Genomic DNA, 144,179 nt, shown 5'->3' on the forward strand with positions numbered 1-144,179 from the left:
TCAAAGGTACTTTGTGGCTTGTCTGTTTGGGTATAAGTCAAGAAGGGTTTTTAGAGGCTGCAACTTAACAGGTGAGACGGCCATGCCGAGGGTCATATTAATAGTGGTTTCCGGCAGCACCCTGGGAGGGTCCGGGGGCACCCCGTGTTCGCTGGTGGAAGTGCCCCCTGCCACCCCGAAAGGGCTGTTTACCTTTGAAGCATGATGTGGTTGGGTGGTTGCCTAGGCACTTCTCACATTCGTGTAAGTACTTACAGTTTGGCCTTATACAAGCCCCCCTGTTGTATTCCCAGCACTGCCTCTGACTTTTTGACTCGACCTTTCCAAACTTATAGGGGTCCTTCGGCTTCTTTTCCACGTAGGGACCCACATGCTCCATCCAATAATTCTGGTCCCTCAGGTCCCAGCGGGTGGTGGGCAGCAAGGAAGCATTTCTACGAAAATCTTCATCATACATTAATGTGGTAGACTCCCCAGCCAGCACAAATGCCCTTCTCAGATGAGACATATAAGCTATTAAGTGCATGGCGCATTTGGAGTAAGCAGCGCAAACCACTCCCATGAAGACCTGGAACCCATCCAGCCAATTTTCAAAAGTGCGCTCAGCCCGCGGTGTCCTATACCTCCGCTTCCATAGGAACCCTTCTTTTCTCCCTTCCATGAGATCTTTGCCGGTGGCAGCAGGGTGAAAATATCCCCATAATCCCCATTAAGAATCTTTGCTCTTTTTCTTTGGGAAAGGTGATTTCCCAAGATGAAATCAGTGGATACATTAGTGGACGTTTTCACGTCTTCAACTAACACACACCCTTTCCATTCCAGAGACCCATTAAAAGTCTTACGATGGGAATTAGCCCTCCTCTCATGTACCCATAATGGAAGCCTGGAACTTTTCTTCCCAAAGCCCCAGTACCCATCCAAAGGGGTGTCGCTATCCGAATCTGATGAAGAAGTACCTGATTCATCCTCGGTGTCGGAAGGCTTACTTTTCTTATTCTTCTTTAACGTGTGCTTCTTCTTCGCCTTTCTCTTTCCCCCCGTCCATCACTGGTGGCCGGGATCTGGTCGGCGGCTGTGGGCGTTCCTTGTTGTACCTGCACCTCCTCCTCTGAAGAGGTTCCTGATCCACCTTCTGTGGGTTTAGGCTGAAGTAGTGGCTCCTGGAATATACTAGGAACATCTACGACCTGCTGTGAATTAGAACTGTTAGGCCTACCAGAAGGAGCCTTGCCACCCGCGGAACCATATTTGGACTTTTGGGCATGCGAAGACTGTGAACGTGTGTGGGGGCAGTTAGATGTGCTGCTTCCGGGCTGTGCAGCACCAGAGTAAGAAGCTGAAGTGCCGGGGCGCTCCTGGTTGCTGAGGAGGGTGTCTGGGATGCAATCCTGAGAACCCGCTAATGCTGCAGGGGACCCAGTGACCATTGGCCTACACTGTTGATAGAATGTTTCAAAAGCAGAGAAAAACTGAGCAAAGGCCTGAGGGTTGCATGGCATCGCAGGCATTTGAGACCCGCCTTGCATGCCAGACCCACCTCCGTTGTGAGAGGGTGCCTGTTGACTTCCCCTGAAAGCCATACCACACACAGCCCCCTGCTTGAAAACCACGATATATCTGGGCGTGATACCTAGTTCAGTATTGCCCTCGCTGCCCTTGAGCAAAGCCCTGTAGATCTGTCCAACCTAGCTCAGTATTGTCTACACTGCCCTTAAACAATGCCTAATAGATAACAGAAATTTTAGTTCAGTATTGCCATAGCGCCTTGAAACAATGCCTTAAGGATACCAATAACAGATCAATTTATTACCTTATAATAGATTCACGACTACGCCCGAAATATGAGTTCACCAATTAATTGCCTGTTCGCAGTTCTTATACTTTAATTTTACTTTTGCCTCCAGTTGCTGAGCCTGTTACTTCCTGCCCTTTTTGCACTTTAAATTCAAGCTATAACACTTTACATTGAAGCTACCCCGCACTTTGAATTCAAGCCAAGAGGCACTTTAAATTCCGGCCACTCAGCACTTTAATTCCAACTGCCAAGCACTTTTTAATTCGCCAGAAACAATTTAAATTCCAACCAAGCCCTTTAAATTTTAGCCACAGAGGCCTTCAAACTCCAGCCCCTAAGCACTATGAATTCCAGCCCCTGAGCTCGTTATGATCCTGCTTTAATTTAAACAAATGTATTGACTTGCTGCGAATAATATTGACTCAACCAAAGTTGTCAGTTCAATCGAATGATCGCGCTTTGATCAACTGTCAAATAATTAGCGCTGTTAATCATCCACTGCTTAAGCTTGAAAAGAACCCTATCAGCATGCCTCACTTAAAATGGCTGCAGGAGCTTTGCCACGTGGTGCACCCCCAAGATGGCAACAGCTGCCGTAACCACGGCAACAGTAAACAACTTGCCGCCCCACAAAGAGGGGCCGTTGTAGGCAGCTACAGGAGCTTGGGGGGGGGGTTGTACACGCTATCTGACTAATAAACATAGCCTGGTTCGCCTGATGCCAGAAAGGAGCACACGAGCGACAAGCCGCGGTAACCGGCTTTGTCGACCGCCCTGCCTGGGATGCCGATTACAGGCACATAAAAGAAGGGGGGAGGGAAGCCGCATGTGCAGTGGGTTTAAGGAAAGGAAAGGCAAAACTCCCCTACCCGCTGAATAGCGAACTTTATAAGGTGCTCTCCGAAACTTGTTGCGGCCCCTGAGTACCCAACACCCCCGAACCTGGTTACGTTACCAGCCACCTAGGGGGATCCACGAAGGTGAGGACTCGTCGGCTCTCCGCCCCTCATTGCGATCTGCTTCCTTCTGCGCCCGACGGTTTTCGCCCACCGCGGCCAAGAGTTCCAAGCGGAGGCTGGAAAGAGTGATTTCTCCCCACAAACGTGCCCGCTGTTCTTCTCCACGCTCCAAGATCCAGCTAAACTCCTCCAAACGCCACAGCAAAGGCTACAGACGTGCACTCCCCAGCCCCTTGCCGCTGAAAGACCCAGCGTCTCCGCAGGCAAAAAGCAACCTAGTGATTTCAGCTCTGACCCAAGACCGAGGTCCCGCGAGTGATTCCAGCTCAGGGTAGCAGCACGGCATAGCGAGAGAGGAAGGAACAAACAGAAGGGGTTGACGATGATCCTAAACCAGCGAAGCTGAAGCAGCCAAAGAGGGAGATCCCCGGCCACGCTGGGGCTAAATAGCCCCAGGCCACTCCCCCTAGGCCAGCCGATTGGCTGGCCAGGGGATGACGCGGCCGGGGATTCCCTCAATCACATGGAGGCTGAGGTCCAGCCCCCATGCACATGGAGAGGGCGTGAAGCCCACAACCCCACCTCCTCTCTAGTTCGGAAGTGGCTCTATGGGGGTAAAGTGGGACTTATCTGCAGAAAGGATTGAGCATATCACCTGTATGGGAGATGCTTTTCCTCACTGCAGGGGTAGAGGAAAAGGGTGTTTGTGCAATATAATTCTGACAAGATACATCTTGGCTGGCAAAACAGCTGAACTGGCAGAGTATTCTGCCAGCATATCTGGGCAGTTCTGCTGGTATATTTTTTCATGCCAGCTGTTTATCTCAACTTCCACTAGCATAGTGGAGTTCGTGCGCACATTTTTTAACATGTAGATATTTTGCTTGGGGCTCATCAGCTTTACCATGGTAGACAGGTGCTCTCAATATTCAAATAGACTCAGCAAAGATTTTTCAAAGATTAAGTATTTGGCAAAAGATTAAACAAACCATATGCAAATACAGTTGAAATATGAATAGCAGACAGGGATTTATACATATAGATAGACAGACGAATTTTGGGCATAGAAATGTAATAAGATTGTCCTTGCAGTTGATATTTAAAAGTATTTGGATGAAATTCTTGGGAAACTATTTGTGTCTCTTTGATCTAATGATTTAACCCTAGTGAGCTATCATTCTGTTTTAGTTCGTAAACATCTTTGTTCATAGATGGCTATAGACAAAGTACAGAAGAGTTCTGTTGAAGAAATTGCTTTCGTATCACCTTTACCAAAGAAGATATATGGGGAGGAAATAGTAATCAGAAGGTGAGTGTTGCTGAATATTTAGATATTTAAAGTATTTTCCCCTGGATTATAAGGTTCCCAAAACAGGTTATAATTCATAATATTCAAACAATCGTTTGATAAAGTGTCACAAAATTTAAGAATCAACATACCAATAAGAACAGGTGCTGCAGAATTAACCATATGCCCCAGCATACCTGGAAAAAAGGAACAGTGTTTTAACCTGTTAGCTAACATACCATAACCACTGCTAGTTAGTAGAACGGAAACAAAAATGGAGCATCAGCCATACCTTCCATGCCCTCCAAAGTGCCAACCCTAAAGGACAAACTCCTTTGGTGCCACCCTTTGGATGGTGATACTTTGATGGTGACCCACTCACAGCAAGGCAATTGAACCATAGTTAAGACCATTAGAAATGCTTAATAACAGAGCATTAATATTCCGTGTGTGTGTGTTGTTGTTTTAGGTCAATCTACAGCTTTGAACAGGAGTTGGTAAAAATGTGATGATGTGTTTTGCTAAAGGCATTTCTAGTACACAATGCCAACTTTACTGTGCACCTTGCAATAAAATGCCTTTTACTCCACAGTTTTATCTTGGGAGGTTGTTGTTGCCTTCCTTATTGTGTTGACATGTTTTTGTTTTGCACTTTGTCTGTACTTGGAAGCTTGCCTAAGAGTTGGGTCAATTTGGAACAGAGGCAGAACTCTGTAGATGTGAAGTTCATTGTGATATTTCAGTGGCTGGCTGGGAGTCGTTGCCAGTCGTTGGCATCTCTCAAGAGACAAGGGAGTGCATCTCCAAAGGTGAAGTCAAACCGCTGGAGAATCACAGCACCGGCTGTGGCTGCAGAAACCAGTAACTCATAACTGCTGCCACCCACACTGTCCTTGCTACACTAGCAGCACCAAAGTGACCTTTCTGGGGCGCAGGTCTGAGAAGTGTGTATGGAGGTCCTGGGCTACCCAGATGATAATACTTTCAGACTCACTGATGTGGCTCAAAGGAAAGCAGAGCAATACATCTGGGACCAGCTTGGTTGCAGCAGTTGCTGGAAGGAGGCGAACAGGATGCCACCGAACCGTCTTAAGGACTCCACTCTGGATTTGTGTAGGGTTTACTCCTTAGCCTTTTCTTCTCCCAAAGATGCCCCTCAAGGCACTGGGTACAGATTTTTCCTTGGGGTTTACTCTTGAAGCCCTTTCTCACAAATAAGTATAGCTGTAAGGCAGCAGAGGTAATCTCAGAGGTATGCAGACTGCTGGATAACAATTTCCCAGAAGATCCCCTCCAATAGATGTTCCTGGATGCTCATGTTCCTGGGCTTTACTGTGTTGGGTCAGCTAAGAGAGACAAGGGGAAGCAATACTTTTTGTTAGAGAGAATCACAGTCATATACATGGACAAAGGCATCAAAAAGCGGCTGAATGCTGTGAACATGACTCCAGCATTAAAAGGTCTTCGTTGGCTCCTGGTTTGTTTCTGAGCTCTGTTCATAGTGCTGACTTGACCTTTTTAAAGCCCTGCATGGCCTCAGGCTGAGATATCTATACAACTGCCTGTCAACTCAGATGTTTATCAGAGGGCCTTTTCTGTTCATCTTTGTCTTCTGAAGACAAGCAGGTGATTATCAGAGAGAGGTTTTTTTCCAGTTGGATGTCAAAACATGGAATGTTCATCAGGTCCCTTCATTACTATACATTATGCACCTTGCAAAATGCATCCTGCTTTGGTGAGCCTTTAGTTGCTCTTCTGGCTAGCTTTGCTTGAAATATATTCAGGAAATGCCACAACTCCATGGCAGACAACATGGTTTTCATTCCAGGCAGGGCTGGAAAAGATCTCTGTCTGAAACCCTGGAGAGCTTCTGCCAGGCAGAAGTGGACAACCTTGTACAGTGGTGTGATGGGACGATGAGCTGCTTGTGCGTAAAATCCCTAGTCCCTCAGAGTTTGGCTATGTACGCAAACCTCTGTCTGCAACGGAGCTCTTAAGCATGGCTCCGTCAGTCGCTGGTAGAATCCGACAGTGGGCGTTTACGGAATTTCTTCCAGCATAAAAGCTCCTTAACGGAAACCCGCCTTCTGGACTCTCGGCGTGACAGTTTCCGGCGAGGAGTGGGTGTCCCTATAGGAGGTCCTGAAACCTCCCCACTGTTTTCGCTGGAAGTGTCTCTGAGCCATCCCGCCGACTCACTTTCCCTTGGAGCTCCTTCCCTCCCCCTGCTGGTTCCCTCCCCAGCTGATAAGTCTCTCTCAACCTCTGGGAGTCCCTTCACCTCCTGTTCTCCCGATGGCAGTTCCCTGACAAGTGGGTTGCATTTCAGCCATCCAGAAGTCAGAGGTCTCTACACACACATCTCCCCATCTCTTTTAGCATCTTCATCTACAGTCATAACCCCACCTACTAAGAGCTAGCCTCATCAAATTCATTAGGACTTCGGAATAGTCATGGGATTGGTTAGGATTGAATTGTTAGCACATGCTAGCACCATCCTACGTATGTTTACCTGACGGAAAGTCCCATTGTCTTCTGTGACCATGAAAGATCATCTGAACCAGAAAGAACCATGGGAAATGGCTGGAGCTCAGTGGCAGAGCATCAGCTTTTTATCCAGAAGATCCCAGGTTAAATCCTTGGCACCTCTAGGTAGGACTGGGGATGTCACCTGTCTGAAATTCTGGAAATTCATAACCATTAAGTGACTACAAAATTGTCAATGGTTTGACTCAGTATAGGGCAGCTTCCTGCGTTCTTAATTTTGTTTAGGATTGCAGCCTGTGTTACATCAGTTTGCTTTCAGAGTGTCAGGCTTGTTTGCTTTGTTTTTACCCTGCTCTCAGTTGGTAAAAGAGAGAGTGAAAGAGGCACACTCAGAACCAACTAAAGAAAGGAACTTATTGAGGACTGTAAATCACATCTGCATGAGTCAATGGAGGGCTAAGGAAATAAATCTAAAGGAGTCCAACTTGGTATGGCATCCATATTGATTGCGTTGGAAATACATGCACATTAAACTGTGACTTAGAAATTTAACAACAACAACAACAACAAAAATTAACAAGCAACTCAGGTTTTGGCCCACATTCAACAACTACCTGAAAATTGCTAGTAAGATAAAGAACAGCTGTGCCTTCATAAAATAAATTCCAAACAAGGGGAAACAGCCTATCAATCAGGTTAGTGCGAAAATTAGCATCTTTTCCCTCTTTCTTTCTTTCTTTCTTTCTTTCTTTCTTTCTTTCTTTGCTGTTCTCCCTGTTATCTCTTCTAATGCATGTTCAGTACTTGTAGTGCATGTTTCGTACCAAAGGCAGCACTGATGAGATTCCGTTCATAATACAGGATGCAGTTAGGAACAGGTTACTGTTGTTCCATCCTGAGATCCCAGTGTATAAAGAAAATTTGCTTGCAGTGCAAATTGCTGTATTATCCTTCTTTCATTTATTGCCTCAGAACTGTTAATAGAGCCACAGATCTTTCTTACTTTATTTCAGCAATGTATACACCACTTCGTGCAGTAGTCTCAAAGGAGTAAGGCTAGAAAGTTAGAATAAACTGAAACTAAAACTGTGAAATCAGAAAACTTACTCAAAATGCCTGCTGAAATAAAGGAATAATCGTTTTTTAAAAAATCTTTAGCAGTGCTAGAAGTTCAACAGGGAGAGTACATTTCAGAAGTCAGCTGGGATGGATTTCCAGAGAATTGGGCCCACGATCCCACCGTCTGGGCCATGGGGGAACTTCCAATGCAGGCCAACTTAACATCTTTCTGCAGAGATGGGACTGAGTTGTCTATATTGACCATTTCTGCTGGTCTTTGACCTGAGACAAATGTTGCACTCAATGATCAGATAGTGCTTGAAACAATTAACGAGCAGGTGCTAAAATTGGCTCGGTTCCTGAACGTGAAGACTGAGGGTGGGATTCAGCTAATGTGTCCTGTCAGCGGAAGCCCTGAGCAATGCTTGTGCAATGGTGCTTTTCTCTTTCTCCTCCCCCAGCACACCCCCAAAATTGGCTTGTGAGGTAAGTGGGAGAACCCCTGGAACAGGATGTGGGGTAGTAACGGGTGTGTCATTCCCCCTGGCAAGCCAAAATGCCTTGACATTTTGTCTTAGCATGATGTTGAATTGCTCCCCGTCAGGAACCAAGTTCCTGTTTTCTCCCCTCTCTGCACCCACACACACCGTAAAGAAGACAGGCCCTGAATTCCTAGTGAAAAGAGTACTTCTCATAAAAAATACAGTTCATTTTAATCAGGGCATCAGATGCATTTCTTTTTCAAAGACCTTTAGTTACTTCTCCCATGCAGAAACCTTTTAATGGTGAGTTTTACATATCGTTAAGGCTGAGTTAAGGCTGCATCTTCTAGCCTGAAAAACATACTATACTATAATGATTTTACTTTAGAAAGTGTTAAACTACTATTGTCTCATTTCTTTCCAAGTGTGAAATAAAATAGGTCTAACACACATGCTAATATGATCTTGCTCAGCTTGGTTGAAAAGGGTCTTTTCTCTTAATACACACTGCTCCTAAAATTCATTTTCCCACCCACTAAATCATTCATTTCATGAAAAATGATTGCAATTACACCCATAAGCCTGCTCCGTATATGTAAATCATTTGTGGGGAAACTCTGTCCCCTACAGATGTTGCTGATCTACCTCTCCCATCATCCCTGGCCATTGGCCATCTTTGTAGCTCCTCAACATCTGGAGGGACAACAATTCCCCATGTCTGATGTAAATGCTGACAGGTTTCTAGTGGCCAAAGCTGAGAAGTCCTTTCAATTAAAATGTTTTGGGAAAGCCGTCTCAAGCAATATCGACTGTCTGGCTGTCATTTTATCCCATTGTTCTTCTAAGATGCTCTCCTGCTTTTTATCCTCACACAAGAACCTTATATGTAAGTCTGGGAGCAGAGGAAGATTCAGTGGAGTGCAACTGAGTCACCCACACTGGGCGCTGCAGGGGGTGCAGCGACAATGACTTAGAATGGAAGACGAGAGCCAGAGTGGGGGAGTATGCTGAATTTTGGCGTCACAGAAAGTGCTGCTGAAATTTGAAACCACTGAGGAGAGATAGTGTTTGGTTGAGGGTCACCCAGCAAGCTTTATGACTAAGTGAGAATTTGAACCAAAGACTCCCCAATTCTAGTGTGACACATTAACTACTTCTACCATACAGGCTCTCTCTTAATGTGCAAGTTTCTGGATAAAATCAGTTGTGAACCAATGTGGTGGAAAGAGTTGTTGTGTAACTTCAATTGCCCTAGGTGTCATTTTAACTGTATTTTTGGGTCTCTGCTGTCTCTGCTCCTCTATATTCCTTTATTTGCACCTGCTAAACTGTTTTTCAGCTCATGGCTTGCCCTTCTCTCTTCCTGCAACAACCTTGTGTCAGACTTCTGCACTCCTTATTTTCCTTAAAATCCTGCTACCTTTTCCTGCTCAGCATTTTGTATTTAGCCCACACAAACCCTTCTGGCTGTGAGAGAGATAGATGATAGATAGATAGATAGAGATAGATGATAGAATCTTTACAGTGGTGCCCCGCAAGACGAATGCCTCGCAAGACGGAAAACCCGCTAGACGAAAGGGTTTTCCGTTTTGGAGGTGCTTCGCAAAACAAATTTCCTATGGGCTTGCTTCGCAAGACGAAAATGTATTGCGAGTTCCTGCGGGGGTTTTTTTCCTCCCCCCCCCCTTTTTCCCAAGCCGCTAAGCCGCTTATCAGCTGATCTGCTAAGCCGCTAAGCCACTAAGCCACTAAGCCGCTTAACAGCTGATCCGCTAAGCCGCTAAGCCGCTTATCAGCTGATCCACTAAGCCCGCTAATCCGCTAAGCCGCTAATGGGCTTGCTTCGCAAGATGAAAAAACCGCAAGACGAAGAGACTCGCGGAACGGATTCTTTTCGTCTTGCGAGGCACCACTGTATTTGCATCACCCACTAGCCATAGCAATAAAATAAAATAGAATGTACTGAAGAGAGAGGTAAAAACCTAACTATAGAAAATACATTTTGGGGGTTTACATCAATAATCAAATAACAGATCTTATTCTAATTGCCCCCGCTAAAAACTTTGCAGTTTTTGCTGTCACCTGATCATCTTGTTCTACTAAAAGAAAGGACACAGTATCAATGGTTGAGTGACCCAGCATGGACAGTAATAGAGGGGTAATGACCTCACTCCTCAAATCTTTATAAAGAGCGCGAGCCAGAAGCACATGAGCCACTGACTCAATACTGCCATCTCCACAGGGACATAACCGTTTTTCCAGTGGAATTTTTTGAAACCGACCCTCATGTACAACTGAAGGCAGTATATCTGTATATTGGAATTGTTAATTTTTGCAAATAGGTTGCCAAAGTGTGAAAATGACTAGGTGGAAAATAATCATACCTTGGATCTGGCTGTGGGACTGGGTGAGGGCCCCCTCTCCTCCACCAAATTGCTGATTCATTTCCCTCCCTGAAGCTGAAAACTTTGGAAACCTATTGTTGAGAGCTTCAACTGAAACATATATGAACACTCTATAGTATCACAGCAGTTCACCAATCACTGTCAGAGGGCTCACCACTATCATAAAACTATTTAGCAATATTCATGAGATGTTGTATTCAAATTGGCAAAGATACCCTGATATAGTGGGAGGGGGGGAAATATGCAATAGTTTGCAGAACTGACAGAGAAGTACATTATTTGGTTCTCTGTGAATTCTGCAAACTATTGCATTTTTTATTTTATTTTTTGCATATTTCATGTTTACAGTCTCTCATGCAGCCCACTGCAAGTAAAATTTTCTCTTATATTGCTTAATGTAAACATTGTAAAGCCACAGTAAGGAGCTAGGCTTTTAGACTCAAAAAGGAAGACTTCCTCTGTCTGAAAGAATGGAGGAATGATCTTAGGCCTTCACAAGCATGGAGGGTAAATATTAGTGCTTGGTGGACAGTGCACTCTTGTTCTTAATGGAAAGCTACAGTGAAAAGGTACATGCTTTTGTCTGTCCTGAATCTTCCAACATTCGGCTTCATTGAATGTCCCTGAGTTCTAGTGTTATGACCATAGCTGTCAACTTTCAGATTTGAAAATAAGGGATCAGCAGCATAGCTGTTAACTTTCGGATTTGAAAATAAGGGATCAGCAGCCTCACCTGTTCCAGGGACAGTCTACGGGATATCTAACAATCCGGGATAGCAGCGGGAAACGGCACTGAAATAGGGGAATTTCCCACAAAAAAAGGGAAGGTTGACAGCTATGGTTATGACTGAGAAGACCGCAAATACATCGTCTCTGCCTAAGAGTGCCTGTTGTTGCTCTCAGGGCTTTTCAAAGCAGAAAGGGCTTTCTGATTTGCATCAACAGTACTCTAACACTGTGTGTGTATGCTTGTGTGTGCAACACCGCTGCACAACACATGGAGAACACAGTAAATTGCTCACAAAACCTTAGGACAGGCATAGGCAAACTCTGGCCCTCCAGATGTTTGGTACTACAATTCCCATCATCCCTGACCACTGGTCCTGTTAGCTAGGGTTGATGGGAATTGTAGTCCCAAACATCTGGAGGGCCAGAGTTTGCCTATACCTGCCTTAGGAGGAAAGGACAATCACTGGTGGGTGGGTGCTCATAGCTGAGTAGCGATATGAACCCTAGTCTCTCAGGTCCTAGGTGGAATCTACACATATATAATAAATGCTGTGAAAATGCTTTTGTTTTGTTTTAAAAAAGACATTTTGAAAAATATATTGAATTTGCCATAGCTCATCATCGTCATCTAGTGTCACATTTGTATATTGCACTCTACAACACATTTAAAATGTTTTATTTGCAGCTGTATAGCTGAGCCCCTAGTCTAACAAATCTCATGACTATATCTCAAGGTACTTCTATAAGTGACTGTGAATCCGCTCTATGTCCACTTCTTCCCATTGAGCTTCAGGAACTATCTCTTTCAGCAACCTCATAATATTCTCACTAAGAGTTTTGGGGTTCTCATCTGATGCTTCCACAAAGCCATGCAAGCGGACGGTAACCCTGCACTCCCGGTCTTGGATAGCAATCATTCTCAGCTCCCATTGCTCAATTTTCAGATTATGTTGCTTTATCTTTTCATCATTACTTTGCACTTTCTCTAGAATTTGATTCATCTTAGCTTGCACTTTATTTTTATTTGTAAAATAAAAATTTAAAATTTTTATTTGTACCCTGCCCTCCCCGGCTGGAGCCGGGCTCAGGGTGGCTAACATCATGAAACTAAGACAGTATACAAAGAACATAAGAACAAAAAACAGGCAATCAATTAGTTAAAATACATCTTAGAATTAGTTCAGAGCAAATTAAAATATGGACAGATGGCAGTCCACGGGTAAAATTGAGAGTGGTTAATATTCTCCAGGGCCAAATGTTACCACTGGTCTTATAAAGGACCTGTGAGCGGGCTAGGAGGCCTCTTTAATGCTTGTTCTTATACAGAAAGAAAAGAATCAGACTGAACCCCAACCAAAGGCCTGGAGGAACAGCTCTGTCTTGCAGGCCCTGCAGAAAGATGTCAAATCCTGGAGGTGACTGTCGCATGGATCACAGTGGCTAGGTCAGGGCGAGAGAGGTAAGGAGCCAACTGCTTAGCTTGGCAGAGATGAAAAAATGCCGCCTTTGTTATAGCTGCAATCTGCGCCTCCATGGAAAGGGAGGTGTTGAAGATTACACCCAAGCTCTTAACGGACGGTGCTGGCACTAATTGCGCCCCCGCAAGAGATGGGAGTTGCCCCCCCAATCCCATATCGTCCCGACCCAGCCAAAGGACCTCTGTCTTTGAAGGATTTAACTTCAACCGGCTCCCACGTAACCATCCAGACACAGCTTCCAAACATCTGATCAGTGTGTCTGGGGCCGAGTCAGGATGGCCATCCATCAACAGATAGAGTTGGGTGTCATCAGCATACTGATGGCAACCCAGCCCAAAACTCCGGACAAGCTGGGCGAAGGGGCGCATAAAGATGTTGAAAAGCATCGGGGAGAGTATTGCACCCTGAGGCACTCCACACACCAAGGAGTGACGTGATGACAATTCCCCCCCAAGCGCTCTCTGTCCCCGGCCAGAGAGAAACGAGCGCAGCCAATGAAGGACTGTGCCCTGGATCCCCACGTCGGCAAGGCGGTGGTCCAGGAGTTCGTGATCGACCATGTCGAAGGCCGCTGATAGGTCTAGAAGAATCAGCAGCCCCGACCCGCCTCAATCCAGCTGCCTGCGGAGATCATCTGTTAGGGCGACCAGAGCCGTCTCGGTCCCATGACCAGCGCGGAATCTGGACTGGAATGGATCCAGAGCCGATGTTTCATCCAGAAACCCACCAAGCTGTTCAGCAACCGCTCTCTCAATCACCTTACCCAGAAACGGAAGATTCGAAACCGGGCGGTAATTGGATAGATCTAAAGGATCTAATGATGTTTTCTTTAAGAGCAGGCGCACCACTGCCTCCTTCAGTTCCCCTGGGAATGTCCCGGTGCCAAGGGACAAATTGATGATATCCCCTAGGGGGGCCCGCACCTCGTCTGGACACGCTCTAATCAGCCAAGACGGGCACGGGTAAAGAGGACAGGTGGTGGGCTTTCCAGCTCGGAGGAGTCTGTCCACATCGGCTGGGGATATCCGGTCAAAGTGGTCCAATACTGGACCTGAGGACAGTCGAGGGGCCTCCAGTTCCGTTATTGTATCCAAATTGGCAGGGAGGTCATGGCGGAGCAACAGGACCTTCTCCACAAAAAAAGCTCGCAAATGCCTCACAGCTGTGTGTCAAATTGTTAATTAAATTTGGCTGTCCCTCAAGGGACATTAAAGACCTAAGTATACTAAATAATTGCGCCAGGCGAGAGCTAGCGGATGCAATGGAGGCCGAGAAGTGAGGCTTCTTAGAGGCCTTCACTGCCATCTCGTAGGTTTTCATAAAAACCCTATAAGATGTTCTTGAGGCTCCGTCATGGGCACCCCGCCATACTCGCTCTAGCCGTCTGAGGTTCCGCTTCATTTTCCGGAGCTCCTCGGTAAACCAGGGAGCCCGGTTTCTGCGGGGTCGCAGAGGGCGCTTAGGTGAGGTCTCATCGATGGCTGCCAGGAGCTGGATATTCCAGCCCTCAACAAGCTCAGTCAATGAGTCGCCAGGGGGAGCAAGGTCCCGCAAGGCCTGACGGAATCTATCAGGGTCCATCAGCCTTTGCGGGCGAGCCCAAATTGGCTCGCCACCTAAGCAGGGTGGGGGTGGAAAGTCAATCCTGGCTTTCAGAGCGTAGTGATCAGACCATGGCACCTTCATCGAAGGAGACATGACCACATCTATACCTACGCCAAGGATCAAATCCAGCATGTGGCCTGCTTGATGTGTGGGGCCCGAAACAAACTGGGAGTGCCCTAGTGTCGCCATGGAAGACACCAGGTCCAGAGCCTGTGAGGAGGGAGTGGCATCAGCATGGATGTTGAAGTCCCCCAATACCAATAGATTAGGGAACTCCAAGGCCCACACCGCCTCCAGTAGGCCTGACAGGGTGGCTGCTGGTGCGCTAGGTGGCTGGTACACCAGCCAGACAGCCAAGCTCTCCTCAGAGCCCCACACTAGGCCAACACATTCAATGCTGGGGATCGATGGCAATGGTAGAGCCCTGAAAGAACAATCTTCCCGGATTAATAATGCCACCCCTCCCCCCCGGCCCACAGTCCGCGACTGGTGGAGGACGGAGAAACCCAGGGGCGCCATCTCTCGTAAGGTAACTGTTTCCCCTTCGCGCACCCAGGTCTCCGTCACACAAGCCAGGTCGAACCCCTGCGAGGTAAAGAAATCTTGCAGGGTGGCAGTTTTGTTGCCTACAGACCTGGCATTGCACAGCACCAGTGACAGAGGTGAGTAATCCTTGCTCACCCTACCCTCGTCCCTCGGGATGGGGCGCAGATTGGAAGGGGTACAAGCATATCCGTATCTCGATCCCCTTCGCCTATGACATCTGCCCCCACCGCCATACCTCCCTCGCCCCTCCACGGTCGCAATCCCAAGCCTCATACTAGCCTCTATTGATGGCAATTGATGTTATTCTTTCCCAGCCTAGTTGTTCTGCTTATAGTATCAGCAACTCGATAACTCTAATTAGTCGAGTAGAACAGACCAACTAAACATCAGCTACAGAACATCAGATGACAGAAATGATAAAGATCAGGTGAGGGTGGGCGCATGTCTGTATACAAAGTCAGCCAAGACCCCACCATGAGGCATGCTGCGGCCTTACTGTGCAAACTCAGCCCCACCTCTGCTCCAGTAGAGCAACTGATTGCCAAGTGCCCAGCTTTTGGAGAAATGCAGTGCGGTACACCTGGCTCAGCCCGCTGGGTTGAGGAGTGGCTTGGATGGTTTCCCTGCCTAGGTTGTCTTTAGAATCACAGAATTGTAGGGTTGGAAGGGACCTCGAGGGTCATTCACTATTGTGTCCCAACCCACCAGTTGAAGATCAGCCTTATAGGAATTTGGAAATTAATTGCCTTTGTCCTCTGATGGATCTATGGTAGCAGAAATGGAATCTGTGAAGCTGAAATATTGCACTGGAAGGAAAAGTTATAATCAATTCTTAACATTTTATTTATGTACTGTGTTAAACAAGGACCAGAGAAAATCCCTGATCCAAATACAATGGAACTGAAAGCATTACAGGTACAGAGACTATTGAAAACACAGAGTAATATAATAGTTTCAATACAACTGAATTATAGCATCGTTTTGTTGTTTGGTCCCCCCCCCTTCCCAATCTCTCCTTTCCTCACCTCCCCACCCCACCCCACCCTGCCAACTCCCAAACCATTTTTGGAAAATAAATGTAGTAAGAACTAGTGCAAAAAAGTTCTAAAGGTGAAGCACAGTGTGTCAAGTGGCATAAGAAAACCAACGCCTGCTTCCAAAGACACAAGCCACTTTATTATGACAGTGAGCTCATCTGCAATCTCCTTCAACCCATATTTGGATTGTATCGTGTATAGATTGATTCTTCTTGGGTCTGACTTTTCTTGTTCTTCCATGGCTGCACCTTGTGGAAATCCGATCCAACATGCCATACTGGATCTTATCATCCGTGCAGAAAACCTGGAGTGCAATTTTGCTTAAGGGCTCATCCACACTTTTCCTCAACCAGTATTTTGATTGTATTGCATCCTGATAAATTCCCTTGGGTCCAAGAACTTTTCTCATTGTTCTGTGGCTGTACTTTGTGAAAATCCAATTGGCACATGGTACGATCAAAACTGGCACACGATATAATCAAAACATGGGGTGAGCAAAAGTGTGAAGAAGCTCAGAGAGAGAAGGAACTGAAACAGAAATGAGGCAGTGGGAGCAGAAAGGTTTTTAAAAGTTGACTTCAGCAACAAGACTTTTAGCTTTTAAACCTCAACACCATGTATTGTAGTAGTAGTAGTAGTAGTAGTAGTAGTAATAATAATAATAATAATAATAATAATAATTGTTATTATTATTATTGACTTTTTTCACAGCAGGCCTGGTCTTGGTGTCCACAAGCACTTGGGAAGGGTTCAGCAACCAGGCCTGGGTCTCCAAATCACAGCATCCCCACTGCCAGTGCTATTTTTCTAGAAAAAGAAATGCCAGAACTCACCATGAACGCCTCCCTTGTTCTCTTCTAATGGCAATGGTGCCCATCCGAGAGGTGCCGGAACTCAATTCCATTGAGTTCCAGCTGGAAAAAGCCCTGCCCACCTCCACAAGCTCCCTGACCTCACTGGATCTCACTTGGTGGAGCCACAAAAAGAGGCAGGCAGTTTTTCAATATGCTGGGGGCACCTGTCTACCACAAAGGTCCTCAAAGTGTGTTCAAATTAATCATTAAAAAAAAAAATCAGCATTGTAAAACATTTAACATGAATCCATTCAACATTTTAAAGACTAAATTAGAGTACTGCCAGCGCTGTTGGGGTGGTAGTGCGGTGTTTTTGGATTGAAGGGTACTGGAGTAAAGCCAGCCTGGACTTGGGAGCATGGCCTCATCCTTCTTGGAAGGCAAAATCATTCTGGCTTTGCGTTTCCAACCATCAAATGAACAGGCACAACTTCTGGAGGCCAAAACAGATGGGGGTTTAAAGGTGTTTTGGTATTGAATAAGCAGGTTTAATAGAAAGTTGGGTTTCATAGAATTATAGAGTTGAAAGGGACTCCAAGGGCCATCTAGTCTAAACCTGTGGATTTTTTTTAAAAATTATATACTGTCCTCCATCGGAAAATCACAGGGCAGTTTACAGTGTAAAAACAGAAAAAGACATAAGTCATAACAAACAAAACAATAAATCACTCCAGTTAAAAGGCCATGGATTGTTTTAATTAGCCAAAGGCCTGGAAGGAATGTTTTCACTTGGCACCTAAAGATATGTAATGAAGGCACCAGGAGAACCTCCCTGGGGAGAGCATTCCACAAATGCAATGCAGGAATCATAGTTAAAGCAGCCAAAAGATGGCCAATTGCACTCCTAACCTCACAGCTTGGTGTAAAAGACAAAAAATATCTCCAAAATATTTATGGGGAGAAATCTTTTTTTGCACTGTGCCTGAGCCTTGGGATATGATATCCCTGCCATCTTCATGAGACTATGAGGCAGGCACAGGTGGGTGGAGGTGCTTGATATCCTCCCCAGGAGGACCTCAAACTCTGGGAGCTACCACAGAGGATTCCCTCTCATCTCACAGAACTTCAGTTCTTGGATCTTCTTTTGGGGAAGCCTGTGGCAAACTGGCCGAAAGTGTTGTGGGACATCCTGTAGGCACCAGCAGTTCTTAAAGTCCACACTCTTCCTTCTATTGCTTACTGATGCCCCTTTAGGGGAGCGGTAATGAAAAACCTACTTTTGCATCCAGAGAGCCCCAGGGGTCTAACCTCAGCATCTCAGATCAGACATAGGACCAAGCTATCTGAAGGACTCTATCCTCCCATATGAGCCTGCCCAGGCTCTGAGATTAGGTTGCCATATTTCAGAAGGTGAAAATCTGGACACGTAAGTTGTGGAGCTGTTTTTTGGGGTGTATGGCAACCCTAGTCTGAAATCCCTCCTGTCTACTTAAGGCTGCCACCATTCAGCCTGGAACCAAACCTCTGCCTCTTGGGCCTTCTCAGCTGCTAAGCATGAAGGGCCGGGCTGTTGACAGGACGCCCTGCGAGAGGTGAACCACTGGGGATGGCCGATTTCTGCCTGGAAAGTGCTTCTGACTGTGGTATTCCGGATATGTCCAGGAAATTCCGGACATATGACAACCCTATCTGAGATCTTCTGGGGAGGCTGTTCCCTCTACTCCAGCATCCTCAAAGGCTTGCTTGGTGGGGACGTGGGACAGGGTGGTGGCTGCTCCCAGACAACATTAGAACTCCCTTCCCAAAGAAACCACATTGGCTCCCCTCTTTACTGTCCTTCTGTCAGCAGGTAAAGACTGATATATTCCAACAGGCATTTGGGGACGGACTGATTTTTTTGGTTTTTTTTAAGGAAAGGGCTTTCAATACTACTGTGCTGTTTTTATCTGTATTTTAATAGATTTGTGGTGTTTTAAATATTGTTTTAATTTTATTCAAGTTGAACTACTTTTTAACAATTATCTTTTATATGTTTTTAGCTTAATTTTATCTGTGTGATTTTGATCTGTGTAAGACACCTTGAGACCCAACCTGAGAAAAAGGTGAGGTATAGATAAATAAACCAACAAACAAATAATAATCAGGGCTGGGGAAAGCTTTCTTTCTCTTGGATCCCTGGAAAGTTTCTGCCCATCAGCATGGTCAATTCTGGGCTGGATGGACAGAGAGGCTCATCGTGTCTCTACAAGACCACAATGATCACCTTCCTCCTCCTGGGGCTGAGGGATTATCTGTGAGTCAGACGAGTTCCTTAAAAGAAACATGAACTGTGTACATGTGGAAAGGATCCAGGTGTCTTAGTAGACTGCAAAGTTAACGTGAGGCAACAGTGTGATGCAGCAGCAAAAAAGCCTAATGCAATCCTAGGCTGCATCAACAGATGTCTAGTGTTCAGATCAAGGGAAGTAATAGTCCTGCACTATTCTGTCTTGGTGAGACCACACCTAGAGTACTGTGTCCAGTTCTGGGTGTCATAATTTAAGGCTATTGACAAGCTGGAACGTGTGCCGAGGAGAGAGACCAAGATGATGAGGGGTCTGGAAACCAAGCCTTATGAGGAACAGTTGAGGGAGTTTGGGATGTTTAGAATGGAGAAGAGGAGGCTGAGAGGTGATATGGTAGCCATCTTCAAATATCTGAAGGGGTGTCCTATGGAAGTTGGAGCAAGCTTGTCTTCTGCTGCTCCAGAGGAGAGGACCCGACTCAATGGATTCAAATTGCAAGAAAGGAGATATTAGGAAAAGGTTTCTCATAGTAAGAGCTGTTCAGCAGTGGAATGGACTCCCTTGGAAGGTGTTGGACTCTCATTTATTGCAGGTTTTTAAACAGAGACCAAACAGTTGTCTGTCAATGATTATTTAGCTGTGATTCCTGCATTGCAGGGGGTCAGACCTTGGGAGTCACTTCCAACTCTACAGTTCTATGATTTCTAAGATTCATCTGTGTCTCCCAGCAACACTCAGGTGATATACATAAAAGAGAGCCTTTGGAATATCCCCAGTGGGCTAGGGAGAAAATTAGGACGGCTATGCAATCTTATAAACTGACATGGGCAAGGAAAGGAAACTGTTTAGGGCAGTGGTTTTCAACCAGTGTGCCATGGCACTATGGGGTGCCTTGAATGATGGTCAGGGGTGCTGTGGGCAACACTGGCCTCCATCTCTCTTTCCTTCCTTCCCTTCTCTGATTCCCTCTCGCATCTCTGCCTCCCAAAGTCTTTCGCAGCTATTTGCTGCAACAGCTCTGGCTACAAGCTCCACAGGCAAATGGTGCCTCTGGGGCTGGCCAGGGGGTGCTGGGTGCCAGGAGCTGAGGTGGCCTCAGAGTAAGCAAGCAAGCAGGTGAGGAAGCCCAGCCAGCCAGTTTGCCAGCACTTGTTGTTGGGAATGAACAGACAAGTGGGAGGCCAGGCAGGCAGGTGCTGCACTGGCCTTCCTTGTGCTTGATGTGTGCAAGATCTGCCTGGGAGCTTAGTGTCCAGTGCTGAAGGGGAGCCTTTTTGTTAGGATATTTCCGTTCCACCTTAAAAGGGAGCAGGATGTTTGTGTCACAGCCTGCGCATTTCCTGTTCACAGGATGTTTATGTTTTCTGTTGCTTTCGTTTTCTCTCTTGGTGTCGAAGACACTGAAGCAGGCAGTCATTTTTTTTGTTCTGATCAACGCTGAATTAAAACTTGTAAATAATGCTCTCCTGAGTGCGACTTTTGCTGTGTCAATTCTGCTGACAGAGTGTGCATGAGCCCAGGAATGTGGGAAGTTATGTTCTGTGAGCTCATGCCGCTAATAGCTAAAACTGCGTATCTACGGGAGATCGGTGGACGTCCGGAGTCGACGTGGAGGCAGTGATGGCCTTTGTCTCCCTGGCAGTATCCCAACAACAGGTTTCGGGCCCAGATTCACAGCACTTACAGGAGAGTAAGACTGTGACAGACTGCTGAGGTATGTGTGGGAAAAGTGAAAGCAAAGGCTTTTCTGTTTGCCATGGCAAGAGTCTTTGATGTCCGGCTGGCCTAATTGGCCTGGGAGCCGAGCCAAGCAGGCCTCAAGATTTATGAGGAGCCAAGATAAGGAGTCTCTGAAGTGAAGAAGACTCACGGCTAACGTAAAGAGCTGGAATGGAGTTTTTCCAAGCCTCTGAAGCTGCTGAGTGCCCAAAGTTAAATCGGCACAATTATGAGACCTGGGCAAAATGGTGTGAGAGTTTGCTGCGTCAGTTTGGAGTGTGGCATACTGTGAGTGAAGCCCCTCCAGTTCCTCTGACAGAGAGATGGGAGGCTCAGAATTCGAAAGCCGTAGACATAATAGTCTTGTCCGTCTCTCTGGAGGAAATTGCTACGCTAGCTGGCAACACGACTGCACGTCAGATGTGGAATGCTTTGAAGATAGCTCATCTGCCAGTCATCCCAGCCCAGAGTTTGACTGCATCGGAGGTCCTGGCTGTTTCCCAGAATGCGAGTGAATGCAGGGATGCCGAGGGCACCGGTTGCAAGCTGCAGGGGGAGCTGACTGTGATGTCATCCCAGGCAGCATTCCAGCCTCCAGGGGGAGCCAAGGAGTCGGCAGCTGAGAGCTCTGTTTCCCATGGGAGCCAAGGTCAACTTTGCAGAGGCCGGAAGGCCAGAAGTAAACAGAGACAGATGCCTGCAGATGGCCCGAAGCAGAAGGGGGGTGAAAAGCCCAAGCCAGTGGAAAACAAGGTTTTGTTTGCTGGCACAGCTTCACCAAAGGCAAAAGGCAAGGTTGATGGCCAGGAGCAGGGGGGCAAGCAGCAAAAGCCCACGCCGGTGGAAAACAAGGTTTTGCTTGCCAGAAATCCTGCTCCAAAAGCCAAAGCCAGGTTTATTGTGGATTCCGGATGCACCTGCCATGTGACGAAAGACCGACATCTCTTTATCTCCTTCACACCTCAAGACGGAGAGATCCACCTGGCTGATGGAAGGACTTTGCAAATTGCAGGAGTAGGAACTGTGAAACTTGCAAGTCTGCACACTACCATCAGAAATGTACTTTTTGTTCCAGGTGCTGCGGACAATTTGCTTAGTGTCCCACAGCTGATGGGGCGTGGCTTTGAGGTTTCCTTCAAGAGGAGCGGCTGTGTCATCAGGAAAGGCAAAGAGGACTTTTTGCATGCAAAGTTTATGGATGGATTATTCTGTATAACTTATACATAGCCAGTGTGGTGTAGTGGTTAAGAGCGGTAGCCACCTAATCTGGGGAACCGGGTTCGTGTCTCCGCTCCTCCACATGCAGCTGCTGGGTGACCTTGGGCCAGTCACACTTCTTTGAAGTCTCTCAGCCCCACTTACCTCACAGAGTGCTTGTTGTGGGGGAGGAAGGGAAAGGAGATTGTTAGCCGCTTTGAGACTCCTGAAGGGGAGTGAAAGGCGGGATATCAAATCCAAACTCTTCTTCTTCTTCTTATGATGATGACAATGCTATTATGTCTAATGTTGATTCTTGTTGTGTTGCACAAACTAACAAGGTTCTTCATGCAGGATGTATTCATGATCAGCATCGAAGATTTTGTCACATGTCTTGGCAGGCGCTGGCCAAGATGCCTGGGTTGGTTGAAGGTTTGAACTTCAAACCCTGTAAGTTTCACATGAAATGTGTGTCTTGTGCAGAGAACAAGGTGAAGGTTGCTCCAAAAGGCAAGGAGTCTAGCAGGCAGGCTTCCAAACCCTACCAGCTAGTGCACGCAGACCTGGATGGTCCACTTGCGCCCTCTTTGGGTGGAGCAAGGTACTTCATGGTTCTAATTGATTCTTTTTCTAGGTACATTCATGTGTTTATGCTTGAGCAGAAATCGCAAGCGTTTCCTAGGTTCAAGGCATTCTGTGCTTGGTTGGAGAATGTTCACAGTAAATGTATTGGTTGTTTGTTTACTGATCGGGGCGGGGAGTTCACTTCTCAGCAGTTTGAAGCTTTCCTGACTGAGAAGGGAATCCAGCATGACTTGTCAACGCCTAGATCGCCATGGATGAATGGACTTGCGGAGCAAGCAAATCAGACTTTGCTTCAAGGCCTGAAAACCTTGTTGCATGATGCCAACCTCCCTGAGAAGTTTTGGGGGGAAGCTCTGTCGACGTTTGTTTATTCCTATAATCGCAGACTGTCATCACCTATTGGTTGTACTCCCTACGAGAAGATGTTTGGTAAGAAACCGAACGTCAAGCACATGAGAATCTTTGGTTCTGACATGTGGGTACACACCCCACAGAGCAACAAGCTTGGGAAGCGTGGGGCACATGGTTTGTTCATGGGGTACGGAAAAGGTGCATACAGAGTATGGATGACTAACTCTAAGTCCATTAAGTTCACAAGGAGTGTTGAGTACAATCCTAAGTGGGGGGGAAATGTGGGAATTTTCCAGAGTTACCCAGAGGAGGATGAAGGTGATGTGAAAAAGGCAGATAATGTTGAGAAAGCTGATAAAGCTGAAGATGAGGATGATGAGGATGATGATGATGATGATCAGAGTTCGGATTCCAGTTCAGTGGGCGGCGCTGCTGCTGGTGTCAGCGACAGTGATGACACAGCAGACTACAAGAGCGCAAAGGCCTCAGTCAGACCATCTGATGCGTCTGACAATGAACTGGAAGAACCACTGTTCACCATTGGTCACTTTTCTCCTAAGAAGGAGGAGATGAGTCCAGAAGACTTGCGTCTGGTTCGCAGGTCTGAAAGGGCGACCAAAGGCAGACCTCCAAAGAGATTTGCTGATGAGTTTGCTAAGACGGCAACTGCTGTTCTTAGTAGCTCAGAGAAGGTGTGGGAACCTTCAAGCTTCAAAGAGGTTCAGGAGTTAACCTCTAAAGATGCTGAGCCTTGGCTTAATGCCATGAAGGCTGAAGTTGATTCCTTGAACAGGAACCAAACTTGGGAATTGGTACCGGTAGTCCCAGGAATGAGACTGGTTGGCAGCAAATGGGTCTTCAAGGCCAAGACAGACCAGAATGGCAAGGTTGTCAGACACAAAGCCAGGTTGGTTGCCAGAGGTTTTTCACAGGTACCAGGACAGGATTACCATGAGACCTACTCGTCCACCGTCAAATATGAGAGCATTCGGCTGATGCTCAAAATCGCTGCAGAGGAGAAACTGCATGTTTCCCATCATGACATTAATACAGCTTTTTTGTACGGGATTTTGGGGGAGGAGCTGTACATGCTTCCACCTGATGGAATGCAGATACAGAAGGGAATGGTCTGTAAACTGCGGAAATCCTTATATGGTCTCAAGCAGAGTGCCAGGTGTTGGAACACAAAACTCACTGAGACGTTGCTTTCTCTAGGTTTTCACCAGGGCAAAGCTGATCCGTGTGTGTTTGTCAAGGAGGAGGGGCAAAACAAACTGTATTGTTTATGTTTTGTTGATGATCTTCTGATGTTTTGGAAGAATCAGGCTTTCTACCAAAGCACCCTAGCTCAGCTGAAGGAGCACTTTGACATGAAGGATCTTGGTGAGGTATCCAACTATCTTTCTCTGCAGGTGGAGAGGGACCGAGCAGGTAATTTTCTGGTACACCAAACACAGAAAATTGCTGATGTATTAACCAGGTTGAATTTGGTTGATGCAAACCCAGCAGACACACCGATGGTGACAGGTTACCAGGTAGATAGTACTGCTGAAGCGTTTTCTGACACTACGCTGTACAGATGCATTCTAGGCAAGTTGAATTTCATTGCTAGATGTTCAAGACCTGACATAGCTGTAAGCACAAACCTGCTTAGCAGACATGCTAATAATCCTACTGTTCAGGATTGGAAAGCTCTGAAGCGCATAGCCCACTATTTGAAAGGGACTATGCACTACAGGCTGAGGTTCACCAGTCAGAAGACTGGAGGTCTTGAAATCTTTGCAGATGCTAGTTTTGGAAGTGACACCACGGATGGTACAAGCACTTCTGGAGTATGCTACATGTACAACCACTGTTTGTTTGACTGGTTGTGCAAAAAGCAGACGACAGTGAGCCTAAGTTCCTGTGAAGCAGAACTCAATGCTCTGTCATTTTCACTCATGGATTGTGAATGGTTGATGCAACTGTTTAAGGACATCGGAGTTTCTGTGAAATGTCCTATACAAGTGTATCAAGACAATAGATCCTGTTTGGCTTTGCTGAACTCAGAGAGTTGCAAGCAAAGAACCAAGTACTTGCAGATTAAGCTACATCATGCAAGAGAGTGTATTCAGAAAGGACTCATTCAGGTGTCCTACATGGCAGGAAATGAAATTCCTGCTGATCTGTTGTCTAAGGTTGTTAACAGAGAACAACTTAAGGTTTATGTACAGAGGTTGCAATTGGGTTGAACCACAGGTACTACAGGTTACACGGAAAGGGGGGGGATGTTAGGATATTTCCGTTCCACCTTAAAAGGGAGCAGGATGTTTGTGTCACAGCCTGCGCATTTCCTGTTCACAGGATGTTTATGTTTTCTGTTGCTTTCGTTTTCTCTCTTGGTGTCGAAGACACTGAAGCAGGCAGTCATGTTTTTTTGTTCTGATCAACGCTGAATTAAAACTTGTAAATAATGCTCTCCTGAGTGCGACTTTTGCTGTGTGAATTCTGCTGACAGAGTGTGCATGAGCCCAGGAATGTGGGAAGTTATGTTCTGTGAGCTCATGCCGCTAATAGCTAAAACTGCGTATCTACGGGAGATCGGTAGACGTCCGGAGTCGACGTGGAGGCAGTGATGGCCTTTGTCTCCCTGGCAGTATCCCAACACTTTTCACCATGCAGGCCTGGCAGTGCCCACTGCTGTCACTGCTGCCTCCCAAGGTAAGGTGCTTGTCTCACATTCACTTTTGCCAGTCTCCACTAGGCCACTAAGACTGGGGGCATCCTCTTCCCAGGCCCCTGTGGGGCAGTGTGAGTAGGAATCTCTCTTTGGGGCAGAGGGGGCAGCTCAGAGACCAGGGCAGTGGCAGCAGCAGCCCGGAGGACTCCCAAGGAGACGGGGGAGGAGAGGAGGCTGAGGGAACATCCCCCAGGGGAGGGTGTTTCAAAAAGGGTGAGAGGCTGCCAGTTCTGCAGGCAAGGGGTGACATAGATGGGCTCCTGAGCCCCACAGGGGTGTCACAGAAAGTATGCAGTTGGTCAAGGGAGTCGTGAACTCAGAGAGGTTGAAAACCTCTGGTTTAGGGGACCAGTGCTAATAAAAATATATTTTAAAAATGGGGAAATTCAAATAACAAGGAGAAACTCCAGGTTCAGAAAGGTAAGTACGTCTCTTTCTGGACTGAACAAGACCAGACGCTAAAGGTCCCCCCCACCCCCAGCTGCAGCTCTGCCAATGAAACTCTTCTTTTGAAGCTGAATTATGAGGAAATTCCCAATTATGGCCAAAGCAATTCAAAATATTGGAGTGTTAACCAGGGACAGGACCTCGGGGTGGGGCAGGGAAGAGGGAGGAGCAGGAGTGGACCTGCTGTTCGTGGCATGTCCCAGAGGACAAGGATGATGCAGGTGTGTCCTCAGCTTAAGCTCTTCAAGGAGCAAGAGAATACAACTTGCAAAATCATAAATTGTAGAGTTGGAAAGGACCCAAAGGGTCATGTAGCCCAACACTCTGCAATGCTGAAGGACCAACCAATGACAGATGTTCAACCAAGAGCACACAAAGGCTGCTCAGGAGTTAGTGACTGATGGAGGAGCCTTGAACTTGGGTGGGTGGGCGGCGGAAGGAGGTCATCACACCATCATGTTTATAGTTTTGGGCTGGGCTGAGAAGATGATAGGGGGGCGGGGAATCCGTAACAGATCTCTATCAAGCCATTTCTGTTGCCTCTAGTGCAAGTAACTTGGTATGGGGAAGAGACCCCTGTGGCCCTATAAACAAGGCACATGGGGGGCGGGGAGAGAAGAAGCAGCCCTCAATGGAGCTGGGGTGTTTGTGTTTGCCTTTCCTCAGAAGACAGTTCTCTTAGAGCTGCTCCTGGGGCTTTCCCTCTGCCTCTGAGCTGTTTTGAGGCCAAAGGCCATCAGGCTGAGGCCTGCTGCTAACCGAACCATTTTCTCAAGAGGCCCGGCCTGAGGCCTGCTGCCAACTGAAGCCTTCACCAGAGCCTTAGAGCCTGAGGCCTGCTGGTGACTGAACCATTTTTAACTGAAGCCTGATGCTGATTTAAACTTTTTCTTCAGAGACCCAGCCTGAAGCATGCTGTTGAATAATTCCTTCCCCAGAAGCTGTTCCCACAGCCTCACATGCTTCAGAGACTCTCTCATCGCAGGGCAGTCCCTGTGATGAGGTGCTCTGGGGGGTGGGAGGGGGGTCTGCATGGGGGTGGGTCTGTGTGCATCACCCCCAATCCTGTGTCACCTCCTGCCACTGGAGGAAGAGCATTTATGCACCCAGCCCCTTTCCCCCCACTGGTGAAAAAGAGCTGGCAGTTGCCTTTTCCCTGCATTGCAAATGAGGGTCCCCCGTCCCTTGTGAGGGTCTTGTCCATGGCAGGGAGGGCCCCCAGGCTCAGCCCCGTGCTGCTGGGCACGCTTGAGAAGGACACCATGGTGTGGAGGAGCATTAGAACCAGGACGCAGAACCGGATCTTGCCGCTGCTGAGGTGGGAGCCCGCAGACACAGGCAGCAGGGATGGATGGTGCTGGTGCTGGTACTGGGTGTGGTGGTAGTAGAGGTTGTAGTGCTGCTGCCGCTGCTGGTGAACGTGGTGGTGGTGATGGGGGATGTCACGGAGTTGGTCATGGAATGACTCTGACTCGATGGATTTGGCTGATGTATTGCAGCTGTCGTCTGGGTGGTGGTTGCATGAGTCCCACAGCATGTCGCAGCACTTGGCTTCCTGTTCAGGCAGATTGCTCTCCAGCAACCCTGGCAAAAGGACAACAAGAAAGGAGGAGGTGGGGGGGGGGGGAAGTGGTGTCAGATCTGCTAAGTGCTACCTTCAGGAGAGTTCACTGATGTACATGAAACCAGGGTAGAATTAGAGGAATCCGCTAATGGGCAGGAAAAAGGAAGAAGGAAGCAACCAGAGGGAATGATTGGTGGCTTCTGTTGTTTCTATACTAATGCACAGAGCATGGGAAATCAACAAGATGAACTTGCACTCTTAATCAAAATTGTAGAGTTGGAAGGTCCTCTGGATCATTTAGTCAAACCCCCTACAATGCACAAATCACAGCTAAGAAATCCCTGAAAGGTGGTCATTCAACTTCTGTTGAAAAACCTCCAAGGAACGAGAGTCCACCTCTGTGATCAAATCACAGAGAGCAGATGACTTATTTTGGACCAACCTGGCACTAGCTACCAGCAGCAGCAGCAGCAGCAGCAGAGCCCAGGGTTGGCTGACGTGGTTTCCTCATATTCTGAAAATCAAGAGACAGACCAGAAAAGGGTTGGCATGTACCAGAACACTAGGAGGTGCTGGATACACACAAATAGCTTCCCCATCCCTTCTAAGGGCATGCTGTTATGGGGCAGAGGACCTTCAACTAGGCAGGCCTAGTTGAACCTACTGAACTGAATCATGGACACCGAGGCAAATAACTGGTCTCCATTATTTACACAGTTTTTGGAGTTTGCCACTGGTCTATTTGTGGGCCTTAAATGTTATTGGGAGAAGGAGATAAATGTTCAAATAGAGAAATCTGAAAGGAAATCACTGTGGTCATATAAGCCATATAAATTGATTCCATCATATGTGAGAGAACATTCCCTCAAAGATCTGCATAGATGGCATAACACACCTATGAAGATGTCCCATATTACATCAGTCAGCACATGACTGCTGGTGGGACTGTGGATTTCAAGGGACATTCCTCCATCTTTGGTGGAAATGTCCTCGCATTTCATTAATTCTGATGCCAAGTATATCAAGGAATACCTAAAATAAGTAAATCACCTGTTCAGGCTTCCCCACAACTATAATTATTGAATATGTGGATGAACAACACGAAAACCTGTCACTCCAGAGCTTTTGACACTGTTGTTAGCTGCAGCTAGAATAATAGAAACAGAGAACTGTAAAGTTCTAAGGGACTCCAAGGGTCATCTAGTCCGACTCCTTACACTGCTAGGATTTCAAGAGCCCAGCAATGGAAACCTTTAAAAATCTGCATTTGGCTGTATCATAGAATCATAGAGTTGGAAGGGATCCAAGGGTCATCTAGTCCAACCCCCTGCAATGCAGGAAACTCAGCTAAAGCATCCATGACAGATGGCCATCCAACCTCTGCTTAAAAACCTCCAAGGAAGGAGAGTCCACAACCTCTCGAGGGAGACTGTTCCACTGTCAAACAGCTGGGTCTTAGAAATCAGAGCTTCCTTTCCTAAGTGCTCACAGACCAACTACTGAAGTATTTGTTCTATGACCTTTCCCGGATGTCTTGATTTATATTGCTGTGTCTCACCATTTCTTCCTCTTACAATTTACAGTATTTATTGTTTGATTCCTCTGGATATGAGATAATTTAATACCCTGCTATAGCACTTTTGGGTTGTTAATTATGTTAATAAAACATTTTGGGTTGTCTCTTGGGCAGGGGCGTAGGGGGGGGGGCGCACCAGGTGCCATCATGGAGGGGGGTGACAAATGATCAAGGAACAATTACTGCCCTACTAGGGCAGTTCATAAAAAACTTTTTTTGGAAAATGCCTGCTCCAAAGGTCGTATCTTACTACACTAGGGATTATATAGCTAATTTATAAAATTTCATGCATATCGGTTAATATCTTGACCCTCCTCCACGAAAATAGCTGTTTACTTGGCCGTTTTCCTATGTCGTGAAGCCTGAAATTTCAATTCAGTGGAGCAGGGTCAAGATATTAACTGATATGCATGAAATTTCAGATATAGCTATATAATCCCTAGTTTAGTAAAATAAGACCTTTGGAGCAGAATTTTTTTTTAAAAGTTTTTTATGAACCACCCTACTGCCCTACCCTCCGCTGGGCTTCCTGCGTCATGGAAAGTCAGCCTATGTGAAGAAAATGAGACTAGGCCCAGTAGATTAGGCCTTGCCTTACCTTTGCCTCACCCCCTGCATGCAGCCAATTTTTCTTGATTTTACTGCTGTTGTGTTTTTTTTGTTTTTTGCTTTGGTAAACCACTTTGCAGGTTTTTAAAAATAGATTTTATTAAATAAATAAACAATAAATATAAATAAAATAACACAAGCCAAAACACAATCCATCCTGTAGATTTAAGTATCTGCCCATAGTTGCCTACTTGTTATCTGAGGCCCAGAATCCACATTCCTTTGTAAGAAAATATGAAATAATGTAAAACCATTTTTGCAGGCAAAAAAAAAAAATCAATTGGGGGGGGTGACAAGAAATTTTCCGCACCGGGTACCACCTGACCTTCCTACGCCTCTGCTTTTGGGGTACATCCCCTATCTTTGTAAGTGGTAAGAGCTGTTCGACAATAAAACATACCACCTCAGAAGGTGGTAGACTCTCCATCATTGGAGGTTTTTAAACAGACTTTGGATGGATGCTTTAGTTGAGATTCCTGCATTGCAGTGGGTTGGACTAGATGACCCTTGCGTGTCTCTTCCAACTCTACAATTCTAAGCCTTACCTGTGCAGATGAAGCCAGGCAGTCCTCCATAGATCAGTTCGTCGTTGTCAGGCAAGACGAAGGGACACCTTGTTTGTACCTCCAGGCAGTATTGCTTGCATGGGATCCGGTGCTGGCACTGCAGTTGGGTCACATTGAAGTACTCAGAGCACAGCCAAGCCTTGTAGACAGCCTGCAAGAAGGGAGGAGGAAGGAGAGGGTGTCAGGTAACAGGGATCCATGTGAACTCAACAGGGAACAGACTTGCATGCTGTCAAGGTAGGAATAGAGAGAAATGCTGTACAACAGTGATTTTCAACTGGTGAGCAGTGGCTCCTTGGAGAGTCTTGAAGGATTGTCAGGAGAGCTGCGGGCAGCCCTGGCCTCCCCTCCTCTCTCCTGCTTGCCCAGCGAGCAGCACAGAAGAGTAAGCAAGCTGGCAGACAGGTGGTGTGAGTGGTGCCACTTCCCTGGGCCAAGTACTGCCTGTTTCTCAACAATAAGTGTGCCGCTGCCTGCTCCCTCTCCTTTCCCTTCACTTCCTTCTCCTCCCTCCCTTCTACCAGCAGGCAGTAGAAGCCACAGCAGCCATGAACCCGCCACTAACCCACATGACTCCCCCCTGAAGAGCCATTATGCAACATCAAGCTTTTTGTCTTTTTCAATGGCGTCCTGGAAGCACCAGTCCTGTTGCATCTGCCTATTTCCTCTGCCACATTGCAGACACCCTCCTCCACCGCCCCTGCTATTTCTTTTTTGCACTTGTTTCCTCACTTAGCTCTCCCTGGCCATCCACACTAACAGGGGCCCTTCCCTGTTTTCCTCAGGGTCTCTCTGGCACTAGGGTGCCTGGGAACCAGTGGTCAACTCTGAGGCTGCTTTTCCTTGCCTGTTGAACCACTGGGGCTCCCCTCCTTAGTTCCCTACAGCTTTGCAAAGACTAAATTGGGGGATGCAGCTATAATTTTGTTTTTTCAGCATTCCTGAGACTGTATTCCCACTGTTGTTTTTTGTTGTAAGCACTTTAGGCTTTACATCCACACCCACGCCTACCCACCTCCACTTTTCTTTTTCCACATCTCAGGATCCATTTCATTTCCCATCCTCATAGTACGGTGGTTTTCAACCAATGTGCTACAGCACCCTGGGGCACTTTGAATGATTTTGGGGGAAGCCATGGGGAGCACTGGCCTCTGACCCTCCTTCGCCTCTCCCTCCTCCTAATAGATTAGACTGTGTAGATTAGATTAATAGAAGAGGCCACATGTGGTGGAAGAGAGGGCTGCATCACCTCCAAAGCGTGCCTGACAGGAAATGTAGTTCCTGAGTCCAGCCTCTGCCTCAGAGGGAACAGCACTGCCCACAAACAGGCTGAAGGCGAGCCACAGAAAGAATGCCGTTGGTCAAGGGAGTTGTGGACTGAGAAAGGTTAAAAACCTCTGTTGTATGGAATAAATAAAAAACCAACACCCCTGGAATTTGATTTGGCATAAACCTAAGAAGAGCCTGCTGAATCAGGCCGATTGCCCATCTAGTCCAGCATCCTGTTCTCACAGTGGTCAACCAGATACCCATTAGGAGAAGCTCACAAGCAGGACCTGATCACAAGAGCACTCTCCCTTTCTGCTGTTTCCAGCAACTGGTATTCAGAAGCATTTCTGCCTGCAACCATGGAGGCAGAGCACAGCCACCATGGCTAGCAGCCTCAACAAACAATTCCTTAACAAACAGAGTCCCAATAAAAAAAAATTCTCTAAGTTTCTGTTCTGTTGGTACCTTGGATTGGTCTAGATGACCTTTGGGGTCCCTTCCAACTCAACAATTCTATGATTTTAACACTGTTAACATCTTCGCTGGAGATACAGAACAGCCAGTGGTGCTGGGATGTGGCATATATTCTGGATGTGTCCCCAAATTAGAAAATTCTGGGAAGGTATAGCAATGAAAATTGAAGGAATAACTGACTATAGTTTATCCAAGGATCCTCTAATTTTACTATTAGAATACGTTAAAGAAACTGTACTAATAGAGGACAGCGAATTAATGCAACACCTCTTAACTGCTACCAAAATTATTATTTGTCAAAATCAGACTGGGGTGGAATGAGAACACCATCCAGGAATGGATAACTAAAATTTGGAATGCCCATGGGATTACTGTGCTTGATTGGCCAGCAAACTCACCTGACCTGAACCCCATAGAGAATCTATGGAGCATTGCCAAGAGAAAGATGAGAGACATGAGACTGAGCAATGCAGAAGAGCTGAAGGCTGCTATTGAAGCATCCTGGTCTTCCATAACACCTCAGCAGTGCCACAGGCTGATAGCATCCATGCCACGCCGCATTGAGGCAGTAATTGATGCAAAAGGGGCCCAAACCAAGCACTGAGTACATATGCATGCGTCTACTTCTCAGAGGTCCAATATGGCTCTATTTGCAGTCCTTGTTTTGCTGATTTCATTTAATATTCTAATTTTCTGAGATTGTTAATTTGGGGTTTTCATCACAATTATAACAATTATAACAAATATAACAATTATAACAAATAAAGGCTTGACATATCTCGCTTTGCATGTCATGAGTCTATCTCATATATTAGTTTCACCTTTTAAGTTGAATTACTGAAATAAACGAACTTTTCCATGATATTCTAATTTATCGAGTTTCACCTGTACTGTACTGCACATGATTAAGCTTGCATATATGGTGAGAACCAGAGAGGACAGACAGCAAGGTAATAATAATAATAATAATAATAATAATAATAATAATAATAATAATAATAATTTATTATTTATACCCCGCCCATCTGGCTGGGTTTCCCCAGCCACTCTGGGCGGCTTCCAAAAGAATATTAAAATACTGTGATACATCAAACATTAAAAGCTTCCCTAAACAGGGCTGCCTTCAGATGTCTGGTAGTTGTTGTTCTCTTTGACATCTGGTGGGAGGGCGTTCCACAGGGAGGGCGCCACTACCGAGAAGGCCCTCTGCCTGGTTCCTTGTAACTTGGCTTCTCGCAGTGAGGGAACCACCAGAACGATGTGGGTGGAGACGCTCCTTCAGGTATACTGGACCGAGGCCGTTTAGGGCTTTAAAGGTCAGCACCAACACCCATTACTGAAGCGGGTAATGCCTTCATCAATAATTTGACTCTTGTTATAGCGTACTGGAGTAATAAGGCACAGCACTGATTACTGCATTGCAAGGGATTGGACTAGATGACCCTTCGTGTCCCTTCCAGTTCTAAATCTTATTATTCTATTTCATATACGGTAAATCAACAAACAAATGTACTAAAGATTAATCCTAACGCCAGAGTGGATTTGATTTAAGGCATTTTTTTACAGAAAGACTCATTCTTGCCAGTACCATCTTAATATTTACAGCAAGACGAAGATATCATTTTTGGAATAATAAATTTCCAGAGTCATTTTTACAGTTAAATAAAAAATGACTGATTTGGTTCTACTCTTAAAAATACATAGACAGATAATTATGAAATTATGATAAGGTTTAATAAGTTAACTGTTTCTATTTGGACAACTTTTCTGCTGTACAGTGGACACTCAGGTTGCAAACGTGATCCGTGCGGGATGCACGTTCGCAACCCGCAGCGGCGCATCTGCACACATGCGGGTTGCGATTTGGCGCTTCTGCACATGCGTTACTGCTGAAACCCGGAAGTAACCCTTTCCGGTACTTCCGGGTTTCGGCGTGTCCGTAACCCGAAAAAACGCAACCTGAAGCGTCTGTAACCCGAGGTATGACTGTGCTTGATTGGAAGGAGAAAAAGAATCATTTCCTTAACCACAATTTAAACCATTTATTTCACTAAAACAATACCATATGTATCCATGTTTGTTAACTGATGTGTTTAAACAATTTTTTTAAATAAAAAAAAACAGACTAAGTTTTAGCACACATGAAAAACTTAAAACAAATCCTTATTTCCTGATGAATAGCCTTTGGACTAGAATGTAACTTAAATAGAAAACTATCTTTAGAAAGATTTTTTCTCCAAAAGCATTTATTTTATTTTTTTTTAAAAAAAGCCCTATTTAAATCAAAAGAAACACACACACACACACACACACACACACACAGTATACACACACACACACACACACACAGACATATATATATATATATATATATATATATATATATATATATATATATATATATATATTTGATTTTTATCCACCCTGGTATGATGGGATTTGTAATCGTATCAGCTGGGAATGATGGGAGTTAGAGTTCCGGCAGCTAGACATGAGGCAAGTTGGAGTCCGACCAGCTGGGCATGATAGGAGTTGTAGTCCTGCCAGTTTGGCATGATGGGGTTTGTGATCGTATCAGCTAGGTATGAGAGGTGGTATAGTCTGGCTGCCTAGGCATGATGGAAGTTGGAGTCCTTCCGGATAGACATGCTTGGATTTGAGATCCTATCAGTACAGAATGATGGGAAGTGTAGTGCGGGCAGAGAGTCCTGATGGGAGTTGCAGTCCTTCCTACTCAGAATGATGGGAGTTGGAGTCCTGCTGGCTATGCAGGATGGGAGTTCTGCTTCCGGCCAGGCACGCTGGGAGTTGTAGCATGGCGTCTGATTCAACGGCCCACTTTCCATTGCAGAGACGGGTGCTCATCTCTGCCAAGCTAGTTGCCAACATGCTCTTGGTGGCTGGCACCGACCACATCATCACTATGGACCTGCACGCCTCTCAGATCCAGGCGAGACCCCCAGGGCTCATTTAGTCCAGCCCGCATGGCCACGTGTGGACTTTCTAAATATTTGACTATTCAACACTTATGTTAATGGTGTACTTTTAAATTTTAATAGTAATAATTGGTGTTGTTAAATATTTGAGCATTACGTGACACAAATGGTGGTAGTAATAGCAACAACAACAACAATGCCGTATCGGCCTGAATATAAGCCTCACTTTTCCCCCAAATTCTGACCATGAAAAGTTAAAGCGCGACTTAAATTTGCGACCTTACGAAAACTGGCTTTTACGATATCTCTGTTGAAACAGACATACAGTAAAACGGAACGGGTGTGAGTGCCTGCAGAATTTTAAGTGAGTGGCTTATATTCGGGTATTACCTTTTTTATTTTTTCCCCTTGAATTTTAAAGGTGTGGCTTATATTCAGGTGCAACTTATATTTGGGCCAATACAGTATTATTAAGTGGACTATGTTATTACGGGGCTGTCTGTTGGTGTGCTTTTTATGATGTTTTCAACTGCTTTCATCAGATGCCTAATAATAATACTATAAAAAAATTCCTTCCAGTAGCACCTTAGACACCAACTAAGTTTATTATTGGTATGAGCCTTCGTGTGCATGCACACTTCTTCAGATATACTACCGTATTGGCCTGAAAATAAGCTGCACTTTAACTTTTCACAGTCGGAATTTGGGGAAAAAGTGAGGCTTGTATTTGGGCCAATATGGTATTATTATGTTGACTATGTTATTATGGGGCTGTCTGTTGGTCTGCTTTTTTTGACGTTTTTCAACTGCTTTTATCAGATGCCTAATAATAATAATAATAGGGAACTGCCCAGAGTGGCTGGGGAAACCCAGCCAGATGGGTGGGGTATAAATAAATTATGATTATGATTATTATTATTATTCCTGGCCCAGGGCTTCTTTGACATCCCCGTCGACAACTGCTGCTGCTGCGACTGCTTTGAGTGTTTAGGAAGACGTCTCCCTCCTGCAAGCCAATTCCATCGGGCCTAGAGGGCAGGGCCCACATGTACTCTGAGCAGCTCTCTGCAGCAAGTGGCGAAAATGTTTTTAAGTGTTTTAAAAGCGTTAATTTGTTGCACCTCAAATGGCGGCTTTTTATTATTTATTTTATTTTATTATTTTCTTTCTGTTTGGGGTGGGACAAATGTTTAGTTGGGGTGGGGATTAGTTTAATTTTAGCATAATTGTTTCTTGCTTTGTTTTTACTTTTACTTGCTTTGTTAGGTTATTGTATAGTTTGTATTTTGCTTTTTAAGGGGAAAGGGTCAGGGCTGCCTGGGAGTGGGTCTCAGCCAACAGAATGGCTGGGGCAGGTTCCACAGGGGCAGAAGCACCAGGACACCCAATCTCAGTGATCACGGGCAGCAGGAGGAGCTACGCTAAGATCAAACCATGTCATTACCGAGGAGGCAGGGTTAGTCGTTGTTTGAGGACTATCCCTGCCTCCAGGTCCGGTCCTGACCAGAAGGATACTGGAATCAGCAAGGGAAACCCACATGACCTGAAGGTGTTGCTGTGCAATGCCAGGTCAATGATGAATAAAACCACTGCCATCCATGACCTGACTGTGAATGGAGGACTTGACCTGGCATGTGTGACAGAGACCTGGTTGGATGAAGCAGATGGGCCTGTCCTTGCTGCTGCTTGTCCACCAGGTTTCTCTTACGTACAGCAACCCAGGTCATGTGGGCGGGGAGGGGGGTTGCAGTGATTTCTAGGAAGTCATTAGTTTGCACCAGGTATCCCGTTGGGAAGACCCAGTTTTCTGAGTGAATGTTCTGGAAGTTGGGCAATAAGGGCAGCACAGGATTCCTTTTGGTGTACCAATGTCATGAATGAGCCAGCCTAGCCACCTTTCAGAGACGGAAGTAGGCAGGAAGAGAAAGGTGAGTACGAGAAGATTGACAGCCTGTCTTCTCAGGAAGAAATTGGAGGGGATCCAATGAGCCCACAGAGTCACCGCTGGGGGAGTGTGTGTGATAGGATGCGGAAGCAGAAACGTAAGGGTCAGAAGTTCCATTTAAATTGGGGGAAGGGGAGGGACTCGGCAGAAGAGTCATCATAATTCATGAGGGCGGCAGCTGTGTTAATGCCGTCCTGCGTTATCTGTGTACTTGGTCAATAAATCATACTTTCTACTGAACTACGCTCCCTGTGTGGTCGAGCTGGAGGCTGGATTCCTGACAACCGACCTCCCCGCTGCACCAAGGATTCCCTGCCCGAGCTGCTTCAGGTTGTGGCGGATATGCTCCTGGAGACACCTAGTTTGGTTGTCCTGGGGGATTTTAACATCCATGCCGACACGACCTTACAAGGGGCTGCTCGGGACTTCGTGGAAAGCATGGCCTCCATGGGGCTGTCCCTGAATAAGTTGGGCCCAACTCATATTCATGGACATGCCTTAGACCTGGTATTCACCTCTAGTGACGTGGGTGATCTGACACTAAGTAAAAGTGAAACAAAAGAAGTGCCATGGTCAGATCACTTCCTGGTGCAACTGGACTTCTCTGCGACCCTTCCCCTCTGCAGGGAGGTGGGACCAATTCGGATGGTCCGCCCCTGCCACTTAATGGATCCAACTGGTTTCCAGAGAGTGGTAGGGGATGTTTTATCCCATGTTGGTGGCCTTTCAGCTGATTCTCTGGTGTCGCGTTGGAATGTGGAGTTAACCAGGGCTATTGACTGTCTGGCTCCGAAGTGCCCTCTCTGATTGCATGGAGCCCGGACAGCCCCGTGGTTTTCCCTGGAGCTGTTGGCAATGAAACAATTGTTGAGATGGCTAGAGCACCGGTGGCGGAAAACTCATTCTGAATCGGGCTGGACATGGGTAGGGGCTCAACGTCGAGCCTACCAAGTGGCGATGGCGAAGAGGACCTTCTTCACCGCCTCTATTGAATCTGCAGAAAACAGGGGGGCCACTAGGTGGCGCAACGGAAGATGGCTGACAATAACATCTCTCCGACCCACACGAGGTAATTTGGAGGCTATGATGGGGGTAATTAGCCTCCTTAACCCCCCCAGGATTGTGGGGGGGATGGCCCTTGCCTGCTGTGCCCTATACCACCCCCGAATTTTTGGGGGTGGGGGCACTAGGCACAAAGCCCTCCTGTGGGATTCCGGCACTCCTGGACGCCGTCCCTGATTCGCGCCGCTAGTTGCAAGCATCTTCAAAAGAAACAATTTGGACGAGATAAATTGCACATGCTTCAAGGAAAAAGGGGAGTAAAGACTGCTGACAGAAGAGATCTCTGATAACAAGACAAGAATAAAATATGAGAAGATACGTCAAGATACGGTATGACTGAGGGGGGAGGGGGGAAAAAAACCTGCCTTCCTTTTTCTTATGTGATTTAACAAGAATCCCCTCCCCTAATGAGTCAGAAACTAAGGACTTAAGCTGTGGATTTAAGGCTGTGTGGAGATAAACTTTCGAACCAAAGCAATGTTTCAAGATGAAGCTGGAAAGCTAAGAGTTTTGGAATGACGCAGTTAAAAATGCCGTCGCCATTTTGGGAGGCATTGTTGGAGCTCTTGGGTCTGGGAGGAGAAAGAGAGAAATAGAGTTGTTTACATATCGTGGATCAACTTCTCAGTGGGACTTAAGAGCGACAAATGCCAAATTTATGATGTAAAGACCGATGCTATCTACCAAGGAGATATATGGAAACCATCTGGACTTAGTGGAGGAACGGGAAATCCACACAGGATTATTATTTTGCTTATCGGCTTAAGGAGACTAACAGAAGAGATCGTAAAGGAAAAATAGAAATTATATGAACAAGATATGATGTGGAAACACCAAGATAAGACTGGATAGAATTATGAATTTTGTTTGGACTGATTGGGACTGATTTGGACATTAACGCAGTAATAAGAAGATGATCTGAATCCCCCTTTGGATCTTGAAGTATGGGTTCCCCCAACAAAATTTAAAAATTTGGCTTTGTAATTTGGAATTTATGTGATGTGATTTAATTTGATGTGATTGGCCAGTTAATAAAAATTATTTTTTTTAAAAAATGAATCTGCAGAAAACAGCAGCAGGAGACTCTTTCAGGTGGTTCGCAATCTACTGGAACCACCTTCGTCACCAGGGCATGGTAGGGACCCCAAGTTCTTCTGCAATGCTTTTGCAAAGTTTTTTGCAGATAAAGTCGCTCAGATTCAGAAGGAGGGAGACTCCACCATGGGAGCAGAGCTGGGGCGGGAGAGTGCAGGAGTCCTGTCTAATCATGTTATATGGGATTAATTCCAATCTGTTACCTCCAAGAATGTGGACAGGCTGCTTGGACGAGTGAAACCAACCACCTGTCTCCTTGACATTATCCTGGCTAATAAAAGCAAGCCGAAAAGGGCTGGGCGATGGGCTCTGCGGGGTGGTGAATGCGTCCCTCTGGTCGATGATCTCCGGCGGGCTACGGACAAAGGTGAGACCTGTTTCCTAGTTCTGCTGGATCTCTCAGCAGCCTTTGATACCACTGACCATAAGATCCTTCTGGACCGCCTAGAGGGGCTGGGAGCTGGGGGCACTGTTATACAGTGCTTCCACTCCTTTCTCCTGGGCCGTGTCCAGAAAGTGGTGTTAGGGGATGAGGATTTAGACCCCTGGGCTCTCACTTGTGGGGTACCTCAAGGTTCTGTCCTCTCCCCATGCTTCTACATAAAGCCACTGGGAGATATCATCAGAGGGTTTGGACTGGGTGTTCATCAATATGTGGATGATACTCAGATCTACCTTGTTCTTAAATCGGAACCAGTGAGGGCAGTGAAGGTCCTGTGTGAGTGTCTGGAGGTGGTTGGAGGATGGATGGCGGCTAAGGGATTGAGGTTGAATCCTGACAAGACAGAAGTACTGTTCTTGGGGGACAGGGGAGTGGGCAGGTGTGGAGGACTCCCTGGTCCTGAATGGGGTAACTGTGCCCCTGAAGGACCAGGTGTGCAGGATGGGAGTGATTTTGGACTCACAGCTGTCCATGGAGGTGCAAGTCAATTCTGTGTCCAGGGCAGCTGTCTACCAGCTCCATCTGGTACGCAGGCTGAAACCCTACCTGCCCGTGGACTGTCTCGCCAGAGTGGTGCATGCTCTAGCTATCTCCCGTTTGGACTACTGCAATGTGCTCTACATGGGGCTACCTTTGAAGGTGACTTGGAAACTGCAATTAATCCAGAATGCAGCAGCTAGACTGGTGACTGGGCGTGGCCACCGGGACCATTTAACACAGGTCCTGAGAGACCTGCATTGGCTCCCAGTACATTTCCAACCAAGCACAATTCAAAGTGTTGGTGCTGACCTTTAAAGTCCTAAATGGCCTTGGCCCAGTATACCTGAAGGAGCGTCTCCACACCCACTGTTCAGCCCGAACACTGAGATCCAGCGCCAAGGGCCTTCTGGCGGTTTCCTCACTGCGAGAAGCAAAGTTACAGGGAACCAGACAGAGGGCCTTCTCGGTAGTGGCACCTGCCCTGTGGAATGCCTTCCCATCAGATGTCTAGGAAATAAGCAACTATCCTACTTTTAAAAGACATCTAAAGGCAGCCCTGTATAGGGAAGTTTTTAATGTTCAATGCTGTATTGTGTTTTTAATATTCGATTGGGAGCTGCCCAGAGTGGCTGGGGAAACCCAGCCAGATGGGCGGGATATAAATAATAAATTATTGTTATTATTATAACCTGTATGCCGAGCCAGCTGTTCTGAAGTGGATCAAGGAGAACTGCACTATCGTCTCGCCTGTGGCTGGGGGAGCCAAAAGGTGACCGCTGTCAGGAGGTCCTACACATGAGTAGGGGTCCGACAGAGACACATGCCCGACTGGCATGTTCTCTCCCTCCTGGTCGGCTGTTCGGGAGATTCAAAAGTGTTAGCAGTTAGTGTGACAGACTCAGCAGTGCAGCTTTTGGCTATACTACGTTTATTTACGTATACACACTTGACTCAACTCCTGCCTCTTCAGCATCAGACAGCAAAGAGAAAGAACAAAAGGACAAAAATCCTACATCATGGAAACACAGTAATAAAAACATCCTGTCTCCATCACTTCCCACAATGTGGAATGAAAACATACACTGTCATGTGATAAAAACAATCCCATGACTGCAAGACGGGGAATGAATCCTAACATCCTCCCCCGATTTGTGTACCGTGTTGTAGTCATCAGTGTAACTGCAACAAACATACAGATGTCATACACATAGTATACCCCTGTATCACCCGTTCTACCCTTGGAACTACCTGCAACTGGACTAGCCTTGGGCCTTAACATCTAGCACATTTGGTTACCCTCCTTCCATGGGACTAGAGCTCTAGCTCTGTTCCTCTCTGAGGAAACAGTGTCTACCCTTACAGCCTCTGGACATGGTTTCCCGTCCTTTGAGGACAAACCTTGTACCCCTTTCAAGACTTCGGGTTCCAAGACCTGCGTCGAGCTACTAGCTACAGCCAAATCTGTACCAGCTGTGTCAGTGGAACTCACCTTGGTATCAGGCATCTGTACAAGCCTTTTCCATACCCCAGGAAGAATCTATGCTTCCTGTCTTGTGACGTCTCCACCCACATGTCAGACCCATCTGTTGGTTCCTTGGCACTGTCCCTATCAGAACCTTCATCTGATACTGAATCTGTTTCAGATTCATCATCACCAATAGGGTGCTTCTGTAAGATACCCATATTGCCTTCCCCTTTTGCTTTGTCCTGAACATCTTTGGTACACCTGATCATCTTCATGTCAGACATCAGCAATCTGGAAGATCCATGCATACACCCTGCATGAAAAAATGGTTATCAGACATAGCATCACATGTCTCTCCAACCTTTCCACCATTCCCTATGTTAACATCACAACACAGCAAACCATTTATACCATCTATACAATTTATACAAGGGATAGCCACCTGAAGCCTCCGGAGCGCAGCGGGAGGTCCTGCTGTGCTCTGGAGGCTTCGGGTTCCTTTTGCTGAAGCTGGGAAAGCAAGACTCTCCTGGCTTCAGCAGAGAGGGAGAGCTGCGCAGCGCCCCTTCAGCGAAGCGGGAGGAGAAATGGAAGGGGCTCCGTTTCTCCTGCCGCTTCGCTGAAGGGGCGCTGAGCAGAGAGGGGGGAATTTTTTTTTCTTGTTCTCCCCCTCTAAAACAAGGTGCGTCCTATGGCCGGGTGCGTCCTATAGAGCGAAAAATAAAGGCTTTCTTCTGTTACGGAAATGAAGGTGGGGGCCACTACATGGAAACAGTTTTCCCCTTCCTCCTCAAAACCAGGGATGATAAGCCCAACTACCTTCGCTCACAGTCGCATAAGCACTACACTACACCATAGCAATAAAATTGTATGTTTACAAGAATCAACCGTTGAAATATAAACTCCATGTGTATAAATGAAGAGACAATATTACTGTTCTATGAATGAACTGTATTTGTGAATCACCTAAATATCAACCAATAGGGAGCTTTAAAATTTGACAGCTAGCCAACCGGGTATTATCAAACAGTGACCTCAATTGTGCAAAGTAGGTAACCAGCAGGGAATTGCTGCAAAACCCTCCGCTCAGTCTTTGCAGGGTTGACTGAACACCCTCCTGCTGTGCAGATAATGGGGCAAGTCTATCAAATGTATCCATCCTAGTTTCAATTGCCTTAAAGTGTTACATTGTAACAAGAAGTGTCAAAAATGTATCCTTTTGGACTTGACAGCGCTGACTGGAAGAGTGCTAACCTTTGGAAAACTATATAAAATCAATGCCATAACCGATTCTCCTCATTCCAACAGCATTTTACTCCTACAAGAATGGTGGACTTGGACATCACTTTCCTCTATAATTCTCCAAGCGCGAGGTCACGAACACAACCTGGATGCCCCCTCCCACCATAATCCCCGAGGCACATATACAACACCCTCCCCAGGGAGGTGGAAAGAGAGTAACAATGGACATCCACTGTCCATTGTAACAATGAACAGTAACAAAGAGAGTAACAATGGACAACCAGGTGTTCACAAGGCCCATCCTCGAGAAGCCCCGAAGGGCAAGGATATGTATAGATAGCTTTATTGTTCTATGGGTGATGGGTACTTAAGAGGTGTCTGGAACTGAATCTGATAACAGGCAAGTTGAGGAACTCATGCAACCTCACAATTGTGGGAATGTTTAGGGATGCAGGAGAGGATATATTGTTTGATTATATCCTTTCCAACTTGTGTTAACAAGTTCTACAATTTAGCAGAGTAACATTCCCTTTTTTAAAAACTTGCACAGCGGATGCATTTGCTCAGGCTCGCTAAAGCCTCTAAAATAAGTTTCGTTGGTAATTTCCCCTTTAGTCCCTCATAAAAAGATAGACACGACACAATCTTCTATAAAAGTATAAAAAGAGTTTACTCATACATTCTGTTCACAAATGGATCCCAGAAGGCAGACTTAAGTTAAGTAATATACACCTGGAAACTATCCCATAAGGAGACAGCTTCTTTGTCCTCTCTTGGCTACAAGCCAAGAGAGCATCTTAGGCTAAGCAGATGTTGCTTCTTCGACAAATGTGGTCAGCGAGAGAGAGATGGCTGACCAGTCCTGCTCTTTTGTTACCTGGGCAGGTGAGGTCATGCCCACCTCTAGTCACATGCAGAGGAAGTCTGTCCCAGCCTAGGAGAAACAGGAAGTTCTGGCTGGCTGGTCCAGACACCCCCTTTTATGTCCACTCTAGGATGTTGTACTTGACTGCTCTTGTGTTTCACATCCCACAACAATATCCCCTCCCTCCCTGTGACATGTTGGTGATGTATCAATGATGTATCGATGATGCTTCTGGAAAGGTATTATGGGAAGGGAAGGAAGGTTCTTACCCTGTGTGTGTGGGAACCTGCGCAACAATAAAGACTGAGGTCTACTGACTGCTGATTTGCTCCATTTCTTGGCTGGTACTTCCTTCTTTGCTGACCACATAGACCCACGGGGGCTTGCACCCTGATGAGCTGGGCTGCAGAGCATCCTCGCACCCAGAATTTTCCTTAACACTTCACTCAATAGGTTGTCAGTCTTCCATCCACTGAGATCCACTATGTGCTGCATCCCTAATAAGCAAAGTCTTTCCCCTTGCCTAGTGGTTGCTACTAGCCAAGACAACTACTTGCTAGGAGGACAACCACTATTTTTCAAAAGCCAAGCCACCCCCTACTTTCAAAAATTTTGATAACTCTATGGTAGTTAGCTGTACAAAACAATTTTTTGAAGAAAATGTGGGGTAGCCCCTAAATGTTTAATGGTCACTTTAAAATGTGAAGGTTCATTATTGCTTCACAAGTTGTGTATGTCTTTAAGAGCCAGGGCCAGGGCAAATAACGAGACCCAGTCTTACAGCTGTGAAACATAGCAGGTGCTGCTGAGTTGTGTTAATCAAGTTGTGTCAGCAATTGGGTATAGTATATAAGGAGCAGCACCTAGCTCTCCCATTACCCTGTGGGATGGGTTGGTGGTTGGGTCTGGTTTGTTGTTGGTGTATTTAGCGTATAAGGAGTTTTTGTTTTTGTTATTAAAACCTTGTTTAAGTTACTTTTGAGCCCCTTCTTAATGCATGGTCTCCCCAGCAAGCTCTCTGCAGCGCTACTAAACTGCAAATAGCCAACACTAATAAGCAAAGGATTTTACGTATACGTACTAAAAAAAGCAGACCATAAATTTTGTGATATTAACATGCAAAAATAAAGATTTAGTTGCAGTGGACACAAATTTAATTAAATTAATGTATACTACAAGTGAGCAAATTATGACAGGTCTAGCAGCTACTAAACCTCATTAGTAATACTACTAACAACAGCAGCAGCAACATGTATATATACATACACACCCCACCTGTCTGGATGGGTTTTCCCTGTTCAGTTTCTGTTAATTGGTTCTCATGGGAAACTTACAGATTCTGGCTTCACACAATTAACTCAAGGCCGTGTCAATTTACTCTTGGCAGAAAGCCAAGGTCAGCTTGACCTAGAAACTACTTACTCTGATTGGTTAACGACCAGCACTCAACTCTGTTATCTAGGGATTGCTAGCACAGTTTGGTGTGTTAGAGGTGTGTTAGGAGTAGAAGTGCTGTGTATGGTTAAGAGAGAGAGAGAAAGAAAGGATTTATTTTGCTTTGTTTTGTATGCAGAAACTCTGCTGGTTTTATTTTTCCTTTTAATAAATCCTGTAAATAGTTATTCTGAGTCTAGCTGACTAGTCATTTCCACCTCAACTAGCTTCTTCGCTGTGCAGGAAAACTCTGCTACGTTTGGGCTAAAGCCATTAGAGCTATGCCTGACACTTCAAAGTTCCATGAGGTTATGGGCATTGTGCTGCCAGCCTGAGTTGTGGTGGTGTCAGCATCAACGGTGTTGGTTCCAGTAGTTCCAGAAGTTGTTGTTCCCGTTGGTGCAGCAGATGGACACTGGCTGGTTCCTGACTGTTGTGAGCTGGTGACGCAGTGGACACAAGGACAACAGCTGCAGCGTGTGAGTGCTGGGTGCTGTGGTTCCTGTTTTTTCTCTCGGTGGTCGTGAGTAGCTGGTTCCGGGTTCCAGGGACATCGCTCTCAAGATGGCCTCACAACCAGTTCAGATGGCTTTTGAGCGTCTGAATGACTCCAATTACTTGCTGTGGTCGGAACGCATGCAGGCAGTGCTGCAGAGGGATCGTCTCTGGCAAGTGGTGAGTAAGTTTCCTGCAAAGCCTGATGATGAAGACCTTGATAAAGACCAAAGAGCAAGGGCCACAATTGTCTTGGGGCTGGAAGATTCCCAGTTGCCGTATGTGAGGGGAATCAAGACAGCTAGAGGTGTGTGGCAAGCACTTAAAGAACTCCATGTGCGTGAGACAGTGGTTTCCAAGCTGTTAATTCGCAAGGCATTGTACAAGGCAATGTTACAGCCTGGGGTTACAATGCAGGAACACCTACACAGTTTACAGTTAAAGTTTGCTGCGCTACAGGAAAGAGACTGTGCATTAGACCAGCAGGAGAAGGTGGCTATTATTTTGAGTTCTCTCCCGGAAAGCTGGGATAATTTAGTTTTGTCTCTAGAAGGCATACAGGAGCGTGATTTATCAATCAGTTACGTTACTGGGCGTTTGATTGAAGAGTGGCAGAAGAGGCAAGAAAGGTCGTTGGCTGCAGAGGCTTCTACAGGCGGGCGGTTTGGAAGGAGTTCTCATGCCGTGCCAGGGGTGAAGCAAGAGCAGCGTGCCGGTGAGGAGTCAGCGTTTGCTGTTAGGCGTTGTTTCCGATGTGGGTCTTCAGCACATCTAAAACGACAATGTCCTGAGTTGGTCAAGTCTCAGTTGCTGGTGCAGGAGCAGAGACGAGATCAGCAGCAGCAGCAGCAGCGGAAAAAGAAGTTCTTCAAACAAAAACAGTCGGCTCAGCTGGTGACCGCCGAGGTCAAGATTGCTGATGAGAAACAAGCTGTCTGGGTGGTCGATTCGGGAGCGTCTCGGCACATCGTAAATTCAGATGAATTGTTTGTTTCCAAGAACTCAGCACAGCGCAGCCAGGTGGCTCTAGCAGACGGAAGTACTTCCGAAGTGATTTCGGGGGGTGCAGTTTTTGTTCCTTGTCTTCGTGAGTGCCTGCAAAATGTACTTTGTGTGCCTTCATTAAGGAGCAATCTGATGTCTGTAGATTGTTTGCTAAAAGCTGGGTTTAAAGTGTATTTTGAAGGAGACAGTTGCATTATTAAGAAGGCTGGTGAGACTTTAGGCACTGCTAAGTCAGAGGGAGGCTTGTTTTGGCTTAAAGCGGGATCTCAAGTTGCAGCAGTAGTCAGTAAATCTCAGCCTGCAGTGAATAACAAAGCTATACATGACAACTGTGTGCACTTATTGCATAGGAAAATGGGGCATGCTGGCTGGAAAAGTATACTAAAAATGTCTGAATTGGCCGATGGGGGTAATTTAAAGAGTTGTAACAAGTACCTTGATTGTAATGTTTGTAAAAAGGTTAAAACCCACAGAGTCTCTTACCCCAGAAGTGACAGAGTTAGTGAGTCACCGCTACAGCTGGTTCACATGGACGTAATTGGTCCGTTTGCTGTAAGCAGGGGTGGATCGCGTTTTTCATTAACAATTGTGGATGACGCCACGCGTTATTCTTGGGTTTTTCCCATGAAGAATAAGGGTGACGTGTTCACTAAGTTTAAAGGCTGGGTGGCATCTGTGGAAAGATTTCTGTCCATTAAACTCAGAAGGATTCAGACGGACAGAGGTGGCGAATTTATGTCAAATGCTTTTAGAGATTGGTTACAAAAGCGTGGCATTGGGCATAGAAAAACGAACGCTTTTTCCCCAGAGGAGAATGGCGTTGCAGAGCGAAAAAACAGATCTTTACAAGACATGATGTTTGCCATGCTTGATGATGCTGATTTGCCCATGTCTTATTGGGGGGAGAGCATGCTCACCGCGTGTTATCTCCAAAATAGGCTCTTTCATCAAACAATAGGTACAACTCCATACTTTAAACTGTTTCAGAAAAAACCCAAAATTGACCATTTGCATGTGTTTGGATCAAAAGCCTGGGTATTAATTCCAAAACAAATGAGAAAGAAGGGAGATCCTAAGACCAAACAGTTAGTGTTTGTGGGTTACCAGGAGCTGGGAAAAGGTTTCCGCTTTGCTGAAGGGACAAATGGCATTGTGATCTCCAGGAATGCCAGTTTTTGTGAACATAGTGGCTGGGAGAGACTACATGCCAATACTGAGGTTTGGTTTGAACCTTCCCAGGAGCTTCATGACTCTGAAGGTAAACATAGAGAATCAGAGTCTGAGGGGGAGGAAAGTTCAGATAAGAGCTCTCAAGAAAGTGGAATTAGCCAGAGACCAGTTGCTAAGCAACAAAAGAGAGGTCGTAGTTCTGAGGAGGAAAGTGGGTCAGAAGAAAAATTTTCTCCCAGAAGATCTAAAAGACAAAACAAAGGAGTGCCTCCGGTGCGTTTTTCTCCAGATACTGCAAATGTGTTTAGTGTAATTGCAGAGCCCAAGAGTTTTCAGGAGGTGTTAAAGTTACCAAAAGAGGAGGCAGAGCTCTGGAAGCAGGCAATGGAGGAAGAGATGTCCTCTCTGAATGAGCACAAGGTCTTTACACCAGTAGCAGCGCCTGAGGGGGCAAAGATTGTAGGCTGCAGGTGGGTGTACAAACTTAAACCTCTGGTGACAGGAGAGTACAAATACAAAGCTCGTTTAGTGGCTCAAGGATACTCTCAGAGGCCTGGAAAAGATTATGGCGAGACTTTTTCCCCTACTGCTAAGGGGGACAGTGTAAGGCTGATTCTAACGCTTGGAGCAAAGAGAAAACTTCTGTTAAACCATTTTGATATCCAGACTGCATATTTACATGCATCAATATCAGAAGACCTGTATCTAGCCGAACCGCCTGGTTATGAGACAGGTTCCAATAGAGTGTTGAAATTAAACAAAGCTCTATATGGTCTCAAACAGGCTGCAAGATCTTGGAACAAATGTTTCCATGAGGCTTTAGTGTCATTTGGTTTCAAGCAGAGTACAGCTGACAATTGTGTTTATGTACGTGGTACAGGCAGTGATCAAGAGTTTTGTCTGATTTATGTAGATGATGTATTGTATGCTTGCAAAACAGATAAACAAACTAAAAGGTTTGCCAAGCAATTGTCCAGTAAGTTCAAAGTGAAAGACTTAGGCCCGGTTAGGACATATCTAGGGTTGGAAGTGTGCTGGGCCCAAGATGGCAGCTGCCTAATTAGTCAGCAGAACAAAGTTAAACAACTACTGACTACATACAGGATGCAGGATTGCAAAGGGGCAGTGGTGCCTATGGATCCAGGTTTCATAAAAACACTTCATACAGATGAGAGTCCTGAATTTGAACATCCTGATGTATATCATTCTGTAATTGGAAGTTTATTGTATCTAGCACAGTGGTCCAGACCTGATATTACCTATGCAGTAGGCATATTAAGTAGATTGGTCTCAAAACCCACACTAAATGCCTGGAAAGGGGTAAAACAAGTTCTGAGATACCTCAAACAGACAATTGGCTATATGTTACAATTAAATTCTTCAGAGGATGAAATGTTGAGTTGCTACTGTGATAGTGACTGGGGAAATTTGCCAGATAGAAAATCTGTCACAGGACTAGTCATAATGGTCGGTGGAGCTTTAATCAGCTGGCGGTCACGCAAGCAAGACGTTGTAAGTGTGTCATCAACGGAATCAGAGTACGCCGCATTGAGTGAATTGTGCAACGAGGTGATTTATTTCAAGCATTTGTTAGCAGATTTAAATGTAAATTGTGGAGAACCAGTACAAGTTTACATTGATAATCAAGCTTGTATAACCTTAAGTAAAACAGAGGGTTTCAAATCGCGTTCCAAACATATCTCTGTAAAATACCAAAATGTGCGTTGCTGTGTACAAGACAATGTAATCACCTGTACTTATGTATCAAGTGAAGAAAATGTAGCAGATGTGTTAACTAAACCATTGGCAAAGGTAAAGAACAAGCGAATGTGCAAGGGTTTAGGTTTGCTGGAAAAATAATCTCCTACATAGGTGTATTTGATGTTAATTGTCCAGCAGAATCTGTGAGGGGGTGTTCAGTTTCTGTTAATTGGTTCTCATGGGAAACTTACAGATTCTGGCTTCACACAATTAACTCAAGGCCGTGTCAATTTACTCTTGGCAGAAAGCCAAGGTCAGCTTGACCTAGAAACTACTTACTCTGATTGGTTAACGACCAGAACTCAACTCTGTTATCTAGGGATTGCTAGCACAGTTTGGTGTGTTAGAGGTGTGTTAGGAGTAGAAGTGCTGTGTATGGTTAAGAGAGAGAGAGAGAAAGAAAGGATTTATTTTGCTTTGTTTTGTATGCAGAAACTCTGCTGGTTTTATTTTTCCTTTTAATAAATCCTGTAAATAGTTATTCTGAGTCTAGCTGACTAGTCATTTCCACCTCAACTAGCTTCTTCGCTGTGCAGGAAAACTCTGCTACGTTTGGGCTAAAGCCATTAGAGCTATGCCTGACACTTCAAAGTTCCATGATTCCCAACCACTCTGGGCAAGATGTTGATATTACAAGATGTTGAAAACATTTGTTCACAAATATATGTGGAACTACATGTTTCAAAGCTTTTTCACCTAACTTATAATCAGCAAAAACCTTCAACCAGAATTGGTACAGTCTACATTCTTTGAAAAATGATTTCAATGAACCATCACAAGTCACGTCAACAAGCGCATCTTGCTCTTCCGCAGATAGTTGTTAGTTGTACATCACCACATTCAAAAGGATTCCTTATACATGAGTTTTCAGGATTTGTTGCAGGGATGTAATCTCTGAAGCTAGTCGCTAAATCACACAGGTGCTCAGTGATGTAATGTTTTACTTCTGGTATCAAAGCTTTGTCAATGGCCTCCAGAAATGTCTCCAGTGTTGAGATGTTAGTGAGGCTACCACCTTCTACTCAGCTTGCCAGAAGCATAATTTTTAAATCACTGCCTGAGTCTTATCTTCAATGTAAAATCACTACCTTGAAGGCTTGTGTTGAGAGTATTCAAGTACATGAAAATGTCTGCTAAGTAGGCTACCATAGGCTTGGGAGGCAACTGGGGAAGGGCTGAGGCTGAGGGTGCTATGCACACTGGCTGGCAGGCTCTGTCACATGTGGCTGTTGTAAACATGCCCATATGGTCCTCAGCAGCTCCCCTCCTTCAGGCTCTGACCCACCCCACCCAGGTAGGCTGTCTGACTGTATCCTTCCAAATGATTTGTGGTTCAAAAGATGAAATTTCCCTTCCCCAAGCACTTTAGTCCCTCTGTAATAATAATAATAATAATAATAATAATAATAATAATAATTAATAAAAAAAATAAAAAATAAATTATTTATACTCTGCCCTCCCCGGCCAGAGCCGGGCTCAGGGTGGCTAACACCAATAAAATCATAGTAAAAACATAATTGGGGGGGGGGGCAATTTAAAATACAGGTTAAAATGCAATTTTAAATGCAGCCTCATTTTAAAAGTAGCCGATAGATCAAGACCATAAGGGGAGGGAAACATAAGGGTCAGACTGAGTCCAAACCAAAGGCCCAGGCGAAACAGCTCTGTCTTGCAGGCGCTGCGGAAAGATGTCAAGTCCCGCAGGGCCCTAGTCTCTTGTGACAGAGCGTTCCACCAAGTTGGGGCCATTATTTTTTTATTTATTACATTTATATATCACTTTTATCTTCCAGGGATCTCAAGGTTGTATACATAGAATCATAGCATTGGAGAGGACCCCCAAGGGTCATCTACTCCAACCCTCTGCAATGCAGGAATCTCAACTAAAGCATCCATGGCAGCTAGCCATCCAACATCTGCTTAAAGGTTCTCCTCCTCAATGGGAATAGCAATGATTTACTGTATTTTTCTCTTCATAGGACGCACCTGACCAAAAGACGCACCAAGTTATTAGAGCAGGAAAACAGGGGGGGGGGTTCTGACTCAAATGTTGTACTAAACTATTTAAAACAGCAAAGTGGGTGGCTCCTGTCCACTTTGCTGCTTTAAAGGGAGCCACGGTATATAATAAAGAGAATGGGAAAAGGACAGACATTCCATTATAATGTAGCTGTTTTCATTATCACTGGGAAGTCAGTATTGGCAGCAGTCACAAAAACTAAAATTTGAGCATTTTACTGTTATTAATAGTCAGGGAGAGAAACCAGGGCTGTGCAAATGAGAAGTGCTTGGAGTATGGAGGAACAGCAAAGAGATCAAATGATTGCGCTCCAGTTCCTAAATCTGTGAAGTTTTCTCAAAACAGGCATGGTTGTTTTGAAAGGAAGATTCAAAATGGAGTGACTGAGCAAAGAACAGAGGAGGAAACGAGGGCAGATAAATAGCTTCCATTCAATAACAAGAGAACACAATGTTTTTGGTTTGGTATAGGTGGACTGAACTTGTAAGAATTTGTATAATGAATTATAGATTTGGATTGGAATATCAGTGCCTCTTTTCAGCAATAAAGATTAGCTGCTAGGAACATGGTCCACACACAAACACACACGATGTCTGGTTATAGTTGTGCAGTTTAAACTGTTCCTGAGCCAGATGACTGCTCCATTTTAGCTGAGCTCACTGTTACTGGTTTGTGGCGATGCTTTGCATGTATTTATGACTATTTCCGCAAAACTGCTACTTGAAGAAATCCCCAAACTTAATATTTTTAAACTTCAAATGGAGATCAGAATCCAGTTAGGCAATCAAGCCTTTGCAGTTGAATTAGGAGGCACTGAGAGACAGCAATTTGCTGCTCCCCACCCCCACCCCCCCACCCCCACCCAGTGCGGGGCAAAGGTGCACAGCCTTCCCGCTGCTTGCAAACCTTGTCGGGGCTTCAGGGGAAAGCAGAGGCTGCCGGCAGAGCACCGTGGCTCCTCCCCCCCCGAGAGCACCCCAGGAGCGCACAGCCTTACTGCTGCCTGCAAACCTTGTCGGGGCTTCAGGGGAAAGCAGAGGCTGTCGGCAGAGCACCGTGGCTCCTCCCCCCACCCCCAAGGAGCAGCCCAGGAGCGCACAGCCTTCCCGCTGCTTGCAAACGTTGCTGGGGCTTCAGGGGAAAGCGGAGGCTGCCGGTAGAGCACCGTGGCTCCTCCCCCCACCCCCAAAGAGCACCCCAGGTGCGCAGGGCAACAGCGATTTGGCTCCAGGGACCACACATTCGCTCCATAAGATGCACAGGCGTTTTCCCTTACTTTTTAGGAGGGAAAAGGTGCGTCCTATGGAGCAAAAAATGCAGTATGTTGTGGGGGGGAGGACAAAACCTCAGTTAAGTATTTTTATTGATTTTTATTGATTTTGGGGCAGCTGCTCCCCGGCTCCCCCCCCCTCCCCGGCTACACCCATGTCCTCCTCCCCATTTCATCCTCACAACAACCCTGTGAGGTAGGTTAGGCTAAGAGATGGTGACTGGCCCCAAGGTCACCCAGTGAGCTTCATGTCTGAGTGGGGATTTGAACCCTGCTTTCCCAGGTCCTAGTCCAACACACTATCTAACCATTACACAACCACCATGATAGCTATCTGTAATAAACAAACACAGGTGGAGAAACTGCTGTATGTTTTCACATGATCGAAACAATTCTCTGCAATGTTTTCTCATCAATGGTATGTACAATACATTTCAAAAGAAACATGACTATCTTCTATTATTCAATAGAGTGAGAAGACTACACATCTTAATATCTTTCATCCCTCTGATGTCTTGGTTGGGTGGCTCTGCATACCTCCTTTCAAGATTTTTGCTTTAAAAAAAGAACACCCCTCTTTCCACATTGTAACATCCCCTACAATGGCCAGTCTTTTAGAGACCCAGAAAATGTAGAATCATAGAACTGTACAGTTGGAAGGGGCTCTAGCGGTCATCTAGTTCAGCCCCCTGAAATGCACAAAGAACTGCAGTTCCGCAGCAATCAGGGAAACCAGAAACCAAATTCTCACTCAACCATAGAGCTTCCAAAGAGATCTTGGGCCACTCACTCACTCACTCTCAGACGAACCTACTTGACAGAGTTGTTGGAAGGATAACAGGACAGGCGGAAACTACAGAGGCCACCCTGAGCTCTTTGGAGTTCAAGCAAGATATAGAACATCAATTTTGTGAATGAGATGGTGGTTCCAGTATAGATGTTTAATGGATGTGAACACAGGAGCATAGGAAGTTGCAATGCTCCAGTGTTTGTCACAAACTTTAAAATAGCACAAAAAGGAGACCAATATGGTGCCATGAATCAAACCTACCTGGGACCTTCTGCATGCAAGGCAGAACTCTGCCATAAAGCTCTCCTCTCTCTTCAAATACATGGAGCATGTGCAGTTTTGCATTTTGGTTGGAAGAGACCCTAAGGGTCATCTAGTCCAACCCCCTGCTATGCAGGCCTCAATGTATTTAATATGTGTTTCTTAAATATGTATGTTTTAACAGCTGATTATTAATATTTTGATACTTTTAGTTCTATTTGATTTTACTTTCTGGCTTCTTAATTATAATTTAAATGTATATTTTCTATTTTATGCAAATAGGGGTTGTTATTTACAATATAAATACAGTACAACTAAATAAATAAAAAATAAATGTAAATAGTATGGCAGTTCTGCCAAACTCATTAGCTTTAAAAAAATTGTAATCTACAGTTAATACTTAAATAAAGTGCTGATCTGTACAAAGAAAGATAACCACCTCCTGCGCTACCCCAAGTCTAACATATGATGCAATGGGGTAACTCACTCTCTCTCTCTTTCATGAGTTAGCATGCCTAGATAAGGAAAGAGATACATATGGGTTGTTGCACAATCCCCAGAACCACCTTAAGCCATCCAAGCCTTGCTCGGGGCCCCTTCTGTGCAAACACCTTTGCCACCTTCCCAAAGCCTGCCTGGTTTTGAGGAAGCAAGCCGGTGCTACAGCTCCTGGATGCTAAGGGAGCCCTGGCACTGCTTTCCGAAGGAGGGGTGGCTTTGGGAGCCTGTCTGGTTTTGAGAAGGCAAAGGCGGGAAGGCCCATTCCTAGGGAAATGGTATTAGAATGGTCACCTCAGTCTTGCTATTTTACTGCCACTGAATTAATCCTAAAACAGTAAACTTCACCAGCATTTCTCCTTTTTTTTTACCTCGCCTAGCCAGGTTTGGCTTTTTTACAGAAATGCAGATACTAAGGACCAGTATAGGGTTAGGGTAAAGTGAGGTGAAATTTTTAAAGGGGGGACCTTTCCTTAAAGGGGGAGAGAGTAAACTAACCAATTTGCTCCTTTTCTCTGACTGTAAAGATATGACCCAAGGGCAGGAAGTGGAAGCTGCTTGATTGCTCCAGCCACAAACAGGACAGGACAAACTGAAAAAAAAAAAAGAAAAGGAGAGGGGAAAGGAGAGGAGGAGCTGCAGCTGCAATTGTATTTGTGAAGAGCTGGAGGGAGAACAAGCCTCCAGAATAATAGCTTCTGCTGCCTGCCCTGCCCACCGAGAAGCAGAAAGGGGCTCCAGTGCCGCAGTACGTGGGGCAACGAACTGGCTTTGCATGTGTGCTTTGTGTGAGGTGTGTGGTTTGCAGCAGGTGGAGTTGCCACCACCACGGACAGCCATTTTGTGGTGGAGACCTGCCTGCGTCTCCCTTCCCCTCGCTCCAAACTGAGCTGCCTGATGCAGCGTGAGGTCATGTACATTATGTTGTGCCCCCTCAATAATTTATGCAAGGTGGGTTTCTGGCTACGTCACGAGTCAATGATGGTTGTTCCTCACTGCCCAAGGTTCAGGCAGGGGAAAGCTAGGATTTACGAGGCAAAAATCCTGGCAATGTTCCCCAGTGGGTTCTGAGGAGCTCACTGCATTCCGCTGTGCCACTCAAGTCCATGTCTGCCAACTTGAAAGACAGAGTGGGTGCGACCTGGGAGCGTGTCCTTGCCATGAACTAGTCTCTGTCTCCAGCATGATTTGTGGTTAGTTCCTCCACAATTTGGACAATTGGCATTAATCAAGAGGTGCTCCTGGACCGACATATGCTAGTGGACTGCAATAAATGGGCTGCAATCAATCAGCTGCCGAAAGGACTGGGCTTTTCTCTTTGAGGGTATCTGAATGTTTTCTTTGAAGCTTGAGAATCCTTACAACAGGCTTCCAGTTCTAGTCTGCCTTAATGGATGCAGCTCCCATGACAGCAGGAGATCGTTAGTGAAGGATAAACAAAGATGATTGAGGGTAATTATCCTTACAAGTTTCCCCCAAGGACGGGGGGGGGGGATAGGCTGTAGGTACCTGTAGGTACCTGGCTCTCTGGCTCTACTGTAGGTACCTGGCTCTCACTCTGGCATGGAATGTGGGAGGCTGGGAGGCACTGAATGCAAAAGCACTTTGCCTGCTGATAACCCTCCTACACCACCATTAAGAAGCAGAGGTTCTCCTGTTAATTAGAGTTTAATTTGGACTAATTTACAGGCATGCGCTAGAAGAGATGAGATCATAAACTGTGGAACTTAATCAACTGCAAGGCTATTAAGGTTTGAACTTGAAAGACTTCATTCAGTGTTAAATATGGGGGGGGGAGCCTACAGCTTTTTGATATATATATATTTCTCTAGAGTTATAATTTGGTAACTCTCCTTGAAATGTTAGTTTAAATTATGTATATATGTATAGGTGAAGCTGGATAGTAGCTATGGAAAATAACACCAAATGGAACTGTGTGTGTAAAAATTGTGGGGGGAGGAAAGAGGGAGGAAAGCTCTATTTTGCAAGAGGGAAACTTAGAGCTGACTCTTCTCTATTCTCTATCATTAGTGGACTGAATTGAATAATGCTAAAATGACTTGGAATTTAACTTAATTGGAAATATATCGGCTGAACGGGGGGATGAAAGGAATCTGCATGCTTGCCAAGGAAGGTTTATTACTGAGCTATTTGAAGTGTGTTTAATCACTCTCCTTCCCAAGCTGAGAAAAAACAATGGTGAAAACAGGATATCTATTGGAACAGTGTGATTTTTGCAACTGCTGTTGAAGTTGTAAAACAATGAATGGGACGGAGCAATGAAGAACTTCTGAAACAATAATGGGATATTAGCTCCACCCAAGTCATGATGGAGAGCAGCAACGGCTGGGAATAGACAGACATAACATTTTACAAGGACAGGAAGGAACACCACAGACAGAATAATTGTCACACACAGGAAGAATAAGGAATGCTCCACCTTTGGGTTTATAAATCATTTAATGTGTCAAGATAAATGGTTGTCATTAATATTGCAGTTGTATAAGGGATAACTATTTTGACTGGAATGTACTTGAGATGAATAAAATTTTGAAACGCAGAAACAAAGTAACGCATCAAAGCATCAATTCTAGCATACAGGAGGCCGCCTAAATTATATAATTTGGCATTTGAATGATTGGGATTAGTAATTTTATTATAATTTGACATTGTTAATGAGGCTACCATTGGATTATTGTAATTGAAAACTAATAAAAATTATTGTCAAAAAAAAGAAAGGAAATAAAAGAGTTGGTAAATGATTGGTTACATTACCGTCAAATAAATGAAGTATTTAAATAAGATAAAAAGAAAAATGGATTTGAATTTATAAGATCCAGGTTTGAAATAAATCTATTAAGCAACAAGGTTAAAATATTGTCAAAAATGTATAAGTTACTTTTGGAATGGCATACGAAAATTGAAGAAGTAAAATCTATAATGATACATTGGGCAAAGGAAATTGGTTATAATATACAGTTAGAAGATTGGGTAAGATTGTGGAAAGATGGAATAAACTTTACCACATGCAGTTCGCTTAAAGAAAATACAGTGGTACCTCAGGTTACATACGCTTCAGGTTACATACGCTTCAGGTAACAGACTCCGCTAACCCAGAAATAGTACTTCAGGTTAAGAACTTTGCTTCAGGATGAGAACAGAAATCGTACTCCGCCGGCGCAGCGGCAGCAGGAGGCCCCATTAGCAAAAGTGGTGCTTCAGGTTAAGAACAATTTCAGGTTAAGAACAATTTCAGGTTAAGTACTGTCAGGGAACTGCCATCGGAGCCCAAGGGAGAGGGAGGGCTCCAGAGGGATGCCGGAGAGGGTCCCAGCAGGCAGAGAGGCAGCCCATCTGCTGGGGAAGGAAATCAGCGTAACACCAGTGGAGAAGGGGGGCAGATGGGGGAATCGGAGAGGAGGCTCCAGGACTCTTCACCGGAGACCAGCGGAGAGAGCACGGGTGCTCCGCTGCCCACACCCTCCCTGCGCAGAAGACTTCTGAGCAGGGAGAGTAGGAGGAGACTTGGCGTCAAAGAACTTCTTTGCTGGAAGAAGTTCAAGAAACGCCCACTGACGGATTCTGCCAGCGACTGAAACAGCCACGAAGTGAAGGGCTGTCCAGACAGAAAGGGTTCAACCAGGTAACCTAGCCAGGAGTGGCGGCAACTTACGCACGAGCAACCCCTATAACCATTACAGCAATCTGTCAGTTCCCGACGTTGCTTGTGCGCAGCTACAGGGAGGCAGTATAATGAGCCAAACCAGAGAAGCCGGAGAGACGGAGCAAGCAGCTGGAGTGCAAAATCTGGTAGAGAGGAACCGAGATTTGGAACAGCATGCGGCTCTCCTGACGGCGCGGCTGGACGAAAGACGGACTCAGGATGCACAGGTCAGACCCACCCCCATCGCAAGGAAGGTACCGGGGCTGGTACACAAGTTTGGGGGGGAAGCCCCAGGACTACAACTCGTTCCGAACGGAAATAGAGTACGCTTTGGAACTGCAGCATAATGACTTTGCTGATGATGGGGAAAGGGTGGCCTATATTGTGGGGCATCTAGAGGATGGGGCACGGGAATGGATCAGGCCCCTAATGGCGACGCAAAATGCTGCCTTGAAGGACCTTAGGAAATTTTTCCAAGCGATGGATGCGATGTATTCCAGTGAAGTGGAGCAAAGTGTGACTCGACGGGAATTGATGGGGTGCAAGCAGGGGAGCCAATCAGTTAGAGACTACTGGTTGCGCTTTGCGATGTTGATCCACCGGCTCGGGTGGGATCTGGACTCTGAACCTATTCAAATGTTGTTTGAGGAGGGGTTGTCCCCAACTGTGAAGGACGAACTGTCCCGCGCGCCCTGCCTGCAATCGATGGATCAGCTGACCAAGGCTGTGCTTGCGATTGGAGTGTGGCAGGAAGCGCGGGCTCAGGAGAAACGCGAAGTGAGAGGGGAACGTTGCCATGACTACCGCATTCCTGAAATACCGAGACAGCTTTCCCAGGCGGCTGAGCCAATGGAAATAGATGGCGCGCGCGAGGTTTCAAACTCCAGTGAAGGTCGCAAGAGGGAGAGAAAGGATTGGAAAACCACCAAGAAGTGTTTCCTCTGCCAACGGCCAGGACATTTTGCCAGGGTCTGCCCTCAAAGAAAGGCCTGGCAAGGGATGGTGGGAGCTGCTGGCTGTGAGGAAAAGGGGGAAGAAGGGCAGGCGCAGGGAAACAACAACGCCTGGCTGCCAACCAGCGGGGGCAGCAGCCAGGCCAGCAACCAATAGAAGTGCCCCAGCCTGACCCTCCCAGGGCAGCTATAGCCATAGAAGTGGTGCTAGAACTCCCGAATGGGCACCCAGTCAAGGTAGAGGAGCTGCTGGATTTGGGCAGCTCCTGCAATTTCTTCAGCAGGGACTTCGCTCTGGAGCACCAACTCCACCTGCTGCCCCTGGATTTTCCCTTGCAAGTGACCACCATCGATGGCAGGGAACTTCTGGGAGGGGAAGTGACACACCAGACCCCGCCAATGAGAATGAGGGTTTCCAGGCACACGGAGACCATTGCCTTTCACGTAGCCACACTGGCAGGACCCCCAATAATACTGGGGATGAGCTGGCTGGCACTGCATGATCCAGTAGTGTCATGGCATCAGTGGTCAGTCACCTTTGGGTCAGCTTACTGCTTGGAACACTGTCGGGGGGGGAGAACCCAAGGATGACAGTGGCCAGGGTGGCTGGGCTGGCTGTGGAGCCAAAAGGGGAGGTGCCACCACAATATGCTGACCTGAAGGAAGTCTTCAGCGAGAAGGAGGCGGATAGACTACCCCCCATAGGCCCTTTGCCAAATCAACTTACTCCCAGGGGCTCAGCTGCCGGTGGGTAAGCTGTATGCCATGTCTGACCGGGAGATCCAGGAGTTGCGGCAATTTATTGACAAGAACCTGAAGAGAGGGTTCATAAGAGAATCAAAGGCGGTGGGGGGCAGTCTGGTGTTCTTTGTGGACAAAAGAGATACTAATCAGCCCAGGCTCGTTGTGGACTACCGGGGCGTCAACCTGGTGTCAGAACCTGTGACCTTCCCAATGCCCAGGATTGACGACATTTTAACACGGGTGAGAAAGGGGAAATTTTTTACCAAGCTGGACCTCAGGGGAGCGTACAATTTGATTAGGATGAAGGAGGGGGACGAATGGAAAACCACCATGTTCACCCCCCTGGGGGCCTTTGAGTACTTAGTTATGCCATTTGGATTACAGTCGGGCTCCGCCTGCTTTCAAGCTTTCATGCACCACGTGTTGGGGTCCCTGCTGTACAAGAACTGCGTAGCCTTTTTGGATGATGTCTTAATCTATTCAGACAATGAGAAGCAACACGTCAGAGACGTCAGGGAAGTGCTAAAGAGACTGCAGAAGCACCAGTTGTGGGTCAAGCTGGAAAAATGCTAATTTCACGCCAGAGAGGTCGAGTTTCTGGGGTACAAGTTGTCAGACAAGGGCCTAGCTATGGACCCAAGCAAGGTGAAGGCAGTGCTGGAATGGAAAGCCCCCAAAACCCGGAAGGATGTGCAGAGGTTCTTAGGGTTCAGCAACTTCTACAGGAAGTTCATAAAGAACTTCGCTCACTTGACAGCACCCATCACAGATTGTCTCAGTAGCAAAAAGAAGTTTGCATGGACAGAAAGTGCCCAGCAATCCTTTGAAAGACTGAAGAAGGCGTTTGCTTCTGAAGAGCAGCTCCTGCACGTTGATCTGGAGAAGCCCATGAGACTGGAGACGGACGCATCCGACAGAGCCGTTGGAGCGGTCCTTTTGCAACCAGGGGCCAAGCAGGGCTGGAGGCCGTGTGCCTTTTTCTCAAGGAAGCTGAGCAAGTCAGAGCAAAACTATACAGCGTATGACCGCGAACTGCTTGCGATCTACGTGGCTTTTCGGCAATGGAGACATCTGTTGATAGGGGCGCGGCACAAGATCCAGGTTTGTACTGACCACAAGAACTTGGAATACTGGCGGACCGCGCGAGTGCTCAACCAGAGACAAATTCGATGGGCTCAGGAGTTCTCCAAGTTTTCCTTCGAGATCCGATACGTGCCGGGAGAGGAAAACGTAAGAGCAGATGCTCTCTCCCGGAAACCGGAGTACATGGAAGGAGAGGGACCGCCAGAGATCCGACATGTGTTTCCCGAGGACCGATGGGTGTGTGGGGGAGCGAAGGTTGGGAAACGAGAACTGGCCGGGCTTACTAGAGACGACGCGTTCGCTCAAGCGAAAATCAGGGAACTCCAGGACGGAAGGGAAGACCATGGAGGGTCTGAGGAAAAAGAAGGGCTACTGTACTATAAGGGGGCACTGTATGTACCGGGGGAGACCTTGAGGGGGAAGGTACTCAAACAACTCCACGACAACCCAACAGCTGGGCACTTTGGACAGCACAAGACCATGCTGCTCGTTACCAGGCAGTTCTGGTGGCCAAAGGTGAGGGAAGACAAGAGCTTCCGGGTCAGCGCCATCGATTAATGGCGGATTCCCTCTGAGTCTCGGAGGGACTAGCTCCGTGGGATCGGGTCTTACCGCTGCGGCAAAGCGGGGACCCTTTAAAAATCACAGGTGGGGGAAGCCTGTGAACGTGGGGACTCGGCGGGCACCATTTGCGCCCCCCCAATCTGCAAAAGGGACCCTTTTTTTAAAGGGCTCCGGAGCGGGACGGGGTGAGCAGCGCGGTGCTGAGAGTCGACTGCTTCTTCCGCAGAGTGAAGCCGCACAGCTGTTATCGGAGAGCGCTGACTTTTTCCTGGGACAATTGGACTCGAAAGTAACTACCCGTGAGTAGGAATAAATTGGATTTGAATTGGATTTAAAAGAACAAGTAAATTTGGTACCGAAGCGGGAAGGTATAAACAGGAAGTCTGCCTTCCCTTATTGTAAACAGATCAAAGCAAAGAGATTGTAAAGTGGAAACTTGGAAAGACGTTTTGGAAAAAGACTTAAATCTTAACATCAGGAAAGCGGTCTCCCCTCCAGTTTGCAGGAGAGGAGGGGGGAAAGTTTGAGGTGTATTTACCTGCAAAAACAAGAGGAAAAGGAAGCTAAAATCCGTTGCCTAAAACCTGGGAACGGACTGCCCCTAGACAAGGAAAGCCACTCAGTGGAAAGCAGAGGACTTTTGACTTAGCTCTGCAAAAAGAGATACAGTGTTTCTGGACTTCTCCTGGTTTTAAAGTAACTGTTTAAGTGGACTGAAACTGTTGTTTTTAAGTGAATTGGGGGACTCATAAGGACTATATTTGTCTTTAAAAGCTGCAAGCTTTGGTTGTTACTGTGTCCCCCTAGAGGAGGTTTGACATTGCTACAATAACAACTGGACTATAGGAAAATTCCTTTTCAAAACAATCTCTAACCGTGGGATTGGCCTTGGATTTTTATGAGAGTGTTATGGCAGATGGGAGAGGAAAGTTAGAGCTGGCGCAAGAAAAGATTACTAGGTCTGGAAGACAATACAGGACAGATACTGCGCAGCAGCGAAGGCCTTCAATATCTGGCGCATCTGGAACATCAGGGGCTGCACTGCCACAGGTCAAACCAAAAGTTATGTCGTCTGAAGATGTTTTGGCACAAGCACTTGGGAAAATTAATGAATCTTTGGAAAATTTAGCTAAGCAGGTGGCGGAGACAAATAAACAAGTAGCTGAAGCATCAGTTAAAATTGATTTGAATACTACAAGTATTAATAATTTGGGACAGATGGTGAATACCAATACACAGTCTATTGAAAAATTATTACAGGAATCTGCTTCGACCAGAAAGTTAGCTGAAGAAGCAAAAGATATTGCAACTGTCACACAAGAGAAGATACCACCAGTATATAAGCAATTGGAGGACCACGGTTTGACATTGTCTATGATTGAATTGAAGGAGAAACAAAAAAAATTAAGAATCAGGGCTGTACCAGAACGTGAGAAAGATAATCTGGCTGATTTTCTTACACAGGAATTTACAGATTTTTGGCAACAGGACTTGGGGAAGGAAGAATTCAAGATAGTGAGTGCATTCAGACTCGGAAGAGGACAAAGGAGGAACAAGGTGAGGGACTGTTTGATTACCTTTCGAACAAAAGAGAGAGATAAAATTTTGAACTTGCACTATCAAAGAACTTTGGAAATTGACGACTCAAGAGTGGAGATATTTAAGGATATTCCAAAACATCTTTTGGACTTAAGGCTTAACTACAGAGATTTAGTGGCCCTGTTGAGAAGAAATAGAATTCTCTTTAGGTGGGAATTTCCTCAAGGTCTATCTTTTAAATACAAAGGAAGAAAGACAAAAATAAAATCAGTCAACGAAAAAGACAGGTTTCTGAAAGACCACGAAGAAGATCTACAAAAAGAAGTGGAATCTGGAGAAGAGCCAAGAGCACTGGAAAAAGGAATACTGGATATAGCAAACCTATCTTTTGGATTGCACGGCCCAGAGAAAGAGACACAGTTGACAGAACAAGAACAGATACTTGGTGCAGTCGGAGGTAAAGCGAAGTAACCCCATCATGGCTCTGCAACTTTTAAGTTGGAATTGCAATGGTCTTAACTCTCCTCGGAAGAGAAAAAGTGTTTTTCATTTATTAAAAAAGGAACAATTGGACTTGATTTGTCTACAAGAAACTCATGTAACAAGGTTACACAGGAAACTACTTATCAATAAGAGATTGGGACAGGAGTTTATTTCATCTGACAAAGTTAAAAAAAGAGGAGTTGTGATATATGCAAAAGAGAGATTATTACCGAAATTTATTTTTAAAGATGAACAAGGAAGATACCTGGCAATTGAAATTCAAGTTCAAGGAGAGAAATTTTTGATCGTAGGAATTTATGCACCGAATGAGGGGAAATCTGAATTTTTTAAACAGTTGCATGAGACATTATTGGACTATCTGGATTACAATCTGATTTTGATGGGGGATATGAATGGAGTTGTATCTACAAACATGGACAAGGCACAAAGACAGGTAGTTACCAAGGATGGTAGACTACCAAAAACTTTTTTTGAAATGACAGACAATATGGACTTAGTGGATATTTGGAGAACAAAGAACCCCTTGGGAAGAGAGGGAACCTTCTTTTCTGAAGCCAATATGACATGGACTAGAATTGACCAAATATGGGTAACTAGAGGAATGGCACCAAAGATAAAGAAAGTGGAAATCTGCCCAAAAACTTGCTCCGACCATAATGCTGTAAGGATGGAGATGAAGCAAATATCAACTGGCTCCTTCAGATGGAGGATGAATGACACCTTATTTGGAGATGAAGAAGTGTATAAAAAGGCCCAAAAAACTTTGAGAGATTATTTTGAATTAAATATGAACACTAATGTAGAAAAAAGAGTAATCTGGGACGCAAGCAAAGCTGTTATGAGAGGGTTTTTGATACAACAGAATGCAATAAAGAAGAGAAGTCAAAATGAGAAGAAAGATAAAATTTTGGAGAAAATAAAAGAATGTGAGAAGAAATTGAGGGTAAAACCAAAATCGCAGGAGATTTTGAGAGAAATAAAATTATATCAAGTACAATATATGGAAATGATGAATCAGGAAATAGAATGGAAAATTAAACAAATGAGACAAAAAACATTTGAATCGGCTAATAAATGTGGGAAATTGCTGGCTTGGCAAATGAAAAAAAGACAAAAATTAAATACTATTACAAATTTAGAAGTGGAAGGAAAGAACATACATAACCCAACTGAGATTAGAAATTGTTTCCAGAGGTACTTTAAACAATTATATTCACAAGGGCCACAGAAAGAAATGGACATAGACCGATTTTTGGAAACAAATGGATTACAAAAAATCTCTCAAGAAAGTAAATTAATGTTGAACTATAAAATATCTGAACAGGAAGTAGAAGGTGCCATTCAAAATATGCAATTGGGCAAATCTCCAGGACCGGATGGGCTGACTTCTAGATATTATAGATCTTTGAAAGAGTGGTTATTACAACCTTTGAAGGAAGTCTGCAATGAAATTCTGGAAGGGAAGAGGGCACCAGAGTCGTGGAAAGAGGCGTATATTACACTTATACCGAAAACAGAGACTGAAAAGACTCAGCTTAAGAACTACCGCCCTATATCGTTACTTAATGTGGATTACAAAATTTTTGCTGACATTTTGGCCAAGAGATTGAAAAAGGTATTGATGGAAGAGATCCATAAAGATCAAGCGGGCTTTCTCCCGGGAAGACATTTGTCTGATAATTTGAGGAACATAATTGATATTTTGGAAAAACTAGAAGTGAATATAAACACTAAAGCAGTTCTGATATTTGTGGACGCGGAGAAAGCTTTTGATAATATCTCTTGGAGTTTTATGAAAAAGAACCTACAGGGGATGGGGGTAGGCCAAAGTTTTGAAAATGGCATAGGTGCAATATATTCTGAACAAAAGGCTAAACTAATTGTAAATAATGTGGTGACGGAAGAATTTAAGATTGAAAAAGGGACACGACAGGGGTGCCCAATCTCCCCATTGCTTTTTATATCGGTCCTGGAGGTTCTGCTGAATATGATTAGAAGAGACCGGTTGGTTAAAGGTATACAGGTTGGAGCTAAACAGTATAAACTGAGAGCGTTTGCAGATGATTTAGTATTGACGTTACAGGAGCCAGAATCTAGTACTAAAAGGGTTTTAGAACTAATTCAAGAATTTGGTCAAGTGGCAGGATTCAAATTGAACAAGTCAAAAACTAAGGTTTCAGAGAAAAATTTAACACCGATTGAAAGAGAGAGGTTTCAGAATGAGACAGGTCTGAATGTGGTCAAGAAAGTGAAATACTTGGGGATTAACATGACAGCAAAGAATGGGAACTTATTTAAAGATAATTATGAAAAATGTTGGATGGAAGTGAAAAAAGACTTAGAAATTTGGTCAAATCTGAAGCTTTCCTTGTTGGGTCAAATTGCAGCTATAAAGATGAATGTATTGCCTAGAATGCTGTTTTTGTTTCAAACATTGCAAATTGTGGACAAGATGGACTGTTTCAAGAAGTGGCAGAAAGACATATCTAGATTTGTCTGGCAGGGCAAGAAGCCCAGAATAAAATTCAAGATATTAACTGATGCAAAGGAAAGGGGTGGATTTGCCCTGCCAGACTTTAAACTTTACTATGAATCAGCAGCATTCTGCTGGTTGAAAAACTGGCTGCTTCTTGAGAACACAGACATTTTGGATTTAGAAGGTTTTAACAATGTTTTCGGGTGGCATGCATACTTGTGGTACGACAAGGTTAAAGCACATAAAGCATTTAAGAACCATATTGTCAGGAAAGCTTTGTTCAATGTTTGGATAAGATATAAGGATTTATTGGAAAATAAAACCCCAAGGTGGCTGTCACCAATGGAAGCAAAAGCCCAGAAAAAGCTCAATATGGAGGCTAAATGGCCAAAATATTGGGAAATTTTGGAACAAGAGGGAGATAGACTAAAACTGCAGAGTTTTGAGAAACTAAAAAACAAAGTGCGAGATTGGCTTCATTACTATCAGATAATGGAGGCATATAATTTGGACAAGAAAATTGGCTTCCAGGTGGAAAAATCAAAATTAGAAACAGAACTGTTAGAACCCAAAACTAAGATTTTGTCAAGGATGTATAACTTGCTGTTGAAATGGAATACTCAGGATGAAATGGTGAAATCTGCTATGATTAAATGGGCACAAGATGTTGGACATAACATTATGTTTGCTGACTGGGAACAGTTGTGGACCACAGGTATGAAATTTACGGCATGTAATGCCTTAAGAGAGAATATTATGAAAATGATGTACAGGTGGTACATGACACCAGTCAAGCTTGCAAAAATTTATCATTTGCCCGATAATAAATGTTGGAAATGTAAAGAAACTGAAGGTACAAAAAATGGGAATTTATTTAAAGATAACTATGAAAAATGTTGGGGCAAAGTGAAAAAAGATCTAGAAATATGGTCAAATTTGAAACTTTCTTTGCTGGGCCGTATCGCAGCTATAAAAATAATGTATTGCCGAGAATGCTGTTTTTGTTTCAGGCATTGCAAATTGTGGACAAGATGGATTGCTTCAAGAAGTGGCAGAGAGATATTTCAAGATTTGTCTGGCAGGGCAAGAAGCCTAGAATAAAATTTAAAATATTAATGGATGCAAAGGAAAGAGGCGGATTTGCCCTGCCGGACCTTAAACTTTATTATGAATCAGCAGCTTTCTGCTGGTTGAAAGAATGGCTACTTCTTGAAAACACAGACATTTTGGATTTGGAAGGTTTCAATAATGTATTTGGATGGCATGCATATCTGTGGTATGATAAGGTCAAAGCGCATAAAGCATTTAAAAACCATATTGTTAGGAAAGCATTGTTTAATGTTTGGATAAGGTACAAAGATCTATTGGAAAATAAAACCCCAAGGTGGTTGTCACCGATGGAAGCGAAAGCTCAGAAAAAGCTCAATATGGAGGCTAAATGGCCGAAATATTGGGAAATTTTGGAACAAGATGGAGATAGATTAAAATTGCAGAGTTTTGAGAAACTAAAGAATAAAGTGCGAGATTGGCTCCATTATTATCAGATAATGGAGGCATATAATCTGGACAAGAAAATTGGCTTCCAGGTGGAAAAATCAAAACTAGAAACAGAACTGCTAGATCCTAAAACTAAGATACTTTCAAGAATGTATAACTTGCTGTTAAAATGGAATACACAGGATGAAACGGTTAAATCTGCAATGATTAAATGGGCACAAGATGTTGGACATGACATAATGTTTGCTGACTGGGAACAGTTGTGGACCACAGGTATGAAATTCACGGCATGTAATGCCTTAAGAGAGAATATTATGAAAATGATATACAGGTGGTACATGACCCCGGTCAAGCTTGCGAAAATTTATCATTTGCCTGATAATAAATGTTGGAAATGTAAAGAAAATGAAGGTACATTCTTTCACCTTTGGTGGACGTGCCCAAAGATTAAGGCTTTCTGGGAAATGATCTATAATGAAATGAAAAAGGTATTTAAATATACCTTCCTGAAGAAACCAGAGGCCTTCCTTCTGGGCATTGTCGGCCAATTGGTGCCAAAGAAGGACAGAACTTTTTTTATGTATGCTACAACAGCAGCAAGAATACTTATTGCAAGGTATTGGAAGACACAAGATTTACCCACTTTGGAAGAATGGCAGATGAAGGTGATGGACTATATGGGATTGGCAGAAATGACTGGCAGAATCCGAGACCAGGGAGAAGAGACGGTGGAAGAAGACTGGAAGAAATTTAAAGACTATCTACAGAAATACTGTAAAATTAATGAATGTTAGAATGATGTTGGATAGAAATTAAGTGGTTTCCAGCTGTAATGCTTTAAGAATATGGAAGAAGGGTATAAATAGGTAAAAAAAAAATAACTAAAATGGTGTTGGATTGGAAATAAGTGGTATTAGCAACAAAGTTAATAAGAATATGCAAAAATGAATTGATAATGGATGAAAATACTGAGTTATAAAATGTTAAGTTATAGAGATAAGATAAATGAAAGAGGGTAAGGATTTGCTGATTTGATTATTTAAATGGGAATACAAGAAGGGGAGGTGTGAGGAAGTCAAAGAAACAAGCAAATGGTTTTAAGTTATGAAAAATAATTGTTTTTAATTTTTCTTATTTTTTCTGTATGTTTACTTATTTTTTATTATTATGTGTTTTTGTATATTTGTCTTTGTAAAATCTTAATAAATATTTCTTTAAAAAAAAAAGAAGAAGACATACGGGAATATGTACGGGGGTGCGACCGATGCCAGAGGGCAAAGGGGGAGAGAGCTGCCCCCGCAGGGTTACTGGAACCCTTACCTACACCGGGAAGGCCCTGGGAGGTGGTGTCCATTGATTTTATGACAGATTTGCCCAGGTCAAGGGGGAAGACAGCAGTCATGGTAGTAGTGGATCTACTGACAAAAATGTGCCATTTCATAGCTTGCTCACACGTGGTGACGGCAGAGGAGACAGCCAGGTTGTTTGTGGATCACATTTTCAGGCTGCATGGGGCTCCCTCGAGGGTCATCTCGGATCGCGGGAAACAATTTACTTCCAGGTTCTGGAGGAAGCTCATGAGCTTGCTACAGGTCGAGGTGGGCTTCTCGACGGCGAGGCACCCGGAAACCAACGGACAAGCAGAAAGAGCAAACAGTATACTCCAGCAATATCTACGCTGCTACGTCGGTGAGAGACAGAACAATTGGGTAGAGAAACTAGCACTGGCTGAATTTGCGTACAATAACGCTGAACATGTGTCCACGGGAATGAGCCTGTTCATGGCCAATTATGGGTGTCACCACAGGGCCTTCCCGGGGAGGGGGGAGGAAGGATGGAGTGTACCCGCGGCAGAGCAGTTTGTAGAAGAAATGGAGGCCTTGCACCAGCAAAATGTAAGAGATGTGCGTGGCCGCTGCTATTTTATTCTGTTTGTTACTTCAGAAGAGGGAGGAGGGTTTTGATTTATGCTCAACAAGGAATTTAACAAAGTTTTACTATGCCCTCCCTCCTTGACCGAGGCTGAATGGACTTTATTTAAAATTATTCCTGGACTGGACTAGGAGTGCTGTTGGTGCAATGAAAAAAGAATTAACTGCTGCCGAACAGATCTGGCAAAGAGGCTGAATTTGAGAAAATATATTGTTTTTAACTGTGTGCTGAGGAAGAACTCCAAAGCAGAATTTTAATGATGGAGTTTGGATAGGATATGCATTCTGTGAGTTGTTTATGGCCGCAGCTCGTACACTAGTTGGTAAACAGCGGGAGGAATGGAATGTGACCTTGTACCATCCAAATAAACACTTCAAAAAACTGAACAATGGAAGATAGTAATGAACTCTCCCAGCACACCAGGTCCAGAACAACAACGTATATGAAGGACTACAAACGTGAAATGGATTACTTATTTATAAGATGTAACAGAGGTGCTGTTTGTAAGATGGAAAAAGAGGCCAGCTGGAAGAATGGTTTAACAGCAAGTGAAGGATGTCAACTGGACTCTAAATAAGAAATGATGTGGCAGTATGAAGAAATGATGATGATCATATGTTCGGAAGAGTAGCGAGATTTTACAGCATGGTCATTTCAAGAAGGGCTTGTTCCCCACAACAGTGCAGCCCTAGAGTCAAAAGCATCTCTCCAAGCCAGCTCTGTAGTCAGCCTGTCCAAAGATGGATCCCAGACCTTCCTCCTCCCAGCAACCCTTGCTCAAACCTGTTTTCCAAATAGATTCCAATCTATTTGGAATTAAAAGGTAAAGATTAATCCTCTTTTAGATGCAGGATGAATGATACATTGTTTGAGAACCCAAAAATAATAGAGAAAGTGAAAGAGACAGTAAAGGAATATTTTGACTGGAACTTACATAAAGAAACTAGTTTGGATACTGTGTGGGACGCTAGTAAAGCGGTCATGAGAGGCTTCCTAATTCAGCAAAACAGCCATAAAAAAAGAAAAAGGCAAACCTCTGTTTTTCTGTCACCTCACACCCAGTTACCCGGCAACCTTCCAAACCCATTCTCTGTTCACACCTCAGGGCAAGGAGGAAGGATAGTTCTTTTACATTGCTAATGTCCCTCAATGACCCTTTATTGTTCATTCATGGCCCTAGCTTAGTCAGGTCTTTTTGCATAAGCTAGCCCAGGAATTCCTCTGCAGCTTATATTTCTCCCTTCACATCCCAAATAATCAAAATTCTAGCATTTATTAATTTCTAAGGTTTAGGGGGTCCCCCTAGTCTATAACAATGCTTATGATGACCGCTATTGCTAAGGCTGAGCCCCATTTATGTTTTTGGTGTCCAATTAACAATTGCTATTTAAAATGTGATATAAAGATTGCAACTGCTGCGGAGGAAAAATTTCCACCAGTTTACAAGAAATTGGATGAATATGAACTGGCACTCTCTATGCAGGATATGCAACGCAAGGAGAGGAACCTGAGGATCAGACTTGTGCCGGAAAAGGAAGGAGAGAACTTGGTGGATTATTTGACAAAAGAATTTTCTGATTTTTGGAAGCAGGAGCTGAAGAAAGAGGACTTTAAGATAGAAAGTGCATTTAGATTGGGAATAAGACAGAAGAGAAATCGACCCAGAGATTGTCTTATTACTTTAAGATCAAAGGAGGAGCGAGATAAAATATTGAACCTGCACTACCAAACAGCCCTTCGAATTGAAGACTCTTTTATTGAGATTTTTAAAGACATCCCTAAGAGTATCTTGGACGCAAGAGGACATTATAAGGACCTGGTGACACTGCTGAAGAAGAACTACATACCATTCAGGTGGGAATTTCCCCAAGGCTTGTCTTTTAAATATAAGGGAAAGAAGAGAAGAATAAAGACTGTAAGTGATAAAGACAAGTTCTTGGGAGAACACGAAGAAGACCTACAGAAAGAGACATTTCCAGGACAAGGGCATCCATCACTGGACACGAACACGGTACCACCGACAGACGAGGAACAAAAACAGGGAGCTGTAGGAGGAAGGAGTGAATAATCCCATCATGGCTCTGCAACTTCTAACCTGGAATTGTAACGGCTTAAATATTCCCAGGAAGAGAAAAAGTATATTTCATGTCTTAAAGAAAGACCAATTGGACTTGATTTGCCTACAAGAGACCCACGTGACAAGAGCACACAGAAAATTATTAATAAATAAAAGACTGGGACAGGAATTTATATCTTCAGACAGAGTAAAAAAGAGAGGAGTGGTGATCTATGCAAAAGAAAAATTGCAACCGAAACAAATCTTTAAAGATGATCAAGGAAGATATTTGGCAATTGAAATTCAATCTCAAGGAGAGAAGTATTTGATAGTGGGAATCTATGCACCAAACGAAGGGAAAGCTGAATTTTTTAAGAAGTTGCATGAAATTTTGATGGACCATATGGATTACAACTTAATTTTGATGGGAGATATGAATGGAGTGGTTTCAACAAATATGGACAAGGCACAAAGACAGGTAATAACAAAAGATGGAAGACTACCAAAGACTTTTTTTGAAATGACTGACAATATGGACTTGATTGATATTTGGAGAACAAAACACCCATTAGAAAGAGGAAACCTTCTTTTCTGAAGCCAAAATGACATGGACAAGGATTGACCAAATCTGGGTGACTAGCAGTATGGCTCCGAACATAAAAAAAGTAGAAATCTGCCCAAAAACTTTCTCCGACCATAATGCTGTAAAGATGGTGATGAGGCAAACAACAACTGGTTCCTTCAGATGGAGAATGAATGACACCTTATTTAGAGATGAGGAGATCTGCAAGAAGGCCCAAAAAACCTTGAAAGACTATTTTGAAATCAACTTAAGGTCTGAAGTAGAAAAAAGAATAGTATGGGACGCAAGTAAAGCCGTGATGAGAGGGTTTTTGATTCAGCAAAATACTTTAAAGAAGAGAAAGCAAAATGAGAAAAAGGAGAGAATTTTGGAAAAGATAAAAGAAGGGGAAAAACAATTAAGATCGAAGCCAAAATCCCAAGAGACTCTAAGAGAAATCAAATTTCATCAAACACAATATATGGAACTGATGAATCAAGAATTAGAGTGGAAAATTAAACAAATGAGACAAAAGACCTTTGAATCTGCTGATAAATGTGGCAAGTTACTGGCTTGGCAAATAAAGAAGAGACAAAAACTCAACACGGTAACAAATATAGAAGTGGAAGGAAAAAACATAAGCAACCCAGCGGAAATTAGGAATTGTTTTCAGAACTACTTTAGACAACTTTACACACAAGGGCCGCAAAAAGAAATGGACATACAACAGTTCCTCGAGGAAAATGGGCTGAAAAAGGTTTCGCAAGAAAGTAAGATAATATTGAACCAGGAGATATCAGCACAAGAAATAGAAGATGCCATTCAAGGCATGACGCTGGGCAAATCCCCTGGACCGGATGGACTGACTTCCAAATACTACAAAGTTTTGAAGGAAGGGTTGATACAACCTTTGAAGGAAGTCTGCAATGAGATTATGGAGGGGGAAAGGGCACCCGATACGTGGAGAGAGGCCTACATTACACGTATACCAAAGACAGAGACTGAAAAGACCCAACTTAAAAACTACCGACCCATCTCGTTATTGAATGTGGATTACAAAATCTTTGCTGATATTTTAGCAAAAAGACTGAAAAGAGTTTTGATGGAGGAGATTCATGGGGACCAAGCGGGCTTTCTCCCAAAAAGGCATTTGTCGAACAATGTAAGGAATATAATTGACATTTTGGAAAAGCTGGAAGTGAACATAAACACTAAAGCTGTTTTGATATTTGTGGATGCCGAGAAAGCCTTTGACAACATTTCTTGGAGTTTTATGTTGAAGAACCTCCGGGGGATGGGGGTAGGCCAAGGGTTTGAGAATGGTATAGGTGCAATATATTCTGAACAGAAAGCCAAACTAATTGTAAATAATGTGGTTACAGAAGAGTTCAAGATTGAAAAAGGGACACGTCAGGGGTGCCCTATCTCCCCATTACTTTTTATATCGGTCCTGGAGGTTTTGCTTAATATGATTAGGAGGGACCAGTTGGTTAAAGGGATTCAGGTCGGAGCTAAACAATATAAACTGAGAGCATTTGCAGATGACTTAGTACTTACATTGCAAGAGCCAGAAGCTAGCACGAAAAGAGTTTTGGAAATAATTCAAGAGTTTGGTCAAACGGCAGGATTTAAACTGAATAAGTCTAAGACAAAGGTTTTGGAGAAAAATTTGACACAGATAGAAAAGGAAAGGTTCCAGAATGAGACAGGGTTAACTGTGGTTAAAAAAGTGAAATATTTGGGTATAAATATGACAGCTAAAAATGTGAATTTGTTTAAAGATAATTATGAAAAAACTTGGAGAGAAGTGAAAAAAGATTTGGAGATTTGGTCCAACTTAAAGCTTTCCTTGTTAGGCCGTATTGCAGCTATAAAGATGAATGTATTGCCAAGAATGTTGTTTTTGTTCCAAGCATTGCAAATAATTGATAAAATGGATTGTTTCAAGAGGTGGCAAAAAGACATATCTAAATTTGTCTGGCAGGGCAAAAAGCCCAGAATTAAATTTAAGATACTAACGGATTCAAAGGAAAGAGGGGGGTTTGCCCTGCCAGACTTTAAATTTTACTATGAAGCGGCAGCTTTCTGCTGGCTGAAAGAATGGCTACTTCTTGAAAACACAGACATTTTGGATTTGGAAGGTTTTAATAACATTTTTGGGTGGCATGCATATTTGTGGTATGACAAGGTTAAAGCACATAAAAGTTTTAAAAATCATATTGTCAGAAAAGCACTACTAAATGTCTGGGACAGATATAAAGACTTGCTGGAAAATAAGACTCCAAGGTGGCTGTCGCCAATGGAAGCTAAGGCAGTTAAAAAGTTAAATATGGAGTCCAAGTGGCCAAGATACTGGGAAATTTTGGAAAAGGAAGGGGACAAATTGAGATTGCAGAGTTTTGAGAAATTAAAAGGGAAGGTGAGAGACTGGTTCCACTACCATCAAATAAATGAAGCGTTTAAACTGGACAGTAAAATTGGCTTCCAGGTGGAAAAATCAAAATTGGAGACAGAACTGTTAGAACCCAGTACTAAGAATTTGTCCAAAATGTACAATCTGCTGCTGAAATGGAATACACAAGATGAAACGGTTAAATCGGTCATGATTAAATGGGCTCAGGACATTGGTCATAATATCTTGTTTGCTGATTGGGAAAAGTTGTGGACCACCGGGATAAAATTTACGGCATGTAATGCCTTAAGAGAAAACATTATGAAAATGATATATAGGTGGTACATAACCCCAGTCAAGCTTGCAAAGATTTACCATGTGCCTGACAACAAATGTTGGAAATGTAAAGAAACTGAAGGTACATTTTTTCATCTTTGGTGGACTTGCCCGAAGATTAAGGCATTCTGGGAAATGATCTATAATGAACTTAAAAAGGTATTTAAATATACTTTCCCCAAGAAACCAGAGGCCTTTCTCTTGGGTATTGTCGGCCAAGGGGTGTTAAAGACGGATATAACTTTCTTTATGTATGCTACAACAGCAGCCAGAATACTCATTGCGAAGTACTGGAAGACGCAAGAACTACCCACACTGGAAGAATGGCAGATGAAGGTGATAGACTATATGGGTTTGGCAGAAATGACGAGCAGAATCCGAAACCAGGGAAGAGAAGCAGTGCAAGAAGAATGGAAAAAATTCAAGGACTATTTAAAGAAATATTACAAAGTTAATGAAAGTTAGAATGATGTTGGACTGGAAAGTAAATGGTTACTATTAGTAATGGTTAAGACAAGGAGAATAAGGAAGAATAGTCTAAATTTAAATTAAAATAAGGGAAGATTTGCTGAACAATCAATAAGAATTTGGAATACAGAAAGGGGAAGCATGAGGAAGTCGGGGAAGATGGGATATGAAATTAGGATATGAAATGATACATGTTTTTTGTTTTGTTTTCTGTTTTTTTTTGTATGTTTATGTTCGTTGTATTGTGTTTAAATGGAAAATAAAAATATTATATAAAAAAAATAAAATGTGATATAAAGAATGTGTCACTGATGTGAATTGTGTATTAGTTCATTTTTTAAAAAAGGTTACTGTAATCGGTAAAATGTGTGACTGAATTGTAAATTGTGACAATATACACTTCTTTTGGCTTTGTAATCTTGCAAACCCCTTCATGGATCACTGCCTTGCCGTGGCGAAGGGGCTTGAATAACTCAGAGAAGCTATGAGCTATGCCGTGCAGGGCCACCCAAGATGGACAGGTCATAGTGGAGAGTTTTGACCAAACGTGATCCACCTGGAGCAGGAACCGGCAAGCCATTCCAGTATCCCTCCCAAGAAAACTCCACGGACAAAGACAACAGGCATATAAAAGTTATGACTTTGGAAGATGAGCCCCTCAGGTTGGAAGGTGTCCAACATGCTACTGAGGAAGAGCGGAGGACAAGTACAAGTAGATTCAGAGCTGATGAAGCTGCTGGGCCAAAGCCGAAAGGTCGCTCAGTTGCGGATATGCCTGGAAGCGAAAGGAAAGTCCAATGCTGTAAAGAAAAATATTGCATAGGAACCTGGAATGTAAGAACCATGAACCTTGGTAAGTTGGATGTGGTCAAAAATGAGATGGCAAGATTAAATATTGACATCCTGGGCATCAGTGAACTAAAATGGATGGGAATGGGCGAATTCAGTTCAGATGACCAGCATATCTACTACTGTGGGCAAGAATCCCGTAAAAGAAATGGAGTGGCCCTCATAGTCAACAAAAGAGTGGCGAAAGGTGTACTGGGATGCAATCTCAAAAATGATAGAATGATCTTGATACGAATCCAAGGCAGACCTTTTAACATCACAGTAATCCACATTTATGCACCAACTACTGGTGCTGAAGAAACTGAAATTGACCAATTCTATGAAGACTTACAACACCTTCTAGAAATGACACCAAAGAAGGATGTTCTTCTCATTATAGGGGATTGGAATGCTAAAGTAGGGAATCAAGAGATAAAACGAACAACTGGCAAGTTTGGCCTTGGTGTTCAAAATGAAGCAGGGCAAAGGCTAATAGAGTTCTGCCAAGAGAACAAGCTGGTCATCACAAACACGCTTTTCCAACAACACAAAAGACGACTCTACACATGGACATCACCAGATGGGCAGCTTCGAAATCAGATTGATTATATTCTCTGCAGCCAAAGATGGAGAAGCTCTATACAGTCAGCAAAAAGAAGACCCGGAGCTGACTGTGGCTCAGATCATCAGCTTCTTATAGCAAAATTCAAGCTTAAACTGAAGAAAGTAGGAAAAACTACTGGGCCGGTGAGATACAATCTAAGTCAAATCCCTTATGAATACACAGTGGAAGTGAGGAACAGGTTTAAGGATTTAGATTTGCTGGACAGAGTGCCTGAAGAACTATGGATGGAGGCTCGTAACATTATACAGGAGGCAGCAACAAAAACCATCCCAATGAAAAGGAAATGCAAGAAAGCAAAGTGGCTGTCCAACGAGGCCTTACAATAGCGGGGGAGAGAAGGCAAGCAAAATGCGAGGGAGATAGTGAAAGATACAGGAAACTGAATGCAGATTTCCAAAAAATAGCAAGGAGAGACAAGAGGGCCTTCTTAAACGAGCAATGCAAAGAAATAGAGGAAAACAATAGAATTGGGAAAACCAGAGATCTGTTCAAGAAAATTGGAGATATGAAAGGAACATTTCGTACAAAGATTACCATAATAAAGAACAAAAGTGGTAAGGACCTAACAGAAGCAGAAGACATCAAGAAGAGGTGGCAAGAATACACAGAGGAATTATACCAGAAACATACAGATGTCTCATACACCCCAGGTAGTGTGGTTGCTGACCTTGAGCCAGACATCCAGGAGAGTGAAGTCAAATGGGCCTTAGAAAGCACTGTTAATAACAAGGCCAGTGGAAGTGATGATATTCCAGCTGAACTATTTAAAATTTTAAAAGATGATGCTGTTAAGGTGCTACACTCAATATGCCAGCAAATTTGGAAAACTCAGCAGTGGCCAGAGGATTGGAGAAGATCAGTCTACATCCCAATCCCAAAGAAGGGCAGCGCCAAAGAATGCTCCAACTACCGCACAATTGCACCCATTTCACATGCTAGCAAGGTTATGCTTAAAATTCAACAAGGAAGGCTTAAGCAGTATGTGGACTGAGAACTCCCAGAAGTGCAAGCTGGATTTCGAAGGGGCAGAGGAACCAGAGACCAAATTGCAAACATGTGCTGGATTATGGAGAAAGCTAGAGAGTTCCAGAAAGACATCTACTTCTGCTTCATTGACTATGCAAAAGCCTTTGACTCTGTTTACCACAGCAAACTATGGCAAGTTCTTAAAGGAATGGGAGTGCCTGATCACCTCATCTGTCTCCTGAGAAATCTCTATGTGGGACAAGAAGCTACAGTTAGAACTGGATATGGAACAACGGATTGGTTCAAAATTGGGAAAGGAGTACGGCAAGGCTGTATATTGTCTCCCTGCTTATTTAACTTATATGCAGAATTCATCACGCGAAAGGCTGGGCTGGATGAATGCCAAGCCGGAATTAAGATCGCCGGAAGAAATATCAACAACCTCAGATATACAGATGACACAACCTTGATGGCATAAAGTGAGGAGGAATTAAAGAACCTTTTAATGAGGGTGAAAGAGGAGAGCGCAAAATATGGTCTGAAGCTCAACATCAAAAAAACGAAGATCATGGCCACTGGGCCCATCACCTCCTGGCAAATAGAAGGGGAAGAAATGGAGGCAGTGAGAGATTTTACTTTCTTGGGCTCCATGATCACTGCAGATGGTGACAGCAGTCACAAATTAAAAGACGCCTGCTTCTTGGGAGAAAAGCAATGACAAACCTAGACAGCATCTTAAAAAGCAGAGACATCACCTTGCCAACAAAGGTCCGTATACTTAAAGCTATGGTTTTCCCAGTAGTGATGTATGGAAGTGAGAGCTGGACCATAAAGAAGGCTGATCGCTGAAGAATTGATGCTTTTGAATTATGGTGCTGGAGGAGACTCTTGAGAGTCCCATGGACTGCAAGAAGATCAAACCTATCCATTCTGAAGGAAATCAGCCCTGAGTGCTCACTGGAAGGACAGATTGTGAGGCTGAGGCTCCAATACTTTGGTCACCTCATGAGAAGAGAAGACTCCCTGGAAAAGACCCTGATGTTGGGAAAGATGGAGGGCACAAGGAGAAGGGGACGACAGAGGACGAGATGGTTGGACAGTGTTCTTGAAGCTACAAACATGAGTTTGACCAAACTGCGGGAGGCAGTGGAAGACAGGAGTGCCTGGCGTGCTCTGGTCCATGGGGTCACGAAGAGTCGGACACGACTCAACAACTAAACAACAACAAATCTTGCAAAAAATAAAATAAAAACAGAGACTAGACATTCCGTTGTTGTACCAATAACTCAGGATTAAGGAGTCATTTGGCGAGTAGCTAAAATATCTGAGTTTCTGAGAAGGGAACCAGGCAAGGGTGCCCACTCTCCCCACTGCTTTTTATTTCTGCCCTAGAGGTGCTGCTGAATATGATAAGGAAAGATGAAGAAGTTAAAAGTATAGTAGTTGGAACTAAACAATGTAAATTAAAAGCCTTTGCTGATGATTTGGTATTGACTTTACAGGACCCCGAGATCAGTGCAATTAAAGCGCTGAAGATGATTCAAGAGTTCGGACAAGTTGCAGGTTTCAAATTGAATAAGAATAAAACCAAAGTTTTAGAAAAAAAATTAACAATACATGAAAAACTTAATTTAGAGGAAACCACAGGGCTGAAGTTTGTGAAAAAGGGGAAATATCTGGGTGTAAGTATGACTGCAAAAAAACTGAATTTGTACAAAGACAACTACGAAAAGTTATGGAAAGATATCAAAAGAGATTTGGATATATGGACAAGGTTGAAATTATCTTTGTTGGGCCGAATTTCTGCGATAAAGATGAATGTATTGCCTAAGTTATTATTTTTGTTCTAAGTACTTCCTATCATTTATAAGTTGAATTGTTTTAAGGAATGGCAAAAGGTATTATCTAAATTTATCTGGCAGGGGGGGAAACCCAGAATCAAGTTTAAATTATTAACAGATGTGAAAGAGAGAGGGGGTTTCTCCCTGCCAGATTTAAGGATTTATTTTGAAGCTGCAGCCTTCTGCTGGCTGAAAGAATGGTTTTTACTGGAAGATACAGACGTTTTGGACTTGGCAGGTTTTGATAATGTATTTGGTTGGCATGCATATTTATGGTATGAGAAGATAAAAGCTCACAAAGGATTTAAAAATCATATAATTAGAAAATCTTTGTACAATGTTTGGATAAAATATAGGGATTTGCTAAAAAGGAAAACACTCAGGTGGATATCACCATTGAAAGCTAAGACCCATAAAAGGTTGAATATGAAAGATATGTGGTTGAAGTATAATGATATTCTGATGGAAGTAGGGGGCCAATTTAGATTAAAATCCTATGAAAGATTGAAAAGATAAATTAGATGATTGGTTCCAGTACATCCAGATAAGTGAAGTCTTTAAAATGGATAAGTAAATTGGTTTTCAAGCAGAGAAATCCAAACTGGAAATGGAATTATTAGATATAAAAACAAAAAACCTATCTAAGATGTACAATTTATTGCTGGAATGGCATACGAAAGATGAACAAGTGAAATCTGTAATGACTGAATGGGCCAGGGATGTGGGGCACAATATCATGATGGTGGATTGGGAGAAATTGTGGAAAAGAGGAATTAAATTTACAGCTTGTAATGTATTAAGAGAAAATTTGATGAAAATGATGTATAGATGGTATTTAACACCAGTGAAGTTAGCAAAAATGTATCATACTCATCATAATAAATGCTGGAAATGTAAAGAAAAAGAAGGAACCTTTTACCACATGTGGTGGACGCGCCCCAAGGTAAAAGACTTCTGGGAAAGGATTTATAATGAACTGAAGAAAGTGTTGAAAAACACATTTATTAAAAAACCAGAAGACTTTTTACTTGGTATAGTGGGGGGTGAAATCCCAAAAAAGGATGTTACTTTTTTTCTGTATGCCACAACAGCTGCGAGAATATTGCTAGTGAAGAATTGGAAGAAACAAGACTTACCAACTATAGAAGAATGGCAGATGAAGATGATGGACTATATGGAACTTGCCAAACTGACTGGGAGACTCCGAGACCAGAGAGAGGAGACAGTGGAAGAAGATTGGAAGAAGTTTAAGGAATATTTGAAAAAACATGTTAATATTTAAATCTTAGAATAGCTTTGGAAGTGGATTTAGGCTGTAGGGTTAGAAGTAGAAGATAGTGTATTTTAAAATAGTATTATTTGCAAGTGATAAAATGTGAAGATTTTTATGGTTAAAGCAAGTGTGATAAAAAATGGTTAGAAATTATGATGTTTAGAAAAAATAAGGATAAGACAAGAATCTGTATTGTTTGTATTGTTTGTTTTCCTGTTTGTTTTGTTTGTGTTATAAAATGAATTTTAAAAAATTGGAAATAAATAAATAAATATCTGAGTTTCTAACACTGTTTGAATCTTCCAACAAAGACAAAGGGGAGCACTTTCCAACTTGCTGTACTTATCTCAGTTTTTATCAGGTTGGTTTAAAATTTAGCAGGTTCCTAGACCTCATGAAGTAGACAAATTCCCACCAAGCTACATGATACGAGCGCAACAGGCATCATTTTTTGTAAGTAACAGAATTTTGAAACCTATAATAGGAAATTTAAAAGAGGAGTGATCCAGCAGGGCTCTTCTGATTATGAGTCACACACCTCATCCAACAGGTTGCAGAATCAGGCCAATGGTCCATAGCCCTCTCTTCCATGAATTTGTCTAATCCGCTTTTAAAGCCATCCAAGTTGGTGGCCATCATTGCCTCCTGTGGGAGTAAGTTCCATAGTGTAACAATGTGCTCCAGAGGACAAGTGAACTTTGAGAGCTAGTTTCCAGCAACTAGTATGCAGAAGCATCACTTCATCCAACTGTGGAGGCAGAGCATAGCCATCGTGGCTAGTAGCCTTTCTCCATCATAGGCTCCATGGCAACTCCCCACCCACCCTGCCCAACAATTCATTGACTGTTCAGGGTGAGGAGATATGAGGCTGTCCTCTGCTTTCCCTCCTTTTATAAAACAAATTTTCCTGCTGTGCTTCCACCTGCATTGCAGAGGACTGGACTAGGTGACACTTGCAATTTTACAGTTCTATGATTCTATACCTAGATTTCAGCTATGTTACAGAGCAGTTTACTCCAAATGAGTACCACGTGGTACTCTAAATGAGCAAGGTGTGCAGGTGTGAGCAAGCAAACATGAGGGAAAACAAGTCACTTGTGTAGTGTAATGGTTAAGAGTGGCAAACTAAGGAGACCTGGATTTGAATCCCCACTTGGCCATGAAGCTCACTGCTTGTAACCTTGGATGGTCAGTCATACACCCACTCAGCCTAGCCTACCTAAGAGGACTGTTGTAAGAATTAAATGAGAAGTATGTACACCACATTGAGCTCCTTGGAAGAAAGGTGGGATATAATGGCAATTAATAGTAGTAATAGTGATAGTGATAATAACCATACCTTACAGTCCCTTAGGCAGGAGCACACAGAGTAGTCCTTAGCTTGCAGGTACTTCTCCAGCAGCTCTTCGAACTCATAGTATTTTTCCTGAGCGTGTTGGTCCAGCCTCTGGTAGGCCTCGAGGCAGCCACTGCAGGCCTCCCCGCGCCGCGCGCCGCCCGCCGCCACGTCAGCCAGCAGGCTCCGGAGACTGCAGTCCAGGCTCTCCGGGTCGTCCATGCCCAGCAGCAGGTCCCAGACGGTGTAGGCCTCGCAGAACTGGAGCCGCAGGACCCGGAAGTGCCTCTCCAGAAAGGCCAGCTGCGACGGTGAGGCCTCCACACGCGCTGCCGGGAAGGCGACCCCGGGCGGTCCTTGCAGGAGGTGCCGTGGGCTGCAGGCCGAACTGAAGTCCAGACAGGGCCGAGCCGTCGGGGCCTGACCATCGTCGCTGCCCATCACCGCGACTTCTGGCCAGGAGACGCTCCTATATTGGGCTCCGAGCTGGGCCCCAGCGGCGACGGCGCAGAGCCAGAGGCTGTCAGAAAGGAGGACGGTGAAGAAAAGGAACAAGGCCAGCAACAGGCGCCATTTCTGGGCCCGCTCAGAGTCGGCGCAAGGCTTGTCGGGCGGGCTGGTGGAGGCACGGGGGCGACGGCTCTGGAAGGCGGTGCCGCCGGTCATATTTTTGGAAGGGGGGGCGAGGGAGGGGCTTCTTCTCCTCCTCCTGACTCCTCTTCGCGCCCCCTCCCGGCAGTGTCACCGGCCTCCTCCTCCTCCTCCTCCGCAGCATGGTGGCTCGGCGACGACGGGCGGCGGCGGCGGCAGAAGCATCTTTGGACACAAGGAGACGCGCGGCAGCGGCGCCCCCTGTCCACCGCCGATCCCCGCCCCGATGGTGCCCCCAGCCTCTCCCTGCTGCTGCTGCCGCTGGGCTGCTGCTGCTATGGGCTCCCACCGAGCAGTGCATGATGCTGTGTTGCCACCGCCGGGAAACCCTTCACCGTGGCCGGCACCGGGGCGTCGGCATCCCCTAGCCAGCCACCTGGCAGCAGTCCTCTTCTTCATCTTCGTCTGTCACCGCTCGGCTCTCCTCCACCACCACCTCCCCATCTCCGCTAAGCCTATGCGGGGACTGGCCGGCCAACTCGCTCCCAATCGACCACTCCGCCTTCGCTGGCTTCTTTCCCGGCCGGCCGCGCAGCGGCGCGGGAGCCTGGCGCAGGGTGGGGCGCAGCTTGCTCATTGCTCGTTCGCTCACTCTCCCCACACTCCGCCAGAGGCGGATTTAGGGGAACGCGACCGGTTTGGTGCACCGGTCAATTGCACAAATATTATGTAGAATTGGAGGTGGGGATAGCTGCCTAATTTGCGCCGCTAAAATTTGAGGTCACAAAGTCTGCCACTGTCCCCGTTGCTCACCTTCTTCTGAGAATACCTTGCGGAATTGAGCCGGGGCGGCGACTGGTACATGAGCTCTGCTTACGGAGGTAGCCGCAGTGGTGCTGAAAGGACAGCTCCGGGCAGCCCTCGGCCAAGGAGGTGGCGCGCTGCTACTGCTGCCTTGCCTGGACGCCTCTCTACGGTCGCCGTCTTTCGAGTGGAACGTTCTCCCTCGGACGGTGGTGAACTCTCCTTCCTTGGAGGTTTTTAAATAGACGTTGGACAGCCACCTGTTAGAGGTTCTTTAGCTGTGATTTTTTGCATTGCAGGGGGTTGGGCTTCATGCTCCCTTTCAACTCTACAATTCTACGATTCAAAGACACATAAGACATAACTATGAACTTAGTATTGGTGCTTCTTCTGCATGCACAGAAAAAAGAGAAAATCCGTTCATGAAGAAAATCTACAGAGCGCAGTATGGAAAGCTAACAATTCTATGAGTCTGTGTTTCAATTTACAGTATTTAAATGGCAAGAAAGGTGATTCAAACTAAACTTTCAGAAGAATTTTGTAGGGGTAAGAGCCAATTGACAGTGGAGCAGTCTCCCTCAGAAGGTGATGCACTTTCGCTGTGAACTCAGGGATTATTTTGCTGTGGTTCCTGCACTGCAGGAGATAGTACTAGATAATTCTCTGGGTTCCCATCACATCCTGTGTCTCCCCTCTCTTAAAGACTAAAGCAGCAGAGGTGCTCAGGCACTCCTGTTTGAACTGGGCACTCTGCTCAGGGATAATTAAAATTATTATAATTATTTTACTTTTACAAGCAGGAGAATGGGACCTTTTCAGTGGTGGCTCCCTGTCTGCAGTAGGGCTGGGCAATATCTGCTTTTCAAGATCACAATATATCACCAGCTAAACATCACAATATCTTGATATATCACAATATATATCCGCGGCAGCTGAGTGCCCCATCACACTTCCTTGCAGTAGCAGAGTGTCTTGCCAGGCATCTCCATGGCAGAAGAGGGCCTCACGGAGCATCCCTGCGGTGGCAGGGCAGAGGGCCTTGTACACCAATCTGCGACAGTGGAGGGCATCACCGGGAATCTCTGTGGAGGAAGAAGGCCCCACCGTGCCTCCCCGTGGTGACAGAAGGTCCCACCATGCCTTCCTGCAGTGGTGGAGGGCCTCACCTCGCCTATCCCTGGCAGTGGAGGGTCTTGCCAGGCATTCCCACAGTGGGGGAGGGCCTCGCCACAGTGGTGGAGGGTGCACTGTGCTTCCCAGGGGTGACTGCAGTCTTTGCTGCGCCTTCCCGTGGTGGTGGAGGGCTTTAAAATGTAAGGAAGTAGTAGATTTAATTAAAATATTAAATAAATTTCCATATAATATATTTAATATATTTTCAACTAATTTAAGAATAGATCAAGTGATTTACTAGTCAAGTTGCATCTGCTTCCCCACTCAGAGGTCTAAGTGGAATCTGTGCATGCATAAGCCTCACTGAGTTCAACTAAATGTACTTCGACTTTCCTGGGAGTAAGCCCCATTGAATTCAGTGTGGCTTGCTTGTGAGTAGACACACATTTGCTTGCACTGCTTACCGATAAACACCCTCCTCATCATTCTCAAGCAGTACCCAACCTCCCATTTCAGCAGAAGGCAGCCAGTTAAATCTTCTCCCCTCTATTTCCCCCTGACACAGAAGCCCTCCTCCCCCCCCAAAAAAAAACCCATCCCAGCAGACTCTCCCTTTTTATCAAAGGGAGGGAGGGAGAGCAAGCAAGCAAGCAAAGAAATAGTCTCATTTAAATAAATAAAAAAACCTTCCTTTTTAATATGGAGGAAAGCTATTTAGTGGGAACCAACAATGTAAACACCACCAGAAAATAAAAATACATCCTCCCTTTTTTTTCACCAGTGGGGGTGGGTGCAAGGGAAAAAAGATAGAAGTGTTTTCCAGTTCTTTGTTTAGTTCTTTGTTTGCTTTGTGCTGGATCTTTGATTGCCTAGCCATGGGGGGTTGCTCCTGGATTGTTAGCAGGTTCTGCATAATTAGCTGAGCTCTGAGTTTTTGGAGAGAGAACAGGAAGTTAGGCCTGTGTTGGTTTGTGTGCTTGCAAGGGATTATTGGTTACAGCCTAGGACTTATGTCCTTATTTTTCAGCAAGGGGAGGGACAACAAAGGGTGCCTGCCTTCTTGCCAAGGAAAGTAGCAAGAAACATATCAGTTAAGCTGAAAGAGTTTGCTGGTTTGTGTGAGGGGTTATCATCATCATTATCAGGATGTGAGGGAGGGAGGAGTGAGAGAGCAAACAAAGCAGGAGAGATGATAGTATCTGCAAAGTATCAGTTTAGCTGAACTGCCCCCCCCCCCCGAAGCTGTCAGTCTCCTCCTTTTGTTCACCAGTATATTTTCTAGTTCAGACATGTCCAACTGGTGGACCGAGATCGACAGGTGGTCAAGTGGGTGGCCATTTGACATCAGATTTTGCTCTTCGTGTGTTTGTTAGTGGCGGTTTTATTGGTGAGTGATTTTTTCTGGCATTTCCCCTTAAAAAAAAAGCTCAACAGCTTGGTTCTCCACCCAAAAAGTGGCAAGATCACTGACAGTTTGTTTATACTGGGAGTAGATCGCAGTCTCTTGGAATTTGGACGTGCCTGGCCTAATTGAAAGACTTACCACAATGTCATTTCAACGGTATGGCAATTTATCTCACAGCCCTAGTCTGCAGAGTGCTCTCCACAGGGAGGATTGCTTGATGCAATCCTTACGGTGACCAGTGACAAGTAGGGTGTCACAGGTTTCTGTCCTGGGTCCATTGTTGTTCAACATCTTTATAAACAACTTGGATGAAGGTATTGAGGGGATCCACCTTCCCATTTCGACTCTCTGGCACCCTATCTGCATAACCTAGCAATTCTAAAATATAGACACGCTTTTACTCTTGCAAGATTGAATGTATTGCCCTTGGTTGTACTCAAGGGACGATTCCAACAGATTCCACATGAAAAAAACTTATGTCCCTGTGGAGATGGCAATACCGAATCGGTGGCGCATGCCCTTCTGGCTTGCACTCTTTATAAAGACTTGAAGAATAAGGTTATTGCCCCTCTTTTATTGTCCATTCTGGGTCGCCCAGCCACGGCCACACTGTCCTTTCTCTTGGCAAATCAAGATGAGCAGGTGACAGCAAAGGTTGCAAGGTTTTTAGCTGGGGCAATCAGAATAAGATCCACTATTTGGCTATTGATTCAAAACCCTAAAATGTATTTTATATAATTGACTTTTTATTTGTATTCTTTGTATATTGTATTGTTGTTTTATTGCTATGGCCAATGGCTGACACAAATAAAGATTCATTCATCTTTATAAACAACTTGGCTGAAGGTATTGAGGGGATGCTCATCCTATTTGCAGATGACACCAAAAACTCGGAGGGGTAGCTAATGCTGCAGAAGAAAGAATCAGAATTCAATATGACCTTAACATATTGGAGAACTGGGCCAAAATTAACCAAAAAAAATCTATAGGGACAAATGTAAAGTTCTGCGCTTAGGCAGGAATAACCAATTGCACCAATATAACATGAGGGACACCTGGCTTGCAAGTAGTACATGTGAGAACCATCTAGGGGTCTTTTTAGACCCCCAAGCTTAACATGAATCAACAGTGTGTTAAAACTTTGAAGCCTGTGAACTTTTGAAGTGCTTTCACCTGATGCAAAGCTTAGCAGAGTATTGCGGGCACACACGCTAAACCCTGTCTGTGGTGCCTACCCTTTTCCCCAAATGATAACACAAGAGACCAGAGTATGGGTTCAAATTGGCTGAGAATATGCAGGCAGTTGAGGCCCAGTGAGAGGGGACTGCAAAGTGCAAACTTACACAGCATGCCCTGCCACTGACCTCATCCAGGGAGTTTGATCTACATACCGCCGCTGTAGGGCCAGGGACTCCCAGTTTTGCCCTTTAACGGGCCCTGCAAGCGCCGCCGCATAGGGAGGGAGCATGAATGCATCCCCCCCAACTTGATGTTAGACTAAAGGCTACCTTGCCAAGGCCTAGAACCACCACTCGAGGCCCTAAGGGGCCTCGCCGCCAAGTCCCACAACCAAGGACCAATCAAACCCCGCAATCTATTAAGTCCCCAAGGGCTCGTCGCAAGTCGTGGAGCCAGAAGTCATTGCCCAGTGGGGACAGGTGCACTCCGTCCCCCCGGAATAGGTCAACTCTATCTGATGTGATGGTGGGATGTGGGATAGAGAACCCACCAATTTGGCGCATGGTGTTGCGCATGGCCCTGTTAATTTTACTCACCGCATAATTGAGGCGAGAGGGATTGGAAGCCCCCCTCCAGTGAAGACGGGGTAGGAGATTGAACCAGCCGATGGTCATTGATGGGTACAGACCATCGGCTGTGGGGAGGACTGCAGGGCCTGCTCCCTTCCAGGGCCTTTTCTTTTTTTTTTTTTTTAAATAATTTTTATTAACTGGCCAATCACATCAAATTAAATCACATCACATAAATTCCAAATTACAAAGCCAAATTTTTAAATTTTGTTGGGGGAACCCATACTTCAAGATCCAAAGGGGGATTCAAATCATCTTCTTATTACTGCGTTAGTGTCCAAATCAGTCCCAATCAGTCCAGACAAAGCTCATAATTCTATCCAGTCTTATCTTGGTGTTTCCACATCATATCTTGTTCATATAATTTCTCTTTTTCTTTTACGATCTCTTCTGTTAGTCTCCTTAAGCCGATAAGCAAGTATAATAATCCTGTGTGAATTTCCCGTTCTTCCAATTTAAGTCCAGATGGTCTCCATATATCTCCTTCGTAGATAACATCACTCTTTCCATCATAAATCAGGCATTTTTTCGCTCTTAAGTCCCACAGAGAAGTTAATCCACGATATGTAAACAACTCTATTTCTCTCTTTCTCCTCCCAGACCCAAGAGCTCCAACAATGCCTCCCAAGATGGCGACGGCATTTTTAACTGCGTCATTCCAAAGCTCTTAACTTTCCAGCTTCGTCTTGAAACATTGCTTTGGTTCGAAAGTTTATCTCCACACAGCCTTAAATCACAGCTTAAGTCCTTAAAGTTCTAACTCATTAGGGGAGGGGATTCTTGTTAGTCACATAAAAAGGATAGGAAAGTTTTTATTTCCCCCTCCCCCCTCAGTCATTTGCAATACCGTATCTTGACGTATCTTCTCATATTTTGTTCTTGCCTTGTTATCAGAGATCTCTTCTGTCAGCAGTCTTTACTCCCCCTTTTTCCTTGAAGTATGTGCAATTTATCTCGTCCAAATTGTTTCTTTTGAAGATTCTTGCAAACTAGAGGCGCGGATCAGGGACGGCGTCCAGGAGTGCCGGAGTCCCACAGGAGGGCTTTGTGCCTAGTGCCCCCACCCCCACAAATTCGGGGGTGGTATAGGGCACAGCAGGCAAGGGCCGTCCCCCCCATAATCCTGGGGGGGTTAAGGAGGCTAATAACCCCCATCATAGCCTCCAAATTACCTCGTGTGGGTCGGAGAGATGTTATTGTCAGCCATCTTCCGATGCGCCACCTAGTGCCCCCCCCTTCCAGGGCCTTTTCCAACTGGCCCAGGGGGCGTGGCCCAGGCCCTTATTTCGAACAAACTTTTGGGGAAGTGTGGGAAGTGTTCTGCGATTTCTTCCCTGTTCCAAGTGGTTAATGTGTTTTAAAATGTCCTCAAGCAGTCGGTGGCAATTTAAATTTGTATTTCTTTTTTTTTTTTCCCTTTTTTCCTTTGTTGGGTGTGGGTGGGTGGGTGGGATGGATATTTGATTGGGGATTAATTTTAGTATTATTGTTCTGTTTTTGTTTTTTGTTGTTTTATTGGTTCTGTATAGTTTGTGTTTTGTTTTTAAGGGGCGGGATCAGGGCTGCCTGGGAGTGGGGCCCCAGCCAACACAATGGCTGGGACAAGTTCCACAGGGGGGGGGGGAAGCACTGGGACATCCGATCTCGATCTCGGTGATCATGGGCAGGAGGAGGAGTTACGCTAAGACCAGACCATGTCATTACCGAGGAGGCAGGTTTAGTCGTTGTTTGAAGACTATCCCTGCCTCCGGGTCTGGCCTTGACCGGATGGATACTGGAATCAACAGGGGAAACCCACATGACCTGAAGGTGTTGCTGTGTAATGCCAGGTCAATTATGAATAAAACCACTGCCATCCACGACCTGATTGTGGATGGAGGATTTGACCTGGCATGTGTGACAGAGACCTGGTTGGAGGAAGCAGATGGGCCTGTCTTTGCCGCTGCTTGCCCACCAGGTTTCTCTTACGCACAGCAACCCAGGTCATGTGGGCGGGGAGGGGGGGTTGCAGTGATTTTTAGGAAGTCATTAGCTTGCATCAGGCGTCCTACTGGGAAGACCCAGTTTTCCAAGTGCATGTTCTGGAAGTTGGGCAATAGGGGCAGTACAGGATTCCTTTTGGTGTACCGACCTCCCCACTGCACCAAGGATTCCCTGTCCGAGCTGCTTCAGGTCATGGCAGATGTTCTCCTGGAGACACCTAGTTTGGTTGTCCTAGGGGATTTTAACATCCACGCCGACACGACCTTACAAGGGGCTGCTTGGGACTTTGTGGAAAGCATGGCCTCCATGGGGCTGTCCCTGAATAAGTTGGGCCCAACTCATATTCATGGACATGCCTTAGACCTGGTATTCACCTCTAGTGACGTGGGTGATCTGACACTAAGTAAAAGTGAAACAAAAGAAGTGCCATGGTCAGATCACTTCCTGGACTTCTTGAGCAACTGGACTTCTCCGCGACCCTTCCCCTCTGCAGGGAGGTGGGACCAATTCGGATGGTCCGCCCCCGCCACTTAATGGATCCAAATGGTTTTCAGAGAGTGGTAGGGGATGCTTTATCCCATGTTGATGGCCTTTCAGCTGATTCCCTGGTGGCCCGCTGGAATGCAGAGTTAACCAGGGCTATTGACTGTATGGCTCCGAAGCGCCCTCTCTGATTGCATGGAGCCCGGACAGCCCCGTAGTTTTCTTTGGAGCTGAGGGCGATGAAACAATCTCTGAGACGGCTAGAGCGTCGGTGGCAGAAAACTCACTCTGAATCTGACTGGACACAGGTTAGAGCTCAACATCGAGCCTACCAAGTGGCGATAGCGACGGCGAAGAAGACTTTCTTCACCGCCTCTATTGCATCTGCAGAAAATAGTAGCAGGAGACTCTTTCAGGTGGTCCGCAATTTAACGGAACCACCTTTACCACCGGGGCCTTCTAAAGACCCCAAGATCTCCTGCAACGATTTTGCAAAGTTTTTTGCAGATAAAATCACTCATATTCGGAAGGAGCTAGACACCAAGGTGGTAGCAGGGCTGGGGCGGGAGAGTGCTCGAGCTCTGTCTGGTCAAGTTGCATGGAATCAATTTCAATCCGTTACACCTGAGGATGTGGACAGGCTGCTTGGACGCGTGAAACCAACCACCTGTCTCCTTGATCCTTGCCCATCCTGGCTAATAAAAGCAAGCCGGGAAGGGCTGGGCGATGGGCTCTGCGGGGTGGTGAATGCTTCCCTCTGTGAGGGAACATTCCCAGATCCGCTGAAAGAGGCGGTCATTAAACCGCTTCTTAAAAAAACATCTTTAGACCCAGCCAGTATGGCCAACTATCGCCCATTCTCAAATCTTCCATTCTTGGGCAAGGTGATTGAGCGCGTGGTTGCTGAACAACTCCAGGCATGCCTGGAGGATGCGGACCATTTGGATCCCTTCCAATCGGGGTTCAGGCCTCATCATGGGACTGAAACTGCCTTGGTCGCACTGGTTGATGATCTCCGGCGAGCTAGAGACAAAGGTGAGAGTTGTTTCCTAGTTCTGCTGGATCTCTCAGCGGCCTTTGATACAATCAACCATAACATCCTTCTGGACCGTCTAGAGGGGTTGGGAGCTGGGGGCACTGTTATACAGTGGTTTCACTCCTTCCTCCTGGGCCGTGTTCAGAAAGTGGTGGTGGGGGATGAGTGTTCAGACCCCTGGGCCCTCACTTGTGGGGTGCCTCAGGGTTCCGTCCTCTCCCCCATGCTTATCTATATGAAGCCGCTGGGAGAGATCATCAGGGGGTTTGGACTGGGTGTCCATCAATATGCAGATGATACCCAGCTCTACCTCTCTTTCAAATCAGAACCAGTGAAGGCGGTGAAGGTCCTGTGTGAGTGCCTGGAGGCGGTTGGAGGATGGATGGCGGCTAATGGATTGAAGTTGAATCCTGACAAGACAGAAGTACTGTTTTTGGGGGACAGGGGGCGGGCTGGTGTGGAGAACTCCCTGGTCCTGAATGGGGTAACTGTGCCCCTGAAGGACCAGGTGCGCAGCCTGGGAGTCATTTTGGACTCACAGCTGTCCATGGAGGCGCAGGTCAATTCTGTATCCAGGGCAGCTGTCTACCAACTCCACCTGGTACGCAGGCTGAAACCCTACCTGCCCGTGGACTGTCTCGCCAGAGTGGTGCATGCTCTAGTTATCTCCCACTTGGACTACTGCAATGCGCTCTACGTGGGGCTACCTTTGAAGGTGACTCGGAAACTACAACTAATCCAGAATGCGGCAGCTAGACTGGTGACTGGGGGCGGCCGCCGAGACCACATAACACCGGTCTTGAAAGACCTACATTGGCTCCCAGTATGTTTCCGAGCACAATTCAAAGTGCTGGTGTTGACCTTTAAAGCCCTAAACGGCCTCGGCCCAGTATACCTGAAGGAGCGTCTCCACCCCCATTGTTCTGCCCGGACGCTGAGGTCTAGCGCTGAGGGCCTTCTGGCGGTTCCCTCATTGCGAGAAGCAAAGCTACAGGGAACCAGGCAGAGGGCCTTCTCGGTAGTGGCGCCCGCCCTGTGGAACGCCCTCCCATCAGATGTCAAAACGATAAACTACTACCTGACATTCAGGAGACATCTTAAGGCAGCCCTGTTCAGGGAAGTTTTCAATGTATGGTATTTTAGTGTTTTTTTGTTTCTGTGGAAGCCGCCCAGAGTGGCTGGGGAAACCCACCCAGATGGGCGGGGTACAAATAATAAATTATTATTATTATTAATTATTATTATTAATATTATTATTACAAGGCATGCAGGCTTTATAAATCTTCCCTGGCAGCAAGGGCAAGGGCAATGCCTTTTTGCTCCACTAGATCGTTCTCCCCTGCATGTATAATCAAGACCCTTGGAGGGCCATGGGTCGCTGTGGCACTACGCAGCATGGGCATCAAGCTCCACCAACGCATGCCCCGCTGGGCCATCCAATAAAAGCGTACCTTGGGGTGGATGTTAAGGTCATGGCCACAATTTTGAGACCGTGCATAATCCGCTGCCCAATGGACAATGTTGTGGCCTATCACCCAGATCTTCATGGTGGGCAAACCTGTAAGACAATTAAATTGCAAGTGATAAGGAGGAGGAGCCGGGACGAATGTAACTTTTGTAGGCTGTTGAGCGCCAGCCCCCCAGTGTCTTTATGTGTGCAGGGTCCCAACCCTGTATCACCGCTGAAGTAGCAGCCCCGATACGGAATGAGTGCCCGGAATATTCCTGGAGACTAACACCGCAAAGAGATAAGGCTTTGCGTAAAACCGCTGTGAATTGTGATCGCGTCAACGGGCGCGTTTTTGAGTGAATGAAGAAAGGGCCCTTGCACTGGGGCCGGACCCTGAAGAAGCGGCGTGTGTCGCAATATGGGCAGGGGCCCGCCTGTTCCGTTGGGGGCAGTGCGAGCGTGACCCCTTTCCGCAACTGGTCAGTTTTTGAGGACCGAATCTTAACATTCAACGTATGCCCAGAGAACCTGATGTTGTTGTCTGCCAACCCTGATTGCAGGGGCCCAGCCAAATACTCCCCAATGCGCATGGCACCGAAAAAGGCTAGGGAAAATGCTGCCTGAAAGAGACGCGTTTCGAAATTTGACCAGCAGATCTCTGGTAGTTTTTTCCAAATTAGATAAAGTATGTCTATGGTGATAGACTTCCTGCCATCCTGACGTGGGGGAATGACACGCCGCCACACAGCCAGTAACTTCTTGACATGGAAGCTGTCACAGGGGTCCGGCCAGTGACGGAATTTACAAAAGAAAGAAATAGCTGCCCTGTAAAGCATTAAAGTTTTTATGGCAAGGCCCTTGCGCTTTAAGAACACCAAGAACTGAAGCACCTCCTCCTCGGATGTGCGCCGTGTTGCAAAGCCACGAAAGCACCCAAAGGCATCCCAGGCCCTGGAATAAGAATGTCTAGTGGAGGGTGCTATTGCTGCCAATACTCCCTGGTTTACTTCTCGCTTCCAATCTCCCACAGATCGTCTGGGAAGGTGTCTGGGGACTGGGCTGCTCCTGGTGCCAGCTCGCAGAAACGCTCCATCTGGAAACGAGACCGTGCGTCAGCAATGTTATTGTTAAGGCCAGGTATGAAGCGGGCAGTGAAAGAAATATTGTGCCGCAGGCACTCCAGCACAAACAGGCGCAGGACCCTTATGACCCTCTGGGACTTTGCTGACTGCCTAGATATAACTCTTACCACCGCTTGATTGTCGGACCAGAAACAGACCCTGGAATTCGAAAAGAGGGTTCCCCAGATGCGAATGGCGACTAGAATAGGAAAGAACTCAAGAAAGGTTAAATCCCGAGTGATGCCTGCTGTGTGCCAAGAAGATGGCCACGGCTGGGCGCACCAATGTCCCCTGAAGAACACGCCAAAGCCAAAGCGGCCAGAAGCATCAGAATGAACCTGGAACTCCACCCCGGGGTTAAGGCACTTCTGCCAAAAAGAAACCCCATTATAATCCTGCAGGAATGCAAGCCAAACCCTCAGATTGTCCTTTATCTGCTTTGTCACCCTGATGTGATGGTGGGGGGCTACCCCCCCCGGCCGTGAGCCGTGCCAGATGGGCACAAAAGGCACAGCCTGGCGCCACTACTCTACATGAAAAATTAAGATGACCCAATAGGGATTGCACCTGGCGAAGAGAGGTCTTTTTAACCCCAAGCATTGCCTCCAGCAAGACTTTCAAGGATTCCAACTTGGTTTGCGGTAGGCGCGACGACTGCCAAATTGTGTCCAATTCAATACCCAAGTAGGAAAGGATAGTCGAAGGGCCCTCGGTCTTGTCAGCAGCCAGAGGTATGCCAAAGTCAGCTGCAAGGCGCATGAATGTAGCTAGGGATAGGGCACAGTCGGGGGAGCCTGGGGCCCCAATGATAAGAAAGTCATCTAAGTAACGGGTCACAAAAGGGGAACCAGATGTGGTTTTGAAGGCCCATTCAATGAATGTGCTGAAGGTTTCAAAGGCTGCGCAGGCCACAGAGCAACCCATGGGCATAGCCTTGTCAAAATACCAGCTATCCCTGAATTTGAATCCAAGAAGCCAAAAATCTTCAGGATGAACCGGGAGCAGCCGAAAGGCTGACTCGATGTCGCATTTTGCCAATAAGGCTCCAGTGCCCAATTCCCTAATCATTTTGATGGCCACATCCAAGGATACATATTTAACTGAACAAAGCTCCCGTGGTATGGCGTCGTTTACAGACCCGCCCCTAGGATAAGAAAGGTTGTGTATCATGCGGAACTCACCAGGAAGTTTTTTGGGCACTATGCCGAGAGGGGAAACTATAAACTTTTTGAAAGGGGGAGCCGGGAAAGGGCCGGCCACCCTGTCTAAACGCCGCTCTTTTTCAATTTTGTTAAAAGCAACAAGGGGCATTTCCATTACTGACTTTTGATTAGGAGGGGTTCTGGATACCGGTGTATTGGAGACAGGGATGCGGAAGCCAAAACGAAACCCTGCCTCCAAGTAGTTGGCTGCAGTCCTGTTGGGATAAGCCTGTAACAAAGGTAACATCGCGGAGAGGCGGACAGGGGTTGGGGCTAGGGTGGAAAAAACCTCATTTTCGGGAGGCAGCCTTGGCTTGCTGGGCTCCAGAGGTAGAGGCTCCTGAGTTTCCCTTGGCGTCCTTGGCTCCACTCCCTGATCCTGTTTTTCGAAAACTGCGAAAAGGGGGCTTAGCCCGAAAACACTTAGTCCGTGAGTGAGGACCACCACAACGCTCACAAGCATGGTCAAAGCGGCATCGGTCCCTGCTGCACAACCCATTATTAAACTCCCAACATGTTGATATAGCCACCCTTTGCACTTTGGAGGGGGGTTTACCTGACTTCTCCCCAAAAGCCCTTTTTTGGAAGTTTGGGGCCACTGCTTCAGACCAAAGATCATTGTCCTTGATGTCCCAATGGGCCGTGGGTTCTTCAGCAGCCCTCTCATGGAACAGCTCACCGTAAGCCAAAGCTGCTGAGTCCCCTGCCATTTTTTTGGCTTTTAAGATAATGCCCAGATAGTTAGCCAAGTGCCAAGCCCTATCAGGGTAAGCAGCGGCCACCAATCCCATGTAAGAGGAGAAAGCAGTTAGCCAATTGTCAAAAGTTCTATCAATATCCACTGCCTTGTCCTTCTTGCAACGCGATTCAGGCTTAAACTTGGAACTACAAGAATAAGCCGGGGAGAGCAGGGCAAACAAGTCCACGATTTCCCCATTTAGAATGCGATTGCATATATTCTTTTTAAGCCGGATGCCAGGAGGCTGATCCGTGGTCTTGAAGTTTGACTCCTGCACCTTCCCTTTCGCATCAAGCCCATCCTCCCCAAATGGCTCCTTGGCCCCAAAGGCACGGCGATGGCGCCGCGTGCGATGTTCCCAAATCCAACTAGGCAGGCCAGGGGCCTTGTGGGTAGTAACTTTGCACCGTTTGCACCCTTTGCACTGTTCTTCCTACTCGCCACAGGAGGAATCACACGTACCTGAAAGATCCGAAGAATCTGAAGAGTCCCTCTTGCACTTAGGCCCATGCTTCATCGATCTGCAATACCTCTTCTTCCTGCGACGTGTTCTGCGCAAATCAGGGCTGGAGGAGCTGTCTGATGAACTCGAAACAGGTGACCTATGCCTACGCCTACCCTCGTGAGAGCGTTGACGAGGGGACTTCGACTTATCTAAGCGCTCCTTAGCCCTAGCCAGGCGATGCTGCAGGCTGCGGTTCTGACGCAGTAATTCCTGCACATCATCCTCACTGGACTGGGAAGAATCGCTCTCAGCAGTGAGCTCCTCTGTGTATGCTCGCTTTTTCTTCTTAGGGAGGGCCCAGATGGGCCTGGCATCAGAGGTGGAGGGGCCATCATCCCTCACTTTTTTCTTGGAGATTATGAACTTCATAGGTGGGACCTTCTGGCTGGAAGACAAGGCCCTTATTTAAATCCTGTTGGCTGCCTTTACGGCATTGCTAGGGGTAACCCTCGATGCTCCTCTTGGGGTGCCCACCACTATGGCACCAAGAGAGTGCGAGGGGGAGCCTTCTCTTTGATCAGCAGCCACGGCTAGAGACTTAATGCACCTTGAAGCAAGTCAACCACTACTAAGACCTACAAATACCTAAGTATGATGGCAGTTTGTTGTATTTATTTGTATGTTTTTGTTTGTTTGTTTGTTTTATTAATTATAATTATTAGATTTATTTATATTTGCAATCGGAATGTTTTGGTGAAAGACAGAACCAGCCAACCTAACTGCTCACAAACGCTAAGACTGCAAAAGATAGAAACAGTTAGCACACATCCTGAATACCAACTTGGGGGCGTGCGAGCATGACCGCCATACGGTCTGACTTAGCTGCCCCCCCCAATAAGGGAAAAACTGAAGTGGGTTGCCCTGCAGTCCGGCGGGGCACCCCCTCCCCAGCGTGATTCAGTTCAAAAAGGTCTCCATGTGGCCCCCTGCGGATGGCAAAACAAGCAGGCCGGCCTAGTGGCCCAGCTGAGGCCCGCATCACCCATTTGGGCCAGCAACACCTGTGGCTGGCAGCAATGCCACCCCCCCCCCCAGCTGCAAAAGTAAGCAGGCAGTGCCTGCTGCCTAGATCCCGCTCGGGTCGGCAGCAGCAGCTTCAACAAACCTCAACAATAAGCCTCAACAGACAAGCAGGCCGCGCCTGTGGCCTAGCCAGGCCCACCCCCGCTGCTGAAACAAACAAGGCGACCAGGCCGCGTTTGTGGCCTAGTCGGGCCTATGCCGCCCTCCTGGGCCAGCAGGCGTCTCATGCGGGGGCAATGCCGCCCCCCCCGCCACTGAAAAAGGCGACTAGGCCGCGTTTTGCGGCCTAAGCGGGCCTGCACCGCCCTCCTGAGCTGGCAGGCAGCGGCGGGGGGCAATTCCGCCCCCCGCCACTGAACAAAGGGACTAGGCCGCATTTTTCGGCCTAAGCGGGCCCGCGCCACCCTCCCGGTGCCCCCCGCCATAAAAGCAAGCAGGCCGCAGCTGCGGCCTTGCTGGAGCCCCGCGCCGCCCCCCTGGGTAAGAAGGGGCGATGCCCCCCCTGCCACCCAAATGCAAGCAGCCCGCAGCTGCGGCCCAGCTGGAGCCCACACCACTGCTGGCCATCACAAAAGGCTGGTAGGCCAACCTAGCGGCCTACTCAGGGGCCATGCTGCCCACTCGGGCTGGCAGCGCCCTGGGCAAGCAGCTGCCGGTGGAGGAGCCTGTCGCGAATTTTAGCAGAACGTTCAGAGCCCCAGGTTCTTTAGTGCAGTCTTGTTTAATGTGAGCTAAACATATATACAGATATTTACAAAAGCAGTTCATACAGAGCACCTGCACCTTGAGGCAAACGAAAGCTGAAAACTCTACACCACTCCACCACAGCACCACAACTACTGTTGAACAGGCTTTCCCTTTAAAACAGGTGACGGCCAATCACATTACTGCTGAGTCATTCTGACCCAGCACTTCACAGAGTATTGCATCAGCCTGTTGCAAACTGAAGCCTGCAGACTTACTCAGCATCCTGCGAATCCCAACACTCCTCCTTAAGTCAAAGGCTTGAGACCTAATAATTCTCTTAAGTCTCGAAATTTAGGACCATCCAAACATTTTGTATACAAATCCGCCACATTACATTTTGTGTTACAGTGCTGTACCTTTAACACATTTCTTTCCAAAGCATTTTTCACATTTCCGTATCTTATAGCAATATGTTTACTCTTGCTCTTAAAGTTCTGTTGGTTAGCAAGCTGTTGTGCAGCCATGTTGTCACTTAGCACAGTGATTGGCATTTCGGAAGGTATTCCAAACTCTTTTGTTGGACAAGCAAACCACTCTATTTGTGACACACATTCGCTTATGGCCGAGTACTCTGCTTCACAAGTACTTGTGGCAACAAATGTTTGTTTCTGGGATTTCCACTGAACCAGGGCATTTCCAATATATATGGCATAGCCAGTGGTAGACTTTCCATTTTCTCTGTCCCCCCAGCTGGCATCAGCGTATGCATACACTTGCTGATCATATCCTGTATCCAGCACCAGTTTGTAATCTTTTGTGCCTTTCAGATACCTTAGGATTCTTTTAAGTGCTACCCAATCTCTCTGAGCCGGGTCTGCACTACTTTGGCTTAACATGTGCACTGCCAGTGTTATGTCGGGTCTTGTCCAACAACTTAAATATAACAGAGAACCCAACAGATAATGAAACGCTGTTGCATTCTCACATTTTTGTCCTTCTGGTTCATTTTTGTACTGGGTAGTTATGGGAGTGTCAACCTCATTTGCCCTCTCCATTCCATATGTCTTCAGTAACTTTTCGATTTTTTTCCTTCTGACTCATTTCTCTGAACCTGTACTCCTAAGTAATTCTGAATCTCTCCCAAATACTTCAGTTTGTATTTGTTACCTAGGCTGTTTATAAACCAAGACACTTGCTTTTGTGCAGTTGTTATTAGACAGATATCAACATACAAAAGTAAATAACAAACACTTCCTTGCACCATTGCTGAATATAAACAGGAATCAGCCAGGCTTTGTTTGAATCCCATCTTTTTCAAAGTTGTGTCTATGCATTCATGCCATAGACGTGCACTTTGGTGTAAACCATATAGTGCCCTTTGCAGCTTTAACACCATGCTGTCTTTTCCCAGCTCATAACCTGGTATTTGCTGTAAATACACCTTGGTGTCAATAGGAGCATTTAAATATCCTGAGGCAACATCAAAATGATTAACTTTTAACCCTCTCAGACTTGCCATTGCTAAAACTGATTTTACTGTTTCAGCCTTTGCTGTTGGGGCAAACACTTCATCATAATGTATCATTTTCCTTTGTGTAAAGCCCCTTGCAACCAGCCTGGCTTTCCTCTGACAACTACCATCAGCCAGCTTTTTCACTTTAAAAACCCACTTACAGCTTATGGGCTTTTTACCTTCAGGCAATTCTGTAGGTACAAACACATTGTTGTTTAGCAGAGAGTTATACTCTGCTTGCATTGCCTTTAACCTCGCCTCTTTCTCTAGAGTAGGTAACTCTTGCACTTCTTCAAAGTTTTCTGGCTCAGTTACACAAACCTGGTTTATGGTGGCTGGGAACCCATAACGGTCTGGAGGTTGACCTTTATTACTTCTTGCAGACCTCCTTGGTTCATTAATCTCACCCCCTGGGCTACCTTCAGGACTGCTTTTGGGGTGGATTGATTCTGGAGATTTACCTCCTCCTGTCCCTGTTGCACTTTCTTTCCCCCCTTGCTCCATGCTAGCAGCTGGAGAAAAATGCTCAGTCTTTACCTCCTCCCTTTCAATTTCTCTGGGAGAGCTGCCAATTCTTAGCTTTGTTTCAACTGCCTTATCAGGTACGCTCGGCAGTAAAACTTTTTCTAGCAGCAGGTTTGCATGTATCTTGGGCCAATTTCTTTGCTCATTAAAGCTGGCTGATCAACTATAACGCAAAAGATTTTTATCATCTTCAAACCTGTAGGCTTTTGTACCACTTTCATACCCAAGAAATAGCAACTGCTGTGCCCTTTTCCCATCTTTTCTTCGGTTTTTTACAGGTATGTCCAACCATGCCTTTGTCCCAAAGATTCTCAAATGTTGCAAACTGGGACTTTTGTTATAGAGAATGTTATAGGGTATGTCATCTAGTACCCTTGACCACAAACGATTTCCAATATAATTCGCTGTCTTAATACTCTCAGCCCAGTATTTAATTGGAAGATTTGCATCTGCTAACAATGCTTTCATTTGTGTTTGCAAGATGCCTCCCCTACGCTCTGCTACTCCATTCTCCTGAGGCGTCGCCACATTGGTAAGCCTGTTTAATCCCTTGGGAACGCAACCAGTTTCTTAAGGAGCTTGCCATAAACTCTCCTCCCCTGTCTGTCTGAATAGAGCACACCTTTTGGCCAAGTTGCCTTTCTACCCTTCTTACCCAGAACTTCAAAGTTTGGGCAACGTCAGACTTTTGCTTTAATGGATAGACCCAGCCAAATCTAGAATAGTCATCCACTAGGATCAAACAATACTTGTTACGGGAGACACTTGGTGGAAAAGGGCCAGTTACATCAGCATGAATCAACTCCAGTGGTTTTTTGGTTTCTCTCTGGCTTGCTCTTGCTACTGGACAAGCCCTGCTTTTAACCTCCTTGCAGATATTACAGTCTAAGTAATTATCACAACTTTTTATGTTTTTCATTCCCCCACACAACTCCAATGTTTTGTTCAGCACCTTAAAGCTAGCATGAGCCAGACGCCTGTGCAGGAGATGAATACACATATCATGGGTTGGGACATTTTGCACATTCGCAACCTTAGACTCACACTGCAGTACATACATATTAGTTCTAAGGTTAGCATTTGCCAACACTGCCCCATTTTGCTTTATCTGGCACTGATCTCCCACAAAGTTTACTTCAAAGCCTGCTTTTGCCAAGTCAGGAATACTCAGGAGATTGTTTTGCAAACTAGGCACACACAACACATTAACACATTCCTGAATGTGTGTCCCAGCTGTGGGAACACAACCTCCCCCTCACAGACTACATTAGCTTTCTGGCCCGTAGCAAGACTTACATGTTTTTTGTTTGAAGCCCTAGCATCAGTTAGCAATCCTTTTCTTTTACAAAAGGTTTGAGAAGCTCCACTGTCCAGAACCCACAGCTCTTCATTTTCTTGACCATCTGCAGACACCCAAGCGGTAGACTCCCTCTGCTGCCTCCTGTGCTTCTGCTATTTTTGTTGCTTTCTCAGGCAGTCCCGCAGCAGATGTCCACTGGACTTGCAGCAAAAACACCTTTTTACTTTGTTGACCACTGGCTGGTCTGCAGCAGCTCCTCCTGGCTGTTTCTCCGGCTCCCGACAGCTCTGCTCTTCCCGGCTGTTGTTCCCTCTGGGATGCTCCAACAGCTGGGCTGAGGTCATCTTTCGCTCTGCACGCCTGTCCTCCTCTGCATACAACCGTCCGGTAACGTATTCCAGAGTCAGCTTATCAGTCTCTACAGACTCGAGGGAATTGACCAGCATATCATAGCTGTCATCAAGGGAACTCAGGACTATAAAGACTTTGTCCTCTTCCCCCACAGGCCTCCCTCTTAAGGCTAGCTCCTGGAAACAGCCTGTTAGGAATTTTAGGTGGTTCACCAGGGAGTCCCCCGGTTTCTTCCGACACCGGTACAGTCTCCTGGTCAGTGTTATCAGTGAGCCAGCTGTCTCTCGCACATGGACAGCCTTGAGCGCATTCCACGCCTCACTTGCTGTCACCTTCTCAGCTACGTAGACTAGCTGGCTGTCGTCCACTCCAAGAATGATCGTAGCCAAAGCTTTCTCATCCTTTTCTAGCTGGGCCTCTGCTAGTGCCAGCTTTTCATCATCGTCCTCATCCTCCTCAGGGGGCTGCGGTGGATCTTCCACCACCTTCCACAGGCCCTCATGCTTGAGGAAGTGTTGCATTCGGACCGACCAGATGCTGTAGTTTATGGCCGTCAGCTTGTCCAGCAACACGCCAGTTCTGGACTGCTCCATCCCTGCAGCTCACCTCCAGCACCCACGGCTAGATAACTGCCACCTGTACTCTTGCGCAGCGGAAGCGTGCTGGGCCCATAACCCTGTCGCGAATTCCTCGCGGCACTTTTAGCAGAATACTCAGAGTCCCAGGTTCTTTAGTGCAGTCTTGTTTAATGTGAGCTAAACATATATACAGATATTTACAAAAGCAGTTCATACAGAGTACCTGCACCTTGAAGCAAACGAAAGCTGAAAACTCTACACCACTCCACCACAACACCACAGTTACAGTTGAACAGGCGTTTCCTTTAAAACAGGTGACGGCCAATCACATTACTGCTGAGTCATTCTGACCCAGCACTTCATAGAGTATTGCATCAGCCTGTTGGAAACTGAAGCCTGCAGACTTACTCAGCATCCTGCGAATATCAACAGAGCCAGCTCCCCCCCCCCACTGCTGCCAGGGAAAAGCTCCAAAAAGGCCACCACGTGCCTAACCGAGCACGCTAAAATGCGGCCTAGCCTGGCGGAGGGGCAAATCCCCCCCCAGGCAAAAGTAAATAAGGACGGTTACTTACCTCAGTCCAGCCACCTGGATACACTCCTGATCCTGTTCTTGATCCTGGAAGGAAGAACGGCAAAAGAGGCTTGAGCCCAGGAGTCAGCCTCTTTTCTTTTGGCCTTAGGCCCACCCCCGGCCGGCTGTCCATTGTCCTCCCTGGCCGAGGGCGGGTCAAAGGCCAGCTCAAGCAGGTGGGTGGCATCCGCCCAGGTGAGCCTTGCTCGGTGCCGCAAACCCCGCCCACCTGTGGGGATGGGAGGGCGGATATTGCAGCTTTTCTTAGGCAACTCTCGAGACTGCTCAATCAGGACGACTATCAGAAACAAAGACTGATGACTAGTAACTTGATTTTTGTAGTTTATTATATACAGCAGTAAACTCACAAGCTATATACAAGTTACTATATACAAACACGACTTCTTCACTCTCCAAGCACTCAGAATACTACTAAACTAACAACACACTAACGAGTGTCATAGGTCATGCTGCCTATATGAGAGATCGCAGCCAATCACTGAACTGTTACTGGGTCCTCTTATCTCTAGGCAGATTCCTTTCGTTCTCCGTCTCCCCAACATGTAGTGGAGACATTAATTGCTCACTTGCCAAGCTGCACATAGGCTATGAATTCCAACACAGTGTGATGCAGCAGCAAAAAAAGGCTAATGGTATTCTAAGCTGCATCAACAGAAGTCTAGTATCCTGGTCAAGGGAAATAGAAGTTCCGCTCTATTCTGCCTTAGTCAGATCCCACCTGGGGTACTGTACTGTGTCTAGTCCAACCCCCTGCAATTCAGGAATCTCATCTAAAGCATCCATGACAGATGACCATCCAACCTCTGCTTAAAAACCTCCAAGAAAGGAGTGTCCATGAGGGAGACTGTTCCACTGTTAAACAGCTCTTTTTGTTAGAAAGTTTTTCTTTATGTTTAGTCAAAATCTTTCTTTGAACTTGAAGCCATTGATTTGAGTCTTACCCTCCAGAGCAGGAGAAAACAAGCTGGTTTCCAGACCCTTGATCATCTTGGTTGCCCTCCTCTGCACATGTTCCAGCTTGTCAACATCCTTTAAAATTTTTTAAAGATTATATGACTAAATAGGCAAGAAATTTTGGGTATAATATACAGATGACACAGTGGGAACATATATGTTATGACTTTAAAAAATATATATTTAAAATGATATATCGTTGGTACTTAACACCGGAGAAATTATTTAAAATGTATAAAAATATTCCAAATATCCAAATACGTGTTGGAAATGTAATGAACATGAAGGGACATTTTATCATGCATGGTGAACATGTAAAAAAGCCAAAAAAATGGGTATAAATGCATTCTTTGATACAGAGAATTTTGAATATTGATTTTTAACTGAAACCAGAACTCTTCCTGCTGGGACTTATAGATATACAGTTAGAAAAGGACTATTGAACTTTGTTACAATATATGATTATGGCTGTGAGGCTTTTATATGCACAGAGATGGAAGGACACATCATTACCAACAATGGAAGAATTGCTGTTAAAACTAACAGACTTACCTGAGACGGCAAAATTGACATGTTTAATCAGAGAAAAGTGGTACTATTATCGGAAAAATCCGAAGGCTCCCTTAGACAAAAACAAAGACACCAACCAGGATTACTTGGAGCAAAACAGCAGCCTGTAGGCTTGGCCTTTATTGATCTGTTGCAACAGGGTGCTCTCCTCACCTGCAGGAGAGAGGAGGGACCCAGAAAAATGGCGTGCAAGGCCTTATAAAGACTTTTGAAATTGCCACCCTGTAGATCAAGACCACCCCCAGAAACATCATACATACATCACAGAAGGATTGTAACCTAAGACCACCCCTCAGATACATCACACCTACATCACAGAAAAGGCGGTCCAAAATAGAAATTTTAATATTGTTTTTCTCCTGTTTTTTTTTTATCTCCTGTCTGGCAGGTTACTTGATTGGATTTCCTGGGTAGCCTGGCCAGTCTTTTGTAGTGATAAATACTTAGTTCCTGGGCCAGGTCACAGGCTCACACCCTATTCAAACACAGACATACCCTTAAGACAGGATTTGTGAAGGAAAAGACAATGGGGAGGCTTTTCCATTTTGACCTTGCAGAGAAAAGATTTGGTCAGTTTAGGAATCAAAATGGTTCCAGGTTGGCCTTCCTGTGCTGATCTATGTATGTGCTTGGTTGGTACGCTTATGAACATTACCATATATCTAAGACCATAAAATTCCTATCACACTATTAGTTCCCTTGATCTGGACACTAGACTTCTGTTTATGAAGCTGTACGGGAAATGCATCCGGAAGACAAAATGTATCAAGGAGTTAGTGATCTGACACGGTTACCCTTCCTGCCTGTTTCTCCCCCCTCCATTGTTCTTTGATGGTGTGAGAACAGTCTTTAATGTCCTGAGAACGTTGGGAGGAGGTGAAGCCGCCCCCCCCCCACAGCTGCCTTAATCAGTTGTGAAAGATAATGCTGGGTACCTTCTTTGATGTTGGACATGGTTTTGAGAAAGTGAGGCATTGGAAAGGGGTGGCTAGTGGATGATCTGCATGTAGCCAGTCTTGGAAGCCACACAGGCTATCTATAAAATCAGACGGTTTGAGCAGAGTTTCTTTGAAGTTGCTTTGCCACTTGAGGGCTTCCAATTGGCAGATTGAAGTGCTTGCTTGGTATGTATACATTGCTTGCTGTTTTAGAATAAAATATCTACTCTCACTCACTTGTGTATTTTGTATTGCTTCTGAATCTCATTTTAAAAGAATCATCTTGCCTTTTGCAAGACACAGTCCATGGTCAAAGAACCATGAAAACACTTGCGCATACTTTTCACAGCTATTCTGGCCTGTTACTTTAGAATTGCAAGTTTCCTTGCCACACATCGCTACTTCCTGGCGAGGCAAAAGAAGAACTTTGTGATACACATGAAAAACCATTACCTTTCCTCTCTCTCTGACCTTCCACCTCCCTTTACACTTGGGAGAAAAAAACTGACACTGCCTTTAGGAGACAGAGATGAAGCCTCTTCTGGCCTCTAAGCCTAAGAAGATAACTCCCCCCAAACAGGTCTGCTTCCAATGACAGAGATAGAGCAAAGCCCCCCTAACAAACATCACTTCACTTCTCTGTAAATAACAGACATCACTCCCTATGTCCCTGGAGATTTAACAGCTATGTACTGAACTGTACTCAAAACTGACTGCACAGCCTGCCATTCCATATTGTTCCAATAGGGGTAGGCAAACACTCCTGCTTTTAACTCCACAGAAAACTAACTTCAGGCTTACCAGCCTTACTGGACTGCAGATCTCGCCTACCAATGTTAACGGAGAAATCTGAGGGCTCCCTTGGACAAAAAAAATAAGGACACCAGCCAGGCCCCCAGCTGGCTCCAGCCCACCAGCTGGCAGCAGGGAGAAGCCTGGTCCTTGGATCAGCGTCAAAACTACGACTCAGAGCTTCAGAAGCCTTTCAGAAGCTGAGCACGCAAGCCAGCAGAGTAAACAAACTCTTCACAATGGAAGGGCAGATAGAGGCATATGTAAAGCGTATTTACAAGCAGTTTATTCAGCATACATCAGGACAAAGGAAAAAACATGTCTGTGAGGAGATTTCACCCCTCCCATATCCAAGAATCTCCTGATGATCTCTGCTGATTCTCCAGAGAGGAGGAGGCGTGTTCTGCTCTCTACTTATTCTGCTCCAGCACCACATCAGTCAGTCAGTCAGTCAGTCAGTGTGTTGGAGAGAGAGAGACTGAGTGTTAGAGATCGTGTGTATAGATAAGGTTGCTGCTAAGAGCAGCTGCAGACACTCAGTGCAGTGCAGCATTCTTTATGCTTAGACCTCATTTAGCTCTGTATATAGTTTGTATGATAGTTGTAGATAGAATAAAGAAGTTATTCTACAGAGCTGCTCTCCAAGTCGTTTATACTCTGCTATACTCTGCTATACTCTGCTGTGCGACGACTGTCTTCTTGTAGAAGTGAATCCGGTGCTCACAACTCTAAGCTGTGAGTCCACAGCACTTTGACCTGTTCCTGTCCAGAAGGTGGTCTCTGGAAGTGCTACCCAGCTCGCCTAGCCCAGTCGGGGCTGAAGTGCATGAGTCCAGTTGGTGGTACTGGCTCAAGGGCGATGCTGACAGTCTGCTCCCCTTCATGTCCAAGCAAAGAGCATAAGCAAAAGCTATACACAACGGAAGTTCCCAGCAGGCTGTGCTGGAAGTAAACAGACATGTGACATACAACAACTCCACATATCTGTTCCTCTTAAGGTGGAACAGACCATCAATATCCTAACATCCTCCCCCTTTCCGTGTAACCTGTATTACCTGTGTTTTAACCCAATTGCAACTGCTGTAAATAAACCTTAAGTTGTTCTCTGTTAACAACCTTAGACAACAGAACTGCAGGAATTTCGTTTCCTGGCATGTAGGACACCTGAATGAGTCCTTTCTGAATACACTCTCTTGCACGATGTAACTTAATCTGCAAGTATTTGGTTCTTTGCTTACAGCTCTCTGGATCTGTTATCTTGGATCTGTTATCTTGATACACGTGTATAGGACATTTCACAGAAACTCTGATGTCCTGAAACAGTTGCATCAACCATTCACAATCCATGAGTGAAAATGACAGGGCATTGAGTTCTGCCTCACAGGAACTTAGGCTTACTGTCGTCTGCTTCCTGCAAAGCCAGTCAAACAGACAGTGGTTGTACATGTAGCATACTCCAGAAGTGCTGGTACCATCCATTGTGTCACTTCCAAAACTAGCATCTGCAAAAATCTCAAGACCTCCAGTCTTTTGATTTGTGAACCTCAGTCTGTAGTGCAAAGTACCCTTCAAATAGCGGGCTATGCGCTTCAGAGCTTTCCAATCCTGAACAGTAGGATTGTTGGCATGTCTGCTAAGCAGGTTAGTGCTTACAGCTATGTCAGGTCTTGAACATCTAGCAATGAAATTCAGTTTGCCTAGAATGCATCTGTACAGTGTGGTGTCAGAAAATGCTTCAGCAGTACCATCTACCTGGTAACCTGTCACCATCGGCGTATCTGCTGGGTTTGCATTAACCAAATTCAGCCTGGTTAATACATCAGCAATCTTCTGTGTTTGGTGTACCAGAAAATTACCTGCCTGGTCCTTCTCCACCTGCAGAGAAAGATAGTTGGATACCTCACCAAGATCCTTCATGTCAAAGTGCTCCTTCAGCTGAGCTAGGGTGCTTTGGTATAAAGCCTGATTGTTCTAGAAAAGAAGCATGTCATCTACAAAGCATAAACAATACAGTTTGTTTTGCCCCTCCTCCTTGACACATGGATCAGCTTTAGCTTGGTGAAAACATAGAGAAAGCAATGTCTCAGTGAGTTTTGTGTTTCAAAACCTGGCACTCTGCTTGAGACCATATAGAGACTTCTGTAGCTTACAGACCATTCCCTTCTGTACCTGCACTCCATCAGGTGGATGCATATACAGCTCCTCTGCCAAAATCCCGTACAAAAACGCTGCATTTACACCGTGATGAGAAACGTGAAGATTCTCTTCTGCAGCAATCTTGAGCATTAGCCTAATTCTCTCATACTTGATGGTGGGTGAGTAGGTCTCATGGTAATCCTGTCCTGGTACCTGTGAAAAACCTCTGGTGATCAATCTGGCTTTGTGCCTGACAACCTTGCCAGTCTGGTCTGTCTTGGCCTTAAAGACCCATTTGCTATCCACCAGCCTCATTCCTGGGGCTGTTGGCACCAGCTCCCAGGTTTTGTTCCTATTCAAGTAATCAATTTCAGACTTCATGGCATTAAGCCATGGTTCAGCATCTTTAGAGGTTAACTCCTGCACCTCTTTGAAGCTTGATGGTTCCCATACCTTCTCTGAGCTACTAAGAACAGCAGTTGCTGTCTTAGCAAACTCATCAGCAAATCTCTTTGGAGGTTTGCCTTTTGTGGCTCTTTCAGATCTGCGTACTAGACGCAAGTCAACAGCGCTCATCTCCTCCTTCTTAGGAGAATGGTGGCCAATGGTGAAGAGTGGTTCTTCTAGTTCAGTGTCAGACCCATCAGATGGTCTGAGTGAGGCTTTTGCACTCTTGTAGTCTGCTGTGTCATCACTGTCGCTGACATCAGCAGCAGTGCCGCCCACTGAGCTGGAATCTGAACTCTGATCATCACCCTCAGCTTCTTCTGCTTCCTCATCATCATCTTCTGAGTGACTCTGGAAAATTCCCACATTTCCCCCCCCCCCCACTTGGGATTGTACTCCACACTATTTGTGACCCGAATGGTCTTAGTCTTTTCTTTTGGAAGGATGTTAAAATGTACAATAGCGCCCTAGCTCAACTGAAGGAGCACTTTGACATGAAAGATCTTGGTGAGGTAACCAACTACCTATCTCTGGAAATAGAGAGAGACCAAGATGGTAATATTCTAGTACACCAGTCACGGAAAATTGCTGATGTGTTAAGCAAACTAAACCTGATGGATGCTAACCCTGTAGACACACCGATGACAACAGGTTATCAGGTAGATGACACTGAAGGAGCATTTTCTGACACTACACTGTACAGAAGTGTGCTAGGCAAACTAAACTTCATTGCCAGATGTTCAAGACCTGACATTGCTGTTAGCTGTAATTTGCTAAGCAGACAAGTCAACAATCCTACGGTTAAGGATTGGAAAGCCCTGAAACGCATAGCACGCTATTTAAAAGGCACTATGCATTACAGACTGAGATTTAACAATCAGAAGTCTGGTGGTCTTGAGATATTTGCAGATGCAAGTTTTGGAAGTGACAAGAAAAATACGTCTGGAGTTTGCTACATGTACAATCAGGGTCTATTTGATTGGGCATGCAAGAAGCAAACAACAGTTAGCTTGAGTACTTGTGAAGCTGAACTAAACACACTGTCTTATTCACTGGTGGATTGTGAATGGTTGTTACAGTTGTGCAAAGACATGAGAATTCCTGTCAAATGTCCAATCCAGGTTTATCAGGACAACAAAGCATATTTGGCTTTGCTGAATTCTGAAGGTTGTAAGCAAAGCACAAAGCACTTGCATTTGAAGCTGCAACATGCTAGAGAATGTGTTCAGAAAGGACTCGTAACGGTGTCCTACATGCCAGGCAATGAAATTCCTGCTGATGTATTGTCCAAGGTTGTTCCAAGGGATCAACACTGTACCTATGTACAGAAGTTGGGTTTGTACTGATATTGTACGAACACACTGCCCAGTGATGTTCACAGAAAGGGGGAGGATGTTGGTTTCTGTTTCCCTCACTGAGCAGCTGCTGGTAGTCACAGGACTATGTTTTCATTCCACAGTCCAGATACTGTTGGATTCCCATGGGAAAGGGAGACGGGATGTGACGTTTACTGGTTTCCTGTTTCCTTTGTTCTGTTGTTTCTTTGTTGGAGTTGCTCTCTGCTTCTCACAGAGACAAGATGTATATTTGTATGCTCTCAGCATAGCTTAGCAATAAAGCGTAGCAATGTAGCCATACCTGTCTCATCCTTTCGTTGCGGACTCTGGGTTATACTCTGCTGGGCTCAAGCCAAGATGAGCCGTATCAGCTCGGAGGACCGGAGCTGAATTTAACTAACATTAGTGTCAGTCATGAATACCCTGTAGGCACCTTTTTCGTACCCCATTAACAAACCACATGCCCCACGTTTTCCAAGCTTGCTGCTCTGTGGGGTGTGGACCACATTTCAGAACCAAATATTTTCATGTGCTTGATGTAAGGTTTCTTACCAAACATCTTCTCATAGGGAGTACAACCAATAGATGAAGACAGTCTCCTATTATACGTGTAAACAAAACGAGAGCGATTCAACCCAATATTGCTCAGGGAGATTGGCATCATGCAACAAGGTTTTTAGGCCTTGCAACAAAGTTTGGTTCGCCCACTTGCAAAGTCCATTCTCCCATGGAGATTTGGGGCTTGAGAGGTCATGCTGGATTCCCTTCTCAGTCAGGAAAGCTTCAAACTGCTGAGAAGTGAATTCGCCGCCTCAATCAGTAAACAAACAGCCAATGCATTTATTGTGGACATTTCCCAACCAAGCACAGAATGCCTTGAACCTAGGAAATGCTTCTTTTTTTAAAAAAAATGAATATTTATTAAATTTTCCAATTTTATATAAAGACAAAAAGAAAAAGAAAAATAAAAATATTAAAAACAATTCAGTTTCAATAACAATTTTCAGTCACATGTTTCTTTGACTTCCTCATACCTCCCCTTCTTGTTCTCTAGTTCAATTTGTTAATTCAGCAAATCCTAATCTCTTAACATTCCTTTTAAAGTATCACCTTATTTTCCACTCAACTTTTTTTTTTAAATTTAGTAACAGAAACAATTATGATCCCCATTATCTTTATCATAACAGCTGGAGACCACCAAAGTTCAAACCAACATCTTTTCAAAGTTCATTAATTTTATAATATTTCTGTAGATATTCCTTAAATTTCTTCCAATCTTCTTCTGCTGACTTTTCTCCCTGGTCGCGGATTCTGCCGGTCATTTCTGCCAGTCCCATACAGTCAATCAACTTCATCTGCCATTCTTCCAGAGTGGGTAAATCTTGAGTCTTCCAGTGCTTTGCAATAAGTATTCTTGCTGCCGTTGTAGCATACATGAAAAAGATTCTGTCCTTCTTTGGCACCAAATAGCCGACTATACCCAAGAGAAAAGCCTCTGGTTTTTTCAGGAAAGTATACTTAAATATCTTTTTCATTTCATTATAAATCATTTCCCAAAAGGCCTTGATCTTTGGGCACATCCACCATAGGTGAAAAAATGTACCTTCCACTTCCTTACATTTCCAGCATTTATTATAGGGCAAATGATATATTTTTGCGAGCTTGACTGGGGTTATGTACCACCTGTATATCATTTTCATAATGTTCTCTCTTAAGGCATTACATGCCGTAAATTTCATACCTGTGGTCCATAACTGTTCCCAATCAGCAAACATGATGTTATGTCCAAGATCTTGTGCCCATTTAATCATAGCTGACTTAACCGTTTCATCCTGTGTATTCCATTTCAGCAGCAAGTTATACATTTTTGACATAATCTTAGTTTTAGGTTCTAGCACTTCTGTTTCTAATTTAGATTTTTCCACCTGGAAGCCAATTTTCCTGTCCAAATTGTATGCCTCCCTTATCTGAAAGTAATGTAACCAGTCTCGGACTTTGTTTTTTAATTTCTCAAAACTCTGCAATTTCAGTCTATCTCCTTCTTGCTCCAAAATTTCCCAATATTTTGGCCAACTGGCCTCCATATTGAGTTTTTTCTGAGCTTTCGCTTCCATTGGTGACAACCACCTTGGGGTTTTGTTTTCCAGTAAATCCTTATATCTAGTCCAAACATTAAACAAAGATCTCCTAACAATGTGATTCTTAAACGCTTTATGAGCTTTAACCTTATCATACCACAAATATGCATGCCATCCAAACACATTGTTAAAACCTTCTAAATCCAAAATGTCTGTGTTTTCCAGAAGCAGCCAGTCTTTCAACCAGCAGAATGCTGCTGACTCATAATAGAGTCTGAAGTCTGGCAGGGCGAAGCCACCCCTTTCTTTTGCATCAGTCAAAATCTTATATTTTATCCTAGGCTTCTTGCCCTGCCAGACAAATTTAGAAATATCTTTCTGCCACTTCTTAAAACATTCCATCTTGTCCACAATTTGTAATGTTTGAAACAAAAACAACATTTTAGGCAATACATTCATCTTTATAGCTGCTATTCGACCCATCAAGGAAAGCTTCAAATTTGACCATGTTTCGAGATCTTTTTTCACTTCTGACCAGCATTTCTCATAATTATTTTTAAATAAGTTCCCATTTTTAGATGTCATATTAATCCCCAGATATTTCACCTTCCTCACCACAGACAGACCTGTTTCATTCTGAAATTTCTCCTTTTCAAACAATGTCATATTTTTCTCTAAAACCTTAGTTTTGGTCTTATTCAATTTAAATCCTGCCACCTGACCAAATTCTTGAATTAGTTCTAAAACTCTTTTAGTACTAGATTCTGGCTCCTGTAACGTCAAAACTAGATCATCTGCAAAAGCTCTCAGTTTATACTGTTTGGCTCCGACCTGTATACCTTTAACCAACCGGTCCCTTCTAATCATATTCAGCAAAACCTCCAGGACCGATATAAAAAGTAAAGGGGAAATTGGGCATCCTTGTCGTGTCCCTTTTTCAATCTTAAATTGTTCCGTAACCACATTATTTACAATTAATTTGGCCTTTTGTTCAGAGTATATTGCACCTATACCGTTTTCAAAACCTTGGCCTACCCCCATACCCTGTAGATTCTTCTTCATAAAACTCCAAGAAATGTTGTCAAAGGCTTTCTCCGCGTCCACAAATATCAGAACAGCTTTAGTATTTATATCCACATCTAGCTTTTCCAAAATGTCAATTACATTCCTCAAATTGTCAGATATGTGTCTTCCCGGCAGAAAGCCCCCTAGGAAATGCTTCTGACTTCTGCTTCAGCACGAACACATGGATGTACCTGGAAAAAGAATCAATTAAAACCATGAAGTACCTTGCTCCACCCAAAGAGGGTGCAAGTGGACCAACCAGGTCTGCATGGACTAGCTGATAGGGTTTGGAAGCCTGTCTGCTAGACACTTTGCCTTTGGGTGCAACCTTAACTTTGTTTTCTGCACAAGAGACACATTTCATGTGAAACTTACAGGGTTTGATGGTCATACCTTGAACCATCCCTGGCATCTTGGCCAGCGCCTGCCATGCCATGTGACCAAATTTCTGGTGGTGTTCGTGAATGCATCCTGAATGAAGAACTTTGTTAGTCTGTGCAACACAACAAGATTCAACATTAGGCACATCCACAGCATTGTCAACATAAGTTATCAAGAACAAACCATCTACAAGCTTAGCATGCAAAATGTTCTGATTGTTCTTTCTGATAACGCAGATTCCTTTCTTGAAGGAACTCTTAAAGCCTTGCTCAGTCAACTGTGGGATGCTGAGGAAATTGTCTGCAGAATCTGCAACAAACAGTACTTTGCTGGTGGTGGTGTGCAGACTGGCCATTTCCTCTGTCCTGACTCCTGCACTTCTCAAAGTCTTAACATCAACCTGTTGGATTTCTCCCTCTTGTGGCGTAAAGGAAATAAACAAGTGTCGATTTCCGCATACGTGCCTGCTCGCTCCCGAGTCCACAACAAAACGGCCTTTGGCCTTTGGAGAAGCAGTGCTAGCAAACAAAGCTTTGTTCTGCACTGGCCTGGGCTCCCCCCCCCCTTTCAGGCCATCTGCAGGCTTCTTCTTCTGTTTACCTTTCGCCTTTGGGCAGTCACGCTGTATGTGGCCTTGGATTCCACACGGCCAGCACTTCACAGCTGCTGCCAGGGAACTACCATCAGCTCAGAGGCGAGAGGTGGAAGGGCAGTTGTGTTACAGGGAGCCTCCGAAGATCGTGCGAAGCAGCTCTTCCTCCAGTGAGGAGGGAAGCCCTGCCTCCAGTGGGGAAGGGATGCAGGGATCAGAAGATGTTAGAGAGAGCCGCAACACCGAGCCTGAGCAAAGCAGAGGGGAGGCAAGTCCCCCTTTGCCAACACCCTCTCTGCGCAGATGGTTTGAGCGCAGAGAGGGGAGGAGAAGGATGGGGATCAAAAGACTTATGCTGGGGAAGGTATAAGGACCGCCCACTCCCAGATTCTGCTAGTGACTGAAAAGACATGGACTTGAGACGCTCTGCACTGTAAATAGTTTTGTACAGGTAATAAAGCCTGGAAAAGACAGGTTGGAGTCTTGCCTGTTTGCTCTCGAGCAACCACACCGGCACATAACAGCAATCTGGGAGTCTCTGAAGTTTCTCTGGGGTAACCGCGAAAAGGCAGCACGATGAGCAAGAAAGGGACAGGTGCTGAGACAGAGCAGGAGAAAACAATGAGAGCCCTGATGGAGAGGAACAGAGACCTGGAGGCTCATGCTGCTACTCTGTCAGCCCGGTTGGAGGAGTGCCGGGCACAAGACAGCCAGGTCAGAGTTACTCCAATTGGGAGGAAGGTCCCAGCACTGGTGAACAAGTTTGGGGGGAAGCCTCAGGACAACAACGCTTTTAGAACGGAGATACAATGTGCGTTGGACTTGCAAGAAGGGGAGTTTGCTAGTGTGCTGGTCCCGGGGGGAGGTTACCGTGAGGCGTGGTCAGGGACCTGGGTCGAGGGTCTGTAGACTGTCCTCCAAGGGCGAAGCGGGGTCCAAAGCGAGGAGCCGGGCAAGGACAGGAACTCTGGAAGAACAGGTCTGGGTGCTGGCCGAAACAGGTCTTCAACAACGTTGCTCCCGCAACCTGGGACCGGGCTGACTGGCCTTTATCTTCTCTGAGGCCAGGGGCGGTCCCGGCCCCCAGGTGACCCACCTCTCCTGGCCTTAAGGCGAGCACTCCTCCTGGGAGAAACCAGTTCCCTCCTCCTCTCTGTCCTGAGCCTCTGCAGCTCAGGAGAGGCTGAAGGGTTACTGGACCCAGGGGGAGACTCACCTTCCCCTGACAGGGCTGGGAGAGGCGCACCTGTAGGCAATGTGTCCTCAATCACCTCCGGAGCCAGAGTGGATTCACCTGGTGCCTGCTCCTGCACAGGTGCAGGTGCTTCAGATTCAAGGCCCTGCCCCAGCTCAGCTGGCCCTGGAGGCAGGGACTCCTGTGCAGGCTGGGATCCCTCCAGTTCAGCCTCTGAATCGGATTCCCAGGCCATCACAGCTAGTGACAGGGAGAAGGTTGCTTTCGTAATTGGACACCTGGAGGGGTGTTCTCGGGATCAGTGAGGCCCTTCATAGCAGCGGGGAACAATGCCCTAAAGAACCTAGCCAAGTTTTATCAGATGATGGACGCTATGTTCTCCAGCAAAGTGGAGGGGAGTGTGATGCTACAGCAGTTGCTGAATTTCTGGCAGGGATCTCTGACCGTCCGGAGTTATTGGTCCCGCTTTGCGATGCTAGTGCACAAGTTAAGCTGGTTTTTAGATTCTGAACCCCTGCAAGCACTTTTAGAGGCAGGCTTGAATCCAGAGGTGAAAGAGGAATTGTCAAGGGGTCCTCGTCCGTGTTCTATGGATGAGTTAACTAAAGCAGCGTTAGCCATTGGAGTTCAACAGGAGCCGCGCGTGCAGGAAAGGCGGGAGGCCAGAGGGGAGCGTTTTCATGGCAGCCGCATTCCTGAGATGCCAGCAGGGGCTTCCCATAGGCTGCCGCCAGCAGAACCTGTGGAAATCGATGGAGCCCGTGTGTGGGAGTTTTCAAATGCTGAGGGTCTCAAGAAGAAAGAGGGAAGGGACTGAAAGTCAGCCAAAAAATGCTTCATCTGTCAGCGTCCTGGGCATTTCGCAAAGGCCTGTCCCCAGAGAAAAGCCTGACAAGGCATGGTGGGGGCAGCAGGCAAAGAGGAGGAGGGAGAAAAGGCTCAGGGGCAGGGAAACAAAAGAGCCTGGCTGCAGACCAACAGGGGCAGCAGCCAGGTGGGCGACCAGTAGAAAAGCCCCAACCAGACCCTCCCAAGGTGGGCATAGCCGTTCAAGCGGTCCTAGAGCTTCCTAATGGGCACCCAATAGAAGTCCAGGCCTTTTTAGATTCTGGTGTCCTGCAACTTTTTCAGCAGAGACTTCACTTTAGAACACCAGCTACACCTGTTGCCACTAGATTTCCCCTTGCAAGTGACCACCATTGATGGGAGAGAGCTGTTAGTTTCTGTTTGCCACTGAGCAGCTGCTTAGAGTCACAGGACTCTGTTTACATTCCAGAGACCTTCCAGACTGTTGGAAGTCTCACGGGAGACGGGATGTGACATTAGTGGTTTCCTGTTTCCTTTGTTCCTTTGTTCCGGTTGCTCTCTGCTTTCATAGAGAGAGGATGTATATTTCTTTGCTGTCTGCGTAGTAATAAATAAAGCATAGCAATGTAGCCATAAATCTCATCACTTCTGCTAATTTGAAACTCTGCTGAATGGGAGAACGTGCCGGAGGCCTTATCAAAGGCTCAGGTTGTTAATTATTCGTTGGAGGGCGATTCCGAAGGACTCGGGGGAAGAAAATGAGCTTTATCAGCTTGGCCGAGTGAAGATTCCGACATTTTTGGTCCTGGGCCCAGAAGAACGGCAGAAGAACAGAATGCAGCTCTTATCTTCTCTACGTGTCAAGAAGACTGATGAGAGGTATGTGCTCATTGCCCCGGGAAGCCTGCCAGTCCCTAATTAATTGGCAATAAGGGGTGGACTTTGAACTTCTAGCCAAAGCACTTACCGGCAGCAACAGGAGTAAGCAAAGGCCTGAAGTAGTGTGCTTTTGGAATGCAGCTGGTAAAAAGACGCAGTCTGCTTTAAAGACACAAGATGGCTAGTCCCAGAGTAACAGTGGCTCTTGAAAATGCGATGAGAATTCCAAAGCTCCCAAAAAATAATTATCAGAACTGGGTGCAGTATGCAGAAGCTCTGCTAAGAAAAGAGGGTCTGTTTAATGTGATAACAGATGCCCCCCCCCCCAGCTCCAGTGACTACAGAATGGGAGGCTAAGGATTCCAAAGCAAGGGGAACTCTGACGCTTATTGTGTCCCCTGAAGAGTTACCGTATTTTTCTCCCTATAGGACGCACTTTCCCCCTCCAAAAATGAAGGGGAAATGTGTGTGCGTCCTATGGGGCAAATGCAGGCTTTCGCTGAAGCCTGGAGAGCGAGAGGCGTCGGTGCTTACTGACCCCTCTTGCTCTCCAGGTTTCAGAAAGCTATCCGCAAGCCTTGGGAGCCCGGGGGGAGTGCCCACTGGGCTCGCATGGCTTGCGGGCAGCAGCCTGCAGCCCAAAGCACGGGGCGCACTCCGGAGCGCGACCCGTGCTTCGCACAGATGTCCGCTAGCCTTGCGGGCAACAGCCTGTTCTGGGGGCTGGGGTCGGGGGAAGCTCGGGCTTCCCCCGCCCGCAGCCCTGCAAGCTCCGGGAGCGATGGCGAGGTTGAGCGCAACCTCGCCTTCGCTCCCGGACCCCCAGCCCCGATGCTAAAAACGAAGCCAGGACAGCTAGCGGGCCAAATTCATGTGGGACAGTCTCCAAGAGTCACATTTAAGAACAGAGGTGGGAGCTTCTTTGTTCTTTTATTCCAAGTTGCATGATATGGCACTTGTTGATGGAGCAGACGTACGTGCTCACCTCATGGAAATGCAGAATCTCAGCCATGAGTTGCAACAGCATGGAATCACCTTTCCAGAGGCTGTGTATTCCTTCATGATTCTACGTTCTTTGGGTTCAAGTTGGGAAGCGATTGCCAACCAGCTTGCTGTTTTGCCTACTGCTCAGCTAACGGTAGCGCATATTACTGCTGTGGTGTTGAATGAAGCGGATCGGCGTAGTGCTAGCTGCAAGGGGGAGTCCTCACAGATGTCATCCCAGAATGCAGTGCAACCACTAGATGGCGCCAAAGCTTTGAAGGCAGTGAAATGCTACTCGTGTGGACGTCTAGGCCATGTGAAGAGGGACTGTAAACATCCCAAGGCCAGACTTCCGGAGGCGGCGCCTCCGACAATGGCGGATTCCCTCTAACTTAGAGGGAGACAGCTCCGCGGAAATCAGGTCCTACCGCTGCAGCGAAGCGGGGACCCTTTAAAAACCGCAGGCGGAAGAAGCCTGTGGCCCTGGGACTCGGCGGGCACCGTTTGCGCCCCCCCCGTTTGGCAAAGGAACCCTATAAGGGGCTCCGGAGTGAGACGGGGGTTGGCGTGGTGCTGAGAGTCAATCGCTACCTCTGCGGAGCGAAGCTGCACAGCTGTTGTCGGAGAGCGCTGTCCTTCTTCCTTTGACAATTCAGATTTTAAACAACAACCCGTGAGTAGGACAATTGAAAATTTTGGATTAAAATACAGCCCTGAATTTGACCTGAAACGGGAAGGTGTAAAAAGGAAGTCCACCTCCCGTCCTTTGTATAAAGATCAAAGCAAAGATTTTACAAGCTAAAAGCCGGGAAAACAGATAGCCTGAAGTTTCCTGCACTTTTAACCATCAAACCCCCCTTGACAGCAGGAGGAAAGGGGGGAAAATTTGACTTTCTAATCCTGCAGAGAGAGAGTTAAGAAAATAAGCTTCCACTGTCCCCAACCTGGGGACGGAATGACAGGAAAGAAAAGGTTGGTGATATTTACAATTTGAAAATAGAAGAATTGATATATAGAACTGGAAAAGGGAAAAATAATTCCAATGCTGCTTTCTGCCTGTTTGTTTTATATTGAAAGGAAATAAAGTATCTGGAAATCGAAAGGAATTTTTCCTTGTTGGATACAATTTAAAGATGGATGCCAAAAAGTAACTACACCCCCTAGAGGAAGCCAGCCAGTGTGTCTGTTTTTCAGTTATAAAGAGAACATTGTATCTGGGAAAATTAGACCGTGGGACCAGCTCCCTGACCTTGACAGAAATGAATAGAGAGGAAGTTTTATCTGCTCTGAACAAAATATATGATGGGCTGCGACAGCTGGAGGAGAAAATGTCTTTGATGAATCAAAAGAGGGACAATACAGCAGCTAAAGTCAGTAAAGAGGTGCCAATGGAAAATGCAGCTACAGAAACTGCACAACAATCTATTCAGGATACTGGTTTAATAGAGCAACTGCAAGGGCAGAGAAAGATGGATGGGATTGTGAATGTATCTCAAAAGACACAGAGAATGCAATACTGGAGGATGGAATTTGGAGGACACTGGCCAAACTTTGGAGTTAAGGAAATTTTTATTTTTGGTGGGACTGTGAAACGAGTGGAAGATTTTCTTTGGAACAATTACTCTTTGGATTACAAACTAAACACTGGGGAGTGCAACACCGGGGAATGGGACAATTGGATAAAAGGAAATGAAGAATGTTACTGTACGGAATTACCCGGTGATTGGCCCCCCAAGGAGAAAGAGAAGGAAAGGCGAAAGAACTCAACAGGGATCAAGGATGTATGCAACTACAAACAGGAACAAGAAAACTCGCAGAAGGGGCTTGGAAATGACTTGAGAGCCTCAGATATTAGGACACCTGACTGACAAGGATATAATGATATATGGACTGACATTGCCGTGAACCAGGAAAAGGGACGCTGGATTAACTTAGAATGAGAAACGTCTTTTGTAATTAACTTATATTTATGGAATTAGTTTAATACTAATGAAATATTAAAAGATGTTGGAAAGGATGTAATTGGCTTTAGCAAAATTTAGTCTAAATTTTGAAAGTTTAATGATTTGAGGACAAGATAAAATGAATGAAATTATTGTAAAAATGAAGTGGTTTGAGTAATAAGGTGAAATAAGAATTTGTAAGAACGGTTTGATTATAAATGAAAATATGAGGATATTATATGGGGATATATAATTAAGGGTAAGGTAAGAGGCATGAATTTGCTGAACATATCTTTAATTGGAATACAAAGAGGGAGGTGGGAGGGAGTCAGGAAAATAAGTTAAAAAAGAAAAAATGGTGAGAAATTGAAAAGAGGGATTTTTATTTTTCTTGTTTTTTCTCCTTTTTTGTTTTTCCCCCCTTTTTTCTATGCTTTTTGGGTTGAACTTATGATTTTGTTATTGTTTAAGACTCTGTAAGTGTTTTTTTTTGTTCTGTTCAAATCTAATAAAATATTATCATAAAAAAAAAATAAACATCCCAAGGCCAAGGCAACAGAGCAGCACAGTGAAAGTTCAACGCATGGAAAAGGCAAAGGCAAAGGTCAGAAGTCAAGGACGACCCAACACAAGGCAATGGTCTCACGCTTCACTCCAAAGGTCCAGAAGACGTCTAGATCTTTCTTCATCGTCAACTCGGGAGCGACCAGGCACATCTGTCGAGACAAACACCTGTTCGTGTCCTTTACTCCGCAGAAAGGCGTGATTCACCAAGCGGATGACCACACGATCTCCAGTCAAGGCTACGGAACGGTTGTTCTTCACAGCTTGGATGCATCGATAAGCAACGTTCTTTTTGTTCCAGATGCTACACACAACCTACTGAGCGTCTCGCAGCTGACTGAACAGGACATAGACGTTTCCTTCAAGAAGAGGAAGTGCACCATCACCAAGAAAGATGACTTTGTATTGCATGCTGATTATATTGATCATTTGTTTGTTTGTATTGCATTATGATGATTCTGTTGATGTTGTGCAGGATGAAACTTGTATTGCAGATACTAACAAGGTTTTGCATGCAGGATGTATTCATGATTATCACAGGAAACTTGGTCACTTAAACTTCGAGGCAGTTTCCAAAATGCCTGCCTTAGTTGAAGGTATGACTATTAAACCCTTCAGGTACCACATGAAGTGTAAGGCATGCACAGCAAACAAGGTTAAAATGGCTGCAAAAGGTAAGGTGTCTAGTAGACAAGCTACAGAACCATACCAGGTAGTGCATGCTGATCTCGTTGGTCCACTAACACCCTCTTTGGGTGGAGCCAGGTACTTCATGGTTCTCATTGATTCATTTCCCAGGTATATTCATGTGTTCAATCTCAAGCAGAAATCAGAAGCGTTTCCTAGGTTCAAGGAATTCTGTGCTTGGTTGAAAAATGTGCATGATAAACAAGTGAAATGTTTATTTACAGATCGAGGGGGAGAATTCACTTCTCAGCAGTGTGAATCTTTTCTGACTGAGAAAGGAATTCAACATGACCTTTCAAGTCCACGGTCTCCTTGGATGAATGGACTTTGTGAAAGGGCAAGCCAAACATTGCTTCAAGGCTTGAAAACCTTGCTGCATGATGCCAATCTTCCAGAGAGTTATTGGGCAGAATCGCTCAGCTGTTTTGTTTACACTTTTAATCGCAGATTATCATCACTGATTGGTTGTACCCCCTATGAAAATATGTTTGGCAAGAAACCATACATCAAACACATGAGAATTTTTGGTTCTGACATGTGGGTTCACACACCACAAAGCTCCAAGTTAGGCAAACGTGGTTTGCATGGTATCTTTCTAGGATATCAGAAAGGTGCTTACAGAGTGATGATGACTGACACTAAGACAGTTAGGCTCACTAGAAGTGTTGAGTACAATGCCAAGTGGGGGGAGAATGTGGGAATTTTCCAGTGTTATCCTGATAACACTGAAGAGTCTGAGGATAAACAGCAGCAAAACCCCACACCCACTGATGAAGGTTCTGATTCTGAATCTGAAACTGACTCAGATGGTTCGGAGGATTTCAAGAGTGCTAAGGCCTCTCTGTGACCCTCTGAAGGCTCTGATCGAGAATTGGAGGAACCACTGTTCACTATAGGCCACTTTTCTCCTAAGAAAGAGGAGAGCGTTGAATACTTACGTCTCATTTGCAGGTCTGAAAGAACCACAAAGGGTAGACCTCCAAAGAGATTTGCTGATGAATTTGCTAACGCAGCCAAAGCTGTAACTGCTGTTAATAGCTCCAAGAAGGTATATGAACCTTCAAGCTTCCAAGAGATCCAGGCTTTGGACTCAAAGGATGCTGAGCCATGGTTAACTGCCATGAAGGCTGAGCTTGATTCCTTAGAGAGGAACAAAACATGGGAGCTAGTTCCAACAGTTCCAGGGATGAAACTGCTTGACAGCAAATGGGTCTTCAAAGCAAAGTCCGACACAAAGCCAGATTGGTAGCCAGAAGTTTTTCACAGGTACCAGAAGACTATCACGAGACCTACTCACCCACCGTGAGATATAAGAGCATTAGGCTTATGCTCAAAGTTGCTGCAGAAGAGAATCTACACGTTTCTCATCACAATGTGAATAAAGCATTTTTGTATGGAACCTTAGGTGAATCACTTTATATGCTTGCACCTGATGGCGTACAGGTAAAACAGGGATTTGTTCGCGGTACCCCTTAAAAACCTCGGATTGAGCATTCCGAGGACTTGGTGTTCCTGCGGGTGCTTGGAACGACTCCCTCACCCCCCGGTAAGCTCTTGATAAGGGCTCCGAGAGCGGGTGGGGTTGGAGACGGAGGAACTTGGGAATAGACTCGCTTCCTTCATTGCATGAAGCTCTGAGTCCGGCAATCGTGAGTGGCCAATTTCTCCAAGCAACTTTGATTGGAAAAGAGTGAGTAATAAAATAAATTTGGACATTTATTTGGAAAGGACAGGGGCTTAAAAAAAACAATGGAGGTCAGTCCCTTCCTCTGATTAAGAGACAAAACAGCTACATTAGCCGAAGCCGCGATCTAAAATTTGCGACTTTCTAAAGACTTTCAAGTTAATCTCTGTATCCCTCCTACTAGCAGGGGGAAGGGGGGAGATACTTTTCAGACTCTTTTAATCCTTGCAGACAGTTTGGATTTACGAGGTATTTTCTTTGTGGAAGCGGACTACTCGGTCGGGAAGACTAGACTCCATTGTGACGTTGTAAAGAAAAGGACACTTTCAACTTTTGTTTTCCTACTTGGGAAAAAAGTAACTGCAGCTGCCTGAACTCAAAGGTTTTTCTTTTCCCTTTCTCTTTTAAACAGTACCCCTACCCCCAGATATAAATTGTAAATTGGGACTGTGTTATTAACTTCTGGGGAATTAAGAAAGGATTACAAATTAGAGAGACTGTTGACTTTTATATTAAGACTGGTGGAGAGGCTTGAGAAGAGAAACTGTCTGTCTCCTTATCTCCCCTTTGTTTGAGACTGACCTTGAACAAAAGAATTACAAGTTATGGATGGGGGAGAGAAAGGAGAGAGGGTAGAGAAAGCAAAAACTAAACCAAGAAGGGACTCTAAGTCACCAACTTTTGAGGAGTCTGTGTTGCAATTGCTTCAGGAAATTAAAACAGAAGTAAGAGGAAATGAAAAGTCTATACAGAAATTAAAAAGTGACTTTGCTCAATTAAGACAAGATTTGACGCAAGTTAATTCAGATGTATCAGCACATGAGTCAAGACTGGCGCATTTGGAAACTATGAGAATTGCTGATTTAGAGGCAATTCAGCGACAATCTCAAATTTCAATTGCGTCTCTCCAGCTAAAACAGAGGGAATGTAATCTGAGATTGAGGGGCGTACCCTAGAAAGAGTGGGATAATTTGAAGGATTGGTTAATTGAAGAATTTGCAGCATATTGGGGCCTCTCAAAAGAAGAATTAAATTCCTGGATGGATAAGGCCTACAGATTTGGACCTAAAAAAGATACTAAGATCACACATGACTGTATGGTGGTTTTTAAAACCAAAGAGCAGAGAGATATTATTTTAGGCCACCATTACAAAAAAAGTTTAAAGATAGATGAGAAGGGAATAATTCTGTTTAAAGACATTCCGACATACTTTTTGGCCCTGAGAAATAATTATACGGATTTGGCCAGTGCCCTAAGAAGAAAGAACATTTTCTTCAGGTGGGAGTTCCCAGAAGGATTATCTTTTAAATTTCAATGAAGGAAACAAAGAATAACAACTGTTGGAGAGAAAGAAAGATTTTTGGAGAAAAACGCAAAAGAGCTTGGACTGGAAAGTTCTCCTTCATTAGGGGCAGGGGCAGTGGGCCCCTAACAAATCAGGATGTCTTTGAAAATCTACTCCTGGAATGTGAATGGTCTAAATTCGCGATTTAAGAGGAATCGAGTTTATCACATACTGGCAAGACAGAATTTGGACATAATTTGTCTACAAGAAACACATGTTACAAGACTTCATAGGAAAATTCTCCAAAATAAGAAACTTGGGCAGGAATTTATTTCATCCGACAAAGTGAAAAAAAGAGGTGTGGTTTTTTTATGTTAAAGAAAAATGGAACCCCAAATTGTTGTTTAAAGATGAGGAAGGGAGGTACATTGCAGTTGAAATTACGGCACAAGGCGATAAATTTATTTTGCTGGGAATTTATGCACCAAATGATGGCAAAGTGGAATTTTTTAAGAATCTGGACTTAAAACTCATGGATTATATGGATTACCAATTGATTTTAATGGGAGACCTGAATGGAGTAGCATCAACATTAATGGATAAAACACAGGGTCAGAAAAACCCAAGTTCCGGCAGACTACCAAAGATTTTCTTTGATATGACTGATAAATACGATTTGTCGGACATATGGAGGCTACAAAATCCAATGGAGAGAGATTTCACTTTTTTCTCAAATTCAAATCAATCTTTCTCGAGAACCGACTATTTATAGATATCCAGAGATTTGGTTCCTAAGGTTACTATAACAGAAATTTGCCCTAAGACTTGCTCAGATCATAATGCAGTGGTTTTGGAGATGAAATTATACCTGCAGGGTTCCTTTAGATGGAGGATGAATGATGAGTTGTTGAGGAATGAACAGATGATTAGTAAGGCCCAAAAGACTCTAAAAGATTATTTTGAACTAAATATGAACACAGAGGTTGAAACAAGAGTCATTTGGGATGCAAGTAAGGCAGTAATGAGAGGTTTCCTCATACAACAGAACTTGATAAGGAAAAAGATACAGAATGAGAAAAAAGATAAAATTCTGTCTCAAATAAAAGACAAAGAGAAGAGTTTAAGATTAATGCCAAAGAGTCAACAGATTCCAAAAGAAATTAAAGCATTGCAGATTCAATTTTCTCAAATTATTAAACAGGAAATAGAATGGAAAATTAAAATGATGAAACAGAGAAATTTTGAATCTGCGAATAAATGTGGGAAATTGTTGGCTTGGCAATTTAAAAAGAGACAGAAGCAAAGTACTATTACAAACATTGTATCTGATGGGAAATCTATGGAAAACCCTGCAGATATAAGGAAATGTTTTCAGAAATACTTTAAACAGCTGTATAAAAAAGGTAAAGAAGATAAGGATAAAATTGAGCAATTTCTTGCGGTGAATGAAATGCAGAAAATTCCCGAGGATAAAAGGTTCCTACTAAATGGCATGATTACAAGACAGGAGGTTGAGATGGCAATAAATAAGATGCTGTTAGGCAAAACCCTGGGACCGGATGGTCTTTCTGCAAAATATTATAAAATATTGAAAGATTGGCTAATTCAACCATTTGCAGATGTGTGTAATAAGATTTTAAGAGGGGACAAAGCTCCCGAAACCTGGAAAGATGCATTTATCACTCTTATCCCAAAAACAGATCAAGATGTAAAAAATGATGTAAAAAACTATAGACCAATTTCATTACTTAATGTGGACTATAAAATCTTCGCAAACATTTTGGCCGATAGATTAAAAAAGGTTCTATCAAATTATATACATAAGGACCAGGCAGGATTTCTGCCTGAGAGACATATGAAAGATAACATTAGAAATATAATTGATATAATAGAAAAGTTGGAAGTGAAAAGAAATTGTAAAGCAATGTTAATGTTTATTGATGCTGAAAAGGCCTTTGATAATGTTTCTTGGTTATTTATGATGAAAAACCTAGAAAGAATTGAGGTTGGCCAGGAATTTTTAAATGGTATCAATGCGATCTATTTTGAACAAAAAGCAAAAATCATAGTTAATAATGTGGTCTCAGAGGAAATCAGAATTGAGAAAGTGTCAGGGAATTGGAAGCTGCCAAAGAGCCGAGGGGGGAGAGAGGCAATTACAGAGAGCCTAAATCGCTCATCAGCAGTTTCTCATCCACGTCAGAGAAGGAAGCAGGGAGGGGGGAGCCAGTGCCAGGAATTAGCCACTCACAGAACAGAGGAAGTAGGAGGTGTGCACTGAGGAAATGGTCCTGCTGGGGGAGGAGTAAGAAAAGATCGCCAGTCGATTCATCTGACTAGCAAAAGATGGATGTGCTTTTTGAACTCTTGTAACTGCTTTGAAGTTTTGGCAATAAATCTTCCGTACAGAGATGGCTGTGTGCCTGGAGCGTTATCTCAGCTAGCTTTGGCAGCACAAAATCCTCACAGCATGAATCGACTGGCCTGCTGAAAGCTAGTGAAAAGAGGAAATAGCCCAGAAATGGAGAAGGAGATTTCCGAACTGCGTAAGCGGAATGCCGGACTGGAAGCCCACGCTTCGGACCTGCAGTCGGGTCTGGAGGAAGCCAGAGCTGCTCAAAGTGGAGCCACGGGTGGGCTACTGGGGAGGAGCAAAGCTTCGTGGGTGGAAAAGTTTAACGGCGATCCTGAGGGCTATTTGGACTTTAAGACTGAGATGAGATATTTTCTGGAGTTGGAATCAGCTCAGTTTGATAATGATGCTCAGAAAGTTGCCCACATAATTAGTCACCTGTCGGGGGGGGGGGGGGCTAAGAGTTGGGTGAGGCCGTTAATTGCCTCTAATAATGAAGCGCTTCGAAGTCTGCCCAAGTTTTGGCAAGCGATGGATTTTATCTACGCAGATCAAAGTTATATTGACAAGATGCAGGAGGAGCTTTTGGATTTGAAGCAAGGCAAATCTACAGTGCGTAGTTACTGGTCAGAATTCGCAATGCTTGTGCACAAACTGGGATGGGATTTGGAATCAGAGCCTGTACAAGCTTTGTTTAAAGCTGGACTGAATGCTGAAGTTAAGGATGAGCTTGCTAGGGCTCCCCGTCCCAAGGATATGGATGAGTTAACGAAGGCTGCTCTTGCGGTGGGGCTGAGGCAGGAAGCCAGGCTGCGGGAAAGGAAGCAGGGCAAGGGCCGGAGTTTCCATGGTAACCACATTCCTGAAATGCCGGCAGCTGCTTCCGAAGGTCAACAACAGCCGGAGCCCATGGAAATAGACTCAGCCTGCGCGCGGGAAAGTTCAAAAGCTCAACGGCCAGGCGGCAAAGAGAAGAAGGACTGGCAAGCGGCCAAGAAATGTTTTTTCTGTCAGAAAACTGGGCACTTTGCCAGAGTGTGTCCTGAGCGTCGTAACTGGCAGGGAATGGTTGGGGCCACCCAGCAGGCTGAGGCAGAGGAACCCCAGACTTTGGGAAACGGGGCAGCCTGGCTGGTGGTGAACCGGGGCAACAGCCAGGCGGGAACAACAGTGAAAGTCCTCGGCTCAGACACCCCAAAGCAAGCATAGTGTTGAAGGTGGTCCTAGAACTCCCAAATGGTCACACGGTGGAGGAGTTTGCCTTGGTTGATTCCGGAGCTTCGGCGTCATTTTTTAGCAAAGAGTTTGCAGCGCAGCACCAACTGAACCTGAGGCCTTTGGATTTTCCTCTGCAAGTCACTACAGTTGATGGGAGAGAACTGTTGGGAGGTGAAGTGACCCATCAAACGCCTCCCATGAGGATGCGGGTGTCTACCCACTCCGAGGTCATCGCCTTTCACGTGGTCATGTTGGTGGTCCGCCTATCACACTGGGCATGAACTGGTTGGCCTTGCACGATCCGGTGGTTTCCTGGCATCAACGGTCCCTTACGTTCGGTTCGACGCACTGCATGGAGAACTGCCTGGGCCTAGAGCAACCTCGACAAACGGAGGCCAGGATGGCAGCAGCATGCAAAGCAGGGACGACCGAAATTCCTCCGTATTATCGGGACCTACAGGAGGTGTTCAGTGAGAAGGAGGCTGACACGTTGCCACCGCATCGACCATATGATTGCCAGATCAACCTGATCCCGGGGGCCACGCTGCCGGTGGGGAAGCTCTACTCCATGTCGGAGGGAGAGATCAAGGACCTGATGGACTGTATTGAGAAAAATCTAAAAAGGGGATTCATCAGGGAATCCAAGGCGGCAGGAGGGAGCCCCGTGTTCTTCGTGGACAAGAAATCGACTAGCGAGCGGAGGTTGGTCGTGGATTTTCGCGTTTTGAACAGCCTGACGGAACCTGTGTTCTTCCCAATGCCGAGGATCGACGATGTTCTGGCCAGGGTGCGGAAGGGGGAAATTTTCACCAAGCTGGACCTCCAGGGGGCGTACAACCACATCAGAGTGCGAGAGGGCGATGAGTGGAAGACCACCATGTTCACCCCGCTGGGGGCATTTGAGTATCTCGTCATGCCCTTCGGTTTACAGTGCGGAAGCCCCTGTTTCCAAGCCTTCATGCATCACGTGCTAGGGCTGTTGCTGTACCGGAACTGTGTTTGTTTCTTGGGCGACGTGCTAGTGTACTCGGACAACGAGAAACAGCACGTAAAGGACGTACGTCAAGTCCTGAGCAAACTTAAGGAGCATCGGCTGTGGGTGAAGCTGGAGAAGTGTCAGTTCCACGCGAAAGAAGTCGAGTTTCTGGGTTACAGGCTGTCGGACAAGGGTTTGGCCATGGATCCGGAGAAGGTGAAGGCGGTGGTGGAATGGGAGAGCCCTAAGACCAGGAAGGATGTTCAGCGTTTCCTGGGCTTCAGCAATTTCTACAGGAAGTTCATCAAGGGCTTTGCGAAACTGACGGCACCCATAATGGACTGTCTTAGTGCTAAGAAGAAGTTTCATTGGACGGAGGCGGCACAAGAGGGCTTTGAGAAGCTTAAGAGGGTCTTCGCATCAGACTTCGCTAAGGAGGTCTGCAAGAGGGAGGCCGACGAGCACCGGCGGCCGGGGGAGGTCATCCGGGTTGGGGACAAGGTATGGTTGTCCACGCAAGGGTTGCCTTGGAAGGGAGGTTGCAAGAAGCTCAAGCCCAGGAGGGTGGGGCCTTTTGAGGTAATCCAGCAAGTCAACCCGGTGGCATTTAAATTAAGGTTGCCGGAGAGTATGAGGATCCATCCAGTGTTTCACAGGTCACTGCTGTCCCCCTACAGGGAAGGGGGAAAGAGGCAGGGTAGTAGGGAGGGGGAACTCCCACCACCCGAAATGGAGGAAAGGGAGCAGTGCAACGAGGTGACGGAAATACTGGGTTCTCGCTGGAGTGGGGAACAGTTAGAGTATCTGGTGGCGTGGGAAGGGGCCCCGAGTTCAGAGAATACCTGGGTCCCAGAAAGCTGTATCACTGACGAGGGCCTAGTGGAGGAGTTGCACAATTTCTTCCCTGACAAACCCAAACCCTGGGGTAGGTTTTTTCAACAGGTGTTCGGGACGACGGACGATGAAGAGGAGTTCGAGGGATTCCTACCATCGGACGAGGAGGAAGAAAAAGAGGAAAGCGTCTATTGGGGAACACGAGGAACTGCGGGTTTGAGGGAGGATTGGAGGGAGGTTTTCGAAGATACGGATGAGGAGGAGGGGAGTTTTCCAGGTTTCACCCCCGCCACCCCGGAGAAGGGAGAAATGGGGACGGTCGAGTCTCCCGAACGGGAGGGGGCCTTTGAGGAGGGGGTGGATGTCAGGGAATTGGAAGCTGCCAAAGAGCCGAGGGGGGAATGTGTTCAGAAAGGACTCGTAACAGTGTCCTACATGCCAGGTAATGAAATTCCTGCTGATTTATTGTCCAAGGTTGTTCCGAAGGATCAACACTGTACCTATGTACAGAAATTGGGTTTGTACTGAGATTGTACATGACACACTGCCCAGTGGTGTTTACAGAAAGGGGGAGGATGTTAGTTTCTGTTTGCCACTGAGCAGTGCTTTGGAGTCACAAGACTCTGTTTACATTCCTGGGATTCCATACTGTTGGAAGTCTCACGGGAGACAGGAGACGGATGTGACGTTAGTGGTTTCCTGTTCCTTTGCTTTGCAGTTGCTCTCTGCTTTCATAGAGAGAGGATGTATTTTTCTTTGCTGTCTGCGTAGTGAGAGATAAAACTCTTTAGCCATGTAGCCATAAATCTCATCACTTCCGTGTGCTGCTTTGATTCTCTGCTGAATGGGAATGTGCCTAAGGCCTCATCAAAGGCTCAGGTCGTTAATTATCGTCGGAGGACTTGGCCGGAGGAAAATGAGCTTTATCAGCTTGGCCGAGCAGAGATCCTGACAGTCCATGGGTAGTCAAACTAAGGCCCGGGGGCCGGATGCGGTCCATTTGCCTTCTCAATCCGGCCCATGGATGGTCCAGGAATCAGTGTATTTTTACATGAGTAGAATGTGTCCTTTTATTTAAAATGCATCTCTCGGTTATTTGTGGGGCCTCCCTGGTGTTTTTACATGAGTAGAATGTGTGCTTTTATTTAAAATGCATCTCTGGGTTATTTGTGGGGCATAGGAATTCATTCATCCCCCCCCCATAATATAGTCCGGCCCCCCACAAGGTCTGAGGGGAAAATTTGAAAAAGTTTGCTGACCCCTGGTGTAGTCCATGGTCTGACTCTGCTTTCTATGCGCCCCGTGCCCATCCACCTCAGAATCCAACCCTCAGTCCCGCAAATCCTTTCCCTTTCCATGCAACCAACACTTATTCAGTGAGAGTGGGTGTGGAAGCAAGAAAAAGGAAAGGAGATGACAACCTTTGCAGTAGCCCTCGGGGAAAACCCCAGGTCATTTTTTTCATGTGTGTTATGCACACATTATGCTTCCATTAGAAATCAAGCAAAGGTCTTTTGCATTTTAATATTTTGTTGTTCTTTATTCCAATTACTCACTGACCTCAGAAAGCAAGCTGGGTACAAGTTGTATCACAGTGGTTTTTCACTTATTTCACATTCAGAAAAAAGCAATGCTGAGGTTGTTTGTGATGCCAAAGCCCATCTCTTGTTATTTCTGGGGACTAGCGCTGGCTGAGATTGATATAGTGGAAAGATGAGCCAGAAAGGGTTTTTTAATGCAATAAATTCTACTAAATACCACTAATTGCTTCTTGGAAATAAACCATGAAAATACCCTGCAAGTCCCTTCCACCTATCCCTCTTTCCTTGCTCTAGAAACAAAGTGATTCAAGTTACACACAAGTTACCACCATATGCAATAATATCTTTTTTTTATATATATAAGTTTTTATTGATTTTCCAACACATATTAAAAAACAATACAATACATAAACAAACAAACATATAAACACGTATAATTTCTTAACTTCTTTTTCTTAAACCTTGTTTCAACGACTTCCCCATACCTCCCTTTTCTGCATCCCTGTTTTAAATTTTCCCAGCAACCCCTAATTTCAATACTTGTAATACAATTTCTGATCTTTTTCCTCTTGTCCAATTACTTATCACTTTACTTACTTATAATTCACTTTCTTTAATCCTTTTTCTCTTACCCAATTATTTAATCCTTTTTCTCTTACCCAATTATTTATCACTGCAATTCTGTTTTACATTACCCATGACATTTTAGCACTCATTAATTTTACAACAGTTCTTAAGATAAACTTTAAATTTCTTCCAATCTTCTTCCACCGTCTCTTTCCCTTGGTCACGGATTCTGCCAGTCATCTCAGCCAGTCCCATATAGTCTATCACCTTTGTCTGCCATTCTTCCAGCGTGGGTAGCTCTTGTGTCTTCCAATACTTTGCTAAAAGAACTCTTGCTGCTTGCTGTTGTCGCATACATAAAAAACGTCCTATCTTTCCTTGACACCAATTGGCCTACCATGCCCAGGAGAAAGGCCTCTGGTTTCTTCACGAAAGTGCATTTAAGCACCTTTTTCATTTCATTGTAAATCATTTCCCAGAAGACCTTGATCCTTGGGCACGTCCACCAAAGGTGGTAGAAAGTACCTTCCGTTTCCTTACATTTCCAACATTTATTATTGGGCGTATGATAGATTTTTGCAAGCTTGACTGGGGTCATGTACCACCAAAACTCTTTTCAGTCTTTTTGCCAAAATGTCTGCAAAAATTTTATAATCCACATTGAGTAGTGATATAGGGCGGTAGTTCTTAATCTGGTTCTTCTCAGTCTCTGATTTTGGTATAAGTGTAATATACGCTTCTTTCCACGATTCAGGTGCCTTCTTCCCCTCTAAGATTTCGTTACAGACCTCCTTCAACGGTTGTATAAGCCATTCTTTCAAAACTTTGTAGTATCTGGAGGTTAGTCCATCAGGTCCTGGAGATTTTCCCAATTGCATACTTTGAATGGCTCCCTCGATTTCTTGATCAGTTATCTTCTGGTTCAAAATTACTTTACTTTGTTCAGAAATTTTTTGTAATCCATATTTTTTAAGAAATTCTTCTATTTCTTTTTCATTCACTGGCCCTTGTGCATAAAGTCTCCTGAAATAACTCTGAAAACAGTTTCTAATCTCATTTGGTTTATAAATGTTCTTTCCCTCAACTTCTAGATTTGTAACCGTATTTTGTTTTTGTCTCTTCTTCAGTTGCCATGCCAGAAGTTTCCCACATTTATCTGCCGATTCAAATGTCTTTTGTCTCATTTGTTTTATTTTCCATTCTATCTCTTGATTCATCAATTCCATATATTGGCTCTGGTAAAACTTAATTTCTCTCAAAATTTCATGTGACTTTGGTTTAGATCTCAATTTTTTTTCTCCTTCTTTTATCTTTTCCAAAATCTTATCTTTCTTCTCATTCTGTCTCTTCCTTTTTATAGCATTCTGTTGTATTAAAAATCCTCGCATAACGGCTTTGCTTGCGTCCCAAATTACTCTTTTTTCCACTTCTGTTCTCAGATTTATCTCAAAGTAGTCCTTTACCACTTTCTGGGCCTTTTTATACACCTCTTCATCTCTAAACAGGGAGTCATTCATCCTCCATCTGAAGGAGCCAGCTGTTGTTGGGTTCATCTCCATCTTTACAGCGTTATGGTCGGAGCAAGTCTTTGGGCAGATTTCCACTTTCTTGATCTTTGATGCCATCCCACTAGTTACCCATATTTGGTCAATTCTGGTCCAAGTCATTTTTGCCTCAGAGAAGAAAGTTCCCTCCCTCTCAAGAGGGTTCCTTGTTCTCCAAATGTCAATCAGGTTCATATTGTCAGTCGTTTCAAAAAAAGTCTTTGGTAGTCTCCCATCCTTGGAGACCACCTGTCTTTGTGCTTTGTCCATGTTTGTAGAGACCACTCCATTCATGTCTCCCATCAAAATTACATTATAGTCCAAATAGTCCATTAATGTCTCATGCAATTTCTTGAAAAATTCTGACTTCCCTTCATTCGGTGCATAAATTCCTATTATCAGTAATTGTGATGGGATGTTGAGCTGCTTGTGCGTAAAGTTCCTAGTCCCTCAGTGTTTGGCTAAGTCCACAAACCACTGTCTGTAACGGAGCTCCATAAGCATGGCTCCGTCAGTCGCTGGCAGAATCCGACAGTGGGCGTTTACGGAATTTCTTCCAGCATAACAGCTCCTTAACGGAAACACGTCTTCTGGACTCTCTACGTGACAATTTCCGGCGAGGAGTGGGTGTCCCTATAGGAGGTCCTGAAACCTCCTCGCTGTTCTCGCTGGAATTGTCTCTGAGCCATTCTTCTGACTCGCTTTCCCTTGGAGCTCTTTCTCGCCCCCTGCTGGTTCCCTCCTCCGCTGATAAGTCTCTCTCAACCTCTGGGAGCCCTTGCACCACCGGTTCTTCCGATGACAGTTCCCTGACATCCACCTCCCCTCCAGGGCCCCCTCCACCCCCTCCCCTCCCTTCCTCTGCTGGAGGCGAGGGAGCAAAACCCCTGAAAGAACTTCCCTCATCTTCCGAAGTCTCGAACATTTTCCTCCACCGGTTGCTGTTTCGGGTTTCTAAGTACTCATCCTCCTCGGAATCTATTCCTTCTTCCCACTCAGACCCCGTGAATCCTTCCAATTCCTCCTCCTCGTCGGTGGTGCCAAAGTACTCCCTCCGGAACCTCGCTACTGACTGAGGTTTCCTGGGGAACCTTTGATGGAACGCTTCGATCAAGACCTCGTCATTGACTTCCTCTGCCGTTACCCAGGTGTTTTCTGACTCCGGTTCCCCTTCCCACGCTACCAAATACTCCACCTGATTACCCTTCCACCTGGAGTCGAGGATTTCCGCCACATGGTTGCTGCTTTCCCTCTCTTCTAAGACTGGTCCCTGTGGGGAAACCCCTTCTTTCCCCCCCCTATACGGTGACAGTAATGACCTGTGGAATACTGGGTGCAGTTTCATGTGGTTCGGTAACCGGAGTCTGAAAGCTACGGGGTTAACCTGTTGAATGACCTCAAATGGTCCCAATCTTTTGGGTCTCAATTTCTTGCAACCCCCCCTTGAACGGCAGTCCTTGGGTGGACAGCCACACCTGATCCCCCACCCTTATGGTTTCACCTTCCCTTCTGTTCTTGTCTGCCTGCTTCTTATATTGTTCTTTGGCCCTTTCTAAGTTGAGTTGGAGTTGACGATGGATCGCTTCCATTTCTTCTACAAAAAGTTCTGCGGCTGGGACGCTCCATCTCTCCCCTCCTCCCCCTGGAAATGCCCTGGGGTGGCACCCATAATTAGCCAAAAAGGGGCTCATCCCGGTGGACACATTCTCCGCATTATTGTAGGCAAATTCCGCCAGCGCCAACTTTTCCACCCAATCGTTCTCTCTGTCATTGACATAACACCTCAGGTATTGTTGGAGGATACCGTTTGCTCTTTCCGCCTGCCCGTTGGTTTCTGGGTGCCGGGCAGTCGAAAAATTGACCTCCACGTGCAGTAAGCTCATGAGCTTCCTCCAGAACCTGGACGTGAATTGTTTGCCCCGGACTGAGACCACCCTCAAGGGGGCGCCATGCAGTCTAAAAATATGTTCTACAAACAATTTCGCTGTCTCTTCCGCCGTGACTGCATGTGAGCAAGCTACAAAGTGGCCCATCTTAGTTAACAGGTCTACTACTACCAGTATGGCGGTTTTCCCCTTGGATTTCGGCAGATCAGTCATAAAATCTATCGATACCGCCTCCCATGGCCTCTCTGGTGTGGGCAACGGTTCTAACAACCCCGCCGGCGCCCGCCTTTCTCCCTTGGCTCGCTGGCATTGGTCACACCCTCTTACATACTCCCTTACATCTTCCCTCACCCTGGGCCACCAAAATTCCCTGGTAACCAACCACATGGTTTTGTGTTGCCCAAAATGCCCTGCTGTAGGGCTGTCGTGCATCTGTTTGAGTACTCTCCCTCTCAATTCCCCTTCGGGTATATATAGTGCCCCTTTGTAATACAATGCCCCGTTTCTTTCTTCAAAACCTCCAGAGTTTTCTCCCTCCCTCCTTAGACCTTGGAGCTTATTCTGGGCGTATTCATCATTCTGCGTCTCCTCTACCAGTTCCCTTTGCCCCACCAACGCCGCCCCACACACCCAGCGGTCCTCTGGGATGATATGTCTCTCTTCGGGTGCTCCCTCCCCCTCCAAATACTCTGGTTTGCGTGAGAGAGCGTCCGCCCTGACGTTTTCTGGACCTGGCACATAGCAAATTTCAAAATAAAATTTGGAGAACTCCTGTGCCCATCTCACTTGCCGTTGGTTGAGCACTCGTGCCGTTCTCCAGTACTCTAAATTCTTGTGGTCCGTGCATACTTGCACCTTGTGTTGTGCACCAATTAGTAAGTGTCTCCATTTCCGGAACGCTTCGTGAATGGCGAGTAGTTCTCGGTCATATACCGTGTAGTTCTTCTCGGATTTGTTTAACTTCCGTGAGAAGAAGGCACACGGTCTCCACTCCGACTTATCCTTCCCCGGCTGAAGAAGCACCGCCCCCACTGCCCGGTCTGATGCGTCAGTTTCCACTCTCATGGGTTTTTGTAAATCCACGTGCAGGAGCTGTTCTTCCGAAGCGAAGGCCTTTTTCAATTCTTCGAATGCTTGCTCCGCTTCTGCCGTCCAAACAAATTTCTTCTTGCTGCTGAGACAGTCCGTGATGGGAGCCGTTAAATGGGCAAAGTTCTTGATGAACTTCCGATAAAAGTTCCCAAACCCTAAGAATCTTTGCACATCTTTTTTCGTTTTCGGTGTCTTCCATTCCAGTACCGCCTGGACCTTGCCTGGATCCATGGCTAATCCCTTGTCTGACAAGCGGTACCCCAGGAATTCCACCTCCTTGGTGTGAAACTGACACTTCTCTAATTTCACCTACAGTTGGTTTGCTTGCAGTCGGCTCAACACTTCTCTGACGTCCTTTACATGCTGCTCCTCATTCTCTGAATAAACTAATACGTCATCTAGGAAGGCCACACAATTCTTGTAGAGCAGAGGTCCCAGGACGTGGTTCATGAACGATTGAAAACATGCTGAGTCTGCTTGTAATCCAAAGGGCATAACGAGATATTCGAAAGCCCCTAGAGGGGTGAACATTGTTGTCTTCCATTCATCCCCCTTCCTTATCCGTATCAGGTTGTATGCCCCCCTTAGGTCCAGTTTAGTGAAAATTTTTCCCTTCCTCACCCGGGTCAAAATGTCATCAATCCTGGGCATGGGGAAAGCCACTGGTTCCGACACTGCATTTATGCTCTGGAAGTCCACTACAAGTCTAGGTTTATCCGTGTTTTTTTTGTCCACAAAAAACACTGGGCTGCCCCCCACCGCTCTGGACTCTCTGATGAAACCTCTCTTCAGGTTTTTGTCAATAAACTCCCTCAACTCCTGCATTTCCCTGTCTGACATGGCATACAGCTTGCCCACAGGGAGCTGGGCTCCAGGGACTAGATTGATCTGGCAGTCAAAGGGTCTATGCGGTGGTAGTTTGTCTGCTTCCCTTTCGCTGAAGACATTGCTCAGGTCAGCGTATTGTTTGGGCACCTTTCCTTTGTCCGTTACTTCTGTTCCTGCTAGAAAGGCCTTTGCCCCTTCTGGAGCCTTGCCCTCTTTGCAATGTTCTAGGCAATGTGCTGACCCAAAGGAGACCACTCTCTGATGCCAGCCCACTAGCGGATCATGCAACGCTAGCCAGCTCATCCCCAAAATAATGGGAGCCCCTCCCAAGGTGGCCACATTGAACGCTATTCTTTCGGTGTGCCTGGCTACCCTCATTACCATTGGGACGGTCTGTAAGCTGACTTCTCCTCCCAACAGCTCTCTCCCATCGATCGTGGTCACCTGCAAGGGGTTGCTTAAAGGGATTGTCTGTATCTGGTGTTCTGCTGCAAACTCCTTGCTCATAAAATTACAGGAGCTGCCTGAGTCCAATAGCGCCCTTATCTTTAAGGGATGTCCGTTTGGCAGCTCTAGCAACACCTCTATCACTAGGGCTGGTCTCGGAGGTTCCGGCGTGGGCACTTTTACTGCTTCTTGGCCTGACTGCTGTGCCCTGATGGTGGCAGTCAGGCGCTCGCTTTTACTTGGTCCTGCCCTTCCTCCTCCTTCCCCCCAACAGCTCCTGCCATCCCTTGCCATTCCTTTCTTTGTGGACAGACCCTGGCAAAATGACCTGGCTGCTGGCAGAGATAACATTTCTTGGGGCTCTTCCCCTCCTTCTTCCGCCCTTCACTGGGATTTGAAACTGCCCCCGCGCGCGCTGTTCCAACTTCCATCGGCTCTGCGGGCGGGAAAGTTGGCTCCGGAATCTCTGGAATGCGGAAATCCCTCCAACGCTCCCCTTTCCCTTCCCGCTTCTCCAAGGCTCTAGCCTCCTGGCGTGCTCCAATGGTCAGCGCTGATTTGGTCAGCTGGTCCATAGACTCCGCCCTGGGCGCCCGGGAAAGTTCGTCTTTCACAGCCGAAGAAAGTCCCTCTTCGAAAAGCATTTGAATGGGTTCCGCTGACAGATCCCACCCCAATTTGTGTATCAACATAGTAAACTCAGTCCAGTACTCACGGACAGATCGGCTCCCCTGTTTACAAGCCATCAACTGTCTGCGCACCACTCCCTGTTCAATGTCGCTGGAAAACATCAGGTCCATGGCGCGAAAAAACTTCCGTGCGTCTTTCAAGACTTCATTATGCCCTGCCATCAGGGATCTAACCCAGTCTCTCGCCCCCCCTTCGGGATGGCTAACCACAAACGCCACTCGCGATTCCTTGTCGGGAAAGTCATCAAACTGCAGATTAAGAGCATACTGCATCTCTGTCCTAAAGGCTTGATAGTTCCTGGGATCCCCCCCAAACTTCTGCACCAATCCTGGCATCTTTCTTGCTTGTGGGGGGGCCTTTGCCTTTTCTGCATCCTGAGCCCTCCTCTCATCGAGCCTTGCCGTTTGCAGCGCTAGCTGGACCTCCAACACCCGGTACCTTTCTTCCAGGCTTGGACCGGCTCCAGCTCCTCCTGCTTCTCCGGTTCCGGCTGGGTTGCTCATGATGCCTCTCTGCACAAGCGGCTTTCAGGGACTGTCGGATTGCTGTGATGGGATGTTGAGCTGCTTGTGCGTAAAGTTCCTAGTCCCTCAGTGTTTGGCTAAGTCCACAAACCACTGTCTGTAACGGAGCTCCATAAGCATGGCTCCGTCAGTCGCTGGCAGAATCCGACAGTGGGCGTTTACGGAATTTCTTCCAGCATAACAGCTCCTTAACGGAAACACGTCTTCTGGACTCTCTACGTGACAATTTCCGGCGAGGAGTGGGTGTCCCTATAGGAGGTCCTGAAACCTCCTCGCTGTTCTCGCTGGAATTGTCTCTGAGCCATTCTTCTGACTCGCTTTCCCTTGGAGCTCTTTCTCGCCCACTGCTGGTTCCCTCCTCCACTGATAAGTCTCTCTCAACCTCTGGGAGCCCTTGCACCACCGGTTCTTCCGATGACAGTTCCCTGACAGTAATTTTTCTCCTTGAACTTGAATTTCGATTGCCAAATACCTTCCTTGTTCATCTTTAAAAATTAATTTGGGGGCCAACTTTTCCTTTGCATAGATCACCACTCCTCTTTTCTTCACCTTATCCGATGAAATAAATTCCTGTCCTAATCTTTTATTAATAAGTAATTTTTGGTGTACTCTAGTCACGTGGGTTTCTTGTAAACAAATCAAGTCCAAATGTTCTTTTTTTAAAATGTGAAAAACCTCACGTCTTTTCCTAGGAAGATTCAGTCCATTACAATTCCAGCTTAGAAATTGCAGAGACATCTTGTTGTTTACTTAATTGTTCCTCCAACTGCTCCAAGCAAGTCTTCTTCTGTTGGTGTTTTAAGCCCAAAAGATAAGTTTGAAATGTCTGGTAATCCTGTTAGGTCTGTAGGTTCCACCGTTTCCTTCAAAAGGTCCTCCTCGTTCCTTTCCAAGAATTGTTCTTTATCTTGCACTGTTTTTATTTTAATTTTCTTTCCTTTGTAATTGAAAGACAGGCCTTGTGGGAACTCCCATCTGAATGGTATGTTGTTCTTTCTCAATAGAGTGACCAAATCCTTGTAATAGGTCCTCACTTCCAAAATATATTTAGGAATATCTTTGAATATCTGCACACGGGAATCTTCAATCTCAAGAGCTCTTTGAAAATGTAAATTTAATATCTTATCTCTCTCCTCCTGAGATCTCAAAGTTATCAAACAGTCTCTTGGGCTCTTTCTGTTTTGTCTCCTGCCCAGTCTAAAAGCGGTTATTATCTTGAATTCCTCTTCTTTCAAATTGTCCTGCCAAAATTCCAGAAACTCTTTTGTAAGAAAGTCTATCAAATTGTCCTTTTCACTTTCTGGGATCAGCCTCAATCTCAAATTCCTATTTTTCCTCTGTAGTTCCAGCAAAGACAGGGCCGCATCATGCTCTTCCAGCTTTTTGCAGACTGGTACTAACTTTTCCTGTGTAGTTTCTGCAGAAGTTTTTGTCTCTTCTGCAGAAGTTTTTGCCTCTTCAGCGATCTTTCTAGTTGTCTCATTTTCTTGAACCAATTTGTTTATTGACTCTGTATTTAAATCCAATTTTGTTGACAGCTCTTTCAACTGTTTAGAGTTTTCCGTACTCTGCTTTGTAAGCGTTTCCAGAGCTTCATTTATTTTGACTAATGCCTGTGCCACTGGATCCATAGATAAAGTTGTAGCCACGCCTGCTGCAGCTGAAGTTGAGATAGAACCCCTTTTTTCTGAGCAGCTTTACTCTTAGCTCTTGTTGTTATCTCTTCTGCTGGGCCACTCATGTCCCAAGGTCGTTCCCACGGGAATTACTTTCAGATGGAAAACTCCACAAGTCTGTTCCTTACAGTGAAAATAATAACTATTTCCCTGCAACCCTCTAGAGGGAGCAGTCCGAAGTTCCAAATACAAAGAAACAAGGGTTCCCTTCAAAGGTAACAAAAGTAACAACCAATTGTCCAATATTTCCCAAATGTTGTCAAATTGTAACTTTCCAGAGTGCCAGACTTGTAGCAAATAAGGTCTTTACTTGTTGTAAAAAGGCAAAGCACCAACTTTGTAACAAGTCTCTAATGACAGTTCTCAGTCCCGGTGGCTCACTTTCCAGGCAGTCCTCCCCAAGGGTTCAAAACGGCAGAAAATTCCCCTTCTATACTTCTTTCATGCAGGTGATGCAAATCAAAAGTCTTCCCCCCCTGCCCCTGCCTGCTAAGGGGGGGATTTAAGTCCAATGTCTGAGTCCGTCAATTTTAAAGCTGCTTCCTGTCAAATTGCAGCTTCCTATTTCGTTGCTTTAGTTGACATGCAGTCCGGGGAAGGCAGACTTCCTTACTTTTTACCTTCTCCGTTTTCAGCCAATTTCCAGGTATTTTCTTTTAAAGTTGTTGTTCAGTCTTACTCACGGATAATCCAATTAAGTTCCAAATGTCAGGAAGGAATCGGCGCTCTCCGTCAATGGCGACGCGGCTTCACTCCACGGGCTGGGTAGCGGCTCTCAGCACCGCGCTCCCCGATGCCGCTCCGGAGCCTTTAAAAAGGCTCCTTTGCAGTGAGGGGGGGCGCTTAAGGTGCCCACCGAGCCTCCGTGCTCTCAGGCTTCCGCGCCTGAGATTTTAGGGGTCCCCGCTTTGCCGTAGCGGTCAGACCCGAACTCGTGGAGCAGTCTCCCTGAGCGGAGCTCAGCGGGAGACCGCCATTGAGCGCTGGCGCCGACCGGAAGTCTCCATATGCAATAATATCAAAGAGAAACCAGAACTGAGAAGAAGGGGGGGGGGAGAGAGAGAGGAGGGAGAGAGAGAACAAACATCTGGCTAAAATGAAGAGAAACACAATTTCATTTCATCTTCATCAAAATATTCAAGGAGCAGGGAATGAAATACTACAATGCATCAATCATGGCCCTTTATATTTATAAACCAACTGTTTCTTGGCTGGCAAACAGCAATGCTCACCTGGGCTGTCATGAATCTCAAGTGGAATGCCTAAAAATATTTCACTTGGATACTATGAAAGTTTTGCAGAGCCAGGCTGTCTGAAAATCATACAGCACCTTTATTGTTGTTGTTTAGTCGTTTGGTCATGTATGACTCTTTGTGACCCCATGGACCAGAGCACGCCAGGCACTCCTGTTTTCCACTGCCTCCCGCAGTTTGGTCAAACTCATGCTGGTAGCTTTGAGAACACTGTCCAACCATCTCGTCCTCTGTCGTCCCCTTCTCCTTGTGCCCTCCATCTTTCCTAACATCAGGGTCTTTTCCAGGGAGTCTTCTCTTCTCATGAGGTGGCCAAAGTAGTGTAGCCTCAGCTTCAGGATCTGTCCTTCCAGTGAGCACTCGGGGCTGATTTCCTTCAGAAGGGATAGGTTTGATCTTCTTGCATTCCATGGGACTCTCAAGAGTCTCCTCCAGCGCCATAATTCAAAAGCATCAATTCTTCGGCGATCAGCCTTCTTTATGGTCCAGCTCTCACTTCCATACATCACTACTGGGAAAACCATAGCTTTAACTATATGGACCTTCCGGTGGAGCGCGAATCTGCCGCAAGCGGGGATTTTACTGTGAGGAGAATCCTGTGCTATTTTGGATAAAAAGGGGCGCTACAGTGCACAGTAGCCCCCAATTTTAATCTCTGGGGGGATATCCAGAGTAACAGGTTCCCAGCGAAGCCAGGAGCAGCCCGCCCGGCCATCAGGTAACCCCAAAAAGGGGTGAAGAGAACAGTGGAGCGGGGCAGCGGGCTAAGGGAAGCCATTTTCTATAGCGAAGCCCCGAGCTTGCAAGAGGAGCGCCTCATTCTCAAACAGAAGAAATTCGGACCAAATTGGATTACAAATTTGATGGCAATAAATTAAGGAAGGATTCGAAGTACAAAGCAAAAAGCGCGGAGTTCAGCTGTCATCTGGAATCAGTTCAGACGCAACGCAGCACGCAGAGCTGGAAAAGGAAAGTGAGTTGCCGCTAGCGGTTATTGTTTCTTTTCTCTCCATGAACTCTTTTAAAAAGTAGCTTTTAAAGAAGTTACAAGTATTAAGGGACTATTAAAGCTAAAAGGGAGAGCAGAAAGTTACGATTTTGGATAATTTGAGGTCTTTGATGTAACGAAGGGGAAAATCAGAGGATTGAAGTGCTTAGCTACTTTCACTTTTAAAAGAACAAAGAGCTGCGGAACGGAAAGGGAGCTTCCGACTCCATTGTTAAGACTTTGTTGGAACTGCGGTACTGTGGAAATAGCGGACAAACGTCTTTTAGATTCTTTTTTTGTGTCTTTACTGCTAAAAAAGAATTGAGCTGCCTCTGTCACTTAAGCATATTATCATTTGTAATTGGGAAGGCTCTTTTTCTTTTTTTATGAATTGGGAATCTTTAAACTTGCAAATCACGTATACTATAGTGGGGGTTTTTTTACCCTAGTGGAAGGAATGAGATATTACAACTTGTTTTTCGCGATTTTTGGCGAGAGATATAACATTTGAAAGTGACTTGTGCCTCTTTAGTACTGGAAAGTGACCTGTGCTTATTTTTTTTTTTTTTGTGAACTTCACCTCTGGAACCTGGTTATTTGGATATAATTTTGGAAAGTGCTGATAACTGGATATAATAATAATAATAATAATTTATTATTTGTACCCCGCCCATCTGGCTGGGTTTCCCCAGCCACTCTGGGCGGCTTCCATAGAAACCAAAAATACACTAAAATATCACAGATTAAAAACTTCCCTGAACAGGGATATAACTTTGGAAAAGGGTTTTTTCTTTTTTTGGAACTCTTTTTTCCTTGGAGTTTATGTTGATATTTTTATTTTCTTCTTATATATATAACACTTGGTTTGGTGGTGGACGGCGAGATTAATTTGATCTTAAGTTACTCTTCCCTTCAAGAGGTAATCTTGGATTAATTTGGTGAGAAGTTTTTCCCTTTTGGTGGCTCACATTGGAACATATTTGGAACACAAAATTTAAGGATGCTTTTTTTCAGAAAACCAACTTATTTGGAGATAGCCTAATTGGTGGCAAGAAGATTTATACTGCTTTGCTCCGGTTTTTGTTTTGACCAACTTATTTGGTGGAATAGCCTAATTGGTGGCAAGAAGATTTATTTTGCTTTGTTCAGGTTTCTGTTTTGATCATTCACTCCTCACCAAATTGACAAAATATAAAAATTTGAAGATGACACATCAGCAGAAGAAAGGAGCGGATGGGGGGACACCAGCAGAGAGGAAAGGGTCTAAACAAGAGGCAGATTTCAAAGCAGAAATTTTGAAGATGTTTTCTGAAATTAAGCAAAGTGAAAAGAACTTAGAATCTAAGTTAGAATCAGTTGACAATAAGATTGGGAAAATGGATAAAAAAAATGATGAGACAGTTAATGAACTTAAAGGGCAAATAAAAGAGGTATCCAAGAGAACACAATCAGTAGAGGAAGGGCTGAAGAGGACGAAACAAGAAATGAAAGAAGTGAAGCGAGAGGAAGAGAAGATTAAAGTGGAGATGTTGGAATTAAATAAATCACAAGAAGAAATTAAAGATGTGATTGCTATGAATGAACTGAGACAGAGGGAAGTGAACCTGAGGCTGAGAGCCGTCCCGGAGATACAAAATGAAAATATTAAAGAGAGACTGATATCAGAATTGGCTAAATGGATGGAATTACCAGTAGAGGAGGTAGCAAAAACAGTACAAAATGCATTCAGAA

The 144,179-nt window shown here is 45.3% G+C and overlaps 1 protein-coding gene and 1 long non-coding RNA gene across 2 annotated transcripts; one reads left to right on the forward strand and one right to left on the reverse strand.

The window, feature by feature from the left end:
* Positions 1-26,943: 26,943 nt before the first annotated feature.
* LOC310753769 (NALCN channel auxiliary factor 2-like) lies at positions 26,944-82,615 on the reverse strand (the record flags this gene model as incomplete). The annotated part of the gene is made up of 3 exons (XM_083595111.1): positions 81,904-82,615; positions 30,262-30,433; positions 26,944-27,551 (listed from the first exon to the last, which is right to left on the reverse strand). The coding sequence occupies exons 1-3, from the start codon at positions 82,564-82,566 to the stop codon at positions 26,944-26,946; spliced, it is 1,443 nt and encodes a 480-aa protein (XP_083451237.1). The 5' UTR covers positions 82,567-82,615.
* LOC310753878 lies at positions 47,478-49,903 on the forward strand. The gene is made up of 2 exons (XR_014543483.1): positions 47,478-48,135; positions 48,602-49,903. It is a non-coding gene; the product is annotated as an uncharacterized lncRNA (long non-coding RNA).
* Positions 82,616-144,179: the final 61,564 nt, after the last annotated feature.

The sequence above is a fragment of the Podarcis filfolensis genome (genome assembly GCF_964270895.1).
Source record: "Podarcis filfolensis genome assembly, chromosome: W".
In the NCBI taxonomy this organism is placed as follows: domain Eukaryota; kingdom Metazoa; phylum Chordata; class Lepidosauria; order Squamata; family Lacertidae; genus Podarcis; species Podarcis filfolensis.